At 42.0% G+C, this 116,216-nt stretch overlaps 3 protein-coding genes across 4 annotated transcripts; 2 read left to right on the forward strand and 1 right to left on the reverse strand.

The window, feature by feature from the left end:
- Nucleotides 1-52,331: 52,331 nt before the first annotated feature.
- Nucleotides 52,332-101,790, forward strand: LOC308129701 (semaphorin-3F-like). Of its 2 annotated transcripts, XM_080495731.1 has the most exons (18): nt 52,332-52,651; nt 54,201-54,354; nt 80,542-80,702; nt 80,794-80,856; nt 83,958-84,077; nt 86,479-86,572; nt 87,770-87,889; nt 89,825-89,964; nt 91,116-91,230; nt 96,071-96,140; nt 96,907-97,051; nt 97,169-97,391; nt 97,633-97,721; nt 97,859-97,900; nt 98,233-98,389; nt 98,505-98,588; nt 98,690-98,823; nt 99,471-101,790. In XM_080495731.1, exons 2-18 carry the CDS (start codon nt 54,243-54,245, stop codon nt 99,897-99,899), a joined length of 2,298 nt encoding a protein of 765 aa, XP_080351857.1. In that variant the 5' UTR covers nt 52,332-52,651; nt 54,201-54,242; the 3' UTR covers nt 99,900-101,790. The 2 variants fall into 2 exon arrangements, with proteins under 2 accessions (XP_080351857.1, XP_080351856.1); XM_080495730.1 differs by lacking the exon at nt 52,332-52,651 and having other exon boundaries at nt 98,233-98,390; nt 98,521-98,588.
- A 1,353-nt stretch (nt 101,791-103,143) lies between these two features.
- On the forward strand, nt 103,144-105,878 carry gnat1 (guanine nucleotide binding protein (G protein), alpha transducing activity polypeptide 1; the record flags this gene model as incomplete). The annotated part of the gene is made up of 8 exons (XM_080495736.1): nt 103,144-103,249; nt 104,371-104,413; nt 104,497-104,638; nt 104,723-104,880; nt 104,985-105,113; nt 105,216-105,345; nt 105,438-105,591; nt 105,688-105,878. The coding sequence occupies 8 exons, from the start codon at nt 103,144-103,146 to the stop codon at nt 105,876-105,878; spliced, it is 1,053 nt and encodes a 350-aa protein (XP_080351862.1).
- Nucleotides 105,879-106,762: 884 nt separating this feature from the next.
- Nucleotides 106,763-115,365, reverse strand: edem1 (ER degradation enhancer, mannosidase alpha-like 1). Its single transcript, XM_080495732.1, has 12 exons — nt 114,801-115,365; nt 112,914-112,986; nt 112,587-112,690; nt 111,668-111,839; nt 111,391-111,574; nt 111,138-111,312; nt 110,490-110,610; nt 110,231-110,401; nt 110,069-110,142; nt 109,880-109,976; nt 109,201-109,386; nt 106,763-109,100 (listed from the first exon to the last, which is right to left on the reverse strand). Exons 1-12 carry the CDS (start codon nt 115,268-115,270, stop codon nt 109,011-109,013), a joined length of 1,917 nt encoding a protein of 638 aa, XP_080351858.1. The 5' UTR covers nt 115,271-115,365; the 3' UTR covers nt 106,763-109,010.
- Between the last annotated feature and the right edge of the window lie 851 nt (nt 115,366-116,216).

The raw sequence follows: 116,216 nt of genomic DNA on the forward strand, positions 1-116,216 counted from the left end.
CCGAGGCTCGTACAACAAATCCAGCTGGTTTTCTAACCAGCAGGTACAGTAGCTCATGTTCTTCCCCAAAGCCACGGGGACGACGCAACCAAAGGTGAACAGTCATTATCTAAGAGTGACTGGCAGCGTGTGGAGTCTCTCTGTCTGACGAGACATGGCAGCATGGTAACAAAGCTGCACATTGTAAACCGTGTCTTGTGGCTTGGCATCGAAACCACAGTGATTATCAGGTTCAGATGTTTTTACAGCGAAACTCTGACACATCGGCTCACCATATGGTTAGTGCAGTTGTAAAAACCGAATCCTGAGAAACCACTTTGTTTTATTAGGAAATAATTGTTTTTAATCTTGTATTCTGAAGTCTCAACAGTGAAGAGCTTGAATGGAAGGAGTCGTCACAGGGCTGACCTGGACAAATCAAAATGGACTGAAGGTGAAGCCTTCCATCGTGATTGTTCGAGAAAACACACGCCAGGCTTCTTTGTACAAACTTGTTTCTGAATCACATCAGGGTTGTCAGCATAATTTCAAACTAACACACACCCCTGTTGTGCCTCTGTACATGAATAAAACGCCTGTTAATATTTTACAATTACCAAGTGTGATTGTTGACTTTAGGTCCCATTTACGCAACGTTTCACGTGACAACACCTAATCCGTTAAAAAAAAAAAAAAAAAAGTTTATTTACACTGCAGCAGCGGACAGACAACGAGGTAGTAGTTAGTCTACCTGGCCACTGGGGGCACTGTTGCTTGATTTTGTAATGAAACGGCACAGACGTGTGTGCAGAGAACAACATGCTATAAACGTGAAGAAAATGTAGAGAACCCGACATCCGAATGGGCTGAGGACGCGACGGATGCCATCGGGGTGAGTGTCAACTATAAAACTACTGATATGGACGATAAAACTAGAATACAGACCGCGATTAATGCCACTGCGGGTCCGTCATGTTTGTTTACAAGTGGATGGAAGGGGAGGCACTAAAAACTTAGCAGATACAGGTCATCTGCACATTGGTGCCGTGTAAACAAACCTCCAAAAAGTGAAGAAAGTTTTGCGGATGCACTCATATTCATTGTCGCATAAACGGGGCCTTTGATGGCAGCATGAGTAATATACATATCGTGATTTTCCACTACCGTTTCCTTAAATTATCGCCACAGTATGAGGGTAAAAGTGTGTAGCGCTGTCAAATCACGGTGGGAATATCCCCGGTTCGACTCTAGACTAGGGGCCTGTGCATCTGTGGGTTTAATCCGGGTGCTTCTGATCCTCACAGTCCAAAAACATGCATGGTGCAATGGCAACCTCTCTTGCATAGTGATTTTGTTTGTTCCATAGTGAACTGGAAGCAGCTCCCCAGTTGGCTGAAGACACAAACAGGGCGGCATGAGGATGTATGGTGGGCGAGGACTGGAGTTTCCATGTACGGGCAAATAATTCAATATACAGGTACCTCCCATGAACCATATCTCTCTATCTGTACGTGTGTGTGTATATATATATATGTGTGTTAGTTTAGTTGGTGACTCCATATTTGATCTGTGTCATTGACCTCTGTGCTGGCCGTACCGCGTCAGTGGTTGCAAGAATAAGCTTCTGTCATATCTATTCAGACTAATTACTAAAATGTGGAACGAGGGATTTCATGTGAACTTTGCTCTGTTGTATATTCAGCAAACACACACACACTCATGCGAATGCATTTATACGCAACATCAAACAAGGCAACCGGAACATTTTTGACAGCAAGAAAAAGTTATTTTTCCTGTGTGCAATCTCTGATTACACAACAACTTAAAAGCGAGCTTATTTATTTTATTTATTTTTTTCATGAAACGTTGACAGGATAAACTGAATTTTACTACCATAAAAAGGAAGAAAACAAAACATTGCAAAGCTATTTCTCTTCTGTGGTCACTGTAAGTCCACCCGTCCTTGAAATACGGATGTAATATTCATGTCTGCTAAAATCCAACCTTTGATGTTATCTTCAGACTTCGGAAGGTCTTGAAATTACTACCACATTTGCAGTGATTTTCGTCTCCCCTAATCCCAGCAAGCAGGTTGAAATGATCACATATTTTCATTTGCTCGTGGTCTGTATATCCCGGGGCGTCCATCAAACGGCAACATTTTTTTCAGAGCAACAGTTTCGGGCTCGGTATCTTTGTATTTGCATATAAATTAAGAATTTACCTCCTTTGTTTTTGGACTTGCTGTGCACTGCGAGTGAATTACCGGTGGAATCATGCGGATGAATGAACTACAACTCTCGGATTGTTATCTCACTTTGTGCTGTGTTCAAGGTAAAAACTCTCAAGAGATAATCCAGTGCTGGGGTTACAAGATTAATTTTTTTATTTATTTAAATAAATAAATGCTATTGTGTAACAGTCACAGTATTAGTGGGTCTTAGTCACAAGATTTGGGATTATCAAGCATTAAAAAAAATATATATAAATCCCAAATTGTTAAACTGAGACATAGGGGGGTAAAGTCTCTGGTCAGTTTCTGATACTATTATTATTTTCTTACATGTCTCTTTTCTTTAATCTGTCAACAAGACTCCAATGACACCCACTGCTCCCACCAGCTCTATGAATAATAATCATTCAGTCTTAATGGCATCTGGAAATTATTGTGAATTCTGTTTGCAACGATAAGAGGCGTGTGTGTGTGTGTGCATATGGACCAATGCAGGGCCCTCCACAATTTTATGTTCAAGATGTGGTCTTGGGATTAAGGTCACATTTAGATTTTAAGGTTAAAATTAGGTTCAGGTTACAGAGAGGGTTTGGCACCGAGGCATTGGGAACGAATGGGAGGATCTCACAGAGATAGCTGTGTACGTGTGCGTGTGTGAAGTAGAGCTTTCAAGCCGTGTTGATGGCAGGAGAAAAAAAAATGGACACGGGGGCCAATTATCCCAGCTTGACGTCTTTTAGCATCAGGCAGGTGGAGCCGGAGTGGCAGTCTGGGGACAAGACAGAAGAAGACGCAGCCTCAGATGTTGATATGAGCTGTCAGACCACAGAGGAGAGGAGAGGAGCGAGAGGCATCATTTTATCATTTTGTCGCTCTTAATGGAGGTCTGATACTGAGCTTCCAGCAGATGGACAAAAGGCCCTCTCAATGTGGAGGCACAAAAAAGTAGATGTATTTTGCATTTTGGAAATTATTATAACATCCAGACTGACACCCACACCAGCCTGACAGGCAGCTCACCGCACGCCGTCTCGGCTTTCCGTTTACGTTCCCCTCCAAAACGGACCTCGGAAATAAAATCCACATTGCATTATAGATGAAATAGATTATTTTACAATATGGTTACATGTAGGATCGTTGCGTATGAAATCTCGTCCTCGTCCGTTATGAAAGATGATTAAAAACATGAGTCCTCTTAAGGAATGGCATGTGTTCGTGGTCACCCCATGCAAACAAAAGGACCGAAATGTCACAAGCTCATGGAAATCATGCTTGTCTGAGCAATTACACCATCTGGCTTTATCCTTTCAAGTGTAAGTTGAAAAATGGTGTCTGTTATTGATTGCTAATACATAACATCATCTTGACAATGTCCTCGTCCCAGAGCGCGGCCCATGTGAGGAGACTTGGCCCGTTGCTTTGTAGCAGAGAGATTTCCACTGGCAGACGTCTCAGCGAGAGCATTATAGACATTGAAAACATTTGGAAATGATGTCATGGCTCTGCACTCGCCCCTCTGATGGCGCAATGACGGCAACAACGGCACAAAATTAATACAAAAAAAACAACCTCTTTTAACTTCTGTTTTTACAGCCTTTTCTGATTTAGGAACGAAATGCACCTTTACGTGTGATTTACAATCTTCTTGTTCAGACGTTATTGATACGATATTGAAGTGATTATGATGCGCAATCAAGCAGTTTTCATTTTCCTTCATCCATTCCCATTATAGGAATATTTAAATTATTCTGCAACAAATTATGTGTTATCATAAAAGATCTATCTTTGATCTGGGATTCATTATTGTCCCCTGATACATTAAACTGCCTCAGGTAAAGCAGAACTTAATTAAAAATCCTGAAGCTCTCTTAAATGTGTTTTGCATGGCTTTAGACACAAACAGTTATGTAATTTTTTTTACAATTAAAAAGAACACAAATAAGAACGATATTACTATTTGTGATGATCAGCCTTTTATGTTAACAAAATCCTATCCCAGATATACGTGCATGCACATTTAATGTTTATTGTATTGGGGCACAGAGGAGAAGAACTATTTTAATGAAAGGTAAATGTACATATTGAAGAAGTTTCTGCATAGTGTCACCACACCACCACCCAAAAAAAATAAAAATAAATGTGCATCTAGTTGTAATTAACATGATCAAAAAGTTTTTTTCGCCTTATTTCAGGTGAATATAATAACTACTTTAAAATGTTTTATTATCCTTCACCAATCAATTGAAAACCCCAAATGTGAGTGTTTCTTTTTTTTTAATCCTCAGACAAAGAAGCAATTCTATGAAAAAGACCAAAACCAAAGCATACACCTGAGTTTTTCTCATATTGTAGAAACTATTCCTCCAGAGAATTAAAATTATTGATCAAAAATAGTTTATTGTTCTTTTTTTTTTTAGTTTTATTGTAAAACGAATCACACTGTTTTGTAGCAACATTGTGGTTTTGACATCAAAGAGTTAAAAGTTGGAATCATGTCAATGTATTAGTGCTCAGAGGAATTTAGTGAAATGAATACATGAGGTGGTGAGTGGGATTTTGAGATTTGAGGGGGGCTGGCCCTTTAAGTTTGTCTGGGTAATCAGGTTTCTCATGGTCATTGAGTTCAGGCACTCAGATATTTAGATTGTCATCAGTGTATATTATTAATGGCCTATTTAATTTTTAATGTAAAATAAGGTTGAGTGAGCAAAGGGCCGAGGGGGTTTCAGGGTGAGGGGCTGAGAGAGGAAACAATAATATACTTAATTTGTATGAGCAGCACCGATTCCTTCACCTACAATCTAGACTGACTAATGTGTCCTGATAACATATGACTTTCCCTTCTATGGAAGTGGAAATACCTGGCGGAGATGTTGTTAACATTTAGCAGTCCTAATGATAACACTGTTTAATGGCTTTACCATCGTGGCCATATGGATGAAACATCATGTCAGGTCAATTCCCCGCCTCATGTTTATTATTGCTCGTCATATAGAGTGGAAATAACCACCGTTGCAACCGGCCATTACTGTTATATTGTGCGTTGCCTCCGATTCTATGATCGTGTGCTTCATTTTCTCCAGTTTTATCCTCTACGGTAGCGTCAGTGTGTGTCACAAGCTGGCGGGGGAAAAATACTCAACTAAAATAGACTTAAAAGCTGAGTAACACAAACTAGTGCCCTTTAAAAATACAACCTTTGCAGTCGAAAAAATTGTGATGATTCTGTTTTTCTGTCATTCACATTGTTTGAAATAATATGTTATAAAGTACAATTACTGAGTTTTCTAACCAAGCTACTCTTGGCTCATCCCATCCTGCTCCCTGTGTCGCTACTGCTGTTGTCCTGGTGGTTTCCATTTCACCAAATCCCTGTTTACCCCCAAAATCCTGAACTAACCTAAACTTCCTGACACGATGCACACCCACACGGAGCTGACGGATTAATCAATCTGTCACAGGAGCACAATAATACATGTTGGCACATGTTATTCAGACACATTATAATTAACAGTGACGCTATAAATGCACAAGTGTTAATTTGGGTTCGGTTAAATTATACTTGTTGCAATGACTTATGATTGACAAAGTCTTGTTAAACCAGCAGTTTAATTTAATTGGTTCGATTTTTAATGATACGTGTGCAGTACAGAAAGGCGTAACATGTTGAAACATGCCTTATAAAGATCGTCTGCATGGAGGCTATGATTCACTGGAAGTCAAACCAATCAACTCTATTATTACTGAAAGTCACGTGTGTAGTTTCGAGATCCAGAAAAGCCTGTGAGACTAAAAATCTGAAATGTCTTTCTACCCGCGACACCCCGTCTTTCTCTTCTTGATTGTCTGCGACTTTCTTCCTTTATTCTGAAATTTATGATCAAACTCCTCCCCGACATCTGGAAGCTCAGGAACATAGAGCAATCATCCACCTCCTGCAGCTGTACCTGTATTTCTCAGGCTATCACACGTTTTACATGTCACACACTCATTAGAACAGCTGGAGCGCAGACCCCGGCTTACAGACCCCCTGATGACAGAAACATGGCCGTGCTCTTCAACCCTCCCTGCAGCACGGTACCTGCGTCCTGAGGCCCTGTAAATGTGCGGCGAATCAGAGGGTGCTGAAAGGCGCTTGCAACACAAGCTTTTTTTACCCCAGAACAAAAGTTCTCCTCGGTCTCAACGGCTTTTCCCTCGACGGAAGGAACCGGCGGACACATGGCAAGTTTCACCAGCAGTAGGTTTACATTACTTTTTTTTCCTTTTTTTTTCTTCAACTGATAAACCTCTCAGCACAGTGTTGGAAAACCGAGCGTTTCATTCACCAAACATTACAACCTGACCTATGCTAAGCTGGCTTCAGGATATTTTCATTACCATTTTTGGCTGCAAAACATTCAGTGTATTATTATTATTTCATTTTTTTTTTTTTCATACAGCAGAATTGTTGTAACACAATCACCTGCGCTGGTGCCAACGGCTGGAGGGAAAATGACTGTAAAAATCATTAGTTGTCCTGGAGGCACACACACACACCAGTGCAGCAGCATTAACAGCCACATCGCTATTGTCAGCTTTGAGGGATTAGAGCGATCCGTAATGTTGCCTGGGCTCTTACACAAATGAGAATGGATGTGGCTGGTGGGAAACATGCAAATGTTATTGTCTCACTCTGATTCAGTCCTGATCTTCGTGGGTTACGTGAGACTTCATATTTGTGTTCTACCCTGCTATACATGTAATGGGGGTTTAAAAAAAAAAAACCTGAGCAGGTTCAATGTTCATGCCTGGGTGATTAAAGAGTGTCGGGAGAAGCATTTACTGCTCTTTTAGAAACAAGAAGCCATCATACGGAGATTCATGTAATAAAATGAAGCTCGTACTCAGTGAAGTCTTTGTCTTGTTAATGTCGTTGGTGTTTTGTCAAAGTGCTTGAGACCCTGCGGGCGACAAATGGAGGTAATCAATCATTGTGCAGCATAGACCCTGAACTGCACACGATCCAAAGGAGGTAAAGAGCCAAACCATTGTCAGATAAAAAGCCTCCTTATGGACGACTTCAAACCGCATCTAAATAGCTTTATGTTTAAAAAGGCTTAATCTGCCTACCGGCTCTTCAGTTGCCCTCTGTCAGTGTTTGTGCATCTAAAGTGCCTCACACGTTCAGCTGCAGCTAAGAAAGCCTCAATCTGAGACACTTCCGGCTCCCAGGAGACTCTGCTGATGGCAACGCCGCCATTTGGGGCAGCCAGTCCCTGAACGCTGCGTCGGTGTGCGAGCACTGAGAGAGGAGTGCTGTAGAGTGTGCGTCCTAATGGGAGGCTGTTAAACCTCAAGTACAGGAATTATCTGCATACATCTTCTTTCTTTCTTTTTTTTTTCAGAAGGTCTTCGTGTCAGGATGAAATAGTTGACGAGAATGATCTTTTAATGAAGTTTTCATTTGGAATCAATGCCATTAACATACAAAGATGTCATGTAATACCACTCAACCTGGATATTTTTAGATCTGGCAAGTACTCGTCCAAGATCTTTATACAGGCAGACCTGGGCACTTGAAGTCAGGCTTAGTTTTTTTTCAATCCAAGAACCAGACTCTCAATATAAGGCTTAAACTGTATAAAATACACCTGGATTATTTAGACCTGAAAAGGATTCTTGCGGGTTAATTGGAAAATAGACATCGATTCTTAAAACAGACCTTTTGAATGTGACTTGAGTTTTTCTAAACACATTTTCGATGTGACTGTTCAAAATAAAATTGAATTTTTCACATCAGACTTGGACTATTTGAGGGAGACACAGACTTTTTAAACGAACATATTTATCAAATGTTGTCGTGAAATCAACATTAAATTTGCTCTGCCAGATGAGTTAATGGGTTAATTAACTCAGATCTTTAGCATATTTCTTCTTTTAAAAAAAAGCAACGGAAAAATAACACAAAACAGGCCAAACTTAATGCACTTCAAATATTATACAATCTTGATTACACAAAAATGTACAAGAAATGCATCAATGATAACGACTTTACAGGTAGAATGGAAGGACGTCACTGACAAAAAGCAGAAGGAGAAAAACACATTTGTAATTAAGTGAAAGACATTTGAGAAAGAAGTCGTTGAAGTGTTGAGTTCAACCTGTCATGCATGCTACATTCATATCCAACAGGTTAGAAAAGCTGGGTTCAATTATCAAGTCGCCTGAAAAGAACCTGTGTCGTGAGTGGAAGTTCCGATCTTGATATATTATTAGTTTTGGCAACACTTCCAAACTTTAAAGTACCAAAAACTCGGGAGCAAAAACGTTCCACCTCTCATCTATGGTTATGTCACCATAACGTTAAAGTTTTTATTAAGATCAACACATAGGTCCTCCTTCAAACTTGTTTGACATTTATATTTAGTTCTCCTCTTCACTTCTGAATATCTTGGCTCAGAATATCTGTGTGTAAGTGCACTGAAACTCCGAAGCCCGTTTTTCAAAGACCCTCCACATTTTTGCTCCCTAATTAGTGTCGACACAGACGACTCTCATACCGCCATATATTCTCTCAGGCTCTCGTCTCCTCGTCAAACTGGTGAATCTTCACTTTTGAAAACGCCCCGAGGATGTCAGGAAAGACACAGCCTGTAAATTTGAAGTGCGGAAGGACAAGTACACACCGATTTCGACCCTTAATGGCGCGATGATATCGGGGCCTTCAACCTCTCGACGTCTTCAAATGACCTGAACAGACCTGAATGGTGGATAATCCCTCCTGGCAGGTGATTCCACTGAGGAGAGTAAAGCCCTTTGCTGTCCTGCTTAGCCTGGTGTGACCTCGCGGTCTCAGCTCGACGTGGATCTTGAATCATATCCAGCACTTCAGTCAAGCATGAGAGGAGTATGGACGCCCTTTCACTGATTTTGATTTCATGTTTACTCAGACAACCGTGAGTCCAAGAGCGACTGCATTTCTTGTTCTGCTCTAAATCCTGCCATACTAAAATAAGAATCTATTGTGAAACACTTATTCTGGCCATGACAGTGCTGTGATTAGTATATGACATGAGATGCACGTCAGGACATTTGAAGGTTTATTGGATTGTGATTCTTTACCAAGATGCTTTTATCACAAATAACCCTTTATGTATTTAACATCTGGTGCTCCTTTTTGGTTTTGTTTTTTTTGTTTGTACACAGTCCATCATTTGGAGGATAATTCAATGTAGTAAACATTTATTTTGCCCACATAATTCAGAACTGATTTCTCTCTGACTTGAATGACGGTAATGAAGTACATTTTTAAATATTTTTAATCATCTTGGATGAAATGTGCCAATAAGTATTGGATGGATTGCAACAATACAAGTCATCACCTGGGAAAAATCATAATTACAGTAATGACCTGTTGAGTTTCTATCAAACACTATCATCATCATCATCATCATCATCATCATCACCGCCAACGTCATCGTCATTATCATCATTTTAATTAGTTCTATGATAGTTGTAATGTACTAATCTCAGCCGTAATTTTGGTTCCCAGCATGTTAGCACCTGTTAGCACACAGTTTAGTTTTTTTTTTTTGTATTGTTGGTACGTTGATTATTTAACTGAGTTTATTTAGTAAAAGCGCAAAATACATCAATGTGGTGTGCAGCTCCGTAAACGTAAAGGTCAACGTGTCCATCAAACTGACAGAGCAAAACAGAAAAACAAGCATTTTGTTAGTGTTGCACACAAAGAGCTGAGGTTGACCACCTGCACCGTGCAACTAAAATCAACTTATAGTTCCACATAAATCCCGAACTTTAACATGTGTCATTGTCTAGGTGATTATTTCATGGTCCTTATTCTACAGCTTTGCGTTCCCTCCGCTCCCCTGAAATCCTAGAAGGTGTCTGATCTGCTGTTAGTGCATGTGGTCTCCACCATTAAATGTCCTTGGCGTATCAGATGGCTCAATAATGGCATGTTGTCCCTTTGGCCTCGACTTCCATTTGAATATCGTCTGTCAGACGGTACAAGAGGAGACCTGCTCCTACCGAAAATGTCTACATCATCTGAAATTACACAGTAATTTATATGTCATCTGTAATCGCTCTGCATCATCCCCGCACCTTGTGACAGCCGGTAATTATCAGTATTTTCTTTTTTGTCTCTCTAATCTGCTGCCATAGAAATCTACCTGGATTTTAGTCACATTACATGCTTTGATACTGGAGACAGTGCTGACAAAGGTGGCCACCATTACACTATAATAGAAGGTGATATGGTTTCACAGGATCCTGCAAAGAAAGTGTAAGAGGAAGCTCTCTAATGCTCTTTGAAGTGCTAAATATTGCTTGAATAATGAAATATGTTTATCTAGGTCTACAGTGCTGCAAGTTAAATAATCACAGATTTCATGTTTCTTTTTTTTTTCTATATTTCTTTACAGCTTAAAAAACCAAGACATAACTAGATTTTTGTGTCGGTATGATGGGTTTCTTATTCTTTAAGGTTCAAGTCAGTGACTGGCTAAATGGCATGGGTAATGTTTTGTTTTTCAATAGATTAAGAGCAATGAAACTACATGAAAATGCATTTATCATAATATTGTGATTGAAGCAGGCATTCCAAATTCTGCGAGTAATTTTTTTAAATGCACTCTTTGTTTTTAATACATTTTTCTGCACAAGACAAACATTTATACAGTACATTATCCCAGTGCATAACCCTGGGATGTATGAATAGTGTTTTTTCTTTAATTGCGGTATGATTGGATCAACCAGACTGAACTCTGCTAGGCGTTTGTAAGCGTAGTCTTTGGATCCATTTCATCCACGCAGAAGCTTGACACACATATAATCAGCAGTTAGGTATTACAACCAATTAACCATATCTCAGGCGCTCTTAAGACTATCCCTGTAAATTACACACCCCAGAACTCACTTCAGCTTTGCTGAACAGAACAGAAATATAATTTCTTGCTAAAGTCCCCCGCTTGATATGTTTACTGCACCAGATGATGTGTGAAGGCTTGATATATCTATTTTAACCACCCTAATTCTTCTCTTTAACCTAAAATAAGAGGTACTGAATTGCTGTGTACTTGCATAAGATTTCATATTATACTGTAAACTAGAAGCTTAAGCTGTAACATACTTCAAACCACTACATCTGTCCAGTCCTGCACATCTGACATCATACAGCTGCTGCCAAGAATGAACTAGAAATGAGCCCGCACGGTACCACAGCCACGGTTTACACATGCAAACGTGCAATAGACATCAGACTGTCGGAAATTGTATGCGAGGAAGCTGTTCTTTGATTGAATGCATTAATCAATTGATGAAACAATGATACAAGTTTTTTGGAAGTGAATTCTGCATGTGAGTAACTGTGATCTCGCCTCATACGATACAATCACAGCGCATGTAGTTCAATTTTAATGTCATGAAGAATGAAAGCACATTAGGGAAGGATCAAGCTGTCCTGTTTGCGTGATTCGCAGCAATTAATCATAAAAAGCTGTCACAAAATCGTTTCTCGGCGACTTGAAATGCTCGCATAATGTGATTCACATTTGAATGTTTTTGTAGCAGTTTATTTAGATACTGAGGCAACAAACTGAAAGGAGAGTCATCAGATACTGTATATGGTTGAGCATGTGCCGAAAGAGTAAACTAACACTGGCTACAGAACATAATGAGAGGAAATATTTTATGACATAAATATTTTATAAAAAAAAAAAAAAAAATGATGAAAAGCCTTTGCTTGTTCGTTTTTTTTTTACAAAACTTGAAACTTTGAACATGCGGCGGAACATATTCCTCTGTCGGCGGATCAATCTGAGCAGACGTTCTGACAGTCTGATGGAGCACCTGGAGTCCGCGGCTCTGCTCTGGTCACTGCGTCAAAGCGTGGACCTCATCTGGACCACATCTGGACCTCATCAGACCTCAGCCAGGCAAGAAGGAGAAGGCGTGAAGCCGCCTCACACGGAGCACATGGGCGCTCTGCAAAGGAAATTAAGGAAACAAAAGGTGTGACACCTGGCGGAGGCAGTCTCACCTCGGGTCTCACACTATTTCCGCCTTAAGTTTGTCCAGATGATGCAACAGACGAATCTTTTGGTAAGGGGGAAAAAAACAAACTGCTAACGTTAAAAACAAAGCAGAAAGGACACACATAAGTTACACATTTATGAGAGGAGCTCGGGCAGACTTTATTTCAGCGCTGGTCTTTATTGTATTTAACACACTGTGACTCCAGAGGAGCGATCCAGACCAGCGCCGATCATTTGGCATCACTACATATCGATGTTGACAAATTCCACAGCTTCTTCGACTTAGCTTCACGTCATGTGATACTTCCCATATTTCAGAATGAGATTCTGGACTTCAAGCAAGGTAAACCAGCACACCAGATGGAGGAAGGTCATCATGGTTATTGAGTGTACCTAATGGATATAGGACAGCTATTTTCTTCTCTCATGAAGTGAGATCATCCAAAGCACATTGCGAATGGTCTTTGGATCCAGTGACCACTAATCCTAAAATTGTATCTTGAAACCATGATCAGAGACCGCTGGTACATCACCTTACAAAGACGTCCCATAAATACTACCATTCACTCAGGCATGGGGCTGTGTTATTGCCAAAACGAAAGTCGATTACTACTGGGTCGGTTTCAAATTTAATTAGCCCTTATCAAATTAAATTTTCAGCTTTAATCTGACTTCAGTGAAGACAGGAGGCAGTTTTATTTGAAGGAGAACTGCCCAGCTTCCTGCAGGATATAACAAACTTTTCTCTTCCCAGCGGGACTCTTGTCTCCCACTTGGCTCTGTCCAACCTGTTCCCAGTTAGTACATTGACAGTATATTTGACACGAGTCTTGCTCCTACTTCCTCACAGCCATAACAGACCCGAGGGCAGAGCGGGAGCATTTTGAAGGTTAAGTCTGCTAATGAAGGCAGGCTGGTCAACAGGACCCTGTGGGTTTTTTTTTCTTCTTTGTGGCAAATTAAAGTCATCTATATGCCACTCTGCAGGAGAGCTGGACGAGGAGGGTCCTCATGCTTGTTAGTCTGCAGGCATCGCTGTGAACAGGCCCAGAGCTAAAGACATTGTTAATGAGAAACGACCCCATTCAATTAGGACTTTCCTCGGGCCTGAAACTGATCAAGATGCCAGAAATTTTTACTGAGCTTTATTTGTTTTTTGTATTTTTTTTAACAAATCTCAAAATTGCTCAACACACTTAACTTGGTTAACTCGCAATAAATCAAACAAACAAATCCTATTGCTTACATTTATTACCATGTGTTTGCACTTGGGTAGCTATCAGAGTGAAATATTATCTTCACAGTTGTTTGTTGTTCAGTTCATATAGTAGCAATAGTTGCATGATAGCACCGACTTTAAAAAAGACTTTTACCACTGATTGTCATTTTTAAAATTATGTCCTGTACATTATGGTTGATTTTCTTTTTAATATGCTGATTTAAGTAAGTTTTTCAATCATTTAATTGTGTTTTCAATGTCTTGTTCTTCTTCCTCGTCTTCTTCTTCCTCTTATTATTATTATTATATTTGTTGTTACTGTCATATATGTATCCTCCTGTACTTTCCCTTTGATTCAGTTGGAATATTTTGTGTCTGCAGAGAGAGACAGTTCAGCCACTTGTAATGATGGACCCATTAGTGGTCTACACATCGTTAAAGAAACAAAATAGATTCAAAAAACTTGTTTTTCGGGAAAATAAACCTAACATTTCTTAATCTAAATCGTTTATCCTGAATTCAGATGATACTGTTATGGAATATGATTTAAAATTACACATGCCGGTGGTTTCTGGCACGCAACTGAGAGTTTTATGTCACTTTCAAGTAAGTTTGCATGCACTGCAAAAAGAACGTGACAGAATGTTAAAGATGCATGAACTGGAGTCAAGAGGTCAACACAGGAGTGGTTTTCCTTCCTAAAACAGCCTCATTGAGGTAACGCTAATGTAGTGTGACTGGAGGTTTATTGTGATGAGGTGACAGAGGAAAAGAATTAATGCTGATTCAGAAACGGGACGAAGTGGTAATTGATAACAGAAAGCGATTACTGGAAGCCGGTATCAGATCTGCAGCGACTCCAGCATGCGTATGTCTGGATTTGCCTCGTACTGGCAGCTCTTATTATATAAATGGTACATTTGCATCCAGTGTATGTTTTGGGTGCAGCGGAAATGTCACTAATGACTGTCTTTCATTTACTGAGCTGTCATGCACAGATGGTGATGAGGTGTCTGTCCAGAGCCGTGATGTGTTGGACGTTTCTTTCAGCTCGGGCACGGCTCCCCTTTGGTCCTGTTCCTGTTATGATTTCCCCTGATACAAACACCCGTGTGTGTGTGTGTGTGTGTGTGCGCACACATCTGGAAGTATACAGGCAGTTGAGATTGAAGCTTTGTGGCTTTTACATATACAGCTGTCTGCGGAAAACACAACCGGAGCACGAAACATTTTATACACTTGAAGACCGTCTGGTTTGTGCCCGTGCGTGTGTTTTTGATACATGCGACGGCTTCGAATCACTGCAAATGTGCGTAACCTGCATGTTGACGTATCATTGAGCACACCGATGACAGAAACGTGAGGAATGTACTGTTGGTGGTCTGAGTATTGTTATCAGTTTACATGCTATAATGCTAACACTGGCTTAGCACAAAGCTGTGTTTCCTTCCCGTTTATTCAACATTTCAAGCGCAATACGTTTTGTGATTTATAAACCCATTTTCAGATCTATTTCAAACAACTGGATTAGACTCTGAATTTGGCCTGACCCAACATATTTCATGCCCCCCAAAGCTGACTTCTGTCACATTGCTTTCAGACGCATGACAAAAGATGAAAAAGATTTTTGGAGGATTTAGCCTCAGATCATGTCTCTGATATAGAAGAAGAGAGCTGGGCTGGGGCATGAAATGGAAACTAATCCAGTGTGAAATGGGCCTTGAGGCCGAGGCACTGGACCTGTCAGACAGGAAAACATACCTCTGATGTCATCAGGATGTTGGGACGAGAAACCCGACATGTTGTCCACTCAAGTGGCTGTCGACAGCACCTAAATTTATTGTCCCCTCATTATTTCTGCTCCATGATGAGGTATCAACAATCTCAATAAGGGAGAGAGAATAACAGAAGCAGCACTCATAAATAATGCAACTGCTTGAATGGAGGCTCCACAGGCTACAAACCCGACGCGAGCTCCTAAAGAGACCTCACAGAAGGAGCTGAGGAAGGTTAAAAGGCCTGTCAACGACATAAACAACATCCTGAGCGGAGAAAGAGGGGCCCTCCGGTGTTTTAATCCCGCCTTTTTCCCCCAGCTTGCGTTCAGTCTTTGCAGCTTTCACAGAAGTATGAGGTAGTTTTCCATTTGTCGTCGAAAAACAAAAACGCGCCTTCTCCTGTTGCCAATCTCTCCCACAAGCCCTAATCCTCGACTGAAGTGACTCTCCAAAGGGCTTACGGAATATAAAAGGTCAGAGGCAGGATTGTTCACACTAACATTGACCCAATATGCAGAAACGGTGGAAGCGGCTGTGATTTGGTTGAAGTGTGACAAATGTGCCATTGGAGGAGAAACACTTGAAAACTTGTGTCACGTCAGGTGAGTTCATTTGCTCCTCCTGTTTCCAACAATCTGAACACTTTGATTCATGATGTTTCCACAAGTTTCTCAATATGTAAAAGTATTTAAACGACTTTTATTGCGGGGACAACCAGAGTGGCATGCCATACAGATGTGATACACATCTGGGTTTTGTCCAAGATAAATACAAAGATAAGCTAAATCCATTTATTGCCCCATGTTTTCGCTTTGTTGTTGATCTCTCTCACTCTCTCTCTCACTCCTGGCCAGCAATGGTCAGTGAACCAAGTGCATTAGCTTGATCTTCACATCACAATACAATATCGATCGCCACATTTCTGTGATGATAAATTTATAGGAGGCCATCCTCCGCTCTCAGACGCTGCCAGCTCATCAGGTTTGTGATGTTAAAAGAGTAGAAAACTCAGATCCCACTCAATAAAAATGAATAATTGATGCTGGCAGCACTTATTACTCCATTCCTGGCCCATGGAATTGCCACTCTGAAGTTGTTTAATGATGTAATAGCGATTCTTTAATGGCTCTGGTTAATTCACCTCATTTTCACAGCTAAAACATACTTGATGAATGTTTCCTTATATTCCTCAGCTCAATCCCACAAACGAACGTGATTAGACACACGCGACTGAGCACAGATACACCAGGGACAGTCTGCACACAACGCTGGACCCAACTGAGGAAAAATGGAAGATTTATATTAAAAAATGGCAAAGCTGATTCTTTCTCTTTGTGAATATGATGCAAATTGCTTCTTTATTTTCCATGGCCTATATTCTTTTCAAGATGGAAACATCCACTTGGTTTAATTTTACTCTTCAACATCTGCTTTTTCACTACAGTTTGTACACTATCCAACAGAATCCTACACTGCGTACATGGGAGAAAATGGTACAAAAAAAGGGAAATATCCCTGAATTTAAATCAAAAGTCTGTCAATTCCTTTTTAAATTAACTTGAGGTTTAATGTTTTATTTCCTCTTCTAATCAATGCTGATTGACAACTTATACATACTCTGGGGATCACATGGGGTGGGGGTCTGTTAGTATTGATTCTCTACCACAATCAACATAATCTGCTAAAAACAAAAAATAACTTTATGTGAAAGCGTTATTCAGTTTTATGTATTTATTTGCTTTGAAAAGTTGAATTGAAATCTATTAAAACTTATCGAGCAGTCAAGTGAACTATTTCTCATGTTGGAGTGTCCCAAAATCCATTTTCATTTCTGGATCATTCAACATTTCTGACGATGTGCAGTTTGGTCAAACGTATGATTTGTGCATGTTTGATTTGTTTTAGATAAACAGTTTTTTTCCCAGTGGAGGCTCATAAAACTGAATGAAGGAGGGTCCCTCCTGACAGTAGCCGGAGGGAGCTCCCTGGTCCCACACTGTCCCTTTATTTGTGGCAGACGGTCCCCCTGAGACCCTCATTAACAGCGCGGCGTTGACTGAGCCGAAGTGTGAGCTGTGGAGATCCACCTTATGGAGGATGGCCATGCCAGGGGGAGGGGGACAGTGGACTTGAAAGATCAGGGGACACAGTGGGAGCGGAGAATCTCTCCAGCGGCCCTTTTAGTCCCTATCGGGTGTCATCACCGCATGCCAGAGTTTATATAGCATCAGGCAACAAGTTGTGAGGAAATTTGATCCTCTTCGAGGCGACGGTTTGGCTTTCCTCACACTCAGGCAGCCCTGTGGCTGACTACCAAGCCACGGTTTCCCCACTACTGGGGCGGCGGGGGGGGGGGTGCATTACCTCTTCAACAGTGCTAAACCATCCCTCCCTCACCTCTTGCCCCCAGTGTGAAGTCTGTCCAACAACTCTCGGGTTTCACAGACACCGCTGGTAAAACCCTCTGACGACAGCCCTGTCGGCGGTGTATGAAGCAGAGAGGGGATCATCTGACGTGAGCCGCTCCCCGGGTCTGGTGTGTGTGGTATGCCCTGCCGAGAGAAAGGACGGCATCGCCACTTCTAAGAGGAGGACACTTCTGACACTGCCCCATCCCTGCATGCAACACACTATTAAATATACAGCGACGTTGAAGCCTACTTCACTCAGACAGAACCGTCAGATTGACTCCTGCTAATGTCTCTCAGGCCAGAGCAAGCTCGGTTTATCACTTCGGATGAACGACGACGATAAATCATATCTGAATTTGTGGTTGGCTGAAGCTGTGAGGCGAAACACTTGACTCGTCTTCGCATCAACAATTACCCATCTTCTCCCTGAATGATACTCTAAAACTCATCGTCAACCCGCACCGAGGAAGAGACAAGAGGCGCCATCTGACATTGGCACAAGAGGTGTCTTGAAGAGTTTGATCTCCATGGGCAACTTGTTATAAACAAACAGAAACACAAACCGTGTTCACAGTCGCCTCAAAAGAAGATGAGATGAATGCATGATTAAAAACAGGTTGCACGTGTCACAGAAAACTATAGAAAATGCAAGATCTGCAATTCAACAAGCAGTTTTCAAGAGTGACCTTTCCTGATTCACACATCTGAGACTGGTCTCTCTACAGCACAAGAATTCCCAGGGCGCTTCACTGTATATGAGATCATGTTGGATCGCTGTCGACTGTATTGCCTCTACTCCCTGGTGAGGCATGTTCTGGTAGTGGGAGAGGTATGAGCTGTGTGAAGTGTGAAGATTAGTGTTCTTCACTCTGAGAAATAACCGCAAATATACGATCCCTCTGGAAAGTTAGTATACGTAAGGTTGGAGCGCTTCTCAGATGGGTGGAGATATATAAAGTCTGGCAATTCTTCCCTTATTGGAATCTCCAGTGTTATTGCCTGTACTTGATTTAATCAAATAGAAAAATGTGAAAGTTGTTGTGAAAGTAGCTGCATTTTTAACACAAATTCCTTGAGACGTGTTATACGCCGCCCCGAAGCGCCTTCTTGTCTTTTGTAAACAACCCTCCAACCCTCAGTGTCTACAACAGGAAATGTTGTGAATATTGCTTTGAAGAGGTTCCCACATGGAGGTGAGAGGTGCTGCTTTATGCACCGTGGGGCAGACACCTGAACCTGGCAGTCATGCGCTGCTTTATCCTCCCAAAACATTAGTTTTCACATTTTGCTCCGATGTCTTCCTCGTGCTTACCTTTCTCTCATCTGGTTTACATCAGACCGTGATGCCTGAGTGACCAGTACAGTTCAGCTTGACTCTACACATCAGTAAGAGAATGACTGTTTCTACCTATAAGGAGAAAGAGGTTGCCTTTCCCGATCAATTCCATAATCTGACTGCTGATTGACAAACGATTTGATAAATATCAACCCCATGATTGCAAGTATTACTTTGCTAAAGTACAAATGGCCCAACGCCATTGAAATCTTCAACTGAGCTCAGCCAAGAAATAATTAAGCTGTTTGTTTTGTTTTTGTGTTTTCAATTTTTGCAGTGTCTATTTAAAGCGAAACTAGATTTTGCCTGTGAGCAGATTCACATTTTTAAACATACGTAAATGACAAAGAGCTTCCCATATTTTTCTTGCAAGAAATCAAACAAATCCAACCTTCCTAAATATAAATGTTTTCTTAAGTTGTTGCTTTAATGGAATTGAGACAAACTGCAAATACAGCTGAGGTCTAACTACCAAGATAAATCACACACTAAGCAGCAAATTGAGTAAACAGAAAAAAACTGAACTGCTGTCTAATCTGCAAACTGTTTGCTGCAGTAACCATGGTGAGAGATGCAAGAGTCGGTGCCAAGGTGTGTCACGCATAACCGAGTGGCAGTGATAGCGTGTGACCACATAGCGTGTCGTCTCCGCTCTGGACGCTACGTCTGAGGCTGGATTCCACCCAAGTCACTCACAGATAAGAGGTCGGAGGAAATCAAAACAAAGGCACAGATCAGATTCTCTTCTTCAGTCTGTCAGCTTTGCCAGAATGGCCCCTGATAAGACCGGTCCATCATGCCATAAAAAGCAACAACATTGCTGAGTTGACTGTCTGCCGGAGCCGGCTTTCTGCTCCCCCAGTTCCTCTTCCAGCAAAGAGTCTCGGCTCACAGATGGGAACACAGACGGCCTGGGAGCACGTGGAAGAGAAAACACAAAATGCAGTTTGACTGTTTGTTTGTTTTCACATATTTAGGATTTCCATGCCACACAGAAGTTACGGATCTCAGAGTTTTCCCTGTCAAATCTTCTGAAATAATAATAATAATAATAGTAATAACCATATCAACATCCCAGTATGAGCAACTCTGACAGCATGAAGAACCCTCGCGTGAAATAAAATCTGGGTGCTCCGAATGTTATCCAGGAGATCTAACTCAAATACCCCCATCCCCTCCATGCAGGAACAAAGGGATGCTCTGCTGATAATCTGTATGCCGTGCACTGGCAGTGAAAAGGAGGGGAAGCTAAAAGTGAGTTGAAAGCACCAGAAGCATCCTTAGTCACTGTTGGACAATGTTTGGGTGAGCGGAGTGACTTTTGTTTGAAGTGGGAGATAAGAAAAACAGATCAGAAAGAAAAAAAGGACGAGCGTCCAGCAATAGCAAAATAGCGTGCAAGGCGAAGGCAAAACAGCCACGACAGGGTCATGACAGCACATGGAGGCTGACGTCAGACATTGAAAGCGACGGGTTTTTAACGTGAATGGCGTGCGACTTGCTGGAATAATTCTTTAAAGCATGCCGTGTTTACCACTGCTGTGATTGTCTTGAGCCATTGATATACATCTATTTGAAACCTATGAAGAAAACAAATAAAATTGTTATTGCCGGTGGAGATTGGTGCCGTCAGTGCCTTTGTTTTCTTCTGTCGTTCAGTGGGCAGAGGCCGTATAGAGAACTGTGAGGTTTCTGGCTCTGATGCTTAAACATGTCGACAATGATGACAGATTTGTGACGTGTTTGGGGAACTGTTAAGTGAACTAGTTAAGAATTGAAAGAGTCATATTTGTTTGATTTCTAACTAGAGGGATTTGAAACGGAACAGAACCCACCATTAAAACACCTCAGCGTAGGAAACTATTCTCACAGTTACTGCTTTTATTAGAGTAGACTTGTTATTTTTGAGATGTTTACAGGGTTGTATTGTGTTCAGCATTGTCATATTGAGTCCTGGATTTGTGTCCAGATCAAGGTTTGTCTGCAGAATCTGCATGTTCTTCCCATGCATTTGTGGGTTTTCTCCAGTTTCCCTGGTTTTAGCACGCAGTCCCAAAACATGCATGCATTGTTCTGCACAAAGTAAATACAATCGTGTAAAGAACACGACATAGCAAAAAGAATTTAATTTTCTACAGCCCGTGCAGTTATCAATTGAGTTACCAACCTTACAATTAAGCAGTTCAATCAACGATCAATGTTCACTCACCTCCACCTTTGACTGCTTTTCAGCAATTCAGATGAGTGTGTGTGTGTGTGTGTGTGTGTGTGTGTGTGTGTGTGTGTGTGTGTGTGTGTGTGTGTGTGTGTGTGTGTGTGTGTGTGTGTGTGTGTGTGTGTGTGTGTGTGTGTGTGTGTGTGTGTCCTCGATGTGATTGCTGACACACTTTTCCAATTAATTTAAATTTTTCTGCTTTCAGTTCATAATTCTGAGACATAATTGTAGACACCTATAATTTCAAATTGAAATCTGACTTAATTTGATTTAATTTGGTCAATTTGGATAAATAATCCAATTATCTGTGTCATGAAGAATTCAGATTTTATTTGTTACTGCTTCACACGCGAAGGTTTCATATACGTAGACGTCTTGCTATGTCAGCAACAATTTAGTCACACTCTTTTTTTTGATTATTTACAGCAAAATTATAGCCACATTTTGAGAAACAGTGAAAACTGTTTTATACACTGGAGGATAAAAATAACTGCAACACATGGAGGAACTCCATCTTGTGATGGGAGTCAAATGTCATGTGGAAGCAGGAGTTAAGTGGTTATTTCAGGGCTGAAGGTTTTGGGTTTGGGTTATAATGTACATATTCAGAATTTAAAGCACTGACGCAACAGGTTTTTTATTTTGTAAATCTTTTTGGAACTGAACAAAATAGAAATGACATTGTATTTCATTAAGGTTTATCTGAACTATCATAAATTAATTTATGAGGTGTGAGGGTTTTGCTCTTTGCTCTTTGTTCTTTGAACTTATTAAGTTATGTTAACTTACTGGCTAAAGTTTGGTTTTGATTTCTCTCGGTATTCAATTTTCCTCACACATTGCTAAACTTTCCTCGCAGGTGTGTTTGTACACACACCCTGCCTTCACTTAGTAGTCAGCTGGGATCTGCTCCATCCCTCCACCCTGAATGGAAGAGGCTGGTACAGAAGATAGATTAGGAGACGGGTGTAGGAATCTTTCTCAGGATTCTTCCCTCATATTTTATAACTTTACACGAAGTCTGCCCCAGCCCAAGTGGATATGTGCTTGAAGTGACGGGTTTCTACAATGTTATCCAGATCTCAAGATTCACTTTAAAGCGAAGCAACTGTTGCCAAAGTCAGGCGAGAGCTCAGAGCCTGGATGGGGAGACTTCTTTTCTAATGCTTCAACATGACAGGAAGACCTCTGTGGGGAAAAAGAGGAAGAGATTATTTGACGAATGGATGCAGGGTCGTGGGAAGTTTCTGTCATCGCAGAGCAGATGCTTCAGAAGTAGGAGGTTGTCATGAGAAGTCGTTACACTGAGCAGATGAAGACACTGGGGCTTACAGAGGGGGAAAAAAAATCAGAGTTGGGGATTGTTATCCTATAAAAATGTTCCCCTTTTCTGTTTTTATGGGAAACATTCTGACTTTACTCGGAAAAACAGTGTGACTACATATGGAATCCACATTTTTATTCTGGCAGAAACTCATCGCTCTGACTATTTTTTTGGCCGGTTTCCTGCATGATTTTTCTCTCTTATTTATTTACTTTACATTGTGGAAAGTTTGATTTTATCAGTCCAGTGACATCAGAGTTGTTTTGACATCAGTGTCGCACATAAGTAAAAGAGATGAGCTTTAGTTACAAAATATTGACGACATTCAGTGAATCATTACCTACTTGTTACTATATTTACAAATAAATTTCACACCACAGACCATTTCTGTTCATTAAAGTTGGAAAGCTCCCACTTACCAATGGGAAGAGTTCATTTCACAAGTCATATTTGGGACTTCCCACTGGGATAGTAAGAGGGTTCACTGTGTTCTTAAAGACAAACGGACTATTTGTAATTATAAAGCTTTACAACTGTCATTGTAATAATTATTGTTTGATATGTTAAAGGAAAAAGAAAAAGTTACAGCTGGACAGGAAACTGTTGCATTATGATGTGATGGGACTAATGTTCAATAAATTAAAGAGAAGTCTAGTTAAATCATTTCAATTTTAATAAATTCAGTGATTCTGAGTCATTACAAACATTTATTTTGTCTTGTTAAAATACTTGACACACATGTACACGCAATATTGATTCAGTAAGTGGAACATTTTCTGATAACTATTAGATTGTTTCTACAGCTGTCCTTAATATTTATATAAACAGAGAAGTCATTGACAGGCAGGTTGAATGCAATTCAATAATGTGTCTTACAAGTCATTTGTCAACAAGATACAGCTTAAAATGACTCATAAAAAACAACATTGTTTGAGACCATAGACCTCAAAAATGTAAATTTAATCATGAGCTAAAATACAAATTTTGCAGGAATATATAAATCTTAATTAGCTGCCCATCAAGAGTGGATTTTCAAGGAAGAGGTCAACAAAGGTGTTTCGAAGAACCTCCACATTAAAGCAAACATACAAAGTCCCCCCTTCACGGTGGAAAATTCAACATAAACACTGGAAACAGTCCACGAGCTATGAAAAAGAAATGAGCCGCCCTGATCGTCACTGATCAAAGACATTGTCCCTTTTGGCTCCAAATAGTTTCAGGAGGCCGAGACAATCTGTCTTCATTTGTTCAATCCTTGTTAATTGTTGCTGGTTGGAGAGCTAAATTAGAGTCAGACATTTTGCCCCTGGATAAATCTGTGTTTCTCTACATTTCTACATTGCTTACTGCTTCACTGGGTGACACACACACACACACACACACACACACACACACACACACACACACACACACACACACACACACACACACACACACACACACACACAATGGAATACGTTGTAACTAGGACTTAAATAACCTTCACCATTGCCCTCGTTGCAGCCCAAACGTAACCCGGGTTTGACCTTTAATAAAACAATGGGCTACTTTATAGGGTGTGTATGAGGAGAGCGCTGAACACAACACACACGAATACAGTGTGACGAGAAAAAAAAGGCATTTCGAAATCAAAATATTCTCCAATATAATTTCGTGGTTTAGGTTGCCTTTAAAATCGATTGCCAAGTGAATGGGTCACGTCAAATCTATTGATATTTTAGTACAACCCTCCAACTGTTCCCAAGGTAACATTTTAGTGAGGCATAATGTTTTTTGTTTCTTTTTCCTTTTTTTTTTTTTTTTGTCCTGAAATCATTGTGCTGGTGATGCTGTGGGCCATTGGGTTCTTCCCATTCAGTTTAACAAATGGGGGGCTTACACAGTCATGGCACTGAGTCAATCTTGGCCTAGATTTGCGGCTGAACAGGCTGTATATAATACCACATAATATAATGTCAAAACACCCCACCGTAAAACGATAGACCACCAGTTTAGCCCGTATTTGTTGGACGTAAGAATTCTGGGCTCCATATAAAAGCTTTATCAAAACATAAAAACAACCCAAAGCTCACAAGATGTTGGAGTTGAATCCATTGCCAGAATTCTGTTGAATTGTGAAAGTTCACCCATCAGTTCATTTTTTTTTCCCCACCACAAGGAAAGTTAAATCTCTCGGTGTAAGATGAAAAAAATTAAAAGTGGCATTTTTTCATTCGGCTGCAAACAAAAGCAACAGAATGAGCCATGCATGCATGTGTCTGTGTGTCAGTGTGTTGATTGGACAATGCTTTGCATTGCATGCCTGGCACTCCAACTATCTGTCTGCTTTGGCTGCGGCCCGGCTGTTGTTTCTCTCCAGGCTCACGCTCTGGAGATAAGGACGGGAGAGGCACTGAGATAACGCAGAGGCTCAGACACACAACCCCCCCCCCCCCCCCCCCCCCCCCCACCCCCCCCTCATCCCTTACGATCCCCGGAGAGCCAACACTGTGATAGTCTCATTCCAGCCCTGATTTAGTGACTCTGACACCACATAATTACCTCGTAAGCACAGATAATCACAATCTGTATCAATGAGCAATTAGTGTAGACATGGGCTGAAGGCTCTCCTGGGGATGCCAAGTCGGGAGCCTGCAGGGAGGCTCCAGAGGACTGCTCCTCTCAGGGAAGCTCCCATTTGAGAGTCTGAGCAAAATAGCGCAAGTGGACAACTTGTGTTTACTATAAATTTGCGATCGTGTCTTGTGTGGATTACGCTCATCTCTATGTTTGATTGGAGGCGCCCATTGTTGAACAACAGTAAACGTGAGGTCAGATAGTCCTCTCAGTATTTGCGCCGTCATCCTGGGTGTGAAATGTCATCCGTTCTTCGGTGTTTATATTACATTCAACCAGCTGTGTAGTCCAAACAAAGATGCGTTCGGCCGGTTCTCCCGAAGGCCAATGAACTGCTGTTGAACATGCTTCTGCAAACAAAAGCCTCTTCGCTGGCTGTGCCGGGTCTGTTTGCCTAAAGGCGGCCATGCCGGCGAGCGGAGCATGCAAGTGCTAAGAGGGAAAGAGCTCGAGCCAAGTAAATACTATAGAGTCACTCAAACTGTCAAACTTAGAAAAATCACACAATGGGCATATTTACATTTCACCGATGTCTTTGGCTTCTAAAAATGTTAATCTGTTTCTATCGAGTGTTAGCTAGTTTTAGAGACCTCTTTATCAGGGTCTGGCTGATGAACTTTGATGATATGAGCTCATTGTTTTATTTTTTTTGTCATCTAAACAAGCATTCAAATGCTTTTATTTTAAATTAATACAACTTTAATTAGTCTTCTTTTAATACACCATTAAGGTTAAGCCTTCAGTTTAATCAAATGATCATTTTACCTTGTTGTGAAGTACTATTTTTTTATTTTAGAATATTTCATTTATTATTTCATCTCTAATATTCTCAAATAAAATCTCACGGGGGAAAAAAAAGCCTTTCTGCAACCAGGACGTCTCACCACCTTGTCCTCTAATTCCTGACCTCTTGCTGTCTTGTCATATCCAGACTCCAAGACCTCTTCACTTGCAAACACAAGTCAATAAGTCTGTTTACGGCGATGGTCAAAGGTCAAGCCTTTTGAAAGACAAGTACACACACACACACACACACACACACACACACACACACACACACACACACACGCACACACACACACACACACACACACACACACACACACACACACACACACACACACACACACACACACACACACACACACACACACACACACACACACACGATCTGCTTCTGCTGAAGAAACTGGAGATGTGTCTTGATTCGTACAATGAGGAAAACACAAATGCCACCAATGATATGAACGGTTTAGAAACACTGCAAAATGTTTTTGTCAAATCAAAAAAAAAAAAAATCTCTCTCAAAGAAGTATTAGGTCTCTGGATATAGACGTATAAAAGATCACCATTGGTCATTATGTACACCATTCTCCAGAATAAATGTGTTTTTAAATTAAATAGAGCAGTTGCGTTACCTTTTATGAAACATTATTTGTTTTATTGTCGTCATTAACTGACATATATTTGTTATAAACCAAGATAATTCTCCATATGAAATCATTGTTTAAAAGTGTGTCTAGTAGGAACTGAGATCACGGCGACTTCAACCTGCTTGAATTATTTTAACATGCATTTAACTGGACCGACACCCGTCCATTTCTATTAAATTGACATTTAATGTAGATGGGCCTTCGGCAAGATTTGATTCCTGCAGCCTTTTAAGACAGCGTAATTTAATGGTTAAAAGCCTGCGCCATGATAACCATTGGCTTTATTGTTCTAATCTAATAGCCTTAATTCTATTTTCTGAGGGGAAATAGTGTGTCGGGGCTTCGCTGGGTCTTTTTTCCTTTCACATACATTCAGGGAAGCGCTGCAGCTTCACACAAGAAAGTAATCTGACGAAGCTCTGTCAGAGTCCAGCTCCGGATTATGTTCCAGTTTATTGTTATGAGCACTCTTGGTTTGGTCTCATGCCTTTTCAGACGATCGTCCAATAGCTGGAGAAGGAGCTCCAAGAGTGGTTTTCTCCCCCGAGGTTTAAAGTTCCCTCACTTCATCTCCTGTGTCCCAGCGGGGCGTCTGACAATGAGTGCAGGCCTGTTAAAATTGGGGATCTTGTGTAATCATACTCCAACGAGGGCAAAACAATCATAACTCAGCACAGCGGAGAGTCAAAGTTCAAGAAAGACATGTTATTCATTTTGAAAGAATACTCCAGAGTCTTTTGAGAATTCTGTTGGATAGACTTTCAGGTCAGGGGGGGGGAAAAAAATAAGAATGCCTGACCCCATGTAACCAACGCTGTGATCTGTTAGAGTGCCCATGTTTTTCCACCTGACTCTCTCAGAACTAGTTTACATCTCCGCCCAATGTAAGTGACATCTCGGTGACGGAACTTCCAAAATATCCATGTTCGGTCGTCGATGGTTTTGTTACTTTTTAGATTATAAATCAAACTAAAAGATAGATCCGATGGAGTTCAGTATTTTATCCACAAATAAAAATAAGATTATTGTGTTTTAAGCCAAAAATGACCTTTCCCAGCAGCTCAGATCTTTTCTTCTGTCAGAAAAAAATAAAAACACATCAATGGTCTTGTATGACCTGAGCCTCTCTGGCTTGCTCCACTTTTTAAAATCACTAATACTAAATGACTGAATCACCGTGTGAATGTCACGATGAAGCAGGTATATGGAACCAAATGTAAGAAAACACTTGCACAAATATATGACATTCCTCTGGAGTGACCGAATGTCTCTCTCCAAAACCACGTACATTAATAAACTGATTTACCAGCTCCAATTCTTCTGGGAAAGCGGTGGAAACCCGACAAATCACAACAGGAGATTTATCCCCGTTTTTTAGCCACAGAAACTCTCAGTTTGATCGAGCACACGTTCAGCGATAAGACCCGGCTCACTATTGGTGCGCCAATTTGTCTTGAAGGTGTTGGATGCAGTTGAGATAAGACTTATTTAAGATAAGACCATTTTAATACTGAAAAGGAAAAGTATTGCACATTCTGTAGTGGTATTCTCAGACAAAAGGTATATTTTTGGTCATTTCAGTGCACATTTTATATGGCTTAAGGAAAGTACAATCCTCTATTAAATGCCTATGTGCTTTTATTAAAATGAATAACATTATCTGGCATTTTCGGGTAAACCTGAACTAAGCCGTATTTGACCTTTGACCTCCTGCTGCTGGACGAATCTCTGATGACACCGCGACAGCTGTGGCTGCTATTCTGTCAGCTCAGAGACTGTGAATGGAGCGTGGTGTTTGAAGCGTGAGGGGAAGAAGCACGGACAGTATGTGAAGGACTCCGTAACTAGAGATCCTCGGTGTGTCTGAAGGGGGAGAAGTCGGCAACGCTGTAAACACTTCCGATGAATATCCCTCTCCTTTAGACTCCTGCCAGTGCATTAAAATTGCGACAGTAAACATTACAGCTCTCTGGGAGAGCTGCATTTCCAGCTGCCTCTCAAGAAACTTTTTATTTTCAGCCGTGTGTTTCTGTCCGAGCAGTTTACTCATCTTTAGTTCTGTTTTTTGTTCCTTGTTTTTTTCTGTGTCAACCTGAAATGAGTCCCATCTACAAGGAGCCCAATCAGCACTGAATGAAAAGGTATTTGTTTAAATTTCATGCGTGTGCAGATTTATGTCGGTGGGTGCCCCGGTCTGTGTCACAAAGGTTGATTAATTCTGACACCGGTTGACAGTTCTCCTACAAGCAGTGATATATTTTACCACACATGTGCAGGGGATTGGAAAGCATTTAAACCGGTCACCTTTCCCCCCCCGGTGAAAGTATCTTTTTAGCCTGATAGCTGTGAAGCAGGTCTGTCTCTCCTAATCTGTCTGCAGGGGACTGAAGTAGCTGCTATTATTTAGGTGAGTCAGGATCTAGAATATTAACAAACTAAAGCGAGCACAGGCTCTGTGGTTTTCCTATATCGCCACAATATGATCCATTGTACGCAGCTATAAACAGCTTATAAAAATGGGCCCCTTTCACAGGGAACTGTCAAAGTTTGCAGAGGTGAAAGGAGACAGGTAGTGAATTACTCCCCCCGGGTTTTCTTTCTTTTTTTTTCTTTGCACGAACACAACTATGCTCAGTTTTTTCTTTTTTTATCTTGACAGGAGCACGTATGAGTAAAGGAATTACCCGAAAGTGCACAGTTATAGTTCTATACACTTGCAAAAAGTACACACACTGGGTAGAGAATCGCAGGGCTGCAGTTTGTTTGAGTCATTATTATTATAAATAACTTTTTTTTTTCTTCATTAGCCACAGAAAGATTAAAGAGTTTAAGACAATATTTGAATTATTGCGATTACATTGAAATAAAATAATTAGTATCTGGTATTATTTTTCACTGTATTCATTCTCTGTATTCATGTGCTTTAGTTTTGAGTAATTGAGTTTTGAGTAATCGACCAAAAGCTACAGTATTAATGAGCCAGGGCCCGATAATCATTAAACATCTCTGCTGAATGTGTAATCATCAGAAAACGTGAGAGAGAACAAATCTGAACAACTACCCGAAGCAGTGGTGTGGCCAGAATAATCCCTTCAATAATCTTTTAAATAGTGTAATTTAAAACTGCCCTTCAGTGTGGTAACTAACATTGCCATAAGCACTAAGTCTGAGTGAAACCGACGTCCACGGCGGGTTTCCTGCCGCTCTGCAAATGTTTACAAGAATCAGACCTCCAGGTGGAGTTGGTGCGTGCAGGCCATTTTGTTGCGGAATACACGGGGGGATACAGACCTCCAGATAATCCCATTAATCCTTTGTTCAGTGACATCCAGACCCAGGAGGGTAAACAGAGAAACAATGTCACAATGATCTCCTTAAATGCATGAGGCAGCTCATCACACTTTGATTTATTATGTTTGCCTCTGTGGGCCAGCGTAAGGAAAAAGGAGCAGATCTACACTGACAGTTTCCTGAATTAGTCACTAAACTCACATCACAACGCAGTGAACGTGCTGGGTGGAAGAAGAAAAAAAAAAATCCCATTAATTTCAGTTTGGATTTGAGTGTGGATTTGGGAAATTTCAACATGTTTTGACTGTACATCCTTTTGCCTGGATAGAATGTCTTAATCGGTGATCCTTGGAGCCCTTCACGTCTATGAATAAGCAAAAAGATGCAATTTTGTTCCTCAGAAGCTCTTTGTTTCCTCTGTTTTCCTCGGATTTGTTATTTTTCAAAAGACATCAAAAACTAAATGGATATTTTATTTTATTTTTTATTTTTTATTTTTTGGGGTTTTGTTTTGCTTCTATGAAAAGCTGAATTTAATTCCGGGCACATTCGACAGTGCTGAAGTAACTGTCACCAAACATATTTCAGAATCAAAATAAACAAGAGAAAATCAATGTAATTCTCTGATGTGTCAGCTGAAGCTTACTGCCACTTTTCTCCTCCACCCGGCTGTGTGCTGAAGGATCCACGGGGATTATGAGATGCTACGAACACCAAATAATATGCCATCATGTTGACAGACACGTTAAGCTGTCTACATCTGTAGCTGTAGCCGGGCACAAGTATCACATGAAAGAGTAATTGCTCACACTTGTTCCATGCAGGCTGCTATGCAATAAACAGCGGATATTCAGTATCTGGACACATAGACTGGTGAGAATAATATATAAAACTATGTCGACCTGTAGAGTAACTACACAGCTGCAGATGTTAAAAAAAAAATAAAGAAATAGAAGTAGGGACTCGAGGAAAGTATATGTTGATAATGTTTTAATATTGCCAACAACACGAGACTCGTGGGATATTTTTGTATTATTTTTCAAACTGAAATAAAACAAAGAGTAGTAGAGTAGTATAGCAGATGTGGATGAGGTCAATTATTTTTCGCAGGTTTAGCTTACCCCCCCCCCCCCCCCCCCAGAAGCCCAGTGACCTTTATTTATATGCTTTTTGTTGCAATGGTTCAGACATTCATTACAGCCAATGCTAAACATGTCAACCAGCCTGAGTGGATCTGGAAAGGAAGAACGTGCCGTTGAGGAAGTGGAAATCTCCACGCAGTCATCAGTGGTGAACCGTACGCTGGAGCACGCATCTCTCATGCTGCCTGGAGGCTGCTCAACACTCTCCAGAGCAGATGGACTTCCTTCAAGGTGCAAAGGGCAGGGAGTTTATTGAGCGCAAAAAAAAAAAATCCTCTGGGTGGCTGTCCATCTGAATAGGGGGGGGAAGTTCACACACTGCACTGAGCCAAAACGGCACAATTCTTTCCAAAACAGAGGAGATACGACTTTCAGACGTGTGGCCGCTGCACCTGGAGTCTGATGGTCCGGTCGAGAAGAGAAGCTTCGTTCCACAGATGGCGGAGCTAATATGGGCCGTGGGCTTCATGCGTTTGTGATTGCTTGAAGAAAGGTGTGCAATGTGGAAAACAGATTTTTGACAATGTCCAGAACAAAAAAGGAAGAAGAAAAAAACTGTTTGGCCAAAAAACTGTGCCTGTAAGCAAGATTTGATCGTCTGAGTGGGTAGTTTAGTAGCAACCGTACCTTTCACTCAAACACTTTCCTTACCAACACGTCACTGTGCAGATTCAATTGTATGCAAAATCCTTGTCCGTGCTGTGTGGGGAAACCAGGTCGTTGATCTCACACCTCAGCGCATGCACAGTTCTCTCCATACCCTGTAGAGGCCATTCCACTAGCATGTGTTGCATTATTCCATTGATCCACTCTCCTAATCCACTCCCACGTGTCATTGTCAGCACCTCTCGGTGACAAACACAGACTCTGCTGGGAGCAGGAATACGTCTCCTCTGTGGGATTGCATGACCAGACATGAAATTAACTATAATCGATGAAATACTCATTTGGAATTTCTACAATTACCTATTATATATTTTTTAAATAGATAATAACATTTTCTCCTATTGTTTGACATTTGGTATCCTGTATTTTTACATTTTTATTTATAGATGTCTCTCGTGACCAATGACATGTTTGAAGCATTTTCTTGCTGACAAGGAAAGCACGCCCTCAAGGTTATGGAACACAGTGAAAATCCTATTTTAGCAGCCAAATGAGCCATCTGCCTCGTCTCCACTGTTAATTGGCTGCGGGTTCACATGTCTGTTCTGTTTCCACCCCCTTGCTCTTCTATTTGGAAATACGCTTGTGTGGCGCAGCAGCTCTCACTTACACTTTTTTTTTTTTTTAATGAATGTCTGAAAAATTCAGCACAGTAAGCAATATTTATAGCAACATTTTCTGTATTTTCATTGTAAGTGAGGGTTTAGTCACTCTGCATGCGACAGTGTTGTGCCACCAAAAACAGTCATGAATAGCCCAAGAAGCTCCTTCCTGTCACCTGCCCCTTCCTAATGATACCTGGCCCCAGTATGTAAACACACACACACACACACACACACACTTGTGCGACAGCTCATTAGTGAGCTTGGTCGCCATGGAAACACTAACAGGTGACACTGTTCTAGAGGGGAAAGGTTTAAGGAACTGACGAGATACCATCTATCATCCCGCGCGTGTGTGTGTGTGTGTGTGTGTGTGTGTGTGTGTGTGTGTGTGTGTGTGTGTGTGTGTGTGTGTGTGTGTGTGTGTGTGTGTGTGTGTGTGTGTGTTGTTTCCTGGGCTGGCTGTGAAGCTTTCTGGCTTAGCCGCGTCTGGAAAGGCAGGAAAGTGTCGGGTCACACTGACAGGAGATGTCAGCTGCCTCCGTCCAGTGACGTCCTCACATTTCAGACTCATGCTCGCTCAGCCCGCCAGGACAATGTCTCAACAAACACCTCTGAATTATTCAACACCCCATCCCCGTCCAGTTACTTGCATAGCAGCACACAAGGCCACAGCCCAAAGAGATGCCTGTGCACAAAGAGATCGTCCATGTGAGAACTTGTTCAAGATCAGGTTTTAGGATTTATTCCGTTCTGCTTTTATCGTCATGAATATCATCGAGTTATTTATGGAGCAACAAATGTTGACCGAAACCTCTACAGAATGAGACAATGCTCTATATCCTGACATTATTAAGTTATATAAGTGATCTCGGTTTGGCTCATTTTGGTACCTGATTCTGTTCCTGCAATACAAAGACTCAACCTATGGGCCCCTAGACTCGAGTCATTGCATCACTTGTTGTAATGAAAGAATGAAACAATTTCTTTGTGCAGAAAAGTCCTTAATATAAATTCCTATCGCCATATACCCATTACAAGCCAAAGATCTTGAATAGTCAAGAACTGATAACCACAAAAACATTTATTTTATAATGAGCAGAAGTTGAGAAATTAACCAGTAACACATATGTTGATAATATCAAGTACATAAATAGCCATGACTCTGTGGCATACATGAAGATAAAACATATAAATCTGATAGAATTGTTGCTTCACAGTTAAATATTATTTTTATATCTTTTTCGCAGACAAACTAAAATGCTGATTCATGCAGACTCGGAGCTCTATTTAGTTTATATTACAGCAAGAACATCACAAATAAATATCAACGTTGCTTACACGCATCCCAGAGGCAGGCTGATGACACGAGCCACTACCAGTGGGTGAAAGTCAAAGTGTAATGGCTACGAGTGAGATGAATCAGCCAAGAAGATACTCAGAAGGATGTCATGACATGACCAGACAGTGAAAAGTGTCCTGAGGCATTTTCTCCTTGTGCCATAACAGTCCCAAAGAATACGCTGTGGATTAGCCGACCTCTTTGTAAATAGCCTTGTTACTACAACAAATAGGGCTGTTTACGCACAGGAGGAGAAACAACCAGAGGCTGGTCTTGTGGAGTGGGTGCAGGGATAACCTCAATTCAGAGCGTGACCAGTTTAATATGTAGGGCAACCTTCACATGTCATGCCCGTGGCTTGATTGTAAAAAAGACATGGCGTGCCTGCAGATCTCCTGTGGGGGTGCAGGTTCAGAGTTCGTCATGCTCGTTAGGCTGAAGAAAAACTTTGCTTGTTGCAAAACTCTTGTAAAGCCACCAGGTCTCTCCAGAGTGTAAATTCAAAACCATCCGCCAGGATAGAATCAGTTGAGTGTCAAGTTTTAATTCATAAGGCCTCAGTTTTCAACGTACGCTACTTTACAAGTTTTTTGGTTGTTTTTTAACTTGTTACTGCTGCAATGAAAGGCTCCTTTATTATGAGATTTCCAACAGACAATCTTATTGGTCTTGTTTAATTTACATTTCTTTATTGATTATCTCAAACTGGTGAATTCCAGTATTGTATGAGTTATCACAAATATGAACTTTGTTTACTATCACAAGTTAATTACAAGCACTGTGGTGTAGTAAATAAACGACAGAAACTGAATTATTCTGAAACCTAACATGTGTATTACGTGCAGTTGATATAGCTGAGTTGTCAGTGCCGTGTGGTTCAGTCTAATAGTCGGCTTGAGCGAATCAGACTTCGAAACTCAGTATATTTATTGCAAGTGTCCAATGAAAGCACCTCCCAGGGAGGGGATACGGTTGTCAGTCGTCATGCAGAACTTTGTATAACGCAAATCAATGACAATGAAATCAGCGGCTTACAGCTCCAAAGGTGAGTAACCAGCAAAGGGAATGACAATTACATCACAGGTAATGTGGAGGCCAGCGAAAGTGAATTCTAATGGCTGGCTAAGAGAGCAGCACAGAGCAGCTCCACAACAGTATTCATGTTCATTAACAAGCTCTCAAAAACTTTACCTATTAAATATATGTTCAATTTGTGGGGAGAAGCCAGAGTCCCATAAGTGAACCAGATCAGGCACAGAGAACATGTAAACTCCGCACAGAAGGTTGTCAAGCTTGGGATTGGACGTGTAGTATTCTCTGCATAGCGAGCGTGCTACCCACTGCTCCACTGTACGCTCGAGGCAAATCTGGCTGTAACTAATCCATTCATTCATTGCGCTTCTTGTAAATTCAGATGACATTAGATCATGTGGGGCTCAGTTGGTGTGTGTGAGTCATCTTTTGATCCTGACGACGGCGGTCCAATCCCCGTCTCACCCTGTCCATGTGAGAAAAAGTGTCCTTCGGACAGCCGTTGAGCAATGTATGAGACGGGTGAAGTGCATGATCATGTAAAGCGCATTGACACTCCTGAGGTGTAAAATGTTGTAACTCCATTCACTCTTTATCATAATCTGTTAGTGGGAGGAATTGTTCCATGTAAACATAAAAGTTAGAGATTCTCGCCGACAATTTTAGCATTTACCCCAGTACATCCCCGAGAGAATAAAAATATTCGCAGCGTGCGCTTTGGAATCAAACGACTTCTGCAGCAAAATGACAGGAATTAGTTCATATGTATGTACATCTTCCCATAAAGCCCATGCATCTGTGCAGTCCCCGCTGTGCCTGCAGACGTTGTAGAGAAAGAAGCGTCCCGGTGAGTGTTGTACAGTTTACGTCACCATGGTAACCCAACTCAGCTGGGACTGGAAGGAGAGAATAATAATCAGACGTGTACACTCGATACAGGTGAGCCCACGCCACCTCACACAGGCTGCGACGAGTCAACGTGCACAGCTCTCAGCTGACGGGGTGTGGTGGGGAGGGGGGGGGGGGGGGGGGGGCAATGCTGAAACCATCAGTGTGTGTCAGCAGCTCTCGCTCCACGGCTCCCGTCAGACATGGCTGAGGCCTCCCTCCCTTCCTCTCGCACTGCAGGTGAGTGTCAGGCTAAAGCTTCATTAATATTAAAAATTGAACCCGCCAGCAGGCAGCGAGAACATCTGTGCCTCGGAGCTCACTCCTCCAGCTGTGCGACTGGTGACGAAGATCTGTCGCCGACTGGGAAACCGGGGAACGTGAAAAAATAGAAAGAAACAAAAAAAAAAAAGCTGATGTAGAATGATATTTTTCAGAGCTCAATGTGTAGGGAAAATCATATAGTAAGAGAGCAGCCAGAGGCTCCAAATATCATACATACACTCGTTAAAATAAATGCAGTGCCACAGCATAAAGAGTCACTCAGAGGTTTCGCCAGGTCCCTGTGGATGTACACCAAACATGTGGCCTACTCTCCTACCTGACTCTCAGTGTTAATGAGAAGTGACACTAAAGATGTGACTGATTTCCTACATGGCTCTGGAAGTCGCTTTGAATTAGCAGGGATGACAGATGATTAAACGGGGAGGCAGAGAGTGGTATCTTGCTGAGTGACAGTCAAATGAGTGAAGCGCAAGTAAGGCAACAACCTGCGAGAGGCAGGAGCCTGATTACTTGATTGCTCCCTCTCTGTGGCTGCTGTGAACACATGAAGGCTCCCCAGCAATATTTAATGAGAAAAAGATGCAGATGTAGATAATCAAGCTGAGTATCTATTAGCAGCAGAGGAGAGAAAAAGAATGTTGAAGGAAGGTAGCGACAAACATGCAGTTTAATTTGCCGTCATACCAAAGATGTGTTATCTTTGCAATAAAGGCAACAACACATAATACCTCTGAGGTGTGATATAACTGAGTCAAAAATGCTCTTTTTATACCTTTTTTTCTGTTATTATCCAGTATTTGTATTTATCTTTTTCTATAATGTTGTAATTATTTATCATTGAAGTTAATGATTCAGCTACACAACAGCTGCTCTCAAGAGTTTTTTTTCCCCACAAATATTTTTTTCAAAACTTGTTTCCAAGACTGACTATGAAAAGTAAAATGACCTCAAATTGTGTGAAAAATGCCCCCTTCCTGAATGACAGCCTTTATTTTTCTCATTAACTAAAGGAGGATACATGACACACGCAGACCCAGAACTGAACAGTAAAACGAAGCGGTGTCTGTAGTTATGCAGCAATGTGAGCGATCAACCTCACCGCTCGTGAATCATTAAAGACGCATCCTAGTCGGACTTCAAATTGTGCAACATTTTCTTCAGATACTTGGAAAAAAAGTCTTCATTAAACAAAGAAAGTGTGCAAAATAAAAAAGTGTGCCCGAATTTGTTTGATATGAAACAAACAACTGTGAGTTGGTTTTACTTATTGACCTTATTCTGCGCCAAAACTAGGACACCGCCATTTTGTCTGACAACTTCCAGTGGGTGGGACGACTGTCGTGTTATGTTGTTGCTCGTAGTAGCAGCTCACTCTGTACGGTGAAGGGGGTTGATAGGACTCTTAAAGTTCATCAGAGCTGCTCCGTGAGCCACTAATGACAGGACGGAGACGTTACCGGAAGTCACCACAGTCCGCTTTCTACTGTCGTCCTCTCGGGTCAAAATCAAGAAAGGATGAGGCAACACGATGCCAGTTTTTACGTGTTCCCACTTTAATATCCCGGCAGCAGCGTTGTTTGTTATGTTTTATGGTAGTTCTATAGACGAGATTAAAATAAACTGGGCTGCCGTCCTCCACAATGTTATTTTCAATCACCGGAAATGCTAAGGCAAAAATATGAAAGAACGGAGAATTGAAAGTGGGCGGAGCCGCATAAGGTCAATAGGGTATTGTCTCTTTACTGCTCCAGCTCTGTTGAGAGCAACATATGTTGTATGTGGTCTCTGAACCGAAGCAGTTCGACGTCCCTCTTCTACTCCTTGGCCCTGACTTAATGCACAGCCCAAATAATGTGAGGTTGGTTAATCGAATTCAATCCCACAGTCATCCTTTGCTCTACCAAAAGGCAGCTACCTGACATTTAATTATCTGCCGTTGTTTGAATATTAAAGGGTTTCCGCAAATACCCCCCCGCCCCCAAAGACTACTGGATGTTAGTCCAGAGGGGACCAAAGAAATGTGGCTGCTGAGGGTCTTTATGCCCTGGGGTGAGCTCCATGGGGGGGGGTGCCTTCCCCCCTGCTGATTTCAGGAAGGGATTAGTAAATTTATTGTGTTTGCTGCTGCATTATGTGGACTCTCTCCTCATCGTCTTTGTCACATAGAAAACACAAATCTTTCGCTCCCGAGGCATCTCCACCCCATCTGAATTGAACCCACGTTATACAAACATATTTTAAAGTAAATAATTACCGTGTTTAACACATATTATCAGTCTTCAAGACATTCCAAAGAAGGACAACAAAACGTACGTGCCACTTAACATTTCCCATACATATCATTTCACATAACGTGGACTAGGTAAGTAAGCACTGGCAGGTGAAGGGTCGTGTCAAAGCCCAGTGACCCGGGCCTTGTATGTCTCTGGAGGGACGTCTCAGCGTGGCGTTCTGGAGTAGCTCATGTTGCAACAATGTCCAAAAGTCATAATCCCTCAGGAGAAAAGGCGAATATCACATCCACCGCTGAGCTGCTCTGACCCCTCAGTCAATGTGATGAACTTCAAGGCTGTAATTTCCCCTTAGAGACCTGCTCATAAATGCCATCAAATTTTCAGTTTACTTTGTTCAAAACATGTTTCCTACAATTATTATTATTATTATTTTTAGATTAAGATACAGTATCAGTGCATCATTGATGCTTCACTTATTATGGACATTGTAAATGTTTGTTTTTTTTCAATGCTGATTCCCTGGAGCTTAACAGTTGTTTTCCCTTCTGAAAGCCACATGTGGACATTAAACTGTTCAAACTTTTGCGGCTGGACTGTAACACCAGAGCCAGAAATGTAAATGGGAATGTTTGTCATTGACTGAATGAGCGAGTGAGTGACTGTGTGACTAAAATTACACCACGTCAGCCTCATAGGCAACAAAGCCCTCTGATGAAGTTACAACATTGGTCAGGCAAGTGCTGCAAGTTTCTATATCTGTATTAGATTTAAAGTTTAGATGACAGATCGACTGTTAAAAAAATATGAGTATGATGTATTGAGCAACCATCAAGGACCAGAGTGGGAGGGGGGGTGATGGATAGTTTATTAGCAAAAAGATAATACTATTAATTGTTATATCTGAACTGAGTGATTGAACAGTGATTGATTTGTATGATTGAACAGACCTCAATGTGATTTTGTTACATTCAATTTCGCCTATAAATTCTATATTAGGCAGTCAGTACTGTTGCCTGACAAATGTTTTGCAGGCCAGAATATCGTATTAATCACTGACATAACAGGATTGTTTGACTCCTATGAACACTTGTTTGTTGTATGACCATATTTGTAGCGTATCCCAAAGTGGCCAAACAGAATCTCAAGGCCGTTGTTGGACATGCTGTGAAGCAATGAGGATTTAAGTAGGCTGCAATATGTAATCCCATTACCAGATGCCACTCAATCATGTGAAGTGGCCCCGTGAGATATAAAGAATATAGGGCGTGCTAACATGATCTGGGATTTGATAAAGGATAAATATTAAACTACAGGTTGCCCATGGTTTGATGTACTTTTAGACTGTTTTGGTAATTGTAGTATATATTTCGTCTAAACAGTATTGATGCTTGTACCGTATCCTGATCATCAGATTCTCTTGTCAAACTGCGGGAAGGAGTAGAGAAGATGCTCATGAAACTGGTATCCATAGTCTTACAGGCACAGAGTATCCGGTCTGTATTGGGAAATCAACAGCATGGTGATCGGTAACCCCCCCACCCCACCCCACCCCATGCACTTTGTTCAGAGCTATAGTGTGACACGTATGGGAAATGTTGAAGTCAGCATGTCTGACCGAGAGCTGATATCGGCACCATCTGAATGGAGTCAGGTCAAGTATAGGCATTTAAAAGCTGAAGGATCTCAGTTGTGAGCACTTAGAGCTACATCGTACCTCGGGGGGAAAACGATGTGAACCAGTCACCACTGGAAATGCTGAAAGCAAGCTAGAACGAATCGAAAATGGTTTTAGTAGGTTTGCAATGCTGTTTGAAGTTGTAGGATTGCTTCCCTCTTGATTGCTGAAGACTATAGCTTATCGATATTGAAGCAACAGGAGAACAAAGCAAGGGCAGAGGGTAGCAGATGAGATTTAGTTTATTCAGAATGCGAAAAATGCTTAACTAAAGAAATAGTTTGTTGTTTTTCGTGTTCTCCCTTCGGATTTCTCCAAGAAGCTTCTGAGCCTGAAGGGTGAATACGACAACGAACATCTACATCGACCACCTTTGGCCTTTATCAGAGGATGAATGAAGCATGACACACCACATGCTGATCAGACTCCAGCAAGGATTAAACGTGCAATACTTCTTGGATCTGCGCAAGCTGTCACAAACGAAAAGACTGGTGTGGGTCATGAGACGCTAAGGCATTCCCTCAAGCCCATCCTCACTTCTTGACATAACTTGGATTATATTCCGCTTTTGCCAATGCTTTTTATTAATCTTACCAGGCTAAGATGTAGACGTAATTCAAATGGACTTTCGATTGCGTCAACAGGCATGTCAGAGATTGTTGGGAATCCATGACCGCTTGGAGCGGAGCTAGCACAGCCTTGACTAGCATGCTTGTCAAAGTGAGCCATCCATGGCCGCTGTCCTGGGCATCATGCCACAGGTCTATTGCTGGAGACATGAACTCTTGGGAATGCCGGGATAAACAGTAGGTCACTGTACGATTACAGCATGTGTGCCTTTTTTTTTTTCTGTCAGATAACGGCACCAAAAGAAGAATGGACTGAAGGAGAAGACCAGGTCATGTTAAAGACTTTTAAATTACTTCCATTTGGATTTATATTATGTTGCCTGCAAACATAAATCTGACAGGTTTTTTTTTTTTTCTGTAAATCAAAAGTCATTCCTTATGTGGGGAATGTGGTTGTCGTGCTACAATATTCAATAAACCTAATCTCCACAGATATGCTGTGGTAGGATTCATGCAAAAGCTTCTCTGCCGTTAATCTGGTACTCCTGGTACTTTTACACAGTTTTCCAACATTGGATCAGTTCAACAAAGTAGCCTTGTTCATTCTCTTCCCTAAAATATCAGATCTGTGTGGAAAATGCACTCAGTTTGGGATTAAATCCGGAAACGAAGAAGCAGCACAACAAAGCGAGTTCATTTCGGAGAAACATTTTAACTGATGCCCCACATCAGTGCAATCGAAGCTGGCTGAATTAATGTATGTGCTCAGTGGGATTATGTCATGTTTCCTGGCACGTTATGATAATTTTGTGGGGTGTTGTCTCAATGGGTCGCCAACGGAGTTCAGCAAGTTTCTGCTCCCAGCCAAAAAGTCACTGTTGATAAAATAAATAAAGACCGATTAAAAAAAAAAATTTCTTCCAAAATATACCAAGACTCACCATTGGCAAATTTCCTTTCGGTGTCATCTTGAGTTTGAGTAGAGTTGAATCGTGTGCTGTCAACAGCAAACAACATCTCAGGCCTGAGCTCTGCTAAAGAGGTTTTGCCTCGGACTGGATTCATCTTTGAAGCACATGGACTGTAAAACTCTTCGCCAGAATAACAAATGAGACACGGTTTTCCAGAAATAGTCAGAATAACTTCAAGTAATTTACCATAAAGAAAGAAATGTTGCCTCGTGTGTGTTCGGTGACGGTAACATTAGACGCAAAGTTTCCACCCGCCCTGCCTCCCTACAGTTCCACCAACCGTGTCCACTAATCTGAGGTTGATCTATGCTAAACATTATGATATTAAGTTACATTGGCGTGTGAATGTGTGTGTGAATGGGTGAATGGGATTAACGATCTAAAAAGCGGGTTGGGACTGCTCAAGCAGTTGAAAAGTGTTAGTTACAATTTACAAAGTGATATGAAACATCTTTTCACATTTGTTTTTTTTTTTTTTTATAGAAATTTTGTCTTTAATTTGCCTCCATGGACAAATTAATCGCCCTGGACAAGCATGTTCCTGATTTATGTTTTGTCATAGATAGATAGATTTTAAAAGCTTAAGTTGTTCAGGTTATGTCATATTTCAAACCATTGCCACTGTTTTTTTTTAATAAGCTATTGCTATCATCAGTCCTAAATTAATCACCTTAGTGTGCAGATGATGACTTATCGGGGAGCTTCAATAAAACACATTTAATAAGCCACAGGGAGTTGATGATTTACAGATTTGCACGCCTCTAGAGACCGTTCTCTGTGTTGTGTTGTGTTCTCAGGATTTACCAGCACCGTGTTCGGCTTTCAGCAGGCTCTTTTTATTACAAATGTGTCATTGCAGGGCAGGAGGACGTGGCCTTTGGGGTGGGGAAACGAGCCTCACACACAAGGGAGAAGGCAGAAAAAGGAAAAGGTCCACTACCACCTGCCTTTTAACTCAGCAGGTGTTTCTCTCCCTTGAATTTGAGGACGAATTTGCCCGTTTGTTCCTCGTGATTGGCAAGGCAGAGGTGAGAGGTTTGGCGGCGGCTGCGGGGCACGAGCACCAGTCCGCTTGGACCCACTTGGTATGCTGCCGGCTCTCGGGGGGGGCAGAGAGGGAAAGGGACGGGGTTTCAGTCTCAGCTAATCTAGTTGGCAGATGACTGACGTCCCCCCGTCCATCAAAGTGTGACCTGGGGCATACTTTTAATGAGATCCATTCCACATGACAGGCGCCACCTCTCCCTGGGCTGTCTGTCTGATCGCCTCCTCTGTTCCAATCAGATGGCTGTCTACATGTGTTGCTGCTTTATGTACCGTCAGTGTGTCTACGCCTGTGAGTGGGTGTGTGTGTGTGTGTGTTGACGGTATACTGTTGTCAAAGTATGCCAAAGTGGAAGTGGAGACCGACGACAAAAACTGAATTAACTTGTCAAAGTCAACTTCAGCCTGTCGACTGCCGCTGTTCACGTTTCAATTCAACGCCGATTTCAGCAACGACTTACTCTTGTGTCGGCTCTGTAAAACGCCGCACGCGCTCCTCGTTGCAGTCAATACAAAACTCTTACACTCGGGAGAGCTTTGAACAATTTACATTGTGCTGCGGAAAAAAAACATGCCCTTTGCTTTGGGGAGGCAAGTGCTTATTTTGCAGTTGAATCTGTCAGCCTTGCTTTAGAGATGGTGTGCTCACGTGGAATTTATGTGCACGGGCCAGCATCCATCATTCGCTCAGAGTGAAAGGACTGGAACGTGCTCATTGGCCGGATTGTGACTCTGCCTGTTGGTTTGCATCAGAAACACATCAAGCCGGGAGGTTGCGCAACCTCTGCCACACATCTTGAGAAAAATCCTCGGCTTCAGAGAGGCTGAGAGGGAAAACAATGAAAGAGTGCATATCTGCACAAGAGGAGAAACACATGGGGTCTGGGAGTTTGGCACATCCAGCATTGCTCAATCTATTCCCTAACAATTATGCAGCTCACAAGCTGGTATCCATGTGGTCTGAAATAATGAAATAAACGCGTCTGTTCTGTGTGAGTTATGAGCAACAAAGGGATGAGACCTCCTTGTCCGTTAATGACAGATACGCACAAGCTGCACGCAAACGCAGACTCAGCTCATTTCCTTGCAGCTGCGAACAGCGGCGACTCCGAAAACAAAAAGACAAAATTAGCATGGCCGACGTCTTAACGCAGAGAGGGCAATGAGGTTGGCTTACTTTGGCTCACAACTGCTGGAATAACCTTCCTGACTGTGACTGTGGTTCTGCTTATCCAGACGTGCCCGTTGCTGGCAGCCGTCTGAGGCTGCACACCGTCCCCAGTGATCCACAATAAAGCTGTCAACATATCAGAGTGTAATAATTACAAAGAAAATGATAAAATACTGGAATTAAGAGATTTTTTTTGTTTTCCAGTGGTAAATATAGAAACGCAGTTGACTATTTTATTTCTGTTTTGTGTCTAAAACTTGAAGCAAACAAAGCTGTAAAGAAATCAGACCGTAGATGAGCAATATTTTGGCGTCGGCTTTGCACAGAGAATATTTTGCGAAACATGTAAGGGGGACGAGTAACTTGAGTGTTTGGGGGAATGAGCAGTATTGGGAAAAGCAGACAGTGATAAGACTAAGTGACTTTCTTCTGGGATTGAGTGGGGAGCCACTGACAGTTGTGACATCCTTCCAAAAACATTTCCACAGCTAATTTAATTGCGGACTAAGCCACAGAGAAAGACACGGTTTGGAATATGCTCTTGATCTGCCACACTGTCTGCAGACAACATACTACGGGATCCTTTACATCACAACTGGTGCTGGAAATTTGAGGAACAGATGTCCAGACAGATTTGCTCTTTTTAAGCAGAGCTGGGAAAAACTTAAATCTACTTCAATGTTCATTGTTCAAACACATATTTTTATGCTTGGGGGTGGGGGGGGGTTGTTCTTATCATGACAAATTAGTATAGTTTGAGGCACACAGTTGTGAATAATTCTCTCCTGCGTGAGCGTTCACTGCTTCCAGCTCTTCATTTCGCATTCTTTAAAGCCCGTGATTTGTATCAAGATGGATTTAATTTAGTTTAATTTAATTTAGGCATGTTGTAAACAGGCGCACTGTCACGGCGGTGAGAAGAAGCAGTATGTTGTTTGCTATTGTGTTTATTTGGCCTCTCACTTTCATCGTCTGTCTTTCATGGAGATACACGCATGCAAAAAAAAAAAAAGGACCTCCCTGTTTTGCTGTCTCTCCCTCGCTCACAACTGTTTGGTCTCCATCTCTCCTATGTCATTTTGAATTCTTGTGCCACCTGTTTCACAGACTCATCAGAGCGAGTGATGACAGGAGGATGAGAAGGGGAGGGCCGGGAGAGGGAAGGGGTGAAGGACGAGGGACTCGCCATGGTCCAGATAGATAAAATAAAGACAGGCATCGTAAATTTATATTTAAAACTCCGTGTACGACCCTGCCTGGACACTCGCTCTCCTGTTGGCTTTCCATTCAAACGGGTGAAGGAGTCAACAGTCCTGCTGTATGAGGCTGGATATATTAGATGCGAGCCAAATATTGTTTTAGCATGTTCGCAACACTCAACGCAGTAAAACGTGACGTGGACTTTCACCTTGATATTTTTAGTTTAGGATGCTGAAACGGTTGATTAGATACTAGATGAATAAACTCAGTAAAGTTTTGACAATGCTTTTATCCTTGGAGCCCACCAGTGAAAGAAAGCTTATGGATTATGGGGATTTTACAAAATATTATACTGAAACTGTAGGAAGGCCTGTGTCCAGTCATGTCTCACTGATCATATGAGATTCATTTGACATATAACTTACGATAACTCATGTTTATTTTTTTATTGAAATCTAGAAACAAAGTTTTGTGTCCTGTTTCCTCTTTGGCTCCCCGGTTCATTAACCTGCTTGATGTCTTCTGTCAAAATGGTTGTTGCACCTTATTAAGCTGAGAATACAATGTGCGATTTTGATCAATCTCAATAGACGACTGCTGAAGCGACCGATACTCACCATCAACATCACTGGCACAATACACATCCTCATGCATGTGAAATGTCTAGAATCTCAGAGCATACTGGTCAATTTTAAAGTACTTAAACACTACCGAAGAATGACTCTTGGTTGCCTTCATTTATTTATCTCCAGACAACTCTGCTCGTAGAAGATATGCAGAATGTGCAGCATTAATGAATGTTGTTGCAGCTGTCAACTCCAGTTCCAGTGTGGCTGCAGTCACACTGGCATTTTTCTTTTATTACCAGTTTTGCGGCTGAATTTCTTGCCTTACACGACAGGGCAAACACATTCACACGCTCACAGTCACACAGAAAACTCACCATTTTACCTCAAATGAATGTTTCTGGACTGCAGGCGTAAATCGGGCAAAAAGTATCTGGAGAAACCCCACAGGGGAGACATGCAAACTCCACACCAAAAAGCCTGGATATTATCGCTGTGAGGCCAGAATGTGAACCACAACACCAGTGCACAGCCCCCTATATCCTATCTTATATGCAGATATTTATTTTTCATATGTCTTTAAAATGCTATATGAAACCTGGAATAACAGATATTTTAAGTCATTATCGTCATGACCTCTGTTTCCTTGTACTATGCCAGTCCTGTGATATTGTATTTAGTCCTGCTTTTGTGTATATATATGTATATTTTATTTTTTATTTTTTTATTTTTTTGGCTTGACCTCTTTGAGATTCAGACGTGTCGTGAATCAACACTGGAATGACATCACTCACACACAAGGAATTTCAAAAGCAAACTTGCCATTTTAAAGGGATAAACCACCACTATGTGATAGAAAAATATGTCATACGTTTTATAATCCCTTGTAGTGTTGTAACCAATACCCAGTTTGTTCAGTTTTTTCTAATACTGCAAATGAGAACCACGAGTTCAGTCACCACTCTGTTAGATTATTCCGTAAATTGACATAAATTGAAGTTTTCAAGCTTATTAGTTTAAGTTATTAAAAGAAGGATAAGGGGGGGAAAAAAGTAGTTTCATATTCGCCCCTTCACGACTGCAGTCTATTGTAGACTGAGTTTAACCAGCGAGGCCGACCACTGTGACCACAGCGGAGTGTAAAACAAAAAGCACAGTCATTTCCTCAGCCTGTCTTCAGTCGCTGCCTCTGGCCAGAAACCTGTGGCTGGGTGCCGATGAGGAATGACACTGACAGACCAGACCCTCTGGACGCCCACCCTCCACAGCGCGACATGGGAAAACGATTACACAATGCCCCGACAACTGACCGCAGGTGGCATGGCTGGGGCACCTTCATCCATAAAGTCATGCTAAGTATAAAACCCATTGTTATTGTTGGCAGTGCAAGTTTCTTTCTTTCTTTTTTTTTTTAAAGAGCTGATGTAAAACAATACATACTCTCGTATGGTTGATAGCAGTGGAGCGACTCCATCAGGAGTCCCTGTGGAGCCTGAGTAGAGCCTGTTAGGAAACAGCTTCAATTCATAGCAAATCATCCCACCACAGCTGCCCTCCTCCCTCTGTTCTCAAGCAGGAGACATGTGAGCCAGATACAATGAGACAAACTTGTGTCGTTTAAAAAAAAAAAAAAAAAAGGCAGCTGTCCCATTTTTAGCCCGACAAAGCTCCAGCTGAGTCACAGTCAGCTTCACTGACAAAAGGCTGAGGAACAAATAAGAACAGAAAAATGACAATCAGCCAAACACAGCGAGATGAGCACGGGAAGAAATGTGCAGGAGGAAAAGAGGGCCATCAATCTTGAGTGCAGCTCCAAAAGGATGTCATATCTGAGTTATCCAAGGGAGAAAAGTACATTTTAAACAGAAACTTGCATTACGACACAGGCATCTAATTACAGATTCACCAACAAAAACATAACATTATTCTCTATATTTACCAGATTTACACTGAGACTATTGTTCCAACATTCCTGACTCTTTAAATGCTTAGGTCAACATTTCAAGTCTCATGCCACACCAACAAAAATAGCAAAAATTGAAGTTATTTCTTTTTTTTCTTTTTTTTTTTAAGTTTCAGGTTCACGGTTCTAGTTTTAGATTCACAAACACTGTGTGGTTTGAATGGGAGTCTTGAAGCAGACGCAGTCTCACTGGTAGGCATCACTGTACAATAAGAATGACTATATATATATATATATATATATATATATATATCAGATATGAATATATATATATATATATTGTGATTGTTGTCTTCATTAGGAGAGAGAACAAAATGTCTGGAGCTGCGCCAAAGTCAAGAGGTTGACTTCAGGGAAGACATTTTTAGTTTGGTTCTCAGGTTTACTTAACTTCTTAAGTTATTGTCTTGCTGCCAAGTTACATGAACAGGAAAAAAAAAAGTGCTCTAATTGCCAGAAAATTGCTTTTCCACTGAAGTGAAACTGAGACTTTTTACACGCTGCTGTTAGTGGTTCATGCTACTCGACTTCCACGTATTACTGTCACATTCTATGAATGTAGTTCATGTAGGGTTGGGCGATACGGCCTTTTAATAATAACAAAATAATCCAGAATGTTTTTTCAATTATTATAAACACGATTCACAGCTAAAGAAATATGAAGAAAATGTGTTACAAATTTCAAAAACATGCAACTATTACAAAATAAGAGTCACAGTTTGATGCGTCTGCTTAAAAGCTATAAGTGAAGCTCCTTCGTTGTTTCATATGTAGAAGTGTAGAAGTAACAAAGTACAGATACTTAATTTCATACTTCACTAGGGGGATTATGTTTTACTTTAACTCACTACATTTAAAGATCAATACTGTATATGTACTTTTTAGTCATACGTTCTCAAAACTGGTTCATTGCAACCTCTAATAAAACAACTTGAAGTAAGTGAACAATACAAAAAACAGGTTGATTTAAATGGGAAAAATCTCAATATAACTCTGGAAACTGTTTTCAATCAGAAAGTATGAGCAATTCGGTATTTTCTACCTTGAGGTTGTCTTACATGTTACACTTTTTTAAATCCCATAAATTCACCTATTCCTTATTCCATGTATCAGATTGTGTTTTTACTTAAAAGTCTCAGTTATTATGATGAAGGTTCAAACATTCTGTTATCACTCAATTCCCAAGACAACCAAACAGTTTTACAAACAATACTTATATTATATGCAAACACACTTTTTACTGGAAAGTAAAAAAAATCATTTAAATGTTTGGTTGTACACTCCATAACCCAGGCATTCTTATTTGTATATAAGTAAAGTAAGTTAAAACAATATTTCCACTTTCATATGGTCATTTTATTTTATACCATAGTATCAATCAGTACTTACACTTGAGTGAAGAATGTCTTGACATCATCTGTATCTCTGTACACATGTAACATGCAAAACAATTACATTTAACAGAATGTTGTTGTTTTTGTTGACAGGGTGAGATATTGCAGAATTTTTGTAAATTATATTGTCAAATATTATATTTAATGAATTGCACAATAAACCAGCAATAATTGAAAAGGATATAAGAGTAGAAAAAAAAAACAACCAATAACAGTCAACCCATTACTGTAATGATGAAATGTTGCTCCATCCTGGACGTTTATGAACAGCCAAAGTTTTCAGGGTCTCGTTCAAGTTGTTCCTCCGCCTGCCAACTTAGTGACGGCGGTATAACTCTGCACACTCTCCCAGCGTTATCGTTTTCCCATTTAAATGCTAATGAGCATGCTGCCATACCAGTCAAAGTGCTGCAGAAACACTGTGAATTTTTAATATCTTATCACACCAAAAGGTAACAGCTCTCCCGGTGAGGTGGAGGGATGAGTACATGTTCCCTCATTAAATTCTACACAATCGATGCGTCCCTCGGAGAGCGCCGGGGGGGGCACCCTGTGTGTCACAGCACTCTCAGCTGTGTGTGTGTGTGTGTGTTGCATGAATAGTGTGCACGGTCAACCGCGTGTGTCCGTTGCACATCTGTCCGTGTCATTCGGTTGTGTGCACACATGCAGATGTGCTCCGCAGTGAGCAGCCGCACTTGTTTCCTCACCCCATCAGTAATGAACAGCTGTTAATTGCCTCCCCATCGCGTGGCGAAGCTTGGAGGACAGAGGTTAAGGTTGTCGCAGCCTGTTAATAATTACTTTGCATCTATAATCGAGTCATTGGTGGCAAAAGGTTGGTGGGAAAGAAATGACTGAATGTGATAAAAGTCATATTAGAGATTGGCCTTTGCTCTCAAACCGTCTGGATTTGAATCTGTTTCCATTAAAGTCACCTGTATAAATGTTAATGTCCTTGCAAATGATTTTCTCTCTCTTAATGCAGTATACTGCAGGGATGAAGCGATGCTATTTTATTCTCTGAACAATCCTCAGAGACCCCGGTGAAAGCGATAACGCTAATCTATGCAGCGTTGCCTTCATGTCCTCCAGAAGAAAATGTCAACATTATTAAATAGATATGTTTAAATGGGAGTCAAACTCACTCGGCGTGGCTTTTCAAGAGCAGTTGTACTGCTTCGATAAAAGCGTACAAAGTGAAATAATTCAATAAGTGTCTCCAAACTTCTCGGGGCGCGGGAGAACAAAGGTTCCCACCAACAGTGTTCAAATCCAGATTTATAAACCTGGTTACCCTTGTTCAGAACAAAAGGCCTTAACATCAGGTTTTAACAGAATCCCTCCCACAGTTTTCCTTCTGTGGTCTGGCACCCAACGGTGATCTTTGGTTTCAACATTATCTTCTGCACTTTCCTCCTCCAGTGGCTGCTGCAAGAAAGCGAGGGGAAAAAACTGGAAAGCGTGAGGGACTTTTATGAAAGCGTGCGCTCCTCAAAGCCAGGATTCAATAATTGCTTTCCTCTTGTCTCACGCTAGTGACAGATGGTGAGGCCACCGGAGGCCTGAAGATGGGAATAATATTGTTGATTAAAAAGAAATATAGGAAACAACATGCAGCTGTTGGCGACGAGACAGAGCAGGGGGGAGAGAAAGAGAAAATAAGAATATATGGGGCTGGGAAACAGAGACAGATAATGACGCAATTAAAGTTGGCAGGTCCGGCACGCACTTTCGTTGGACGTCGTTTGAACTGCTGATGGGTGAAGATTTGGGAAAGAAATTATTTCACACATTCATTACTTGTAACTCCCGTGGGATTCGTACTCGTGTTCCAGATATTTATGAGGGATGTTATTTGTTTGGATGAGCACCGTCTGGTGCACAGACGAGGAAGCCCACCTGCATATGCCACATAGCGAGAATGCGGTTCCAAGATTGTCTGAGATGCAGATGGATCGCAACGTCGCGCTTTATCTGCTTTGTACTATGTGTGGGCCGTATTAGTGTCTCGGACACTTTTGCACGTATACCCTGGAAATTTAACACTTTGAATGGCGAACGACGATGAGTAGTACTCCTCCCATCGCTGCTGTGGCAATCAAAGCATAAACCAATGTCAAAGCTATATTTACTAAGATTTCAGAATATGAAAAATCAAAAGAGCTGGTATTTTATTTAGCTGAATCTGATGTATTCCTTTAAACAACCTGACATGACATGATGCCCCCATGGGAAGTTTTCAGGTTTCAGTGAAATTATCACCAGCTCGTTGTTAATGTTTTAACAATAAAGTAACAGCGAATCGACATGATAGCCAGGATTAAATGGCAATCCTTGTGTTTCCCAATTTGTTGACTGATTTTATACAACTGTAAGGCAATTGTAATGCCACAAAGTCCACATGAAACCTAAGCTACTGTATTTATCATTTATGGAATAATAAGCATGCACACGGGGCGTCAGCTGCGTTGTGCGTTGACTGGATAAGAAGCAAAATAAGCCAGTATGATTGGGGAGGGGGATCAAGTGAGATTAAAAGATTTAAGGCTCCATTTGCCCATGAATATCTGATGCCTATCTGAGGCGAAAGCCAGTGATCCTCTCTCAGGTCACCGAGGTGTCGGAGGAAATCTAGCTCATGAATCTGGCCATTTTTCAACAGTTTCCTATGTGAATATACATATTCATCCTCTCTCTATGTCATAATGTAGTGAAGGATTCATGCGTCACTCAGAAAGTCCACATGGTGAGATTTGCCAAGGCAAGCAATAAAAGGAACAATTGTCTGGCTCCAAATGGACAACTGAAAGCTTCTCAACACATTTTTATACTGACTCAACTAACTGGGTGTCGTATGGGAATTAAGTTTCAAAGTTTCCTCAGTCCAATTCGGATTCTTGAGTAACCGTGTAGTTACAAGAAAAAGGAAAAAAGAAACATATTTTGGAAAAATCCTAAGAATCACATCAACCATAGATAATCTGTTGTGTAATGTTAGAAAGCAGGCGGGACATTTCTACAGAAAAATGCAACCACAAGCAGAACATGCAAACTCGGAACAGAAGGGCACCGAATCAAACTGGGGATCACCCGACTGTGAGACAAGAGGTCTCACCACTATACAGCACAGCGCGGTCCAGTCGATGCAAAGTCTGAAAGCAAATGTGTCCTGCATTTACTCTTGAGTAAAGTTGGTATTACGAATTAATAATGTGAGCACAGGAGTAACAACAGCTGTGTTTTGATAAAACTGTAAACAGTGAAACACTTTTCTCAACAGTATGAAATATGTTAAATGTGACGTGATGATTACTCCCAATGCAAACAAATCCAGTCGGATTTGAATAGTTTCCACTTTCAGAATCCCTGCAGTTACAGTGCAAATACAGCGGATCGTGTCTCACGGATTGTCTGTGGAAATGAGGAGAAGACATCACCACTGTATGCAGTTTGTCCCTTCCATTATGCAAGTTTACTTCTGAAGCCCCCCCCCCCCCCCCCCCCGGTGAGAGTGAAGACGCAGATCAGAATGGCATTGTGTGGAAATCTCAGGGAGGGACCGCACGCCCAGATGCAAAGGTAGGTTCCCTCCCCCATGGGTGTGTCCACCGCCGGAGACCTCAGCCTATCCACCTGCAGGAGCCGCGTCCCTGCGCTCCTCCTCACTTGAGCGCCGCCGCGGCAGAGCGCACGCAGCCTCCTCTCCTCTCCTCTCATCTCCTCTCCTCTCCTCTCCTCTCCTCTCCGCCGCTCCTCTCCAGGAACAACTCTTTTGTCTTTCGCCTCCTTCTGTGGGAAATACAGAATCCGTTGATGCGATTTAGAGATCACTCCAAGTTAAAAGCGGCTGCGTTGAAGTCGATGTAAATCCAAGCTTGCTTTTGGGGCTCTGGGATAATCGTGCGGGATCTGCGGCGGATACACTGATACTCCAGCCTGCGGACAGAGGAGCTCACAACAAATCTGTTGGATGGTTTTACATTTTGACCAGCTGAATCTTTGTGTTTTATTTCTGGACATAACGAGAAGGTAGGTCACAATTCAGATAATTGATTTATTTATTATGCATGTTTTTTTTGTTTTTTTTTGCTATGACCGATGTGTTAATGATAAATAAATAGAAAACCTAATGTCCATCTGCGCTGCGTGTGCACGATAGAAACTGTAATAAATATTAGAAAAATAACAAAAGTTAAGTGTCTTTGCTCTAAAAGATGGATTATATTCATTTTCATCGACACAACTAAGTTTGCGTCGGGATTTTTGTAAAATGGATTTTCAGTGCGTCTTTTACGCGCGCAAGAGGTTCGTTTTAATGAACTGTACTGTCTCATACTGGAGGAACCAGGAGAGAGATTGTGCGCGTGTGTGTGTGTGTGTGTGTGTGTGTGCGTGTGTGTGTGTGTGTGTGTGTGTGTGTGCGCGCGCGCGCGTGTGGCACGGAAAGTTCGTGCGTGCGATGCTGCGTCTTCACATCAGACGTCTGTCAAGTCCTCCGCTGATACTTTAAACAGTTTTAAATCCTACACGCTCTTATAAATGACACGTGGTTCATGTTCACGTCCTCATAACTCAAAGCCCGGTCCGGCTTTATTTTGGTTTACAGGCTGCTTTGGAGTTCTGCCTCCGGGGCTCAATGTGGAACTTGATCTTAAACCCGGACTGACAGTTTGACCTCAGACTCCGATCCACGTTTACAAGGAGCTCAGATCAGTGACATGCATGGATAATTGCAGCAATGCACTCTGGCTAAAACTGTTTTTTTTTTAATTGTTTCCAAACCTGGTGACTTCAAACGTCATTTGTCACAGGTTGTTTTTAATACTGAGTTATGTCACCTCGTCTCCACTCTGATAACTTGGAGATTCTTCACATCCTTTTTTTTTTTTATATGAGGATATTATCTTCAGCTCTCTTTGTGGCAGATAACCGCATGTTGATGCGCCTTGTGGTTTCAATCTGCAGAGAGCTGCAAGTGTGACAAGGTTTAAGAAGCAAACTCCTCCTACAGCTGATGAAATTCAGCTCAAACTGTAAGGGAACAAGTCTTAAACTCATCATGCTTTGCTGCTTTTGCAATTGGATCTTAAATTATTGATATCGTTGTGGCTTTTTTTTGTCTGACTGTCTTAGCTGGAAGGAGACTGTCCACTCACACTGTTTCCTTTATAGCAGGCAGCAGCTAACAGCAGTACGAACAATTGTGGGCGTTCACAACAGGCACTTCAAATGAAAGAAGAAGAAAAAAAAATCATCTGAACATCCAAGATGAAAAGACTTTTCTGCACCAACAGACTTTATTTTCCTGGTCCATATTCTTCCATCTATTAGAATCGTTGGATGTTGTGAACCAGCTAAAAACTGTGTGCACAGAATAGAGACCAGATCGGTTTTCTGTCATTTCAGCTTCCACTAACAAAAAAAAGGCAAATATTGCACAATGTGACACTGTGTATGTGGAAACACAGCCATCTATTGTAGCGATTTGATAACTGAGTGTTGGTTGCTGCCGCTTGCTTTGTGAATGGAAAGGGTTTGATTACTGTCTCATGCCGGTCCCTCTGTGTGTCTCTCTCAGCTCCCGGACTCTCTTTCTTCTCTGTTAACAAACAGAGGGACAATGTGGGGGGACAAGCTGTGCTGGCTCCTGGCCCTGCTGGCCTTGTCGTCTGGGGGGCTGCCCCCTTCTAACGAGCCCCTGTCTGCTCCCAGGATCTTCTTGTCCTTCAAAGGTAAGACAACTGAATGTAATACTGCGTCTTTGACCCATGTTGTGTGGTTCTATGTCTTTCTCTTCACACATGCAGATTTGCTCACAGGTGCAGGACCCGCTTCCGTTACGACTCACAATGTCTCGGCCTTGTTTGATAACTGAAATGGGTTTACCATTAGCACCAGCTGAATACAGGTCCTGGCAGGCCTGGCATTTGTCCCCTTGGTGCTGTACAGAGTTTAATTGTGTGTTTGTGTTTGTGAGGCCTGACGAGAGGGACGGGGAGACGTGTTACCGATTGTCCTGACTCTGCGGCGCTTGAAAATGTGTCTTCGTGTAAAGGCCTGCCTGCTATTAGTTTTCCAAACAGGCCTTTGTGTGACCTCGGCTCCCTTCTGAAATCAAGTCAGATTTAACACTTGGCTGGGCGCGCACTCAGGGTGCAGATCCAGCATGTTATGAATGTTCGCCAGTGCCACATGAGACCCCGTGTGTGTTGAAGTGTCCCGTTAAAATAGGTCTCGGCGGTGCGGTCTCCGGTGCTTTGTCAGTTCGCTGTTGGCACGGTCATTGTGCCCGTGACTTTTGCCGACTTTCTACCTGTAACTGAAAAAAGCTTTTTTAATGAGCTCACCACGTCAGATCAAGTCAACACGTTTGAATGCTAAATAGCTTCAGCAGTTTGTTTTTTAAGTTGAGGGGTCTCGCTGAGAAATAATCTATATACAATTGGAGAAAAGTTCACTTTCTGATGCCTGTTAAACAGAAAACATGTAGTCCGTATAGAAAATGGACAAAGACGAGAAATGCTACGTTTGCTGGAGTCAAATAAACGCTGTGCCCTTCATGCCACACTTGAAACTGATAAAAAAAAATGTTGTTGAAGACAGTTTTATCCTTGTCCTTTTTTGGATCTTTATTGTTTTGCTCATCTGTTTGTTTTCTGTCCTCCCGCTCTTTTCAATCCAATCTCCTTTGTCTGTAATGGAGCTGGATTTCACACGCTAATGGCCTCACATTGACTTGGTAGAAACCAGTTCATTTATTTTTCTACTTATTTTTAATTGAATTCCTTTTTGTTTTTAATTAGTTTTGGAGGTTACTCTATGCCTCACAGAGCAACTTCAGATAGGTTCAGACTACAAATGCACATAAGCTGTGCATCCCTTAATTGTATTGGATTTGCAGCGGTACCACTGGGAACGTTATTGCAATGTGCATTTATTTATTTAAATTGCCAAAGAACATGGATGTAGGTCCCATGTCAGTACAATGTTGCATACAAATTATGTTTGCAATAAAGAAACAATACACATGTAATAAAGCTAATATTTATTAATAATTACAACAGTGATGGGAAAAAAAGTAGTGGACAAACTACAAATGAAGATTCCCAACTGTAGGAGCGAATGCACTCAGTGGGGTTTTTTTTTGCACTGTGCTGCTGAATGTGCCGTCTTTGACCCAGCGCCATGTTTGTATCAGTCCCTGCAGATTATTAGCATTTTGAAGCTGCTCGAGAAGAATTTGCTACATCTGGCTGAAATCCAGGTTTGTTATGAATGAACCCCCACTTTCTCTTTGCCCTGCAAACATTCGCTCTCTATCGAAGCAACAGACTCTGGGTCATATGCACATGTTTCTGTAAAGGAAATTAAACCGTATATCATGTATATAGTGTGCTCTACATGCGATAGGATTGCATTATTGGATATTCCGACTTGCCAACATTTATTCAACTCTTGCTCACTTCAGGAACAACCAAAGTCTCTGGTGGCTCCCACTACAACACCAATGTTAGTGTTTTAGGTCTTTTGGACTTATGACCTTACACCTAAATGACCAATGACATATTTGGTATCCTGAGTTGTTATTTAAGTAACCCTAGTAAGGTTCATAAAGCAGTTACACTTAAACAAGAGATCATGTTTTATGTCAGGGCAACCACATTACCTCTGCAAATCACACATGCATAATAAACTTCCATCATGTAGTGAACTTGTGCACAATTTTCTCCCATTTGTTTTAATGTGGAACAGGAGCAGTTGCATTGTGGGTGAGGGTGGTGGGTTTGATCCATTTTCCCACCCCTGACTTCATCCCTTTGTTTTTATACTCGCCATGCTTCCTCGTTTGCTCTCGTCATAATTACTGTGGCCACTAGAGGTCACCGTGGATGTAAATGTTACGTTACGATGAACTATGTGTGTGTCAAACTGCACAATTTAACATCACTGTGAAATAGTGACTGAAGTTTAACTCCTGTGACGACGACTTTTTGCACTATGTTGACATATTTTTGTATTTAAAGTATGAGCGAAGCCAATCTTTTGCACCAATCGCATCAAATGAAGTTTTGAGCAACTTACCTTTTAAACAACGGTATACAATGTTTACCATTTGTCTTAAAAGGAGCTCGTCATTTAACCTGAAGTAGCAACTGAGCATGTTGTGCAGACTGATTTATGAACTGTGATAAGGACCAAGTGAGCAAAGCAGAGGCTAAGACCAAAGGAATGTCCTCTCAAAGCAGATCACGGACCCCAGTCTTTCAGCTTCAAAAAAGCTTCAAAAAGCTTATAAAAAGCAGAAAAACTGCACAGACACACATATTTGAAAAAACACCGCGCAGCAATGCACCTCTCAAACTAAACAGTGTGTGTTTTCTAAAAAGGAGAATTGAGGCTCATGCATCCTCTGCACTATAACCAGCTTTGTTATTAGCGCTTTGATTTAAAAGTCCAGTCAAAGTTATGAAAATAAAGTTTGCATAAGATTTGCTCTGATGGATCCTCAGAAAAGGTCAGATTAGTGCAGTTGTGTAGCTTCATTCTTTTTTCTTTTTTTTTCTTTTTTTTTTCTCATGAAGACTGAACAGGACTGACTTGGATCAGCTGCTGAGAGCTCCTATATTTACTTTCAAACAAGGTCTATAATCACATGCTATTTTAGTGCGCCGGGCTCTGTAAGGTTGTGACCCTTCAAACAGAAGCTAGTTACACCCGAGGTTAACTGCCCTCAAACTGTGGGAGAATGGCCCCATATTAACAAGTAATAGCTTGTTAAGCTAATCCTCGGGCACATTTGAAAGTGGTTAACTTTGTTTTTTTTTCTTGGGGATCGGCCCTCCACGGCGTAACACCTGGGTACAAGGTTAGTGCTGGGAAGAAAGCCCGGAGAGAGAAGACAAAGTCATGCAGGCCTGTAATTGGACCAATTGTCGGGGACAATCTCGTGACCGCTCCAGCCTTTCCTCCCGCCCACAGTCTTTTTTTTTTTTGTCGCGTTTAATGGGTCGACGCTCGTCACACCTGGACAAAGACTTTGGCTATCTGCTGATCTCACCTGACACTTTTCAGGGTTCACGTCAGAAACGGTCACATGCACTTACTTCCCCATATTCCTTGAATAATTGGGAGCTGCTACCGAGTTTGAACTCTTCTGCTTGTTCTATTTCTGAATCTACAACAATAGACGCCCTCCACAGATTATGCGCTATAGACAGATTTATAGTACACGAGAGGAGGCTTTTGTGTTCTACACATTATATCGGTGTGACATTCCTCCACGTAGGTGGTCCTGTGCTCTCGGCGTCCTTTTGACTTCCCCGGTGAAAGAGAAAGCTTCATAGTAATAACCTCCCATGAGATATCGCACCTTTTTCTCTGGATTAATAAAGGCTCCTCACCCAACCTGCTTACTTCTTATGTAATTCTGACACTGGAGACAGAGCTAAGAGCCTCGGCCAAGTCTTGCCGGCAATCACGCCTTAGCAATCAGTGATCCACTGAAAGCCGATTCACAGCTTGCACGAGATCCTCGGACACTCGCTGTGGGTTTTAAGTCCGTCCAGGCAAGTCCTGACATAACGGACAAACATGCTCACATCCTTTCCCCAGACCTTAAAACCACACAGACTTCCGCCGCTCATTGAGACACACCTCAGCCGGCTCCTTCAATTACCCAGACGCGTCTCCTTCAGACGAGGCGGGGAGCCTGCATGATGCTAACGTGTTCGATTGGTTAATCCCCAGGGTGGCTGCAAATGAATTCGGTCTGTAAAGTGTGTAATTTTCATAACCCAGAAACCTCCTTGCTGTTCAGCTGCAAGTCTAATGCCACTAATTGGTGGCATCATCGGATGGTATTACACATTACAGTGGATATTATTTGGTTTCATGCACCATTAGACATGTTCAGTATGAAGCAACATGCAGAGGAACACACTTTGTAAATTGCTCTCTTGTTTTAACAATTGCTAATAGATTTCACTTTTAGCACCTTTTCAGCGTTTGACCTTTAGATCGTTAATCACACACACACACACACACACACACACACACACACACACACACACACACACACACACACACACACACACACACCCTCCGTTGGGACTAATTTGGGGGTCAGTGTCACGCTCAGGACCACTTTGACATATGGTAAGTGTCGGCTGAGGGATCGAACCAGCAACCCTGTGATTGAATGACCTGGTCCTCTCATTTAAACGGACTATTTTTGGTTCATAAATAATACTTTAAATACAAGTTTTCATTTCACATCTTTTATTTTTGATTAATTCTTTCACTCGTAAAAAATACATTGATAGTTCTCTTCCACTGCTTGTCTTTACTCAATGGTTTCTCGAGCTCAATTTGTTTATAATAATGTAAAACACGCACACTTTATGTTGTATATCATCAATTTAAACAAGCAGACGTCTGGAAGGATGTCAGAAATGTCTCTTGATTTTTGTTGATAGCCTCAAGCAATGCCAAGTCTGTGAAGGATATGAATGCTTTTGGAAATAAATGGCATGCAGGAAAGCTTTTTTTTTCTATAAAAAAAAAAAGAAAAACAAAAAAATCCCAATGTGTTTATTTTGAGAGACGAGCAGGATGCCACAGAAGCTCCACTCTGCTAGTTTTTCCACAGACGCAAATAATCTTTTTTTTTTTTTTTCTGGGTCTAAAGTTTACTGTGCAGTATTTGAATTGTTCATATACAATATTATCTAATTAATATCCGCCGTTTACTTCTTTCCCAGCAGATAAGCGTTGTTGGTACTTGAGGTTAACAAGTTTGTCGCCAGACTGTCATGACCAACATGAAAACAAATCTAAAGAAATTGTTAAGGGTGCTTTGAAGATGTCCTTTGGTCTTGCTCACTCATTCTATCCATTCATTCGGAGTACTTGTGTGCATAAAACTATATGGGTGCATCAACCATGCAACATCGTACCTGTTGGCAGTTTTTAATCCCAAAATATCTCATTTTGCTCTCGTCCCCTGTAGAGAATGCCACGGCTCTGAAAACGTTTCCCGCGAACTAACGAGTGCATGGCGGCAGTCGCACGCAAGCCCCCAGCAATTTGTACAATAGTTTGCTCCTTCCTCTGACGGAGGAAGGGCGGGGTGGCGCATCGCGGCAACCTATGCTCTGCAGGATGCATTCTGTCGAACTAAGATTATTCAGGAGAGACAAACAGAAGGCGACAGCTCCCGTGCTAAATATAGTGTCCTCCCTGGCTGTTTCGTTCTCTCTTTTTTATCCCCCCCTGCATCATTAACCCTTCTTCTTCTTCTCCTCTGCCTCTATGCTCACACCCTTTCTGTTTGCCAGTTGGGACGCCCGGATTGCCGGATTGAACCGAGGTGTAGCGTTTCAACACAAGCAAATTGTCCAAACAATCATTAAGAGGAAGGAAAATCAGTGACGGTAATATAAGGGACAAGTTATTAACAAAAAGCACAGCACAGGAAAACATTTGACCATTTCGAACCTGTTGCCCATGTGACCTTTTGCCTATTTGTCTATTTATTCAAGTTTCCTCCTACAATCCAACGGCGTGTACGTGTACGTCTGTTTGTTTTTGTCCGGGAAAAAAAAAAACATGTTACACCATTATCAGGTAGTGCATCAATGAAGAAAAAAATGTTTTGCTCGATATCCCAGCTGAGTGTGACTGCATTTTCGTGTCACTATGTAGTCGTTTTCACTCCTAAATGTTGTCACAGTGAGCAAACCACATGTGGGTTGCCGCTACTAATAAAAGGAACAAGATTGAAAATATGTTTACTTAATTTTAATCCTTCTTGCGAGGTGGAATGCAGACTTATTAATGCTGGAATCACCCCCCGTGGTGTTAAAAATGCACAACATCCAAATGAAAATGTAATCACTCTGCTATTTATTATTCCAGCTATTAGGCATTTTAATCAAAGATTTAATTATATTTGTGGGGGAGGAACAGATTTTATCATTATGCTTCATCAGAATGAGCCCATCTTCTCCAAGAAGTTCAGATGCAGCAAAGCCCCCAGATGCATTCCTCAGTGAAAGCAACCTGCATATTTATGGGGTGAGATTTTATGAAGATACGTTGTGAACAAATCAACCACGTCTGATTAAAACAGTTCAGAACTGAATCATTTTGAGTCCGTTCCCAGTCGGCCTTAGTTTTACTGTGTGTGTGTGTGTGCGTGTGTGTGTGTGTGTGTGCACTCCACTGCTTTCTAAGTGTTTGAGCCTGAATCTAAGTCAGTTTTTGTGGTAATCTTTTTCACACTGAGATTTTGTTTGGGGCCCGTTGTGCCTTTATTACTCCCCGTCGTCCACGTGAATGGCACAGGGGCAGAATGGCAGAACAATTCGTTCCACCACCGATACACCTCTGTGTCGGCTTCAGTCGAAGCATCGAAGGAGCAACACAAGCAAGAAGGTGCCTGTGTGAGCGGGCGGGCGGCACAACGGGTGTACACACACACACACACACACACACACACACACACACACACACACACACACACACACACACACACACACACAAACACACACACTTGCACTAATGTGTTACACACTCTATTACGGAAAGCGTCAGGCTGTAAAAAAAAACACACACACTGGCCGATCTCAGCTTCGTCCTGTGTGAATCTGCAGAACCTGCAGAACATTAAGGAAACGCTACATTGCAGTTGCAGCATCGTTATGTTATAAAAGCCAGTGGCAGCTTTAATGTGATGACAAAACGCATGTTTCCCACTTTTTCGTGTGGGTCACCCTGCAAGAATTTCTGTCAAAGCAGACAAATTGTCTAACTTAGGATGTTTAATCATAGTTTTTGTGATCATTTCTATGGAACAATGCCATCACTTGTTTCTCAATTATAAACATACATTTTAGGGATGTATATGTAATAATAATAAATGGTCACGGTGGTTACTGTGTCTCTGTTCGAGTCTATGTGTGGAGTTTGCGTGTTCTCCCTGTGCATCTGTGCGGTTTCCTCATTTACTCTCATTTTTTTTACTTAAAGGCTAAAAGCATGTGTTTGCAGTTAATTGGTGACTGAATGGCATGTAGATGCTGATGTGTGTGGTTTTCTATCTCTCTGCATTTGCCCTCTGATGACCTGGTGAACTGTCCAGCGTGCCATTTTTAAGTGTTTCTCTGGTTTCCAAGTCACAATAGATATTGTAAAAAGTAGCTGAGTTTGGTGGCCTGACGTAGGATGTTTTTTGCTGTGCTGCCTAGAAGCAGCTGGTTTCTCATAGGAAACAAAGCACTCAGCAGTGTGTGCATTTTCTTTGCTCTCTAAGGATTTTGAACACGAGCACAAAAGCAGAACTTTTCCACATTGATCAAGAAACCCAAAGTTAACGAGTCTGAAGTTTTCAACATTAGCTTTTACTCCCCGTGTCTTCTGCATACCAACAAAACTTTGCAATTTAAATTAAAAACGCTCTATGAGTTGTACTTGTTCTCCATAGGGGATGCTTTGACAGGTTCAATAAGCGGCTCTGTCAGCTCTCTGTCTGCTTTGTAAAGGGGGGCAACACTCAGCAGGGGCTGTGATGGATGTGGGTGCGTGAGTGCCGCTAAGTGAGAGACAGTGTGCACGTCCTGGTGTGTTTGCGTCTCTTGGTCCCCGCTGTAGCCAATTTTTTTTTTCAGATCGAAGTGTGGCAGACAGGATAAAAATAGATGTGAGCCACAGCGGTGTGTCAGACCCACATCTCTTTATTCCCTCATGTTTGAGCAACATCGTTCGAGAAAAGTAGTTAGTGTATCTTTTGTAATTGTTCTGGTTTGTGCCTCTGCGCACTGATAGAGTTCATCATTCTTGAGGTCTGATTTGAATTATTACCAAAGGCAGGTTATTATCCAGGCTTTGCTGAACCACTTGCAGAATAGAGGGCAGCTGGAGAGTTGTTGAGGTTAGAGACAGAGTAATGGCTTCTCCCAGCAGTGGTTTTTATTAAGATCCGAAGTGACATGCGGGGAATGGGAGAGGGGAGTCTTTCAATATGTATTTCAAGTCCATGTGGTTATGTCTGCATTGTTTGTTTGCGTGTGCATGTGCGTGTGTGGGTGCTCACATGCTTGCGGAGCTTCTTCTGCAAAGAGCTGCTATCTCTTGACACTTGCTTTGGTTCGGTTGCCATGGCAGCGTCTACCTGTCACTCCTCACAAACTGAATCGGGTTCAAATGACTCTCTCTGCAGAGAAGAGGCGCTGGATGCAATCACAGCCTTGTGATTATTTCCCCAGATGTCTGCTGTCTCGTCTTCTCAGAGGAAATCCTGAAGCGGAGCAGCATCGGGTCCTCTCGGCTCTGTTGACACATATTTGAAAAGGAAGTGGCTAAAACAATAGACTTTGATTAGGGCGCCGTGTGATCTTGTGAAGTTGGTGCAGAGGATTGGAGGGTCTGTGTACAGATTTCGGTGCAGAGGCCTCGCCCCGGTGGGTGTGCTCTCCAGATGTGACTGGGGTGTGGGAGTCCTCAGGGATTTGAAGCTCGAACTAAAATTAAGGAGGCACCGGGTCAAGGGCACATCTCTCCTTGTTTACCTTAGACAGCTATCATTCATTTTCATTCGTCTGTCAGTGTGGGGATCTTGTTACTGCAGTACCGTTGACCTCACGTGTATGTTTTGAACATTTTACCTCTCTGGATGAACGGTGTCCAAGATGGCTGTTTTTGGATGTGCTTTTATTCACGTCCAGTGATTCTTCAATTTGTATGAAAACCCGAAAGCCACCTTGATCTGAAACTCAGTTTATCAAGATTTTGATTATCCTATTAGGTAACATATTAACCTTCATATCAGCTGTTAACGATCACTTTAATGATGCATCCGTTTAATCCTGTACAGATACAAGCTTCTCAATTGTGACATTTAATTTCACACGCAAACCGAATGATATTGACATAAACATAATGAAAAGGTATTTTTCATATCCAGAAACATGAGATCCATTTTCGTCGGTGATGTTTTTAAAGGGCTTTGTTGAACTGTAATTCTACATGACGTATTCTGGCACACACATTTAGGAGTCAGTATGTGCTCTTTCAGGGATCACCTCAGGAGGTCAGCGAGCTCACCGTGGGACAAAGGTCACTGGTTTATGTTGTGTCTCTAGAGTCACAAGAACTGAGGCAGCTTTTAATAAATCTACAGAATTAAACTCCTAAAATATTTGAGCATTGATTAAAATGGTGAACACTGAATTGTCTTAAAATGTTTTAATTATCTCCTACAATATTACAATGGCTCAATATATTAAACAAGCTATTTGTTCAAAACTATCAAATAAAAATAATAGAATATTTTTGGTATATCACCAGGGGTTACTGGATTTTTTTTCTGTGTTTCCAAAGATTTTCTTGTTAAAAGACGCATTGTCTGACTCAACAACAGATGTTGTTTTCTTAACAAAGGTGACTGACTAACAAGTGTATTTTTCCTATTGATAGGATTAAATTTAAACGGTGTTACTTGACGAGAGCTATGTGGCCCCAGGACAATACACAATAAACCAATCTTTAAAAGATAAGAAAGCAATTAAGAAAAAAGTGCAGGGACGCTCGGGGTTCGACATGAAGGAGAGGAAAAAAAGGAGAGAACGCAAAGATACAGAAAGACCGGTCGTGTCTGATAAAGGAGTGAGGGAGAAATGAGGGTTGTCTGTAAGACACACTGAGAGGAGGAAAATGTGAAGGGAGCAATAGAGCACAGTGTGACGGGGCTCTGAGAGTACTAATGGACTGCAGGGCATCAGTGTCAGGTTTGCTATCTTAGCCAGAATGTGGATAAATGGAGGGATTTGAGAATGAAAAGAAGGAGAGGAGCGTGGGTGCGCAAAGGCACACTTGAAGAGGGGGGGGTAAAAAAATGATGTGTCTGCTCCCCATTAGTTCTGTGTAAGTGTTGGATAAGATGGTTTACTTCAGCTGGGATGGCCTCAGCAGGTCTGCCCTGGCAGTGACCTCACGCTGCAAGGCCCGACGTCACACACAATGAAAAGTGCCGCCTTTATTCACACTTACATATTGTCATACAAATTGTCCTCCAAGGAGTGTTGAGATTTGGCACAGGGGAACATTTGGACTGAAGCCAAAACGTTGTTTTTTGGAGGGTTTTTTTGCACTATACATCTATTCACCGACACAACGAGATGATGTGAAGCCAAATTACGAACGAGTACAAATATTTCTTTTTGCTGAGTGTTTACACGACCAAAATCTCACATGTGGCCAATTTAGATGGGAAACGGATTATTTTCCTGAATGCCAGATCAAAGTTAATTTACGACAAAGATGGGCAAGCCCAACAAACTTTTTCCTGTGTCTCAGATATTTTTCAAAGCCCTTAGTAATAATGAGACCTAAGTATTTACCCATTTGAGTCTTGCACGAATGAACCCTACCGTTGAGTCTGATCCGAAGAGAAGTGGTAAAAGTAGTGTCCTGCTATCTGATTGAGTAAACTTGAAGGTTCCTCCCACTCCTCCTTTCGGAGCTGTATTTCTTCATTTCATTGCTACCTTCTCCCACTTAGATATCCTCTGCATACGTTGTCTGTACACGATGCACAGAGGGCGAAAACTCAGCCTCTGTCAGATACTAACGTTATTGTAGAAACCGCTTTTAAAGTTTGAGCTGTGAACGCCTGGTTAAAAAAGCAAAGGCTTTTCTTGTCAGATTGATTTTGCCCGAATCAGATTTGTATTCCCCGTGTTCCATTAGCTGCTGTGGCTTCAGGCAAGTGATGCCTGGAGTTTGAAGGTCAGACCTTTGAGTGAAATCATGCATGTGTGGGCGAGAACCCCCTGAACCCATCTCGTCCTGGAAGCACAACAGAGACGAGCGAGATGGAGGAGGAAGAGCAGACCCAGAATGTGACGGAACATGAGGTTTCAAGGCCTTGTTTTCTGGGGTTCATACACTGATGGGCTTCCTGATAATGTGCTGATTGTGGAGGGGAGGAGATGGCCTCTCATCCCTAATCATTGTGGTGGTTGCATTGACGTGGTGCCAAGATTTTCTCCATGCCTGCCCAGTTCACGCCCCTTTGCCTCCGAGCTTTGTCCGTTGGTCCTGTTCTCAGGAGCCTTTTCTAGGTGTCCCTAATGGTATGTTGGCAGTGTTGCCCACCGTATCTGTGCCATATGTGTGTGTCTGTGGTCGTGCATGCATATGTATGAATGAAAAATGGGAGTGAGGGCCTCCTGTGTTGCTGTTTTTTATTGTTGTTGTTGGTGTCGACGCCTCACTCATCCCGGTGAATGGCCGGCTCGGTCTCAATAGGAGAGGGGCGTTTGTGTGGGCTGGGTCCATCATTCATTTACTTCATTCATGTCCCCGGGGAAGGCGAAGGGGGAGTGGCATACAACATTGGCACAGCGTTAGTGCTCAAAGCATCTCTAGCTGTCCTTTACCTCCCTCTGCTCACTCCCTCTCTGTCTCTCATCATTCTTGTCGCTCACTTTTTCTCCTCCTGGCACAAATGGAGCAGCAGTCATCACTCAAAGCTTGGCTATGATCCTGCCCTTTCATGTTCTGTTGGATTTCATGTTAGATGAATTGATGCTCCTCTGGACCTCATACTTCACCACACTACAATGATGGAAGACCACAGACAGCCTTTCAGGGAGCGTATAAGAAGCAGCACCTCTTGGCACAAACAGAGGCACAAACTTTTTCTTCATGGCTGACAAATCTCGTTTTAATGTGGTCGACTCAGCTGAGAATCGGGCAGAGGAAACAAAAAAAATGTCTTTTGACACTGGGAAGATCTCCAACCCAACTTAAGTCTTTTTTCAGGCGTAATCACGTTTGTTACATTTAAGATGCTTGGAATTCATTAGGCTATGGTTTCAATTATACTGTCATCATTAACATACAGGATTGAGGCACACTGTGAAATGTACCTTTTCAAATTCGAAGGAGGATTACACTGTCCTATTAAACCATCTATTTATGGTTATATAGACACAAATCTCTGAAATGGCCTGTAGATAAAAGAGACAGCATAGAGTCAGCTCATGCACCACAGTGCTCCCTTTGTTATTACAACTAATAAAGTGCTTTTTAACTTTAATAGATACAAACAAAACCTCCTCAGATTAGTCTCAGTCTTTTACAGTTGCAGCTCACACTGCTGTAGTTATCTGCAGACATACTTGCGCATGTGCCATTCGGATGAAGGTAAAGCTATGTCTTGATTCTCTTACGGTAAAGTTTGACTTGATCAATAAAGCATGGAAACTCAAAAAGGTGATCTGGGTTTGTATTCTGAATTGAATATGTTTGCCCTTTATTTATCAGCTGAGAGAAAATGTCATCAATCTGACACTCCTATTGGAACTCTAAGCTTATTTAATCCAAGCAAGTTTATCTCTTTATTATTCCTTTATATTTCACATACAGTACATCTCTGTTAATGCAGAACTGATCTGCAGATTCACTTAAAAAACTTTGTAACGTATTTTCCACAGATAGACCTGTTTTTATATGAAAATCAGAAGATCCTCCCTCTGCACTCCCAACTATTTTGCACGTTATGTTGTCAATGATTCACTAGTTATTCAGCTGATCATAACCAGACTGCTGGAAAAACTTGAAGTAAAAAAAAAAAAAAAATGGCAAGCTGCAAACAAGTAAGCTCCAAGCAGAAAAATAAGAAGGAAAAAAAAACTTGTCTCCTGTTCAGATCTGATGAATGAAAAACAGATCATGGAGATAGGAAAAGGGAGTGTGAGCGAGAGAGGCCACTCTTAAAAGAGAAAAGTCTTCCTCCATTCTTGGTGTTGAGCAGTGTGTGTTTGGGTGCCTTATCAGTGCAGAGCGGATGGCTAAGCCCTGATTTATGACAAGGTATGACAGCGTAAGATAAGAGGGGTTTTTAGCCTCCATGTGTCTGTGCAATCACTGGCCTCCTTCAGCGCCCCGTGTAAGGACGGATGGAGGGTGACTGTGACCAAGATTCCCCACTGTCACGCACTTCCACCTGATAAGACTTCTCCCTCCCTCTTATTTTGCTCCATGCCTTTATGTGTCACTATCTACTCGCCGCACTCCAATCAAAACATGCATTTCTAGCTAATAGCTCCTTTTGGTCAACTTTGATGTTTCAATGCAGACACGCAATGTGACGTGTGAGCCAAACCAAAATAACTGGATTTCGAAATGCAGAGTGGTATGCCGTTGGAGGTGTAAATGTGCTACATCAAGACAGTTTAACTGTTGGAAAGGTCACTTCGACGTTTCTTATCTCTCTCCGCTGCATACTAAATCTCACGCAGAGCCAACAATAACTCATTTTCTGAGTTGTTGCATCTGGAGTTTTTACTTTCACTCCGTGCACGTACTTGATAAAACCAGCAATATGAACAAGTGGCTGTCTCATTTGCCCATTTCATGCTGGGGGTGCAGTAATTGTCTCCCAGTATTGACTTGATGGGTTTTTCTGTGAACAACCGGCTCTGGTGTGGTTTGTGGAGGACAGACTATCTTGTGTAATGTTTTTTTTTTTTTTTTCCTCCTCACTCCAAGGAAGCTATTCAGTTGTTAGGCCTGCTTGCTGTTGTTGTTTGTTTGTTTGTTTGTTTGTTTTCTGGCAGAAGCTCACGTTTCCAAGTCACCATCTCATTTGGGGAAACACATGAATATGAATTTGACACTAACTATAACTTCCCACTCGTCCTCTCTTTACTGGCCCAGAGCAGACATCCTCTGCGTGCCGACCCGTATGGTCATGGGTGAGAAAAAGGCCACGGGGTCACGGAGTAGGATGTCCCGGCTGTCTATCAAACATGAAAGCCGCCAAATTAACAGGCGCGAGTGTTTTAAAAGTTATGGGTGAGTGCGTCAGTCAGCGACAGAAGTTAAAAAAGGCCACGGATTACACAGACAGACAGTAATCTATAGGTCTGTCAGCCTGTCACTCAGCCTGACCTTGGGTAGCTTTGCTTTAATTGCAGGGTGGGATAAGAGAGTGGGGCCCACCTTCAGCAGACAATTCACATTATCCATTAAAGATGCAATGGCTGCCAACATGTTTGATCTTGAATTAATTTTTTTGTTTGTTTTCAAGCCACATATTTATCCTATTGGAATGTAAATTATCCTTTTTCAGCCTGTAATTATTTGCTGTGCAGCCCCTTCATTTTTAAATAATTCAGCCCATTCATGTTGGGAATGATTATAACATGCAGCATTCCTCTGGTTTCATACCAAAGTCTGTACCGGTTTGTCTGAGGATGCTTCTCAATAAGAAATCTCACTGTAACATTGAAACTTGTGTTATTAATTAAATTAGCAAGCATCCAGTGAAATCATCATCTCACGAGTGAGCTTTAAATGTACAAAAAAGGGCATCTCATGATCACAAAAAGATCAATCTCCAGACAATGTTGTATAGCACTTCCTGTCTGCATTCCTTTTTGCAACCCCCTCCCCCTATTTCTGCCCCTTATCCCTTTGCCACAATCCCCCCCATTCCCACTACCACCACGTCCATCATACAACACAAAAAAAAAGAAAAAATTGAATGGCCTTGACTGATGGTCATCACCCCCTACTTCGTTTTCTCCCCTCGTCTCCTCCCATTTTTGCCAAGTCGACAATCAAACAGCAAACGGGCGAGTTAAGGCGGATGTTCTTTCCCTCACAGCGGCCAGTCGGCGAATTCTCACCAGTCGGTCTCCGTACTTTCTTTTCTTCCCACAGCTCTCACCAAACTTTCCTGCTGATTCTCATTGAATGTTCGTGCGAAATCCCCCTGTGCTTGCATGTATTCATGTGGATCTGAGGCTGCATTAAACCCCTCTCATGATTGGAAATGCGCGGAAATTCAGAAAGAGATACTGCTCAAAGGGATACAAACAAAAGATGATTGATTAAAAGCAGCAGTGGTGTGCTGGGCCTGCTGATAACTTCTGTAGTCTGCTGGCAAAAAATCAGTTTGTCTGCCGTGTGCACTCACACATACTGAGCTGTAAAACTCATCTCGCCATCAAGGAATCACTAAAGAAACAGCTGCTGGAATTCATAAGCACACAGAAAATGGATTTGAACACTCGCTGATGGAGTTTGAGCCTCTGCTTTGCCTGATTGAGTGATAGAAGATACTCGGTTTAATTGGAACCCATGAAATAAAACACGAATGTAATTTAACTTGCGAGTAGCTCAACAAGACAACATAATATTGTTTCTGGGTTGCTTCCAGGTAACAGAGGCTCAGGTGTTACCTGTAATAACTTTTCACGGAATATCTGTGTGATTATTTGAGACTGTAGTCCTGAACTGTGCGAATATCCTGCTGGTTAATTTGTTATTCTTTGCCAGGCTCGCGAGCCGACTTTGTTTCTCTAAGAGTAATTAGCTTCTGATTCCACTGCGGCGGTCAATGCCATATTGATTTGTTGGTTGTCCAGTGCACAGGCAGGCCACGAATGATTGTTTCTGTAAAGGAATGTCGGGTTTATCTATTTGCACAAGGAGGAAAAAAGTCTCTTCATGGACAGGTTTAAAAGGATTGATTACACATTTACATCGCCCTTTTATTATCTTGGTAGATGTGTGACTGAAAAAAAATCTATTAAAAAAGGGATGGAAAGTTCACAGTTTGTTCAAGTTGGACTGTGTAACAGTGCATACGTGTGCATTTTTGGAACAAATCATTTTATGACCTAAAATTTGGTTCTGCCATTTTTAACTACTTTTTTTCCTGACTAATGTGTTAACTTACCAAACAGTTGTTAAGATAAACTCAATAATCAATCATGTATTGCACCTACAAGGGGAAGGTGGTAGGGTAATAATCGCTGATGCGGCAACTTTTAAAGCTTTCCAAGTCTGTTTATGTCATTGAAGGGAATTTTGGGTCCTTTGTCTCTGGGCACAAAGACTACTGGACAAATGAGGAAGTGCTTAAACACAACCGAGCCACACTACTCAACAACCAGCTGCCTGAATGTCCAGCATTATCTGGTTGTCCCTTGCCTGTCATGTGGCATCAGTGCACAAGGCTTGACTGGGATCTGTGCTGACACGTACCTGGTTGGGGGGTGACCCTCGTATTGTCTAGTATTGACATGGGGTCAAGTGGGGGTGTGCGGCAGAAGGGTGTGCAGTATTATGTGGACAGAACAGAGGCAGATGGGCTCCTGGCACTCACCCATTAGTGGATTGTAGAACCATGAATTCACAGATGCTGGTGACCCTGGAGCTCGACGAGCTGCCTTCTCCTTATCCAACAGGGGACTGAGGGGAGTTTCATGTTCTCATTACAAACCACTAATTGACTGTCTCATTTCATACCTTGAATGGCCGAACAGTGTCCTAAGAGATGCATTAATGGGGGTACTTAATTTTCTAGGAGGAATGTTTGTGCAGATTATTTAAGTGTTTTATGTGCCTTCTTATCTCATCCTCTCGGTTTAGTGAACTGTTTGAATTCAGAAATAAGTTGCTACTCCACGAGAAGCCATGCAGGACACATAGATCCCTTTGTTGCTTTGCATCCGCTATTGTCCTTTTCTTCAGCATAGCTGACGAAAGCCCCACATGATGTGCTGGGACGTCATAGGCACAGTTATGCATTATTATACATTATTATAAATACCTTTGGTGGCAATAACATGCTGAAGTATGTTAAATATGTTGTGTCCTGTTGAATAGTTATGCAAAAGAACATCCTGATGGTGGACGCACATTTCTTTTTTGGCACTATCGAAAAGCTCCTCAATTTTTACACAGCGTTTGTAGACAATGTAATTAGACGTGGCATTGACTCTTAATTCATCCAAGAGTTTAAATACCTTAATGGGTGAAGCGCAATCATGCCATTCGCAGCACTATTCATTCTCACTGCTCGCACTTCCCGTATAGCCCTGCTCCTTCCACCTGTGGCATGCTGGGTGCCAAAGAATGGAGTGAAGGGATCAGCAGAAAAAGGCTTCTGTTATCTCAGCGGGCTGGTATGCAGACAGAATTGTGAATGCTGGCAGGACCAGACAAGCCAAGGAAAAGGAAAGGTGTCAGAGGAGGCTCGGCGATGAATGAAAATAGCATTAAACAGCCATGATTTAAGATAGGCCAGGATGTTAGAATTGTTTTGGCAAAGCTCGATGCATGACCAGATCTTGAAAGTGCAAGGCCATTGATGCAGGACAGGAAAATAATCAATCATCTGGAGAGATTTGTTTCCCCATCTCTCCTCACTGAGAGATAATTCCGTTTTATTTCGTGAACTAGAGGAAACCTTTCACCATTGAAGTATTTTCTTGGTCCGTTTGAGTTTTTGAAGGTAGGGAAATGTTTTGGCCTGGTAAGACAGCGCTGGTCCTCGGTCCTCACACTGTCGCACACATAAATGAAACTGTTTTCACCACATGTATCACCTTCCAGGAGAAGAAGAATACACTCCTGAACACAAACGATGTATTGATGCTACACAGTTCGATGAATTCAGCTTTGTGAGTAGAAAACAGCAAAAGTGCATTGTGACCCCTCAAAGACCCCCGACCTCCTTAGTCTGTGGACCCTGTGGCTTTTGAACACTGTCACTCTATTTTACTCTTCATTCCCCCAAGACGAGAGTCACAAACCCTTTCGCCGCTAACCGACAAACATTTTTGTCACTTCAATGTAAACTTTGGGGCAATTACCAAAACACCACATGCTTTTGTTTTCCTCAGGAGACAGTCTGTCCATGGTGTGGGTCATAAATGCTACATCAGCAGTCCTAATGTTTGGCCTCCTTCCACTCAGGGAAATATGCCTCCAAAGCATCTGAACGAGTACCATCAGGTTACTGTTTATTCGCACTGAACATTAAAGTGTTCCACGCCATTAATTGTCATTTGAGCTGGATCCTAATAAGGTACAGCTACACTGCACACGCCGGACTATCTGTTTACAGTATTTCATTAGTTCTGTAGGGTTATGGTCGAGTCACTGACAATGGCACTTTTTGAAAAGCTTTAAAATCATTCTCAGAATCTGTGTAAACAGTGAAAATGCAACTTTGCTGAAACACGTAGTTCTGCACGTGCACACTCCGGTGGCAGTTAATAGTTTTTCTGCTCGTGTGCACATGCATTAACAAGGGTAACAATAATAGATTCCTTAGTGCTTGTGCTGCTCACAATTTTGAATTTGATACCACTTACTTTGTACAGCATGATCTGGTTTACATGCAGGAACTTTTTTTTTTTTTTTACATAGAGCAGATGACCTGTAGGACTTGCATACATTACGCCGGTCTGTGTGTTAGAAACACAACCTGACACGTAAACTACCTGAAACCAAAAGGCAAAAACTATACAATTTTCTGATGACCGTTGTTGTGTAAACAGGGTTAAGCCGAACACTTTGGAACTTGCTACACAGCTGTTTGTTTCTGATCTTTTTCTCTAACTGAACCGGCAGCAGAGATTTTCATTGGTATTTTTGTGTGTCTTTATCGTGGCGTTAGTTCAACCTCAGGATTTGACTTGAGGAGCTTCATAGTGCCATTGTGAGCTTTGTTTCTTGCCCCTCCTGCAGCGGTAAAAAGGATCTGTGCCCCTGTGGTGGCTCTACTGGGGAGCTCTCTCCACGGACAGTTTCCATGGCTCTCTCTTGCCTGCCTTGATGAATGGAAGTTCTTAGGTTATCTGTCAGGCTCCTCCACCCTGGAGACTCCTGCCTCTTTTCTCACTCCTCTACCACATCATTTTGTGCCGTGGCTGAAAAATGACCACAGGGAATAGAATTGATCCCCAGAGCAGGACCGGAGAGTGGAACACCCAGAGAGGGTAGAGGTGGCTGTCGTCCCCCGTAGACCCTGAGTCAACAACTGCTGTTAATGGTCTCGCCAAATTTACCTTCTAATTACCCCCTTTCTTATTGCCCCCAGCTAGCAGCGCACTGGCCATGACCTTGAAACACATATAATCATGAATATAGAAATATTTAATGTTCTTCTCTGGTTAAAAACTGCAAAGAGGGATGTATTGAAAACTCGGCTGTGGCAAGTTGCCGAAAGTTTCTGTGCCCCCAATGAAATCGAGAATTAGGTGAGATCTATAAATAGAAGGCGAGAGATTCCTTTGAGACAACAATGTACATCTGGCTCTGAGTTAGTGCAGCTGACAGAGTGAGAGTATTTGCATTAAGTGTCAGGTCAGAGGTCAGCCAGAGAGAGGAGGGTTTTTCACTCTTTCACACTCACTCTGTCTCATTATTCGGCTCTTTCCATAATCGACCCCCCCCCCGCCCCCAACTGTGTTGTCACCGCTGACCACTGCCGCCACCCCGACCAGCCTGCTGTGAGCGACAGCACAGCTCCAACAACAAACACAACCTCATCGTCATCATTACAGCGGATTGCAGCATCAGCAGAGACCCCACCCCACCTACGCATGCACACGTAAACAGTTGTGAATACAATGGTCAGACAGAGCCTCAGGCTTTCAGTGAAGAACCAACCACTTGTTATTTTTTGTTTGTTTTTTTAATGTTCCTCAACCTCCAGACATAAGTGTGGTCGAGGAAGAGAGTGAAGCAGACCTGCTCATTGATCTCCCGAGAGACAGGCCTTTAAAGCGTGAACATGAATTTTTCATTTTTCTGGGCAGGAAGCGAGCAGTTTTGTTCCGGTGAAAGTTGAAGGTTTGCTTGAAAGTGGTCTGTATATATAGGATTTGCAATTGTGTAATAGAGCAGAATTGATTGTGAACACTTAGTGGAGTGTGAGCATTGAGAATTGCATCACTTCAAGTGAGTTTAGGTTGCAACTAATCATTATTTCACTGAGCTTTTATTACACAGATGGTTTCAGATAGTGGCAAGAATTGTGCCTTTTAGTTTTCAAAAGGTAAAGACAGTGACCTATAGAACAACTTTCCACCAGAGCACTTTAAATTTCATACTGCAATACTAAGAACCTTTTAAATGAATTCAACTCCAATAATTGTCTTTCCCAGCAACCACTATTATAATAATTATTTGTTTTTGTATGTGTTAACAAAGTTATCAACTATGTCCTTCGTGACAATCTCTTAAGAGTTACCATTTCTTCATCTCTCTGTGCGCCTTCTCTGTTTAAACATCCCAACATAATATCATTGTGACCACCCAGCCACGATAAGCTCTCACCTCAGACCTCTCACGTCCTTTGACCTTTCACCCCTGGCCCTGCAAGGCCGTGAAGGGCAGCTGTCCGAAGCTGCATGCACAGAGGACAACTCGTATTCTGGTCTGAGAAACACCTCAAGCTTTATAAATGGTGCATTGTATATTAATATTTAGATTTAGATTTAGATTTAGATTTATAAAAAAAAAAACTATTATGGTAATCAACTAATAATGTTTCCATTTTGTGTAATTGCAGGAGAATAACCTGTACAATTACTATTGAAAGGCATATCAAAGTTTCTTCTCTGCATACTGTATAATCCTCCTGTTGCCGCTTCTGATTGCTGCATATAGCTGTGGTGCAACATGAATATAATGAAGGTCAGATTTTGCAGTCCCGAGACAGAGAATACAGAAAGTAAATGACCTTTGCTGTTATTGGAGCCAAACATCTTCTCCTTCTCTCTCGTGCTTTAATTAACCTTTCCTGTCATCTAAAGCAGCAGAAGTAGATTTGTCATAATCTCTCATTTCCACTCAGGAAGTGAACTCTCTACTTAAATCAATCTTTCCCCGCTTTCGATTGGTGCGGTGGGAGGCAGGTGTCCCTGATTTGATGTGCGGATCAGAGAGCTCTACTTCTATTTCCAACGGCACACAGACACATAAGCAGACACACAAACACTGTGTATCAATGGCAGACAAGCGTGAAGAGCATCTGAGTGACAGCATCCGGAAGCTGAGAGATAAGACGTAATCTGGTGCCAATTATTTCTCCCTGACAGGCGCAGGTAAGCGGCAATCAGCTCCTCTGACATGTGTTCTGAGTCAATAGTCCAAAGCCCAATGGATGGTGAGGGGCTGATTACGGGGTGCTCAACGGAGGCAAATATGAAAGACAAACACTGTGACAGGTTAAGCTGATAAGGCCTCCCACTGCTGTTCAGCCCCTCTGATATCCGCAGTGACCTCTCCGTTCTGCCGCCTCAGATGTTTAATATTCACTTGGGAGTTGCACTCAGTAGCTTGCTGACGCCTGGAGTCTTTGGTTTAAGCACAACCACAAAGCAGAACAGGTCGAAACTCCCCTGTTCCGAGTGACTAACAGTGATGCCCTGATGAATGCGGTTGAACATGGAGGTAGAATTAGGCCACTCAACAATGTGAGTTGGCCTCAAACTGAAAAACGTAACGGCAACTGTGCCATTCGAGATTGAATAGTGCAAATTTGATGATTTGGAGTTTTTAGCTTTCAGTCCTGCATAAAGCATGCACGGGTGTCCTCATCTCATTCATTTCCAGTCTCGTGCAATAAATGTGCAACACAGTCTCAGGGGTTTGGTGGTCAGGGTCTGACGTGGTCTGGATGATAGGCACTGGAAATGTAACTCTTCAGATCCAACGCTACTGAAACCTGAGTAAATATGCCAAAGTTATGGATGAAAGAAAGAAAGGTTGGGTTAGAAGCCACAATATTAAAAAAGTAGCCATCAAGGTGACTTTAGCACTTTAAAAAATAAATGCAAGTATGACATACCACTCTCATCCACACACTAATCTGTTCAATTTGTGCACAAACATCAGTTAAAAAAAAAAAAAAACTCAAGTTGTGGTTATATTACTCATGTACTGTCTCTTCAGCACTTTGTATTTATGCACAGCAACAAGGAGCAATGAGATAATTGCGTTTAATTCTAAAGTTGTTTATGAGTTAGTTGTTTCGTCTGCTGTCAGTCATCATTACCTGAAACTATGACTGGTGAAATCTTTGGTTATCTGCAGAAAAACATGTTGGTAAAGGTGAATTTGTTTTGCATTTGACTCCGACTGTCCATTACACAAACAAAATAAATGGATTCTGATGGTGCCTTCAGTCAACGCGGTGGTAGTTTTAATATTAATCTGTAACTCCTTATAATAAAGTTAATAATGTGTTTTAAAAAAATAGACATTTTTGAAAGTTTTTGCAAGACCTATAGGAAGAAAACAAACTATTTGTTGTTATGTGGATTGAACCAGTAAATCATGATTGTCTTGATAAATAAAATGACTATCATGAACACTTTATTGCAGGCTGTGGTGCAGACAGGCTGCAGCAAGGTGGGACCGCACCTCTGCTTCATGAGAATGTGAACAAGACTAAATCGGGGAATTCAGACAACATGCCGGGGATGCCTGGGCAGGCATGTGGGATTTTCTGTTTCCTTCTCCCTCAAACCCCCTTTTCTTTCACTGGAGACACACAGATTTTAACTAAGGGGCTAAGCTGATAGAGGCATGAATAGAAGCGGTAGTGACATCTTGGAGGCACATCTTTCTTCGTCTTTTTATAGATACAAAACAGGGGTCACTTAACGTTCCTTTGAGGGTGACCCGGGAAAACCACACCGTGGTACAAAGCCTGGCCAAAGGGGCTGCATACCTTGGATCCAGAACAGAGCTGAGAGTAGCCACAGTGCAGAGGGATCACATCATGGACTCCGGACTCAGTTTACCAGCAGATGTCTCATTCACATTCTTGGAAAGTTGATTGGATTTTGTCCAACAAAAAAGACCTTCAACTGACTGAAACCACTTTTACACGGTCACATGTGAAATGATAAAAAAAAAAAAAAAAAAACGAAAGATGGTTTTGCTCTGTTGACCTGCATGTGTCTGGTAATAATTAGACAGACCTTGCTGGGAAATTGGGTGACAGACACCAGATCCTTGGTCCATAAAGACAGACTCCAATGTTCTGTTTGTGCAGAATTTACCGGCTGGTTATAAAATTAGCCGATCATCAAGAGATCAAGGCTGTGTTTTGTTTTGGGACACGAGAGCGTGGTTTCCAGAGGATGCATTTATGCTGACAGTGGAGTGTGTGCATGCTGCGAAGTAGACTGTTATCATACTGGGTTCCTTATCTCAAAGTGTTGCAGGCATTATTTCAAAGAAAATCTTTTTTAGCATGTCTCATCTTGTTTAGATGTAATATTTGCGTAAAAACAAGACAGCCACTTCATTTGCACAGATTCAGTGGCAGCATATATGTAGTCACTGTATAGGGATAGCTGTTATTCGTGATTTTATCTCAGCTGGATGTGCATGTGAAATAAATCACATGAACTAAATATGTCATCTGTTATGAATTCCATGTAAGTGTTAGGTAGTCATATGTAATCCTGCTTGCTTTCTGAACTCTATCCCGTGAGTCATATTTCCCCCTTTACAATCCCTGCAGATCTTCTATTGCTGAGCAGTGAAATTACCCTTGCGTACATGTGTAAACATGCATCACTCACTGACGGGCAACACACTTATAAAATATATCCTAATCCTTTAAAATCCTAAAATGCTTCTTATAGAATCAGGAAATTTGCTGTCAAACAGCCAAGATTCTGTGAGAAGAAAAATTGCTTTTGATTCGCCGAAAAAAGATTGAAAGCCATTGATTGATATTCATATTGAATGGAGTACTGTTGCTCGTGGCTGGTAACACAGATAAGTTGACTTGCGATGCAGACATGTGGGAGGTTATCTGTCTGTCTGGTTTGCAGTGACCTCACCGTGGGACTTGAGACGGGAGGTCACCACTTACACTCTCATTCTGAAGCCCCCGTGTGTGAATCCGAGTGTGGAGTTGATAAATGTGAGATATAAGCTGGTGAAATCTGATGTCCCGGAGGCTCCGGTGTCACTCGGCCGCCGGGCCTCCCAGAGCAGATAGCCGGCTCAGCAGCTGGCTGAGTGTGTCGGCGACGAGTAGACAGGAACTGAAAATGAGACGGGATGTTCATTAAGAATACGTTTGTGTTGTATTCGGATGTCCTTTATTTGTCCGGGTGGGCTTATCGCCCACCCGAGTATAGATGGCCTACGAGATATTTAGCAGGTCAACCTCAGGCTGCACTCAGCAGACTGGCTGAAACCAGTGATATTTCGGTTACACACTGTAACATTAAGCTGCAATTTAATAAAAACATCCGCAGTAAGCAAATTGTTGAGTAGTTGTTGATAAAGAGCAATGAATTCAAACAACCAACATTGTTTTGAACTGTTGTTCCACACATTACATTGTATATGCAGCACATAATTGTCCCTCCCGGAAATATTTAAGGTAACGTGCTTTTAAAAGAAAACAGAAAATGCCAACTCTTATAGCTCATCAATGTAACACAATTTAGTTCTACTTCATGATTTACGAGTTGGAAACTTTGTTAAATGAAACATGTCCACATGAGACCGCACAGTGAGGCTGTAACTGGTGAGAAAACGGCAGCGATTCCTGGAACTTACCGAGCAAAACGAGCAGGAAATCTACATTTCTGCACCAATTTCTTTTTTCTTGTTAGGGCCCTCAAATGGAGCTGGATTTCTGAGAATTAAACAGATAGTCCCGTTTCGCCAGGAACGATACGCTTCTACTGAAAGGCTTATAATTTATGTCCATCAGATCAGCAACAGAGTATTAAAGCGTTTGTTGTTACGAGGCAACTTACGAGAATTACGCGCTTGACAGCCATGTCTATTTCTGTTTACTACCTGCATGCCATGATGCTGCACCGTGACAGCAGTATTTTACAGCTCCTGACGGAGCTCAGCACTCGCAGCAGCTGAGAGGCTTTCGAGTGGAGGATTCATGTCAGTGTTTCAACATGTGCAGGTGGAGAACTTCACGCTGTCTTTCGCTCTCAGTAAAGTAACTAGACTTTCTGCTTCTTCCCGGTGAAGGAACCTTATTGTAGGGAGTCTTTCTCACCGCTGGTGACTCTGGGATCCAGCTACACAGAACAGAGGGGGCGTTTGTCTGGTCCCATTGAAGTGGAACATGAACAGGTCCTCCATGGGGTCCTCAAGGTTTCCCCCACAAACGGCAAACGGCACAAGTGCATGCTCAACTTTCTCAGTTTCCACTTTCCCAAGCACGGTTTGAAAGAAAGCAGGAGAAAGGGAGAAACCGTCTGTCAGACTCTGTAACAGCTCGGGGGGTAATAGGAGGTCTGGGAGAAAAGCAGATCTCCACTTATCTCCGCTCATGCCCCCAAATGTAACCTAAACTCACACATTATTGATGTGCACCCAGCAGAAAGAGAGACATTTTAGAGTCGTTCAGCTTCAGAATAGCTCACGTAGCGGTTCATGAGTAATACGGAGGAAAGTATGGGGCAGTGTTTTGTGTTTGTAGACTAAGCTCGGGATTACACAGCATCATTTCTGCTCTTGACAGAGAATTCATGTGATTATAGTGAAGGCTACCAGCAGTCTCCTTCACAGCCTGATGGAATTGAACAAAAGGGGAACGAGTCCAAAGGTCAGGCTTCCGAACCTTTAATATTATTGGCTATACGGCTTTGTGTAATAGAAAACATGTTATGTGACTTCTTACTGCTGCCATAACCAGCACTTACGTCTGCCGCCGTTCAGTTTGGACTCCTCTGAGACTTTCTTCGAGGCTCCTTGCTTTTGTCAAGCCTGTCATAATCAGATTTAGCCTGTCCATAACCTCGTAATGGTGGGGCATAATTATTGCGCAGTGAGGGTTGGGGGCAGGAGCAAGCCGTCTTCTGTAAATTAATTTGGAGAAGTCTGATAGTATGTTTGGCATCATTAGCATACTACCATGCCATTAACATTAGCATACTCTGGGTGCTTCTGTGTGCGTTCCAAAAGCCAGCAGCCTACACACATTTCCTGTGACTCCGTCTGTGGGTTTGGGTTTTCCACTTCTATTGTTTTCTTTTCTACTACAGTAATTACAGGCACAGTATCAACAAACCCATTTATTTTCCTTCTCTGTTTTTGCCTCTGCGTAGAGTTAAAGTCGACTGGCACCGCTCACCACTTCTCCTTTTTGCTGAATTCGACCGACTATCGGATCCTTCGCATGGACGAGGACCACGACCGCATGTATGTGGGCAGCAAAGATTACATCCTCTCCCTGGATCTCCACGACATCAACAAGGAGCCACTCATAGTAAGAAAGGTTCCACACAAACATTAAACCGAATGAGCGCCGCGAGAGCTTTACGGCTAACCACAGGGGTTTTTTTTTTCCGCCCTGTCAGATTCACTGGCCCGTTGCCCCCCAGAGGAAGACTGAATGTGTTTTGTCAGGAAAAGACACCAATGTAAGTATTCATTAAACAAACAAAACAAGTCTGATTATACCATAATGGTCTCGGCCTATACAAGAACTTATGCTTCTAGTTTCTCAGAGATTTACAGCAGTTTTCGTTGTGTTATAAGTTATTACAATTATAGTGTCACATTATGCCCCAAAAAGGCTGTTGACACATTTTATAGACAGAACAACCGCCATATTCCGCCTGTTGAGTTCGGCATGATTATTCATGTTGCTGCTCAATTTGAGGCTTCTGCTGGTGTCTGTTGTTTCCAACAATCCATCAGTCATGAAGAAAAAAAACTACTGCGGAGCGCTGCGGGGACGCCGCGGTTTCATTATTCAACACAAGCGCTGCCAACTCACGTATTTCATCCTAAAAGAATCAAAGTTTTTCATTTGGATGATAAACTAGCTGTCTTCAAACACCCAGTTGATTGTAATCTATGTTTTAATGAACATGTAATGTGCGTGTGTAGATACATGTGTGCATGAACATCCCACCATAGAAAAAAAGTAAAACTCTCACATCAAGCGGAGCTCCAATTTGGCCACCTTTGTCTTCGCTCAGGATTTGTGTTACCCTGGTTTCCTTTGGTAAAAAGGTCATTCTCTGGTGTTTTGGCACATCCTTCATAATAAAAAAAAAAATATATATATGCGGTTTACTGATTTTTGAAGGCTGTCTGCAACAACAAAAGGGCCAAATGCCAAGTGAAAAACAATACAAGAAAGAAACACTACAATGAAGTATGACATGCCAGCTCGCTTGAGTTTGGACAAACAAATACATGTAGTTTATTTTGTTTGTTTGTTTGTTTTGAACTAAGATAGTTTGCAAAAGCATGTACATAAAGTTTGAAAGCAGGACTTAGTTTGTTTCTTGACTCATTAGCAACAACCTACTGTATTTAGAGGATTATCTTCAAAAATAATGAATTCATGAAAATGATGTTGGTTTTGTCAACCACAAACCACTTTCAGGCATTTAACCCAAAAATCCATTCAAAAAAGAAAATGTAAGCTTGAGTGAAGGATTTTATTGAGAGTACAAAAATGCTAAATCCCTTTTTTTTTGGCCTCCAGTTGCTCATTGAAGTAACAGATGTCCACTCAGAAAAAAAAAAACAAGGCTTTGAACCATAATCCGTTTTGGTATTTTTGCTGGTACCCCTGTGTGAAATTAAAAGCACACTTTCAGTGGGTGTTTTTTTGTTTTTTTGTTGTTTTTTTGGGGTGACACTCGCCATCTAAATGTCACACCAGGTTCAATGAGAGACTTTATAAATCTCTGAAGCTCCTACTTCCTGTCTCAGTGTCCCTGATTGCTGATTGCGTACAGCTGCCACCAATTAAGCCTTTAAACTTGAAACCTACAACATTCAGTCAAGCCGGCGACGTCGTACAGTATATTCCTCACGCATGAAAACAAAAAATGGATCTGGTATTTATTTATTAATTTATTAAAGGGGAGTCTAATTTCCTTTTCACACAATAATTATTTTTACCCTTTGTTGTCCAGACAAGCAGACAAAATGAGCCAGGCACTGGAAGCTGTGTGAAGTGCTAATAAGATTCAGGCATTCAAATGCTGCTTTCGCCTGTGCAGCCTCCTCCCACCAGGAAGCTCTTCATTGAAATTCATATTGTTAAAAAAAAAAACAGATCTCTCTGTCTTTTGATTTTTGTTCACACATTGTGCACTCCCCTAAAACGCACACACACACGCACACACTTGCGTCGTCTATGGCAGAGGTGAGCGCCGACAGAGTGATGAGGCTCCAGCTAATAAGCCGACTCTCCCCTGCTGGTAGAGAGCGAAGGCTGCTGTTTATCCAACTGGAATGTTCATTTATGCGTGTATTTGGTGACCCGCGCCTCTCACCGCCTCCAGCTACATGGTATTGGCCCACGTATGGTCAATCCTTCATGTATGAGACTCCATCTGTGTGTGTGTGTGTGTGAGTGTGTAAGAGGTAGGTTTGAAATTTCATCACCGGACTAAGAAATAAAATTGGCTACTGCGAGATATCTTGGCAGGCCGGGCCGTTCTTTAGTGAATGGCAGATGATGACAATTCAGCAGCAATTCAGAGGGGATGTCAGTTCAGGCAGGAGGTCAAAGGCAATCATCCCCACTGTGCTCTCAGTGGGGGAGCACAACTGTGTGCTGAATAAACACACACACACACACACACACACACACACACACACACACACACACACACACACACACACACACACACACACACACACACACACCCTCTGAAACCTCTGACTTGTGCATCTGTCGTGTTGCTAAGACCTGCCAAAATGGCTCATCCCCCATACATGTTGTTGTCTTTTCTTTTTTTTTCTCTTTTTTTTTTTTTTTGGTAAATACGTGGTATATCCTTTCTTTTTCGCCAGCTGTCACCGGCAGAAAACATGACAAATCCAAACAGATATCATCAGCCGGTACATTCTGTAGCTGCAGTTTTGATTTGGGTGGATTGAGACCAGGAAGGCAGACAGCTGGTCCGGGAAACAGAGATTAGAAAAGACCTGGAAAGCAGAGCGCTGCTTTCACTTGCATCATGTGTTTGGTCTTGAAAAAAAAAAAAAAAAAAATGTAAAAAGAAACATTAATAAATTAGATTATCATGTTAATTAGTTAAACAATGCCCCATTTTTCCTTTTTTTTTTTTTGCTTTTATTGAAGATTTCATCCTAATTTTTTGATCTAACCAAAGCATGTTTCATTTGCCAGGACAGGACATTAAATTGAGTTTGACCTCAATCCCCGAAGCAAACACCCATCTAGAGTTGGAGACATGGCCTTTCTTGGTTTCTGCCCCACAGTCAAAATGGTGTTTGGAAACGTTTTGCCTCTGACAGTGTGGTCTGATGTGAATCCTGGGCCAGGCCGGAACACAGAGCCAGGCAAACATGGCTGCCAAATGCAAGCCAGCCAAAAGAGGAAGTGATAGATGGGAAGATTTAAAGCCAGGCAGAGGAGTTATTAACCACCAGTGGGGTGTTATTTATTACGTAATACCCCCCCTCCTCTGCAATTCTGTTTAACAGGAGTGTAATCTTGTTGCATTTTGTTTTTTTACGTCTCTCTCAGGGGGAATGTGGAAACTTCATCCGTCTGATTGAGCCCTGGAACCGGACCCACCTGTACGTGTGTGGAACAGGCGCGTACAACCCCATCTGCACTTACGTGGACCGAGGACGCAGGTCACAGGTAACCAAACGCCACAGCTGGGCATTTGGAGACACACTGACCTTTCCTCTGCTCCCCCAAAGCACATCCCGCATCGCTCAATCAATCTCCGGTCCAAGAACCTCTATTTGCTGCCGGCTCCTCAGTTTCATGGGCCTCTGCTTCGCTTCCATCATTTTCTGCCTCTTAGTTCCGATCGATTTGTGCTGTTTCGCGCTCCGAGAGGCTCAGATAGAAAGGGGGGAAAAAAAACAAAAAACAAACTTGCCACTTCCTAGATCTTCAGTGTTATTATAAAATTGCAGTTATCCGTACAAACCGCCACTACCTGGAGATCACTGAGATCGTTTCAACCTTCGGGGAGTAGCGCGGCGTCTCAACATCTATAGAAAAATCCCTCCGTCCGTCACCTGTTTATACGGAGCCTGCGGCCCGTCCCTCTGTCTGGCTGAGAGCCTCTGAAAGGCCATCATTACTGATGGAGCCTCTCATCCATCATCAGCCTTGTAGCTCACCCCCTCCCTCCGTCGCTTCCTCCATCCCCGCCTCGCTCGCCGGCCACACAGAGCCGCGGCAGCTGCCCGCCCGGTTATAGCCGACACACTTACATTCAGCACCCGGCCTGTTTAGTCTCACCGTTCAAATGGAGGGTTCAGATTTCATTGTAAAGGTCAGTCTGCCTCTTGTCATTCAGCTTCTCCCCGAAGGCCCAAATGTTGTGTTACTTCACACTGTAAGGATTTTTTCCCCCTCCCCACTAAGTGTTGATGTAAACAAAAACAAACAAAAAAAACAGTTGTTCAGAGATTCTTCACTCATTTCCATCTCCATAGTTTCAAACTTCCTCCAATGCGGAAAAACGATTTCTTCTTCCTGCCTCAGCCTTTTTGATGCCGTTTCCTCTGCAGATTCTGTTTCGTCTTAAAAAAAGAAGATTGAGAAGAAGAAAAAAAAACTGAACTTCACTGTTCACTTCAGGATTACTATTGCAACAACACATCATCTGTAGGGTAAAACTAACCTGAGAGAGAGAGAGAGACGGCTCTCTCTCTCTCTCTCTCTCTCGATGGTTAAAAAAAAAGTGAATTTTTTTTGTATTTTGTACAATATCTTTTTCCATATCTAGCTTGTCCTCTGTTATCAGTCATTCTGTTTTTGTTTATTTGCGCTGCATGGTTTATGCATGGGTGTTTACAGCTGTGTTTGCATGACACAGATTCTAATCCAACATGGTTACTGAATGAAGAATGTCACCCACCGGGCTCTTTTTCTTTTTTCTTTTTTTTTTTGGCTTCCAATTGATCTCCACTCTGACAACCTTTCTTTTTGAAACGTCTCCATCTTTTATTTTTTCCAATTCAACTTATTATTTTCAGTTTTTTTGCACCTACTTTCTTCTTCCTCTTCCCGTTTCATGGTTATCGTCAGTTGAATTTCACTTTGATCTGGGCTGTCGAATGTCGGTAACGAGATGGCCCACTGTGCCATGTCTCTTTTTGTAGGGGTCCCACTTCCTACAGGCACCCCAGTCAGGAGGAAGAACAAGTCGAGCTGCAGACTACAGCACTACATCAGAGCCTTTGGAGGCGAAGGTGGGCTGAAGCGAGATTTTGTAAAGTTTGGTGCCCACCTGGAGTACTTTCTTGGGTAGTAGGGATATAAAGGCTCAAAATGTTTTTACAGAATCTACATTGAAAGGGAAAAAAAAAAAATCACTGAACTCATGAGTGTCCTGTGGAAATATCCTGAAACTTTTTTTTTTCTGTGTTACTGTATTTCAAGTCAACTTCAGCAAAGAAAACGGATGCGGAAGTGTTGTTATTGGTGCTTTTCACTTTTCACATGCAGAACCAATGAACAAAAGAAGATCTTGTCTATCATTATTAACTTGCATCCTCTAAATTAACAAGTGTCTAGAAATTACAGCAAATATTGCTTTTACAGGCAAAGTTGACATATAATACCCCCAAAAACCACAACCTTGATTAAATTCAGTTTTGCCTCCTGTATTTCGTTCCCATCAGATGTGACTGACCAACTTTTTTTGTACACCTCCAGTCACATGTAGTCAAATCCGCAGTGTTGATACACATGTTCACCATGTCTTTTTTGCTCGGTGGAATAATGAAGCCTTGTGAGAGCCACTAACAACAGCACTGCAGTGGATGAGTTTTGGATTGTACCGCCACATTTCCCATGCGTGTCTCCGTGTCATCGATAACTGCCTTTTGTGTGCTTTTTGTGCCCCTCAGCAGAGCGTGTAATGTTGGGAGACGGTCCGTTAATTCAGCTTATTAGTCGACCGGTCACGCTGTTAGTTTGATGCTTTCAGATTTTAACATGTAACAAATGTATTCAAGCAACAGGCCCAATTTTCTTTAAAGCCGGTATTTGATGTTTTTCCAACTCTTTGCTGTTACAGGAATACATTTTCCGTCTTGAACCCGGTAAAGTGGATTCTGGGAAAGGAAAATGTCCGTATGACCCCAAACTCAACAGTGTCTCAGCTCTGATTAGTAGGTTCCTTCCTTTTTTTTTTTCATCTCTTCATACAGCATGTACAGGCAACTTTGAAAATGTTGTCTTCTGGACTATAAGTCACATGTTTATCAGTTCTTTGGCCGGTCATGCAACTTCTACAGTATTCAGAAGCAGCTTATACATCAATATATACAAGTACATACCACCTGGAACCACTAGATGTCACTGTATGATAATAGAATGCTGCTATAGCATCACCGTAAAACCATTATTATCACTGTATTTGGCTGACAGTGCGTCTTATAGGCCGGAAAGTACCGTAAAAGTTATTTAATCGTATCTTCATAAAAGGGACAAACGCTTCTGTTTTGAACGACTAATTTAAGTCTTAAGATGCTCTTTCGTTTGTTAAGAGCCAAACACAGTGAAAACTCACCATTCAGAAATTCAGCACATGAATGGATTTGTAGGCTCCGAGTGGATTTTTGGAAATTTTGCATGGGAAATTACAAAAACAGTCGGCCAGCAAACGAGTTCACATTTTCCCAAGCATCATCGTATCAACAGCTAAACATTTCAGCATTTAGGGTCAAGTAGCCTTATTTCTTTTGTATTTGGTCAGGTGAGTGTGAATAACGGTGTGTGGGATTTTTTTTTGTCGACAGACGGAGTTGACAGGTGGTCAGACATGGTTTCATCATTGCTTCTTTTAAACCTCTATCTTGGTCCCGCAAAACAAGAATGCGCAGATTTAAAAATTTAAAAAAATTAAAAAAAACCACCTCTGAGAAGCAGCATTTCTTCCACGTACATATTCTTTATCTATACGTCATGATATAGCAGAGTTTGACATGTACTGGAGTAATGATGGATTCCATTGACCTCTGACCTCTCCACCATGTTCCCAGCTGACAGAAAAATTGCCTTTGTTGATCCAGCTGTGTTTTATATCTGCGCTGATTATATTAATGAGGCTAAGTGTGATTGCAAAACGTGACGCACACACCTGTGAACTGCATTTTGGCCTAATAATGTAGAGTCAAGCAGTTCTTTTCCACAGCTGCTTTATGTGTGATTGATTGGATCTTGGGTGAACCTATAGATAAGTGATGTAACTTTTTTTTTCACGGAGATTCAATCAGCCTTGTCAGACAGCATGTTTCTGTGTTTCAACCTGAAAATATTTTCATCCGCCATGACCTTGTCCATCTTCTTCCCTCCGTCACTGACAGATGGAGAGCTGTACGCAGGAGTCTACATTGATTTCATGGGAACAGACTCTGCTATCTTCCGTACGCTGGGGAAGCAGACAGCCATGAGGACCGATCAGTACAACTCCAGATGGTTAAATGGTAATGTCTCCACTCACAGCTTCTTCCACATCCAGCGTTGTTTCTCTTCACTCCCCTCTCTCTCTCGCTGGAATATTTTTTTTAATTTATTCCTCGGCGCCATATGAGTGTTGCTAGACTGTTTCCCGCTGCCTCCCGTGTGCCGCTTCAGCAGCGTCCTGCACATCGTCTGCTCCTCGAGCCTTGCGTCTTCTAAGAATCTCGGATCTTTACCCAGTGGTCATTTGATTCAAAGCTTAAACTTCACTTTGCTAATTGTAAACTGCATGCCTGCGGAGTGTGACAGCGGGGTCGGTGGTGTAGTAGCAGGGGGAAATGGCCGAAGGTCAATAATGACTTAGAGTGGCCTCCGCTCACTAATGAACCATGATTGTTATAGTGGTATTAAAGCTGGTTGGACGCTTTGGGTTGATGTTGCCAAATCAATCATGGCATCACACCCCCCCCCCCCCCCCCCCCCATCAACCAAACCCCTCCCTCCCACATTTTCCTCTGACCCTGTTGCCCTGACAACAGTCCCTCGGCAATGGTGCACTGAATCAGGACACCTGAGTCCTGCTAATCAGCCATGTGAAATCTGTCAGATAGTCTCCCTCCCCCCATCACATAGCTTCTGGTTATCCCCGACCCCTCCTCTCGGTTTTGGTTTGTCCCCGTTTGGGACCCTGGCCTGTCACAATGGGGAGGGGCTCCCTGCGCAGCGTGCCCAGCGGTGACCCAGTGAATCAGCCAGTGGGAGCGCACTGTGATTCCATATTAAGCATTGTCACTGGGAAGAAATAAAGAGTTGAGTTTAGTGCGGTTCTGCGCCTCAGGCTGCTCGCTTAATGTAACCTAACACTATTCAGTCCGGGGGTTTTTTTTTTTTTGGGGTGCTTCCTGTCATCACGTCAAGTTTGTGAAGGGTTTTCTACTTGAATGCTTTGAAGCCCACGACAAAAAGAACTCTCGAGCGTTTCACTTCACGTCTGCTGCTTTCGGGGAAAATTAACTTATTTACAATTGTCTTGAAATATCCATATTAACAGAAACAACATGTTATTCCTTCCATTGACGTTTGCCAAAAAAAAATCCCATCCTGATTGTGTTAATACTGAAAATCAGAGCCCTTGTTCGGTGCACATCTGTTTATATTCAATGGATATAATGTAGTGTTTCTGTTAGATTCACCCCACCACCCTTCCTCACAGCAGACATTCAACATAAACGCTGCAACCTCAAAAGACAGAACTTAAAACACTCTCTATCGATTCAGCATCACCCTTCAGTCCAAATATCACTTTTTACATGTTGTCACACAATATTTACACACCAGCGATAAGCCTCTTAATGGCTAAATTGAACAGAAGGGGTAAGTATTCCTGCCAAAATGTGCTTTAATATGCAAAATATTGTCTTTGTGCTGTTGTTTGGATAATGACTTGTTAGTAGCATGTAAATCTATAATTTATTAAATACCATAAAAGCCAATGGAGATGGTGAAACTTTGCTTAATATCAGCTATATTCTCAGCACTAATCTTTCGAATCAATTTTTATTTTGTTTGTTTGTTCAAACACTCGTATGATTATATCTGCACTGACAGATTTAGGAGAACCCCGGGGTCCACAGAAAGCCAAAGCATGTCTGTCAGTGTTCATATTAACCTATGTTTAGACCAGAGATATTCAATGAGGTGTCTGCATTCATCTGGGAGCTTTAACCACGACTTTTTTTTTTTTTGTGAGGAGCAGGCAGGTCTAAAAATAGTGGTCATTGCAAACAGCATGATTTACAACTGCAATTATTCAGAAAGAAAAAAAAAAAGTGGCTTTGAATTACTTAGTACCCTTGAAGCCGCTCTCAGTTTCAAAGCGGTTGGTGACGCCTGGTCCGGACCAAAGATTTGCCGCATGACTCTTAACAAGCTCTTCATTTTTTTGCTGTTCTCTGCAGATCCCACATTTATCCACGCACACCTCATCCCAGACAGCGCCGAGAAGAACGATGACAAACTCTACTTCTTCTTCCGCGAGAAAGCCTCGGAGATGGGCCAGAGTCCCATGACCCAGTCCAGGATAGGGCGGATCTGCCTTGTGAGTTATCGCACCAGCCAGCAAACCTCACGTTGACCATCAGCCCGTGAAAGGTTTATACGTCTCCATAGTGGCGCCTGTTTCCGAGCCTCTTTGAGACCCAGAGGGGAAGTCTCCCATGATCGTCGCCATAAACTTGCCAGGCTCTACAGCGCACATCAATCACGGGCGAGAAAACAAAAAATATTTGCTGTTTGACTTTCTGTTATTTCTCTTGCTCCGGGCGAAATGTTTGAGTGGCATAGTTTACTTTAATCCACGACAGCAGAGCCAGAACTGTGTTTAATCAGTGCTGTAATAATAATAGTGCGACGTTCAAAACGTTCAAAGCGTCACTGAATGGACTCCCAACAAAATGTCTCTCAGACCCGTGCGTTTGTCGTCCAAACAAGGCTAAGAAGACGTCAGCGCCGCAAGCTCAACGCTGCCATGCATATGTTTGTGTTTTGTCTTGTTGCATCTTTACCTCTGGAACTGAGGAGGAAGACGTGAAAATAGAAGAGGCCATAAGGGGCATTTTAACACACACACACATTTAGAGAAGAGAGGCGTCATTTCATCCCAAGTCATGTTTTCTGTGATGACAACATAACGAGACGAGCCTTTTAAGCCTCCAGGTGTTTTGGAGTTTGTGTTTGTGTTTGCACAGAAAATGTGATTCACTGTCCACACGGGAGCCCGAGCGTCCACAGAGTGCTTGCTTTCAGCCAGATTGTCCTCCTGCGAGTGGAACAACATTTCGCCGGTTTTCCGATTCCTTGCAAAAAACATGGAAACAAATCGCCAGTGTTCACAACAAAGTCTTCCAACTAAATCTTTTTGAAGGGTGTTTTAAGAGATCCTAAGAGGCGGCACAAGCTTCATTTCCTCTCGTCGCCACAAATCATTTGGACTTTAGAGTGCGTCGCCCTCCGGCCCATGAATCATCTTCTTCCAGGCTCGATTCTCCTCTTCAGTAGTTGGAAGTTGGCTGACCTCTTCTGCAGATTAGACCAGATGAGACACAGAGCTCATCTGTATTCATGCAGATCCAGCGCAGTTGCTGTGGCCAGTTGTTTCACACAGCTGTTCGTCAGACCCTGGTCGTACTCATCCTGCTGAAGGGTTCTTGGAGCAGCGTGAGGAATGACTACTGTGTGTGTGTCTTACAGAATGATGACGGCGGACACTGCTGTCTGGTCAACAAGTGGAGCACGTTTCTGAAAGCTCGGCTCATCTGCTCGGTGCCTGGGGCCGACGGCATCGAGACGCACTTTGATGAACTGAGTGAGTTGAATTATTGTTTCCTCTATGAGATTCACCCTCCGTCCCTGACTCTTTAAAAGCATTTCGGGTTGTTTGCTTTTTATCTTTAGAGCTTTTACACCTTGCGCCAGTTACATCCTGTGCATAACCGCTGGATATCCTTTTACAGTGCTAAAGTTAAAATACTGATTTCCTTTCTCTTATACTGAGAAAAGGATATTGGGATGATGGATGGTGCATTTTTTTTTCTTTCTTTTTTTTTTTACCGACACCACAGGAATTTCTGCACCACATTTATTTTAAAGTTTTAAAGCACACTATGAAAACATGTGTGGCCTCACAGAAAGAAAAACAAAAAACAAAAAAACTTGCAGCTAGAAAGTGAGACTCAAACAACCACGAAAACTCAAATGAAGACCTTGAAGAGGAAAATTGTCTTTTTGTTTTTACATTTACTCCGCATAGTTTTACGACGTTAATCCACATCAGCTCAGATGTTTGTGTGTACTGTGTGGGGAGCTGTGTGCGTTTACAGACTCGTCTCGTGGGAAGTTGTCATCCTTTTAGGAACCTATATCACGTCTACTTGAGACGAATGGTTGCAAGTTTAGGTGAAGACGTTTTTAGTGGTTCGCACTCTTGCCTTCACAGCAATAGTTCATGGTTCACGTCCAGGCCTCAGGGCCTTTCTCTCTCGGCACTCCGGTTTCCTGCCATAGTACAAATGTGTCGTTTGAGGTTAATTTCCCATCGGGGTGAATCCCTCTGCCTCCCTCCCTCTCTCCCTCTCTCCCTCTCTCACTCTCTCACTCTCTCACTCTTTGATCCTAAGTTGGATAAAGCAGCAGAGGATGAATCGATGTCTAAGCACAAGCTTAAGAATGTAGTTACATTGACGTGAGGGGAAAGGTTCAGCAAGTAGCGGTTGAGTTTATCAAAACTCTTTATGAAGATATAGGTGTATGTGTGTGTGTGTATGTGTGTGTGTGTGTGTGTCAGAGAGACTCAGCAGCTTACCGCACAGTGGAAACACAGAGCAGCGTTTCGCATGTCTCTTTCCTCTTCTGCACACAGAAGCTTCCCAGGAAAGCTGCAGCTTTTTAGATTAGTGTTTGACTTGCTCACACATGTTAATCCTGACATGTGTATTCCTTTGAATGTTAACATGTGTAAAGTAGGTACCATCCTGGAAAAAAAAAGGTACCATCCTCCCACTGGCGGCACATGATCGGCCAGCTTTTGAGCACCGTCAACGTTTTCATAATAAAATAGTAAATCAAGGCATGAGTAAACAGCAGTCAAAGTAATGAGCAGCTGGAATCAGTCCAACCCCCTGCGGATCGTCTTATCCTCCATTTACAAAAATGATTGTATTAAGATTAGATTTGTTCTTTATTTTTTTAAATTACATTTTTTAAAAATGTATATTATTTTTATTTTTAACTGCTAACGAGTAGTTTTTGCACAATTCACAAAGTAAGACAGTCTCTGGAGCTAACACTAGATAGATGGCTTATATCACACATTCCTGTACATAATCTGAAATGTACTTAAAGTAAACAGTATTACTTTAAAGGACATTTCTAATGGCTTTCTAATCATTCTTAAAGCCAACAACATATTTTAAAAGATGATTGCTGGAAAAGAGCCTGCTACATCATAATCATTGTTGTCTGGTTCTCTTTAAGCTAAAGGAGCTGTTAAATATATGATCTATTCAACCAGATCTTTTTTTTGGTGGCTTGTGTATATTGTGTATAAATAGTTTATTTTTGAGTAATTTTGATTTATCTCATATTACTGCAAAATGCAGATCATGTTCTGTCCTCCGATGAGGTGAAAGGTTACGAGTATACAAGTTGTCAGTACATCTTAGGACAACGAAAGACAGAGAAAGAGAGAGAGACTTTCACACCGACGGTCAGTTTACTCAGCAGTATACCGAGTAGGTCTCTGTGTTTTTTGGGCTGTGAAAACCCACCGATGTACATACGTGTGCAAATAGAAAATGCAAACACAACAAAGACGAGACTCAAAGTCCAACCCAGATTTAAACTGGGAACAACGCTGCCCACTACTCAACTTTGATGCCCACTGAGAAATAATCTGCATTCAGAAGACACATGAAACCAAACGAATTGGAGTGATTTCACACTTTCTTGTATTCCACTAACGAAATATCGCTCTAAAAAAATAACACCTAAATATTAAAAAGAGGCAGGTCATTCAAAGTGTTAGAAATTAGCATAATTATAACATCATCATTTAGACACATTCACATAATGGAATGCAGTATGTAAATCTCACGTTGGCATCTCCTTTCATTTCCTGTCCAAAGTTGTTCTCAGTCATGCCCGTAGACCCACGTTTGAATTCCGCAACGGGAAAGTTGTTGTTATTTAATAAACCACGCGGCAACGGTGCATTTAAACGCGGCTGTGAGCTGAATCTATAGTAACATCTCTTATCTGTGCCGAGGAGAGGCTTTGCCAATGTTTGTTATGCATCAAGAGCCCTCGAGGTGTGTGTGTGTGTGTGTGTGTGTGTGTGTGAGTGTGTGTGTGTGTGCGCCCACGGAAGCAGCAGGTCCGCTGCAGATGAGCTCTGGCGGTGGAGTCCCAGCGAGTCCCGCGGTGGAGAGTAACATCCCACTGTGGTCGTCCTTCCCGCAAACCACCGACAGTCTGGTGGAAATGCTTTCTGTCTCCGGCCCCGGAGCCCAGGCGGAGGCAATCGGAGTGGCTGCATGAGGGCCCGGGGGAGAGAGAGAGAGAGAGAGTGGAGGAGGTTCAGATGGCGAGGCGAGCAGGAGAGAAAGCGTTCAGCGTTTTGCCGACGGGGGGAGAGGGGGGGGAGGGGGGGGTTGGAAGGCAGAGACGAGTGAGACATCAAAATGTCTGCCAGAGAGGAATTCTTTTTTTTTTTTTTTTTTTTTACCTTTTCCGAAATATAATGACTGGTTTTGTTATTTTTATAGTCGTGTGTCTCGTCGCTAAATCCTGAAACGTCATCGCTCTCAATGAAGAGTCGCTGGTTCTTGTTTTTGTCATTTCAGCTTGAGTTGATTCAACTCCACATATTTCAGCCGCTCATCTGTTGGAGTCCATATCAAGGAGATAAATAGCATACCGCGTGTGTTCATTTGACAGCCTTTTTGTTTTTTTCCTCCTCTGATTATTTACCGAATACATAATCCATCACCTGTTTTGCCTTTTACTTTTAAAATAGCTTCTTTCTTTTTCTCTTTTTTTTTTCATCCCAAGTCTGCATTCTTCTCTGCGCTCACAGCAGCTAGAGATGTTTCTCTGTCTCCACAAAGACTCCATCTGATCTGACACATCACAGACAAAAGTTAGAGTGATGCAACTTGTTCCAGTTCTCTGCTGATTTATTTCTTCTCTTTCTCATTTTCGCTCCGTCTATAGCCAGGAGGTCTGTCAAACTGGCGTCAGATGGGTTATGAATTCCTTCTTTGTTTGCCAGAAGTTAATTTTTGCTTTTGTGAGCTGCCATTACCTGTCATTTTCATACCTTGGCATGCACGTCTTTTTTTTTTCTTCTTTTTTTTAAATGCTGAAAAGATTTCAAAAATCACGATCAAAGGACATTTGTTTACTTTGCAACTCTGCAGAGTCAGGAAAGACATGTTTTTTCTGCAATCCACGTGAAGTTAAGCTTCCTCGTGTTTGTTTAATGCGTGTCGGAGACGACGGATCAAAACTGTGTGTTATTACATTCACCTTCAGGTTCATTTGTTGCTTCTCCATGTTGAATTTCTGCACGCGGGTACACATCCCTATTATGTCTGGGATAAAATATCTTGCTTTTAGCTTCAAAGACAACCATGAAAAGGATTTCTATTTATAAAAGAAAGGGTTGGATTTCTTGTCTCTTCACTGAAATTGCCGAAGTCTGTGTTTTCTTAAGATTTCTGGACGATCTGGTATTCATTGTCTTAACTTTTCGAGGTCGCTTAAAACCACTGATCTTAGCTTTATTTTTTTTCTTTCCCATCAGTCCAGAAGATTAAATGAAAATATATTGCAGGTGAAGTGTTATTCTGCTCACCTTGTCTACCGAGAACTAATTTCAGTTTGGTTCTTTTTTTTGTTTTTCTTTTCATTTTTTGTCTCGTTTAACTAGCAGAGGATACGCAGGCCTCACGAATGCCTCAGCTCCATGGTCACTGGATCCATATGGCTCCTATTAAAGTCCTGTTTTGACCATGATCTCTGTTTCACTGATATTCCCCGCTGAGACTCAGGAACTGTAGTTTGAGCTCTGGAAGCGTTTGGGTTCAGGATCTCATTGAGGCTCTCGTGACCACAATTCGCAAGGAACTCGCCCTTTAAATCCTCCTCAAGGGAAGCAAAAAGTCTCCATTTGTGACAATTACAATTATTCTGGTTTGGACCCAGGTGGGATCAAAATGTTTGACCATTATATAATGAAAATATATTAATTTCATTTTAAATTTGACAACAATCTGTAAGACAAGGCCTTCCTACTTCTATCAAACTGAAGTGAAGTTGAATATTCATAATCTTTTGTTGCCTGAACAGTTCAAATGTAATCTCATACAAAAGTTATTATATAAACACAAAACCATTTCACGCCTACAAATGAGAATAAAAACAAATATAATGCGTTAGTATTTCAACATTAAAATCAAGGGGCTGGTAATAACTTGATTACCATTACTTGATTGAGAGACAATTAATAATAATGCTGCAGTCACATTCTAGAGCAACTGCTTCTTACTGAAGTAATCAGTAACTGATGAAGAGCAAAATTCCGTTGACTTCCGTCGTCAGTATTCACTGGTTCATGCTTGTGACTAATGACTATAAATATCTTTCAGGGGATGTTTACATCCAGCCAACTCAAGACACCAAGAATCCTGTCATCTATGGAGTCTTCTCCGTCTCGGGGTGAGTGACGGCTCAAAACGAGCCTCCCTAACTTTGTCGCGGGATGTATTTTGGTTCTCCTCCTGCAGTTCCTTCTCGTTTTCCGCTCAGCCTGAAGGCGTCGGCTCACTCTGATGTTGAAACGCCGCGTTGGCCCGTCACTTTCTGGTTACGCAGACGAAGACGCAGAGTGAACGTGGAGCCCAGAGGGAGTCTCACTTCTCTGAGCCAGAGTATAGTTGCACGTAGGTCAGCTTTGATAGCGGGTTGCCGTTCGCTGCACGGCATTGAAATTCACGACAGCCGAGCGGGGGGGTGTAAACCTGAGATCCCGACGGCACACGAGCAGGACGAGGTTTCCCAACCGAGTCATAATAAACGCGTCTTGATTAATGTATTTGAGAAACGAATGCCAGCGTCGCTTCCATCGTCTCCACGGACTTCGGGTGCGTTTAAACTCGGTTGATAAAAACACACGCGGCGCTAATAATAGGGGCCCGTGACAGGAGCCACAAACACAGCACACCCACCACACGGCAGCGAGAGCCCGTACACCGGCGATTCTCTGCGGTGTGTCAGACAGCTTGACTCTACTTGAGTCGGGTTTGTGAGACTGCGGATCACAATGCTTCTGCGCGTTCCCGCATAATGCCGACCGAGTGCGTGGGAAGCATGAAGATCCCGGCAGTGTCAGAGGGCACTGGCAGTAATTATCTCTGGGAGCGAGCCGATCCGAATCCCCGTCTGTGTGGGCTCACCTTTTCGTCTCTGCCCCGCTCTCCTCCAGAGCCGTCTTTAAAGGCTCGGCTGTGTGCGTCTACTCCATGGCCGACATCCGTATGGTGTTCAACGGTCCATTCGCCCACAAGGAAGGGCCCAACTACCAGTGGGTTGCGTACACTGGGAAGATCCCTTACCCTCGACCTGGCACCGTGAGTGAATAAAATTTAAATTAAAAAATACAACCTAAAAATTCTGACAATGTTTTCACCTCAGACTATCACTGCATGAAATCAGGCTTTGACATGCAGATTTCCATTCATCCACAGTGTCCTGGAGGAACTTTCACCCCAAACATGAAATCCACAAAGGATTACCCAGATGAGGTGATCAACTTCATGAGAAACCACCCCACCATGCACAACTCTATATACCCAGTGCACAAGCGCCCCCTGGTGGTGAGAACTAACGTGGACTATGAATTCACCACTATTGCCGTGGACCAAGTGACGGCTGCTGATGGGAGCTATGAGGTGCTTTTCTTGGGCACAGGTCAGTGTTATGAAACTTAATTCTCTGGCAGCTCTGCTGCTTGAAGTTTTTCATCAAATTTAAGTCAAACAAAGTGACGTCCCCACATGAATTCATCAGATTGTTGAACATTGTGATTTTGTTGATACTTCGAGTAACAATAAACTGAAAATCTACATATTTGAAAGCCAAAGGGAGGTTTTTTTTGTGACTCAGTAACTCAGCAGCATGATTAAAGCCAAATATCTCTTGGCTCTTTCAGATCGGGGAACAGTTCAGAAAGTGATTGTCCTGCCAAGAGATGACTTGCAGACGGAGGAGCTTGTCTTGGAGGAAGTGGAGGTTTTCAAGGTCAGTCTTGCAGTTTTAGTAATATCTTCTGTCACTTCCGCCTTCGATTTTCACTTTGTTTATCCTCTAAGGTATAAAGAGCATTTGATCATCCTTATGATGCTCATGTAACATTGGTATTATCTGTTTTGTTGCAGGTTCCCACATCGATTACAACAATGAAGATTTCATCAAAACGGGTAAGAAAGCAATCAAAAATCACAATTTCTATATAATTTGGAACAACTCTTGTTATTTTTAAAAGATTAGAAGTTGAATCACTACTATCAACAATTTGACTGATGCAGAGCTCAAACATTAGTCTATTAAAACCATGTAAAAATCCTGCTTTTAATGGGGCATGTTAATTCAATATAGTGCTTGACATTTAGATGTACATCTTAAAATGCCCACCACCGGTCTGGACACACCCATTATCATGCTTTTAATGCATCATTGCACACTCACCAATATTTGTTTGATTTCAAAATGAAGCTAAGCATCTGGTCATAATTTATTTCTCTTCTTACAGCAACAACTGTATGTGGGATCGGTCCTGGGGGTGACCCACCTGGCTCTGCATCGCTGCGATGTGTACGGCGAGGTCTGCGCCGACTGCTGTCTGGCCCGGGATCCGTACTGCGCCTGGGACGGCAAATCCTGCTCCAGATACTCCGCCTCTCAGAAGAGGTGAGGCTCATGATAGTACAAGCAGGCCTACATGAGTACAGCCAACAGAATTCTGTGGTTATCCTACATGTTTTACAGTTTGTTGGAAGCTAATCTTTTTTATTTGCGGCTGTTGATCTGACCCCTTTAGACGGAGTCGCCGGCAGGATGTAAAGTATGGAAACCCAATCCGACAATGCAGAGGTTATAACTCTAACAGTGAGTACACTTTGCTGTGAAACCACATTGTTTGTGGGGTTTTGTTTTGATAAAAGAACATAAAGAACATTCTAATTCATGTTTTAATTCATGTTTCACAGCCAACAAGAACACTCTGGAGGCCGTTCAGTACGGTGTGGAAGGAAGCACCACATTCTTGGAGTGCCAGGCCAGATCTCCTCACGTCTCTCTGAAGTGGCATCTGCAGAAGGAAAACAGTGACCGGAGGAAAGAGGTGAGCTGATGTCCAACTGTCACACGGCTGGTCAGTATTGTCCTCCTCACTTTTGAATCATCGTAAGGATTGGACATTATATTGCCGCCAGAAATGTAGATGTAACACAATGTGTTAGATGGAGTACAAAGAAAAATAAATTCCCGTTTGTAGCCTTATCATGGGATGAAAACAAAAGGCAATAACAAAGTCAAATGTGTAATCGTAATAAAGGTGCAGAATATATATAAATAGATATCATTACCTTTGTCGTATAATAACTTTCATTCACTTTCATAACAAGTTTTGTTTATTGTGATCGATTTCTCTTTCGCATCATGAAAATGTCGCTCCCCTGATTTAAACTCAGCCAGAATGTAAATTGTGACATGGTCAAAGAGTCATGACAACATCACATGTATTTTTAAATAGTTTTTAATCTGTTAGCCCCAAATTTCAAAGCTTTAACAGCGTCAACACTTTATTAAACAAAGCTTTTAAAATGTCCCCTGTTTCTATATTGCAATGCTCAGATGTTCACTGATCCATAATGGAGCTCTGTCCTAAAGACGGACAGAACATTTCAAAATAAACCTATAAGACACAAGCAAAACCCTAAAAAGTTTGATTCATATAAGTGATCCCTTTCGCTGTCCTGTTCTTTACAGATACGCTCAGAGGGACGCATCCTGAAAACGGATCAGGGTCTTCTAATCCGCTCGCTTCAGTCTTCAGACGGCGGCATCTACCAGTGTACGTCAACGGAGAAAAACTTCAAGCACACTCTGGTAAAACTGCAGCTCGTGGTCCTCTCCAGCCGCACGGTCAACAACGTGTTGGTGGAGACTGGCAGCCCGGCCCTCCCGCCGCTTCAGTCCAGCGCCTGGACTCCCAGCGCCGGTCAGTACAAGGACCTGCTGACCATCCTCAGCCAGCCGGAGATGGGGCTGATCAACCAGTACTGCCAGGATTACTGGCAGCTTGGAGACGGCAGCCTCGGTGACGGCAAAGCCAAGAGCCTGAAGGAGCTGAAAGAGCAGAAGAAGCCTCGCAACCGCCGGCATCACGACGAGCAGACGACCCCAGCCGAGACATGAGGAGCCGGACACGTACATCCCATCGTAGTCAAAACCTCCCTCCTGTCCACCGTGTCCACACAACCTCTGTAAACACTGCTGCCCTCGTTTTTGGGGAGTGACTCTACTCAGATTCTATAAATATGAAATTATCACAAGGAACAATACAGACAGTGCAACAGCATCAAACAGTTTCTACTGTCGGGGGGTGGGGGGGGATTCACAATATTTATTGTAGGTTGTAAAAAGTAATTTCTTTGTACCTATCTAGAAAACATGTCTTTTGTGAATAGATAAAACTGTGCAAATATTGTTGTTATTATATTAATATTGTTAGTGTTATTGTTTATTACAATGTGTTATTACGTTGAGGATATCTTTATGTTTGTTGTTTATGAGACACGGCAACACAAACCAATGACATTGGGAGCATCCGCACGTGGAAAGAGAAGGACGGACATGTATTCATGAACTGTTGGGAGGAACCGCGTCGGATCATTTGACTGCTGGCAGTATTCAGTGTCTGAGCTGAAGATCAGGTCAAAAAAAGAAAAAAAACTCCCTGACTTTCTCAAAATTCCCTGGACTTCTTCACGACAACTATCTACTGTATATCTGTTTATCTTTTCCTTTTTTTTTTTTTCATTCTTTGTTTTGTTTTTGGTTATTTTTTAACCACAAACTCCAAGTTGTTGACAGAAACATGACTAAAAGGGGCATTTCACTGGACATGGAGATGGACTGGATGAGAGAAACGCCCTCAGACTGTCGCTGTGACCACACGTCCCAGTGAGCGGCGCTCTGAGGCCAGTGAGGCGTCGTGATGCGGTCCAGCCGGGCCTCGAGCAACGACGTTACGTCGCTCACCCAACTTCTTCCGAACGTCAGTTGCTGCCAAGTGTTTGTTTTGTTTATACGTGAATATCACATCTCAATGTTGTATTTTTAACAAACGTGATCTTTGTGATAAGCTGTTTTTTTTTTTGTTGTTGTTTGTTTTTATTTTGGGGGGGGAGGGGAAGAAAAGAGTCTTTTAATGACTCCAAACCTGAAAACATGACATTGCCTTCTCTTTTCTCTTTTCTGAGATAAGATATTCCAGCAGGCAGCTATATGTGAGTTTGTGACAGTTTGTGATTTAAAAAAATATTAGACGGAGCACCTTTTGTTGCCTAATGGGTGATTTTGCCACATAATACGTATTTCACTCACATTTGTGGTACAAGTGTACACGTACAATACACATCAAGGTGATGCATGAAGTTTCTAGGCTGAAATTAGTTTCTCAATGAATCCAGAGTTTGCATTCCTAACACGAGTTTCACAAAATTAAAATGGCCGGTGCAATCAGTCGTCTCAAATGTACTCATTTGCAGTGTTTGGGAATTTTAGGCCTATTTGGAAAAAGGTGCTTCTTCTACAATAGTGATCTATCAAGAGAACTGGCTAATAGTTAGGTGCTCGTGCAGCAGCATCCTGCATGAAGTGTGCCACAGATTCCACACTAAACCATGGTGCTGAGTAACCTCTGCACAGCGGTACAGAAACGAGTCACGTGTACAGCACCGTGAAACCTGAAGAGAAAAACTTCAGAGGGTGGCTTTTCATTGTGCATGGCATGTACAGTGTATGTTTATGGTATTTGTCTAAAATGGTACGTTTCTGTGGATGTCCGTGAATGTCTTTCTTGTTGTGGGAAATGGAAATAACTGCCAATGCGAGATAGGTGGTGTTCACACCTTTTTATGGTGGGAAATGCTGAAAGGTAAGATTGTGAACTCTCTCTCTCTTTCACTCTCTCTCTCTCTCTCTCTCTAATTTGCATACATTTTAAACGTGCATCTATTTCCTTTTCTCTGTTTGGCAGACGACCCCGGGTCATTGAGGTCAAGTAATGTATGATATGCACAGTTGGTGGTATTGTAATGACTTGTAAAAAAAGTTACTATCTTTTCTTCCTCGTCAATGTTGCTAACTAATAAATTAAAGCTCTATATTTTATAATAACACGTGTTCTCTTCTGTTCGCCATCGGTGGGCAAGGATATACTTTGGTCCTTGTTTTGTAGTGCAGCTGGATTGGAGGAGCTCCACTCAGCATTTAGTGAATGACAAGACAGAACTACTAGTACAAAGATCCTGAGTAAAATTTAAAAGCATGTTGCTGCTGAATCCAACATTACGTGTATGTACTGATCAGCTCTGCAGTAAAGGGTAAATTACTCATGACTAATGTCAAAGTCTATGTGGAGAAGTTTTAACCAAAATGTTGCAACATGGAAGTATGAAGTGACCTGAAACAGCTTTTGTGTAAATATCTGGTTTGCTTGATTATTTTTTGATAAGCAGATTAGTAACAAACAGACTTAACTGGACCGAATACAGAAAAGAGAAGGAGTCTTCATCATACGAGTAAATGTGTCGAGAAATGTAGTCCGGTGGTCACACGTGCATAAACATAATTGGAAGTGAGAAGATTAGGATCCTTAACCAGCTTCAGATTGAGGTCAATAAGATCTGTCAGGTGAAACTGCAAATCTCTTTAAGCACTTCAGTGTTCACTCAGTCTGCAGCATTCGCAAAAACATGCCAGTGTGTCTTTCTTCATGTTCAGGATGGATGTTTAAGGTCTGTCTTTTACATGTCATTGGCATAACTAGCTGACTGTTGATGCACCACAGGGAGCGGTTTCACTTTTTGCGGGCGAGACTAAATCGCACCTCGTCTCCCCCTCAAAACATCAAAACACTGGATATCGGCCTGATGGTCTCACAGATTTGATGTGCATCGTGATCTTGGCGAGGAATAGATTTGGGTAACCAAGTTCTCAGCCTTGTTAAGCACCGAGGACCAAACAATTCCATGCATCTCCTTTCAACACACCCTGAGAGCAACGTAGAGAGATAAGCACTTGAGCCGATGTTCATCTTCCGCTGAGCACAGCAAAGTCCCCCTAAAGGTTGGATCACTCCTCCAACTGATGCATGTCTGCCTCTCCTCACACCTAACTGCCCTGCCCTGAAACATCCCTGTCCTTGTTCTCCATTGGCCGCCGCTGATCAGGTGGGGAGACGGCGCCCAAAATCCTCTCCTAAGACAGGAAAATACTCAAACCTTCTTCAGTGTGAGCTGCGGGCAGTTGACTCGTCATCTGCGCGGCCGAAGGCAACAGTTGGACGGCGTCGGCAAGCGGCCAGGACCTGCTTCCGTTTATTTCCTGACACTCGGCTTTTGAAGCAGAGGGGTCCGAGCCGGAGGGAAGCAGGATGGGAGCTGGAGCCAGCGCCGAGGAGAAACGCTCCAGGGAGCTGGAGAAGAAGTTGAAGGAGGACGCCGACATGGATGCAAGAACTGTCAAGCTGCTGCTGCTAGGTAAAGCTGGATGAGCTGGGTTGATGGAGAACAGAGGGCCGATGTGGCCAAGACCCTGTAAGACTAAACTTCATCGTTTGATCATTTTAGAATCAAGGACCCTTTTAATTTGTTAAGACTTAAAAATATAAAACGCATGATTTATCAACCTGTATTGTTAATATAATCAATACAATAAAATAAATGGCAATTCATACAACTACTATATGATCAATAAAGCAAATGGTCATTTTGTAAAAATGTTTTATACACTCAAATGTATTCTATACTGACTATAGCTCCCAGTGGTCGACTAGCGCCTTGCATGGCAGCTCTGTCCCATTGGTGTGTGAATGTGAGCGTGAATGGGTGAATGACTGATATGTGAAGCGCTTTGGGACTGCACTCAGTGTGGTTAGAAGGCGCTATATAAATCTAGACCATTTACCATTTACCATTTAAAGTGTTTAGACCTCATTAAAATGTGGCGTTATTTCATGAGGCCTGACTAATGGGGGTGGAAAGCTAGTTATTTAAATAAAGTAAAGGGTTAATAATTTGTGTCTCTCAAACATTTTGATAATCACTCAAGACAATCCTCTGTTAATCCTGAGATAGAAGCTCGTCCAGCACAATGAGCTTAACCATGAAGGTCACAACATAATATCCCAAACAGATAACATGGCAGTGCTGCACTTTATGTGTCATCATCATTGTAACAAAGCCATTAATGTGTTATTTTGTAAATTTCTTTGGGGTGAAATAAATATCGACCAATAGCCATGTTAATTGAACATTAAATTGAAAGGTTTCAAATAAACTAATATGCTTAAAGCTTAAAAGATTCTACTTTCATAGAATGTACTTAAGGCCTTGAAAATCTGTCATGTTACAGATTATATTTCATACTCTGATTCATCATTTCACTTCAAATGTAGGTCATGGACAGTAAAAAGGATTAGGCTTGAAGTAAGACGTATAATGAGCTGGTGGGATTCAGTGCATATCATTTATGCAAAACATGAAAACACAGAAATGATATCACATATTTTTCATAAATACGAGACAGTTTGAGTTTGAATATAAAAATGGATCTATCGTTATATTTTTGATTCAAGTGGGGTTTTTTTCCTTCAATGTAGGTGCTGGAGAATCGGGAAAGAGCACTATTGTGAAACAGATGAAGTAAGATAACTGCACGTGAGCATCGCATCTGCTCGTGAATCGAGAAACTCCATTGTAATGTGACTTTTTCTTTCACTCGTCAGGATTATCCACAAAGACGGTTACTCACTTGAAGAGTGCCTGGAGTTCATCACCATCATCTACAGCAACACCCTGCAGTCCATCATGGCCATCGTCAAGGCGATGACCACACTCAACATGAACTATGGCCATAGCGATCAGCAGGTAACAGACACAAACACTTAATAGGCTAAATTTCGCTTTCCCCGGGGGGAATTGATCGGAAACACGACTTCTCTTGAATCGTAGGACGACGCCAGGAAGCTCATGCATCTTGCAGACACCATCGAGGAGGGCACCATGCCTAAAGAGTTGTCGGACATCATCTTGCGCCTGTGGAAGGATTCTGGCATCCAGGCCTGCTTTGACCGAGCCTCAGAGTATCAACTCAACGACTCTGCTGGATAGTAAGAAGAAGAAAAACAAAAGAAGATTTGGGTTTAATGGGATCCTGATATTTGAAGAAAAAAAAATGTATAATTGAATTTTTGACTGTTATATTTACCCACAGCTACTTGAATGACTTGGAGCGACTGGTCCAACCAGGCTACGTACCAACCGAGCAGGACGTGCTGCGATCAAGAGTGAAGACCACTGGTATCATTGAGACCCAGTTTTCCTTCAAAGATCTCCATTTCAGGTGAGGCGGTGGGATGTTTCTTATGTGGACAAGACCAATAAATCAGTAAGTGGAAAAAAAAAAAAAAAAACCCAATGAAAATGAGTTTCTGTTTCCATGCAGAATGTTTGATGTGGGAGGTCAGAGGTCAGAGAGGAAGAAGTGGATCCATTGTTTTGAAGGCGTCACCTGTATCATCTTCATCGCGGCTCTGAGCGCCTATGACATGGTGCTGGTGGAGGATGACGAAGTGGTACGACAACTTCAAAAATCAGATTCTTCTTCAGCTGCTGCTGCTGTACCCGGATGCGTCTTCACTGGAATCCGAATCGACTTCTCTTTCAGAACCGAATGCATGAGAGCCTGCACTTGTTCAACAGTATCTGCAACCACCGCTACTTTGCCGCCACCTCCATTGTACTCTTCCTCAACAAGAAGGACGTCTTCATAGAGAAGATCAAGAAAGCTCACCTCAGCATGTGCTTCCCGGAATACGACGGTCAGCTCACGTGATTTAATAAAAAATAAAAAAAACTTAATAAAAGTGACATGCTGAAGTAGATTAATCAAAAATTCTCTGCACTGTCTTGATCAGGACCCAACACCTACGAGGATGCCGGGAACTACATCAAGATGCAGTTCTTGGATCTGAACCTGCGCCGAGACATCAAGGAAATCTACTCCCACATGACCTGCGCCACGGACACGGAGAACGTCAAGTTTGTGTTCGATGCCGTAACCGACATCATCATCAAAGAAAACCTGAAGGATTGTGGTCTCTTCTAAGAGCCGCACCCAGAGACCGAGTACAGGTGGGAAAAGCGAGCGCGAGACGTCACGAGGGGGCTGAAGAAATGGGCGATTTAACCAGTGTCTGTCATTTCCAGGGTGCCGTTGATGCCCCGACTATCGATCCGACGACTGGAGATGAAGAGTGTCCCCTCGAACAGCCGTCTTCAAACCAGCGAACGCATATAATCTCAATTTGCTGTGTTGAGAACTAAATTTTACCACAAAGACTTTTTTTTTTTTTTTTTGTCAGTCGACACTAGAAGACACATTCTTTGTCAGAAAATGCAGTTTTCAGATGAAGTTTAGTCAAGCTAACTTTTCCTCTCTCTCTCTCTCTCTCTCTCTCGCCCTTCAAACTCGTCTTCGGAGGGCCGGCCGATCTGTAGATAAGACATCAAAAGCTTCTGTGGGCATTAAGTGATTTCTTCTCACATTCCTCTCCATGTGAATAGATCTCCGGCCAATGCGTTGTCTCGATGCTCCAGGATATGATCAGTAATCAGGCAAAGAGCCAACAAGATGGCCTCATCACCTGCATATGCACTTCAATCTCCGTCGATTAGAAAACCTATCCTTATGCTATAGTTGAAAATGAGCCGATGTATATAATGAAACTGACCTTGTATTGGTTCTTGGAGTGTGGCGATATCATGTTGATCTGGAACATTAAGTAGTAGATGTATTTGACGCCAATTTGAAATATTTAAGGCCTTTGAGCCGACATTATTGTACAGAAACACCTCGATTAACGTTATTAAAGCTTCTGTAGAGAAAAAAAAAACAGTTCTCTTCCATTTTTCACATATTAAACAACAACAGCAACACTGCAATGTCTTGTTCATCTTCTGTCATTTATTATTTTCACAGATGATTACAGGTTCCTATTAATCGTTAAAACCTGTTTAGAAAGTTTAGTTTTGCACAGATTAATTGATCATTCTGAAGGTCTCTTTCCCCGGTTTCATACACAGAGTTAGAAAAGAAATAAATAGGAAGCTACCGTCAGCAGCTGGTTAGTTTCACTTTGCAGAAAAACAGCGAGTCTGGCTGAGTTCAAATCTCAATCAACATTTAATATGCCTTAAACCAAATTCAAAGTTTTTTTCTCAGATGATTTTTGCCATCTCTAGACAAACCCATGCTTGATGCTCCGCTGTGGCGCTAAACGGCTGCTGACAGTACATTTGTAAACAGCATAGTGGCCCCTTTTAGACAAATCGCAGCATAACTTTTAACTGTTCACCAACAACTTCAGACACAGTATAAAAACGTCATACTTTAAAGTCCATGAATAAAGACGAAGTCCTCAGACTTCTGGTGCTGCCATTTGCATTCTATGTGCAAGTATTGCACAGAAAGTCCAGGATAATTATTTTTGCATTCGACTCCAAAGAAGAATGTGAATATGTGCACATCCCAAAATGTCCAACTACTCCATTCAACAAAAGAAAAATAAATGTGATTGTGGTACGATGGTGGCTCACTACAGCACTTGAGAAAATAACTAACAGTCTCCACACAGCCAAGGGAAGATCTTTGTTTGGATGTAATTGATAGTATTCGACAGTAATTACATTTATATTCAGCATGTTTGGCAAGAGACAAAATACACCTCAGTAGAGACGAGTCCAAGAGGTAATGGGACTTTAGTTTTCTGTCTGTGTGGACTAATAGTTATTATTCACAGTAGCAGTGTACATCAGTGTAGCTGTCCTCTGACCCCAGACAACCAAGTTGTGACGTTTACAACATAAATACCTAAGGATATTCTAAGACATTATAGGCGACAACATTTTTTAAAAAGATTCATTTTGATTCTTGTGTTTGTTATTAACCCCTGAGTTCTCACCACGCGACAGTTCATAGTTAAGATGTGCACTTAAGAGAAGCAACAACCAACTATTTCTGTCTAAATAATAAACAAAATACTATGCGACATGATGGTGATAAAACACATTAAGACAAAAGAAATGTATGGCTTGGTTTCATAAAGTCTAAAAAAAAAAGTGTATGAAGTCATAATCAGTGGAAAACTGTTCTTATATATGGAATGACACTTTGTTTTTTGCAATATCAACAGTGGTAACAGTTGCCATATCGTTCACACTAATATGAACTGCACAGCGTCCAGAGAGGCTGGATGGATCCAAAGGCACTTTATACAAGTCATCCTGAAACCGTCTCTCCCACAGTAAGCCACATCCATTTGCCCCATGAAAAGACATTGATTAACTAGAAGCCTGAGAGGAAAACACAGTGTGATCAAACATGTGTTAGCAGGCAGGAAGCAGTTTCTTTCACTTGACGAAATGTGCAAAAAAACAAAACCAAGACAAGTGTTGATCTGACATTGTCAAAATAAAGGCTAGTATTGCTATTTAACAAAAAAATGTAAATGTTCAGAGTGAGAGTGTCTACACGATTCTTAAAAACCAAAAGATGAGGATTTATCCACAGGCACAATGTAATACATGTTGGGGAGGAGGTTTTGCAAGTGTGTGCAAAGTGTGTGTGTGTGTGTGTGTGTGTGCATGTGCATGTGTGTATAACTGCAGCCCTTGTATAAATGTACTGATCAACTCGTGTGAATCCACTGCAAAGAGGCACTAATCACGTTCAGACAGAATTTTAAAGGTGAGCATTTTTTTGTAAGTTACTACTTTTTACATGTGTGACTAGATGGCACTGTTTCCAGAAACATTACTAGGAGTTACAGCTCAGCTGTACTTTTTAAATACGCAACCACGCAAACCCATACGTGCAATGTATATAAACTAACACACAAACATACTTCTCTTTTTTTTTTTGTTCCACATAAACTCAATAATCGTAAAACCACCAAAAAAACAATCTAATTTTGTCACCAGCGGGAAAAACAATTAACGTGGGATGATGCAAAAATTTGTAGACGACACTTTCTCCCACCAGAAAGAAAAAAAACATCCAATATAACGCCTCAATTTAACACAGTAAGTAATCAAAGTGTTGTCAGAATTCACTTAGCACCTGTTTCCTGTCTGGGTCCCGAGCAGCGAAGCAAGTGGCACAAGGGTTTTGATCTGTCGTCACCGCATCAGCACATGTGGCGGTGCACTTGTTGAGTTTTCAGCAGCGCCGTGCTGTTACTCAAAAAAGTCCCACCATGTGATCGATCTGCCTCATGTAGACGCTCTTCAGCGGTAGCGTGAAGCGTCGCTCCTCTGGGATCCTGTCGCACTGCAGAGAGGACGCAGAGGGAGACTGTGAATGTGACTGACGGTTCAGCGTCACAAGCGATGATGAGAAGAAGGAGGTGAGCTGGAGACCAGAGCCTTACATTGCTGATGTTTCTCGGGGCGAGCTGGCTGTTTGGCGCTCTCTCGGCCAGCGCTCCCTCCTCACATGGAAAGAAGTCGGTCCACTGTTTCTCCCTGAAGCGCTTGTCGATAGGCACGACGTGGCCCTCGGTGGTGAAGATGTACTTGTTGTCAGATTTATGGAGCGGGTTGTCCTCATCAAACAGCTGCAATGCATTAAAGAGTTGTTTATATACCGTACATAACAGTATGGATATAAACTCTGGTGACAAAGTGTGATAAGCTTGGACAGCTTACATTTCAAAACAAAGCACTGTTCCAATGGTAATGTTGCAAAGTTTTGGAACTTCCTGCATCTTAACTTGTTATATCATGTTAGAAAAATCTTGATAAGCTGATAAGCTCTTGATCAACTGATGATTATATCTCCGATTATAACCCAAATTTAAGAAAGCAACTATCAAAAATGTTCCATAAGCCACTGGTGTTTCATTTAACTTTGCATGATTGTATCAGTTTATTCCCATGAAGAACAAAATGCAAACCATCACAGATACATAAAAAATAACAAGAAAATGTGCAGCAAGTGAATTCTGCGATTACATAGAGACAAATATGCTCTGAAAGTGAAGTTTTATAAAGAAAACAAATGCTAAAATGTGTTTCTCAGACTATAAATCAACAAAGGAAGCTTCTCACCAAGTAAAGGTATTTGCAGGTTTCGCTGAGGAAGAAGCTCTCCATGCGATCCTCTTTGGATTTGTCCACCACGTGGTGGAGAGTGGCATACCCACATCTGCATTGAACACAGCTCAGCTCAAGCCCAAAGTCAACCACAAAAGCTATAAGCTGTAAATGGAAAAAAAAATAAATGTGACCGATCAGCACCTGACTTTGGCATTTTTCTCAAGGCTTTGAAGGATATCCATTCCGACGTGCAGGTAGAAAGGATTTTTGGTTGCCTGTTAAGAGAAACAAAGAAATAAAGGACTCGTGTGCGTTCACAGATACCAATACTAGTCCCGTCTAAAAACAGGGACGTGCCGTCACCTGGTACAGCAGGTAAGTGGACTCCACCAGCTCCGGCCTCAAAGGGTAGAAAAGCACATCGGGAGCCTGAAGCTGCCAGTTGTATCTCTCCGGCAGAGCCCCGAAGCGCTTCCAGATGGCATAGTAGAAGGCGTGCAGGCAAATGGCGTTATCGACATCGCCATTCAGCACCTTTCAGAGCGAAGAGCACGGCGTCGCTTTACATTTGTCACGCTTTTACACTCAACACTCAAAAGGGCTGAGAGTGCATAAATCTCACCTGCAGCCCGGGGAAAAAGGCCTGAAGTGAGTCGATCCACGTGTTCACTATCTCACCGCTGAACATGTTCACATTAACGTAGAGAGGCGGGTCACCCTCTCCTTCATTGCACGACTCCCTCCTGGAGGCACACAGAAAGGGGAAAAAAAACTGGGTTCAAGAAGAGTGTCTGCTGGCAGCGCTCTCATCATTAAGTCTTCAAGCACTGATGCAAACAGTGGATCTGTTTAGTGCCTCGCTGAAAGTTTACTTAAGAGGAAGAAAGTGTTGCATTTCTTTGTGGTTGAGACTTACAAACAGACGTCACATGGCTGTGTCAAGTATGATCATTTACATACATGAATAAGAACATAATACCACAAACAGTTTCAGTTCCTCTTCATCTGTCAATTCTAGAATGAGGTAGAGCGTCCGAGTGAGCTGTGAAGCTTCATTTACCCTGAAAACTAAAGAGGCCAGCATGTTAAACTCAAGTCTATAGCTGAACCCTTTTAAATTACACTGTCTTCTAAGAAAGTTCTCCCGGACTAAATTCCTTTTGAATTTTCGAAATACTGCATACTGCATTCAAGTACTGTGATCCCTCAGGCCTTCAAGGGTAATGAACACAAAATCTACTGCAAACACATTTTTCACTGTGCAACTCACCCTCTTCTCAGGTGGTTCTGTATGCTCTCGTAAGAAGACTGGAACATCCTGTAATCCTCTTTTTCCCCAAACAGGATGTATGATTTCAGCAAATACTCGTAAAATGAGTCCATACCAGCTCCGAGGCCGCTCTGTTTGCCAACCCACTGGCCTGTTTGGATATTAACTACATTCCCTAAAGAAAGAGAAGCAAAAATATTCAATAAAAAGGTCTGCAAGCCTCGACTTCCATTCCCATTCAGCTTGTTCTTACCCAACAAGCCGGTTTGATTGCTCCTGAGGCTCCACAGAGCTCGGACCGCCCGTCGAGCGACCCACTCGAACGTGGAATCTCCAATCAAGCGGCTCAAAATCCCGAACTCCACCAGCAAGGAGCCGGCGCCTGCCGTACAAGTCTCATTGCCGCTGTCAGCGGGAACGCCGGTCTTCAGATTCACCTGCGGTCAAGATACGGAACAAAGCTGCCGACTGGAATTTCACTTGACCGAACGATTTCAAATCTGCTCCGAGACTTGTCAGGACTCACGCACCCTGGGGTAAGGGATGCCGGTGCTGGTGTTCTCGAAGGCCGGCAGCAAGCGGACGGCCAGATCGTGAGCCAGGTGCAGCAGCTCATTATCGTAACCTTCAAAGCCCACCTTCCCAAAAGGGTGTTTGGGGTCCGTCAGGAGAATGTGAGCCGAGATGAGGCTGCCCAAGATCCTTCAAAGCAGAAAGATCACACATTGTAAAAGACAAACTCTATGATTAATTGGTTTTACAAGTTATTTTTTTTTTATTTCTTGTGAGTTTGTTCTGCACAGTTAACGATGATATGCAAAAATTATTTAATTTTTACTTTATTTTCGCCTTTCTATGACACATTTGTAAGGAAAATGCATTAAAGGAGGAAGGTGTGAGTGACAAATGGCATCATGGAAAGACGGTAAGAGTGAGTGAGGAGGCCGGTGAGCGGCGTGAGTGGGCGGTGCACGCCTGTTGTGGCTCTACATTGATCCTCCCACCTGCTACTCGGGTAACATTTATTACATGAACACATTGTGCCTCGTTTCGTCAGGCGCTCCTCCTACAAATGCGTGTGCCTGACAAATGTTACGCCAAGAAAAAAAATCAAGGGATGTGACCTGCTTTTCTCAGAATAAAACACTTATTACCAAGAAGCAGCGTCACAACAGAGAAATAATCAACCAAACACAAAATCCCTAGATTACCTACTGAGTAAACATTTCTAATATATCAAGCAAAAAAATGTGTAGAATAAAACTTAAAGATTATAAGCTACCCTGATTATACTAAATGATTAAAGCTTTCTGTAAATGTAGAAAAAATTATGAAAAGGGAAAATGCAATTCAGCAGTTCATACCTGCACACTAGTGATTTCAATACTTGACCAAATAGATTATCATATCAAATTGTTTGTTTTTTTCCATTCGACTCTAAATCAGTACCTGATATTTGCCTCAAAAACTTGCACAGTGGAGTCCTTGTCAAAAGATACAGTATCTATAACCAGCTTCACCGCTTTCTGGAACTCGGTGACATTTCCAAGTACCTGGTGTAGGTGGGGAAAAAAAAAAAGAAAAAAGAAAATCAATAAGATTGTTACACATTTGTTGGCACTTTATCTGTTAGCATAACACTCGTCAACGCTGCGCAGGAGGCTTTTTCTTTTTGTTTCTTTCTAGCTGAAACCTTGTTTCTGTCGCACATGAAACTGTGTCAACTTTGTAGGGCATCACTGTGATAAAATAAACATTTTTAGAAACAATACTTACCAGTAGCGTGTCCAAGGTGTCAATGAGTGTCAGTGAGTAGTTGCCCAACACATCGTTTATGTTGATGTTTGACCTGCGATCATGCACAAATGGACAACGCAATCAAAACACCGAAAAGGGTAGAGGTTAAAAATCCAGCAACGAGCTGAAGTGACAACGTGATCTTAATATGTCGTATGCAGAGGAGACGGAAAGAACGGACTTTTTATGAATTGTCCGTTTTAAAACCACAAACACCTCAAAGGTCACATTAAAACAAACGAATCTGTCTCTCTCCATTAATGAGTCATTATCAGAACAAGCTTAGAATCATTTTCATAGTTGAAAAATCTGACTTCACTTCCACTAACTTAAAAAAAAAACAACAAACATTTCGAAGTAATGTCCATGGAAGGCCGGTGGAAAATGATGAATAACAGTTTCGGCAAGAGGAGACTAGAAAGAACAAGCTTTTTAACAGCAGACATACAATTGTCTAATTTTGTTCTTCTGAAAGCTGTTGTGTTACTTCATGATCTGCCAAAGAGCTACAGAACAGTTGAATAAGAGTCTGATTCATTTTCCATCTCACCAACAAAGAGTGTGAATAGCTGACCTCAGGAGAAGCAATCCTCATATTGTGTTGCACAAGATTTCTTAGACAGATAAAGGTTCCAAGGGGTCACTTCTCAGTTTCAGGTTGATAAATCACATTACAAATAACATACATGTACAAATTGCAAGTTTTTTCACAGTAAATGTTTTGGACCAAATACCAGAGAAATTTTGTTCTATATTTGTTCATTTAACAAGCTGAAACTGTTATTCATTTTCAGACTTTAACACCTGAATAAGTAATAGGAGTTGCAGCAGAACTTCAACAATAAGAAAATGCAGAGTGAAAGATTTCATCAAATTGTGCACAAAAAGATTGCAAATGAATCAGAATAATAGTTCAGGTTGCATCTTTGCACGCGACAAGAAAACTCAAATTTTCAGGTCCATTATACAACCGTGGATAATAAGTCAGCCTAAATGTGTGTTTGTACTGCTATAAAACACACGGTACAATGTTTGAACAATCAAACTTTACTTTAGGTGCTCCTTAATCAACAACTTATGTGTATGTAAGCAACACTTTTTAATTGGCACTGGTTAAACGTTTGTTTTGTGTTCACTGGACAGACTTTCAGAATGTAAAAAAAAAAAAAGTTCAGAGACTGAAAACAAAAAAGGTTTGATTTTATAATCTGAGAGTATTAAACTTTTAATAAAAAAATAAATATAAATCTCACTGAATCTTCCATGTACATGTGTATCAGTGTGAGGTGAATTTGTGAAATATTAACATTTAATCTGGCAAGTTATTCCTGGACACCAGTATCTTGTAGTGTTAATGATTATCAAAGCTTCTTGAGTTTGCATGTTTTCCCTGCACACGGTCCAGAAACCTACTCTGTGACTCAGTGACTCAATCATGCTGGAGGTGTGAATGTTTGTGTTTGTCTCTCTCTGTTTGCTCTGTGATGGACTGCTGACCTGTGCAGGGTGTATCTTAGTCAGACATAGTCAGCTGGGAGTAACTATCTCCTGCAACCCTACGTTGGATGTAGTGATGATAATAATAATGATGAATGAATAACTGGAAGAAATACAGTGTCCTGTGTGGGAGTTTTGGGGTAAATCTGTTCCTGAATCACATCACCAGTGCAGCAATGACAGACGCAGCTTAAGGCTAATTTGTTTGCGAACTGTATGCAAATGCGCGTGTCGCACGGGGCAGTTGGGTGAGCGCGTGTCGCACGGGACAGTTGGGTGAGCGCGTGTCGCACGGGACAGTTGGGTGAGCGCGTGCCCGCTCGCCGGTTGCGCCTCCGCAGCAGGTGCGCCCGTTTCTCAGTGACTCACGGGTTCAGCACGTCGGGTCCCCTCCCTTCACAGTCTATGGGGTTCAGCTCGTCCTCGGGGAACGCATACTTCATGTAATTGTCATATCCGAAGTAGAACATGTCTTTGGCCATGCCTTTCATTTTCGTTTTGAGCGTGTCCGGGAAGGAGCTGTATCTTCGGACGTACTCGTCCTTGTCGCCGTCGAAGAAGCTCCGGTAGGAGCCCTGGCGGGACCCCCGTCCCGCCGGCGGGCAGGTGGTCGCCGTCTCTTCATACTTGGGGTTGTGGATGCGCTGGGTCCACGAGTTGCCGCTCGGGTCGGCGTCCTTATCCTCCCTGAAAAGAAGGTCTAATTTGTGCAGATTAAATCCGAGGTGGAAGTTGAAGCCCCAGCTGACGTTAGGTCCCAATCCGAAGGCGAGCCACAGCACACAGCTGACAGACAGCCTCAAGACCACCAGACCAACTACTACCGACCTCCATTGCATCTTTGCCTCGGGTCGATCTGAAAAAGCATAATTCACGTCCACATACCTCCGAGACGAGACCCAAAAGTGAAAGATTGCCGTTTTGTCGGGATTAAACTGCGGGAGGCTGTGGCGGTGGCGAGTCCGCTTCACGCACTTCCTGTCAACAAACCAGCCCCTCCCCTGTCCTGCACCCTGATTGGTCGTGTCGTGTGTGTCGTCACAGCAAAGAGAGGCGGGCTCGTCAGGTGATTGGTCGAGCGGCTGTCAATCCTCCGGTTACGTTTCGTGGCATTTCGGACGTGTCTTAATTTATTTGAGTTTTTGCCCAATAGAAAAGAGCCACAAGAATGAAGAGAGGAGCAGGCAAAGGGAAAAAAAAAAAAAAAATTTAAGTGTCATTGTAATGTAAAATAATCCGCATCGTTCGTACAATTTGATGAGTTTATAGCAAGTTTATAAGAATTTAGGCACCAAATTCATTGCTAGAATCTGAAAGTCATTGGTGATGTGGAAGTCCCGATGTTAACTTTCTTTTATTTTTGTTGTAGGAAAGAAGGACATTCAGGCTGATATGCAGTGACTCAAGTTGATGTACATATATTTGGTCGTGAAAGTCAATAAAAAAAATTAAGTAAGAGTGTGGAACTCCATTAAATACATGTACCAAAAGAAAATGAAACAAATGTTACACAATGTTTTATAGATTTGATATCAAACTAATTTTAAAGGATGCCATGTACATGTTTGATGCCTTCCTCTATAACTCTAAAAGGGCAAAAGTGTAGGCACCTTCAGGTCACCCAAGGCTTCACATATCAAACAACTACCCATTTAGGTCAAGCGACAACACGAGGTCATGTGTAAATAACAAGACAGCAAAAATAACAGGGCAGTAATTTAAGTACTAAACTGCGTGTGGTGTGATCGGGTGAATCTCGAGTTCCTAAAATTGCTTTATCCTCAA

Source organism: Blennius ocellaris, assembly GCF_963422515.1.
Source record: "Blennius ocellaris genome assembly, chromosome: 4".
NCBI lineage: Eukaryota > Metazoa > Chordata > Actinopteri > Blenniiformes > Blenniidae > Blennius > Blennius ocellaris.

Bases quoted from the DNA above. Each gene is read 5' to 3' on its own strand.
- LOC308129701 (XM_080495731.1), top strand. From the start codon at position 54,243: ATGTGGGGGGACAAGCTGTGCTGGCTCCTGGCCCTGCTGGCCTTGTCG. The intron at 54,355-80,541 runs GTAAGACAACTG...GCCTCTGCGTAG, and splicing joins GATCTTCTTGTCCTTCAAAG to AGTTAAAGTCGACTGGCACC. The intron at 98,824-99,470 runs GTGAGCTGATGT...TGTTCTTTACAG, and splicing joins ACAGTGACCGGAGGAAAGAG to ATACGCTCAGAGGGACGCAT.
- edem1 (XM_080495732.1), bottom strand. From the start codon at position 115,270: ATGCAATGGAGGTCGGTAGTAGTTGGTCTGGTGGTCTTGAGGCTGTCT. The intron at 111,840-112,586 runs GTACTGATTTAG...TCTGCTTTGAAG, and splicing joins GTTTTTGAGGCAAATATCAG to GATCTTGGGCAGCCTCATCT. The intron at 109,977-110,068 runs GTGCTGATCGGT...TGTTCAATGCAG, and splicing joins GAGAAAAATGCCAAAGTCAG to ATGTGGGTATGCCACTCTCC.